This window comes from Bos grunniens, chromosome 13 (genome assembly GCF_055505025.1).
Source record: "Bos grunniens cultivar Pamir isolate PY7600 chromosome 13, Bosgru_T2T1.0, whole genome shotgun sequence".
NCBI classification, from domain to species: domain Eukaryota; kingdom Metazoa; phylum Chordata; class Mammalia; order Artiodactyla; family Bovidae; genus Bos; species Bos grunniens.
In genome coordinates, this window is record NC_141177.1 from 54,231,627 (window position 1) to 54,375,805 (window position 144,179).

The 144,179-nt window shown below is 43.6% G+C and overlaps 1 protein-coding gene across 5 annotated transcripts; it reads left to right on the forward strand.

The window, feature by feature from the left end:
- Positions 1-20,035: 20,035 nt before the first annotated feature.
- FAM107B (family with sequence similarity 107 member B) lies at positions 20,036-98,239 on the forward strand. 5 transcript variants are annotated; one of them, XM_086334263.1, is made up of 4 exons: positions 20,036-20,184; positions 83,588-83,771; positions 93,448-93,598; positions 95,491-98,239. In XM_086334263.1, exons 2-4 carry the CDS (start codon positions 83,644-83,646, stop codon positions 95,605-95,607), a joined length of 396 nt encoding a protein of 131 aa, XP_086190389.1. In that variant the 5' UTR covers positions 20,036-20,184; positions 83,588-83,643; the 3' UTR covers positions 95,608-98,239. The 5 variants fall into 5 exon arrangements, with proteins under 5 accessions (XP_086190389.1, XP_086190391.1, XP_086190388.1 ...); XM_086334265.1 differs by lacking the exon at positions 20,036-20,184 and adding an exon at positions 44,396-45,316; XM_086334262.1 differs by lacking the exon at positions 20,036-20,184 and adding an exon at positions 47,475-47,502.
- Positions 98,240-144,179: the final 45,940 nt, after the last annotated feature.

The window sequence follows — 144,179 nt, forward strand, 5'->3', positions numbered from 1 at the left end:
TCATGTATGGATGTGAGAGTTGGACTGTGAAGAAGGCTGAGCACCGAAGAATTGATGCTTTTGAACTGTGGTGTTGGAGAAGACTTGGACTGCAAGGAGATCCAACCAGTCCATTCTGAAAGAGATCAGCCCTGGGATTTCTTTGGAGGGAATGATGCTAAAGCTGAAACTCCAGTACTTTGGCCACCTCATGTGAAGAGTTGACTCATTGGAAAAGACTCTGATGCTGGGAGGGATTGGGGGCAGGAGGAGAAGAGGACGACAGAGGATGAGATGGCTGGATGGCATCACCGACTCGATGGAGGTAAGTTTGAGTGAACTCCAGGAGTTGGTGATGGACAGGGAGTCCTGGCGTGCTGCGATTCATGGGGTCGCAAAGAGGCGGACATGACTGAGCGACTGAACTGAACTGAACTGATCTGTACCTACTGCTTATTTTACTGAGAAAAAAAATGTGTTTGCTTCCAACTTCTTTACACCTGTTGTTATTTTAATGCCCTAATGTAATGAGACATGAAATAAGTCAACAAAATATGAGTGCCAAAAGAAAAGGAGTGGTGATTATGAAAAGCAAATCAAATGCTTGGAAAAGAAGGGGGATGAGCTTCTGAAGACAAATTGCTGTCAGATTAGGTGTGGGCAATTGGGCTTCCCTTGTGGCTCAGCTGGTTAAGAATCCCCCTGCAATGGGGGAGACCTGGGTTCGATCCCTGGATTGGGAAGATCCCCTGGAGAAGGGAAAGGCTACCCTCTCCAGTATTTTGGTCTGGAGAATTCCATGGACTGTATAGGCCATGGGGTCGCAAAGAGTCGAACACGACTGAGTGACTTTTACACTCAAGAGAATTACATTGATATAAGATGAGTGAAAATCAAGAAGGACTCTTTTCACAGATTGCTTTGGAATTCTCTCCCCATTCTTGTTCCCAAACAAGGTGGAGCGGGGTGGGAAGGACAGGGTGGGACAAATTGAGAAGGTAACACTGACGTATATACACTGCTGCTGCTGCTGCTGCTAAGTTGCTTCAGTCGTGTCTGACTCTGTGCGACCCCATAGACGGCAGCCCATCAGGCTCCCCTGTCCCTGGGATTCTCCAGGCAAGACCACTGGAGTGGGTTGCCATTTCCTTCTCCAATGTATGAAAGTGAAAAGTGATAGTGAAGTCGCTCAGTCATGCCTGACTTCTAGTGACCCCATGGACTGCAGCCTACCAGGCTCCTCCGTCCAGGGATCCTCCAGGCAAGAGTACTGGAGTGGGGTGCCATTGCCTTCTCCGGTATATACACTACTATGTGTAAAATAGCTAGCTATTGGGAAGCTGCTGTATAGCACAGGAGCTGAGTTCAATACTCTGTGATGACCTAGAGGGGTGGGATGAGGGGTTGGAATGGGAGGGAGGCTCATGAGGGAGGGGATATATGTATACATATAGCTGATTCCCAGATTGTGCAAGTGGCCAATGCAGGAGATGCAAGAGACACGGGTTTGATCACTGGGTGGGGAAGATCCCCTGGAGAAGGGAATGGTCACCCGCTCCAGTATTTCTTGCCTGGAAAATTCCATGGATACAGGAGCCTGGATGGCTACAACTCATGGGGTCCCAAAGAATCAGATACAACTGAGGATAAATATAGGTGGTTCACTTCATTGTACAGCAGAAACACAAACCGTAGAGCAATTATACTCCAATTAAAAATAAAATTCTTAAAATAAAAATAAAATTCCAAAAAAGAATAAAACCCCAACAAAAGGGATATTGTGTAGTTAGTGCATTATGGATGTGATTTGTGGAGGAAACAAGACATGGAAACTCCAGTTAGAAGGCTTAAGAGGAAACATTGACCCTACAGCAGGTAAACTGGTGAATAAACACCCAATATGAGCTTATGTTGAATTAAGTGCTCAAGGCATAGATTATTTTTATATAATTGCCTGCTTTGGTTAACTACTCAGCTACGTGAAACTGAGCCAATAAGAGGACTTCCTGGGTACCAATCCTTTATCAGACATCTTGGGTGCAGTCTCCTCCAGGAAGCTTTCCCTGATGGAAGCCTCCTTCATTCTGGCTCCCAGCCATTTGTCCATCACAGCATTTTATTACCCCGCAACTCTTTGCTTTGTTGTCTCCATCCTCCACTGGGCTGTGGGTCTGCTGAGATCAGCAAACTCATTTTTAATCTCCAAATTCTTAGGTCTTGAAACACTCTGGCCCCAGTGTGGATGCACGAAGGCTTATTGGTTGAAGACTGAGAAACAGACTTCGTTAAATGTGTTGATGAAATAACCAAAATTTAAAAAATAAAAAAAAGGTGTATCACTTTATGGAAAGATTGTGGAAAAACTTTGTTAGTATAAGGGAGTCATTTCTCTGGACTTGAGATGTGTTTTGTGATGAGATTAAAGACCAAATACCTGAGAAACACAGAGCAACGTCAATAGATTTTACTGTTAGTGTGCATTGTCTGAACACTTTGTCTAACTGCAAGATATTCATGTATGTCTTTTTCACTTTGCAGAATTTTTGCTCCCTTTTCTTTTTTGCCCTTCATGTGCTGTATTCTATTTCCAGCAGCTAACAAGCAAGCTGTGGAACAGGGTTGGGGCCGTCCCACATTGACTGGGACAGCCTCAAGGCATCTGAATCCTTCAGCTTCAAATCTAGTTTATTCTCCTTCCTCTCTTCCCTAACCTCAAATCAACATATGTGTCTAGTCTAGGAGTCTAGGGGACTTTTCAAGGCCGTGTATCCTGTTTCCTTTAATAGACTTGCAGCCTAACTAAGCCAAGAATTATCTCCGCCCCTCCGTCCCCCACCGACACCCGGTCTTTTACATTCTTTAATTCCTTGGTCTTAACTCTTTAATCAAATGTCTTGTTTAATGTTCCCTTGCCCTGTGGCATTTGGCTTATGTCTAGCCACAAAACACTCTATTTTATATACATTTTAAAAAGTGGCTTGCAAGAAGAAATATTTCATTCAAAAGTGAATTGTGTAGTTTGAACACTTAAAAGCTTAGAACCAAAGAGTCTGCAGGAGTCAGTCACAGAACACGGATGACACAGACGCAGTTCAACAGGAAAAATTTTAAATGAATTCATTTAATGTAATCAGCAATTTAATGGGTACCTCAAAAACATATACATATGGAGCTGAATCTCATTCTTATTTGCTGTAGGCATGCCCCTTCCCCTGAAGTCCCCTGAAAGGATGGCCAAATTTGAAAAACAAAGAACCTGAGAAATAAAACTCTATTGCAAATGAATGATTATCTACATTAAAAATCCCAAAGAAGTAAGAGAGTTTATCAAGTAGTAACATGAGAGTTTATCAAATTCACAGGATGCAAGGTCAATATATGGAAATCAATTGTATTTCTATATAGTAGCAATAAATAATTAGAAGTTGACATTTTAAAAACGTATCATGTACATGTATATGTATGACTGAGTCTTTTCACTGTTCACCTGAAACTATCACAATATTGTTAACCAGATTTATCACAATACAAAATAAAAAGTTTTTTAAAAAAATGTCTTTTAGAATAGAACCAAAACCATGAAATATGAAGGGATAACGTTAACAAAGTATGTGCAAGACCTATATGCTGAAAAGTACAAAACTTTAATGGGAGAAATCTTAAAAGATCTAACTAGATGTAAAGACATATCATGTTTATGGATTAGAAGACTAAATATTGTTAAAATGTCAGCTCTCCTCAAATGGAGTTACAGATTTAATATCATCTCAATTACAGTCTCAGGAAGGTTTTTGAAAAAAAAAAAAATTACATATTGATTCGAAGGTGTGTATGGAGAAACAAAGGACTTAATACAACCAAAGGAATTTAAAAGAAAACCAGAGTTGGATGACTCACACCGCCTGACTTTAAGACTTAAACCAAAACAAATAGCACAGTGTGGTCTTGGTAAAAGGAGAGATCTAGAGATATAGGGAACAGAATGGAAAGTCCAGAAATAGACCCACATTTATATAGTCAGTTGGTTTCCAACAAAGTTACCATGGTAATTCAATTTATAAAAAATGATATTTTCAAAAATGGGACTGGGGATTTCCCTGGCAGTCCAGTGGTTAGGATGCAGCGCTTTGAAACCTTTTTGTAAGCCAAAGTAATGTAAAGCGAAGAAAGAATTATACCTTAGGACACATTTTGCTAATGTGTGCACGAAATAAATGGAGATAAAGCAGAGATGCTCACAGACACAGTTCAAAGCTATAACGACTTGATGCTGAGATGCTGAGCATGGTTCCCAGGGAAGGAGCTTAGTGGGGCCCCTCTCCCTGCATGAATGCTCACTGTTTCTACAACAACTTGCTGGAAAACAAACACGGAACACTATTTTTGCTTTCTACCTTTTTTTTTTTTTTTTTCGTAAAAGCAAAAATCGCTTTCGGATTTCAGTTAGCGAAAACAGGTACCAACATAAGTCTTTTGTAAAAATAAAGTGGTGTAAAGCAATCTTTCAAAGATACTTGTATTAAGCTTCAATGACAGGATGTATTAATACAGATTTATATTCAATCGTATTTGACGTATGCCAGTTATGTTCTTTTAGACTGTGTCTCCTGCATGGCTTCAGCCTTCTTGGGCAAGACCAGGGCTCTCTCAAGTGAACTTGCCCATTTCAAGTTTACATCTGTCTTCCCCAGGAAAAGGGCCCCAGGCTTCAGGTGCAGCCCCAAATCTGCCACAGACTTGCCAGCTGTATACTTCTTTTTGTGCACAACCACCATTTACAGGGAGCTTAGCAAGAGTCCCACACAGGCCTCAACAGGAAGGTTTCTTTCCTGAGTCTTGAATTCACAGTGAGAACCAGGCCATGACCTTCAAAAAAACTCTTAAAATATCCTGTGTCTTTCTCCCCACTAATTTCCTTTTCCTTTCCAGCCTCCCCTCCTACCCCACCCCTGTCCCCTCCCTGGTAAGGCCTTCCTGTCCCCTCTCCCCTTCTCTTCCTCGTCTGCTCTTATCTGCTCACCTGCCCTTATTATTCTTTTCTTTTTTTTTTTTCACTTTCGCTACTTTCTTTTTTTTTTTTTTAATAATTTTTATTGGGGTATAGTTGCTTTACAATGTTGTGTTAGTTTCTGCTGTACAGCAAAGTGATTCATATATATATGTATATATATATACACATACATATATTGCTCTTCTTTGGATTTCCTTCCAATTTAGGTCCCCACAGAGCATTGAGTAGGGTCCCCTGTGTTAAACAGTAGGTTCTCAATAGTTACCTGTTTTATTTATATAGTAGTGTGTATACGTCAATCCCAGTTAAAGTACTCTTTGACTACTACAAGGGACTCAAATGTATCTTTTCTTAAATCTATTTTTTACTGAAGTATAATTGAATGACAATGTTGTGTTAATTTCTGCTGTACAGCAAAATGACTCAGTTATATACATATATATATGTGTGTGTACACATTCTTTTCCACATTCTTTTCCATTATGGTTTATTACAGGATATTGAATGTAGTTCCCTGTGTTAGATAGTAGAACCTTGTTGTTTATTCATCCCAGTTTGCATCTGCTACATGATTGCTGTTCTTATTCAATCAAGTGTTGTGTTCTCAGAAGCCTAGAAGAAGATCTGCTACAGACTTGCCAGCTGTATACTCTCCGAGTGCCTCCACTTTTTTAATACCAGGTGGACCCAGGCGAGGGACAATACCCTTTATCAGCCTCTGGGTGTGATTCAAGCTCATGCATATTCATGTTTCAACCTCATCAGTAGTCCTCTGGGCTGACTCTGTGTCATCCAGAGAGCACAGAGCATTGTGGAAATCTCAGTTAAAACAATGTCCCTTGTCTTTTCATTGGCCTCGATCTATATTGAAACACAAGTTTCCAATTGCTCCATAGAACGGCTAATCAGATTCTTAAAACAACAGCCACTCCAGCAAATGGGCAGTGTGCCTTTATAAAAATTCCCAATAAAGATATAGCTCTGCCTGCCACAAGGAAATCAGAATCCTTTTTTTGAAATAATTACTCTAAGAAACTTTTTGTGACACAGCAGGGAAATATCTAACATCTTTTGGAAAGATTAGAAATAATTGTCATAAAAATGTTTGAGGGAATAAACTGGAAGCTGAGTTTTTGGGTGATTATTTCTACAATCGGGAAGTAACATAATGGTCCTGTTAATAATTCCATCATACTGAATTTTTAATATAATTCAAACAATATCTATCTCATTTGTCTCATGGCTCTCTCATTGTACTAAAAATACCAAAAGGATGAAAATATTGATTCCTGCCTGCCTTCAAGATTTCAAGGTAATTAGGGGAAAAAAAGGTACAAAAAATTATAATACGTGACAGATAACAAGTTTGTTGCCTTCTAGAGTGTAGATATTGTGCTTTATATTCAGTGTGTTCTTGTCTCATATCTAGCTCACTCCTTTGCAGACAGAGATATTTAATAAGTGTTTGAAAAATACTGGGTGTGATAAAGAAAATAAAAAGCAATGAATCCAGATGATAAAAATTAGGGATGGCCTCATGGGGAAAGTAGGGCTTGAGCTGAAATTTAACACATGGGTAGAGGGACTTCCCCGGAGAAGGCAATGGCACCCCACTCCAGTACTCTTGCCTGGAAAATCCCATGGATGGAGGAGCCTAGTAGGCTGCAGTCCATGGGGTCACTGAGGGTCAGACACGACTGAGCGACTTCACTTAAACTTTTCACTTTCATGCATTGGAGAAGGAAATGGCAACCCACTCCAGTGTTCTTGCCTGGAGAATCCCAGGGAGGGGGGAGCCTTGTGGGCTGCCGTCTATGGGGTCGCACAGAGTCAGACACGACTGACGCAACTTAGCAGCACCTCCCTAGAAAAAGTTGCCTATATCAGTTGCCTCCAGTTCCTCCCCTCCTATTCTTTCTTTTTTGTAATTGAAATGTAGTTGATTTGTAATATTGTGTTAGTTTCAGGTGTACAGTAAAGTGATTCAGATATATATTTTTATATATGATTATCATATATATGATAATTTATAATTATAACAAATTTATATTATAAATAATATATAGAACATAGAAGTATAATATATTTTATATATTTATATATGTTGTAAAATTTTCCATTTACATTATTTCAAGATATTGAATATAGTTCCCTGTGTTATACAGTACACCCTTCTTGCTTATCTATTTTATATATAGTTGTATGTACTTGTTAATCCCAACCTCCTAATTTATCCCTCACCCTTCCCCTTTGGTAACCATGTTTTTTTCTGTGTCTGTGAGTCTGTTTCTGTTTTGTAAATAGGTTCATTCATATTACTTTTTAGATTTCACATATAAGTGATATCATATAATATTTGTCTGTCTCTGTCTGGCTTACTTCACTTAGTATGATAACCTGTAGGTCCATCCATGTTCAGCAAATGGCAAGATTTCATTCATTTTTATGGTTGAGTAATATTCCATTGTGTGTATATATCACATCTTTTTTGTCTATTCGTCTGTTGATGGCAACTTAGGTTGCTTCCATGGCTTGGCTATTGCAAATAGTGCTGCAGGAATTCCCTAGCGGTCCAGTAGTTAGGACTCTGTGCTTTCACTGCTGAGGGCCCGGTTTCAATTCTTGTTCAGGGAAATACAAGCCCACAAGCAGCACGATGTGGACAAAAAAAAAAGTGCCACCATGAACACTGGTTCCCTCCAGGTCTCCATCCCTTCTGCCTCACCAGTGACATGGAGTGTGTAAATCCAATGGTCAGCTCTTGGCCCCCATCTCACTAGGCCTCCAGCAGTGTTTGAGACAGCTGACTGCTCTCCCTTTCTTGAAACACTGGCTTCACTTGAACTCTAGGACCCTGATCTCTTGGTTTTCATTCTCTTTCACTGGCCGTTCATTCTCAGTGTCTTTTGCTACTTTCCAGTCACCTCCCTAATCTTTAAATGCCAGGTGGCCCAGAGCAGAGACCTCAGTCATTTCCTTGATGACATATGCAGTCTCCCAGCTTTCAGTATCATATACCCACTGATGATTTCTAAATGTATAGCTCCAGATTGGACCTCTCCTGTTAATTCCAAACTCATATCCAAGCACATTGTTCAACTTGAACAACACAGATATTATAGGCATGGACCCTTCCTGGAGTCGAAAAACTCAGGTATAATCGATAATCAGCCCTACATATCCACAGTTCCTCATGGGCGGATTCAGCCATTCAAGACTCTGTAGTGCGTATTTAGTGAAAAGATCCTGGTTTAAATGGCCCTTGCAGTTCACACCCATGTGGTTCAAGGGTCAGCTGTACTTATTTGATCTTTTCACTTGGATCATGGAGGGCGGCTCAGACTAAACATACCTAAAGCTGAACTCGTCCCCCTTCTCAGAAAAAGGAAATGCCATACTTCCAGGTTCAAGTCAAGCCCCAAACTTTGAAGTCATCCTTGACTCTTTTTCTCTCCCACTCACCATCTCATAATCCGTCAGCAAATCCAACTGGTTTTACCTTCACAATTTCCGTCATGTAACTCCTTCTCATCACTCAGGTTCCAGTGATCACCACCTTCTCTCTCCCAGAAGAATGCATAGTCTTCCAAATATTCTTTATGCTTCCACCTTTGTTCCCTTGGAGTCTGTCTTCAACCCTGCAACTGGGTGATCCCATAAAAATGTGCATCAAACCGGTCTCTCCTCTGTTCGAAATCTTCTGCTGGTGGCTTCCCAGCTTGCTCGGAGTTAAAGCCATATGCCCTTCAACAGCCCATGGGGCCTTCTGTGATCTGACTTCATCATCCGTCATTTCCTCTGGACCTGCCTTTCAACTGTTTGCCTTCTTGCTGTTTCTCGAACTTACTGTGTGTGTCAGCCTCATGCCCTCTGCACTGCTATTCTAGCTGCCTGCAAAGATTTTCCTCCCAATGCCTGCTCAAGGAGTGCCTTCATATCCTCCAGTTGTTTGCCCAAATGTCACTTTCTGGGAGAAACTTTCCCTTGCCACCCTATTTAAAATTACACATTCCTATCACCACTTTTTATCCCCTTCCTAGCTTATTTTATTTTTTAAAGTTTTATTGGACTATAGATGAGATTTACAACGTTGTGTTAGTTTCAGGTGTACAGCAAAGTGTATCTATTATACATACACATATATCCACTCTGTTTAAGATTCTTTTCCCATATAGCCATTACAGAGTATTGAGTACAGTTTCCTGTGCTATGCAGTAGGTCCTTATTAGTTATCTATCCCACTTGGTTTTTCCTGTAGCGTAGGAATAACTAATGCTATTGGACATATTATATGCCTTTCTATTTTTCTTCTTTCTTTCCTTCTTTTTTCATTCCTTCCTTTCTTGTTTGATGTCCTTGTCTAGAATGTGTATCAGATAAAGGCAGGGATTTTTCTCCATTGTGTTCACTGTTGTATTCCCAGGGACTAGAATGAACAGGGCCTGGAACAAAAAAAATGTATCTGAGAATTATTTGTTAAATGAATAAATCCCCATGTAACTGATGGCAAAACCAAAGCTTAGAGAAGCTGAATAAGTTGGCCAAGGTTACTCAGCTGCTCAGCAGGGGATATAAGACAGAAATTTCTATCACTTGGTCTGGGGACTCGATCAGTATAGTCAGTCCTCTGGGGGGCAAAGCAAGCATTTTTAAAAATCTTACACAAGACATGGCACTGTTCTTCAGGCATTTTTAGCTATATTATTTTATAATCTCCAAACAGTGAAAATATTTGATTTTCCCCCCTTGTTGGGAGTTATAACTTGCTCAAAAATAAATGATGATAAAAGAACATGCTAATTCTAAATGTACACATCACTTTGTAAATTACTAAAAGGGTTATTTGGGAATTCACTTCTATTTTGAGAAGATAAGAAAAATCAGGAAATGAATTAAATTTATTATCTAAAGTAGTACAATATATCAGAAAATATATCAGTTTCATGAAAGAAGAAATATTCGGAATTGTTCACAGTTTTGCTTACCTATTTTCATCCTAATTATACAAAGAACATAGCTAATTAGGAAAAATTATTTAGGCATATGTTTTGATAATTGTTCATAAGCAATATTATTTAAGATTCAGGTCTGTCTAAATCCTTAAGAAGCTATTATTTCTTTTTTGTTTTGTTTTTGGATGTGGCATGTGGGATCTTAGTTCCCCGACCAGGGATCGAACCCACACCTCCTGCATTGGAAGTGCAGGGTCTTATCTGCTGGACCACCAGGGAAGTCCCAGAAGCTACTGTTTCTGAAAATGTGTACAGTTCTTGTAAAGTAATAAATCTGATCAGTAACTATAATTCATGAGAAAATGCATTGTTTTGTAAGAGTAAATGTCCCCTGCCTCTATATGTGTTCCTAATTTTCAGCTCAACTGAATTCATTAACATTGGCTGTTTGATGGAAAAGAAAACCATTTGAAGAAAAAGTTGTATATATTTACAATATGTAACATGCTGATTTGATACACACATATATTCAGTTCAGTTCAGTCGCTCAGTTGTGTCCGACTCTTTATGACCCCATGAATCGCAGCACACCAGGCCTCCCTGTCCATCACCAACTCCTGGAATTCACTCAGACTCACGTCCATGGAGTCAGTGATGCCATCCAGCCGTCTCATCCTCTATTGTCCCCTTCTCCTCCTGTCCCCAATCCCTCCCAACATCAGAGTCTTTTCCAATGAGTCAACTCTTCAAATGAGGTGACCAAAGTACTGGAGTTTCAGCTTTAGCATTATTCCTTCCAAAGAAATCCCAGGGCTGATCTCCTTCAGAATATGTGTAGTGGAATGATTACTCAGTTCAGTTTCAGTTCAGTCGCTCAGTCGTGTCCGACTTCTTGCGACCCCATGAATCACAGCATGCCAGGCCTCCCTGTCCATCACTAATTCCCAGAGTTCACCCAAACTCATGTCCATAGAGGCAGTGATGCCATCCATCCATCTCATCCTCTGTCGTCCCCTTCTCCTCCTGCCCCCAATTCCTCCCAGCATCAGGGTCTTTTTCAATGAGTCAACTCTTCGCATGAGGTGGCCAGAGTATTGGAGTTTCAGCTTCAGCATCAGTCCTTCCAATGAACACCCAGGACTGATCTCCTTTAGAATGGACTGGTTGGATCTCCTTGCAGTCTAAGGGACTCTCAAGAGTCTTCTCCAACACCACACTTCAAAAGCATCAATTCTTCGGCGATCAGCCTTCTTCACAGTCCAACTCTCACATCCATACATGACCACAGGAAAAACCATAGCCTTGACTAGATGGACCTTTGTTGGCAAAGTAATGTCTCTGCTTTTGAATATGCTATCTATATTGGTCATAATTTTCCTCCCAAGGAGTAAGCATATTTTAATCTCATGGCTGCAGTCACCATCTGCAGTGATTCTGGAGCCCAGAAAAATAAAGTCTGACACTGTTTCCACTGTTTCCCCATCTATGTCCCATGAAGTGGTGGGACCGGATGCCATGATCTTCGTTTTCTGAATGTTGAGCTTTAAGCCAATGTTTTCACGCTCCTCTTTCACTTTCATCAAGAGGCTTTTTAGTTCCTCTTCAATTTCTGCCATAAGGGTGGTGTCATCTGCATATCTGAGGTTATTGATATTTCTCCCGGCAATTTTGATTCCAGCTTGTGCTTCTTCTATAGTCAAGCTAATTAACATGCTACCTCACATATTTACCATTGTGTGTATGGTGCCGGGGGTGGGGGTGTATGTGTCTTTCCACTTTTCAGAAAATAATTTCTTAAAGAAAGAAGTAACTTTTAATTTTAATTAAAGGGCAACTAAAGGTCTGGATGTGAGGAAGGAAGCCTTATGTAACTAGTTATGCTGGACATGCTCTACAGGTGCTATGGCTTGTGCGATAATGTTCACTGTGTGGGGTGGATGGGAGGAAAGGAGTGTTCATAGATGTCCATTCAATGAAAATTATGTATATGTGGTTCAGGCAGAGTTTGATAGAAATGGAGAGGAACATGCAGATATGAGAGAAAAACAGTGAAACAATGGACTGGCTTTGTGACCCAAGTAGATGTGGGGCCCTAGAGAGGAAATGATGATTACCCTAAAGTTGTAGGACAGAGACTGTCAGAGGTCCTCTTAATGAGAGGGTAAGTAGGGTTTTTCCAGTAGTCATGTGTGGATGTGAAAGTTAGACTGTAAAGAAAGCTGAGCACCAAAGAATGGATGCTTTTGAACTGTGGTGTTGGAGAAGACTCTTGAGAGTCCCTTGGACTGCAAGGAGATCCAACCAGTCCAACCTAAAGGAAATCAGTCCTGAACATTCATTGGAAGGACTGATGCTGAAGCTGAAACTCCAATACTTTGGCCACCTGATGCGAAGAACTGACTCATTGGAAAAGACCCTGATGCTGGGAAAGACTGAAGGCTGGAGGAGAAGGGGACGACAGAGGATGAGATGGCTGGATGGCATCACCGACTCAATGGGCATGAATTTGAGTAAACTCCAGGAGCTGATGATGGACAAGGAGGCCTGGCGTGCTGCAGTCCATGGGGTCGCAAAGAGTTGGACATGGCTGAGCGACTGAACTGAACTGAGGGGAGCTGAGAGGAAAAAAGAGAAGTTCTGCTTTTGATTGGTCACATTGCTAAGCTGTCTCTCAAAAAGATGAGACATATATTTAACTAAGCCATGAATGTCATTAATCATTCTGAAAATCGATTTCCTTACTACTAGGTTCCTCCTATCCTGCGAGAAAATTTTAACTGCTGATCTGACTCATTGAAAGTGTGTGGGACTCTCCCAGTTTCCTATTTCATCTGAATCACTTGGAGCAAGTTCTAGGAATTTTTCCATTTCATTTAAATTTTCAGGTAAAGTTGTTCTTAGTATTTCTATATTCTCTTTTGAGTGTCTTGAGTATCAATAGTTATGTCTCTACATTAATTCCTAATATTCTTTAAATTTTGTCTCTCTGTCTCTCATCATTTTGGACAGAAGTTTTTCAATTCTATTGATCTTTTAAAGAAAAAGAAATAGTTTCTACTCTATCTTTGCATGTCTTCATTTATCCATTTAACTACTGGGGAGGCCAAAACGTTTGTTCAGGTTTTTCCATAAGCTGTTACAGAAAAACCCGAGCAAACTTTTTGGCCAAACCACTAGGTGTTTATGCACTCATGTTGATGAGAGCAGATGGTGTAAGCAGTTGTTGTAGGGAGAAATGATTTGGGAAAAGCAGGTGCACGTCAAAGTCCGATTTCTTGCAAAGTGTCTCAGCTGTTGACTTGCAAAAAGGCAGTCATCAGGTCAAGCTGCAATTAGAACAACACACGTTGTTTTACACAATGACAGTGACTGAGGGGTGCCCGGGAGGATTACAAACAGTGCCAGAAACTAGCCTTCGGCCACCCCACAGGACTCTGTCCTTTTTGTCACTCAGTCTTTCTCTCTAATTTTCCTTCATGTGTGTGTGCTTGGTCGCTCAGAACTGAGCGACTCTTTGCAACCCCATGGACTGTAGCCTGCCAGGTTCTTCCATCCATGGAATTTTCCAGGTAAGAATACTGGAGTGGATTGCCATTTCTTTCTCCGGGGGATCTTCCCAACCCAGGGATCGAACCAGTGTCTCCTGTATCTCTTGCATTGGCAGGTGAATTCTTTAGCACTGTGCCATGTGAGAACTTTTTCCTTATCAAGTTCAAATATTTATTAATATTAATATTATCCAGCTATAGCTGACATTAGGTAGCATTTTAGTCCATGTTGAATTTTGGTGGAACATATAAAAGAATGTTATCACTCAGAGAGCATTTTTTAAAGCCCAGGAATCATTAGCAATCATGTGGCAATTCTCTAGGCAGAGTTAATAAGCAAACTTTCTGTGGCAAGATTTAACATTAGCTTGCGGTTTGGACTTTAGTTGCAAGCCCAAAGTAGATTAAGCAGCCTCCAACTTCCAGCCAAGATGGGATAGCAACAGAAAAACCATTCACACTGTAATTTTTAGATAGAACATATATGTATACACACATGTCTTTATATATATGTATATATATGTGTGTGTGCAATAGTGCTGTATTTTTTACACATAACGTGCATTTATCTAGATATAGATTTCAATTGAATCACTAACCACTAAATCCAGAGGCAATAGCCTGCAGTAAGTTAAATATCTTGTCCAAAATCACAAAGCTAGTTGGTAGCAGAGCCATGGTTTAGATCTCTTCTGCCTTAGCCTGGTCTTTATTCTAAACTTCATGAACTTACTTTATTGCATTGTTTAAAAGGTATGTGAATATGTATAAATAGCATTCAACCAGTTATTACCATTATGGCATTTAAAGGGATACTTTCTGCTAATAGAAATGTATCTGGAATGTAGAGCAAGAAGAAAAAAAAGCTGGAGTAAATGCAGTGTTCTCAGTGAACTGGCCACTTGTTTTCTATGTTGGTTTTAGAATTAGGAAACATTTAGGAGGAATCGTCTTTACTATGCTTATGTACAGAGATGGTTTATTTACTCGTTAATATATACCTACTACTGAGACATCTTAATATTTTTGACAGGATGAGAGTTTAGTGCTTTTTCCCCCTGTCTTTGCTTTTAGAGATTTTTGTTTTAATGTACAGGAAGACACTCAGGAAATCCTTCTTTTCTTCTGGTTTTGGATTTATGTGAAGAAAAAGACGTAAAAGTCAGACCTTTGCATCATGCCCTAGTTGTTTATGTGACTAACAGCTGTTTCTTTGGATTCTTAGGGGATGTTTAGTTGCAAAGTTGAATCACCATCTTATAGAGTCCCTTTGATTTTAAAATTATGGGTAATAAAGACAAGTGTTTTGTAAAAACAAAATCAAAATCAAGCATTTTAGGCAACACATATTATTAAAGGTTTTGAAATTAAAACTCTGCTGAATTTTAGACTCTAGAAATGGCAAAGTGTCCAGTACATTATGAAGCAGGGCTGTGTTGTAAAGTTTGTGAAACGCTTTGTAGCAGATTAACCATTAACTATTAAAGGGAAGAGGGTTCCTTTTTCTTACTGGTGCTGTTAGCATATTTAATGAAGTGATTCCATTCCCATACTCACAAATGCTCGTGCTCCAAGGGGTGGAGCCCCTAAACCTTGGATTTGGGCTACATCTGTGATTTTCAAACTACAGAATGTAGCAGGATGAGGTTAGGTCTCAGTAGGCCTGATGGCTTCCTCTGGGACCAGCTGCCGTGGGAGGAAGTCCCTGTGAGCCTGCACCTGAGGTACCCAAGCAGACAGCTCCAGCCAACATCTGGACTTTGAGGCCACTCAGGACAAGCCGATCCATAGCCAACCTCCCAGGTGACAGCAAATGCGTGATAGAGTACAAGAGAACAGAAACCAAACAGAGCAGAAGCGAGGTATCCCAGCTGAGCCTCCTCCAAATTGCCAACCCACAGCACAGTGAGCAAAGCAAATCATTCATTATTTTACACCACTACGTTCTGACATGCTGGGCTATTCATTAATAGATAACTGATTCAGATATTGAAGAATATGACTTTTAAAATGTGAACTGAAAATTAAGATTCTATTTTTGTTTGAATGAACTCTTATCTATTCAAATGGCCATGTATACAGTGCAAAATTTAACACACAAAAGATTATAGATATATAAAAAAATTTCCCTCCTCTGGGGCACTGTTAAGCCATTCTCATCTGTTTGGAGCTCTGTAGGATGATGGTTCGGGCATAAAGCAACTATTTCAAGATCATACATAGGGAAAATGACCAAGTGGGAGATTAAAACACAATGTATCTCATTCCAAATTGACCTCTTTTGTTCTATTTTATGTTCCCTTCAAATGTTCATCTCTGCTCTCCTCAGTTTTCTTTAGGAAAGAATATAAAAGGTCCCAGATGTCAAAGCTGAAGGATGAGGTTAAAGCTGAGAGTATGGGTGGTCTTTTGGGTGAGTGTTGCTATATGGAAGATTAATATGTGTACTCTGCAGTAGAGAATCTATCACTAATGATTGGTTAACAGACTCAAAAACCACTTGGGGGAACATTTTCTTTGCTTTATATTTGGAGAAAGTGAGCAAAGGCTGTCTGTACACCTGGTAAACTGTGCCAGCCCAGGACTAGAGACCCAGGGAGGTGCCGCCAGCTCACCTGACCTTCCTGAGGTTCTGTTCACATCTAGAATATGGAATCTACCAGGACATCAGACTCAGGCTGAGAGTTATGTGTCACCTGATGTAACCCCTGGGAAGTCTAGTTGTGCCCTGAAAGTCCAGGCTATTTACTGGACAAACACCTGTCACCTCCTGAATATGGTCCAAGTGCTGTTGATAGAGGCTGTGGATTCAAGCATAAATATCACACTGCGTTTGTGTGTGCATGCCAAGTTGCTCTGTCGTGTCTGAATCTGTGCGATCACATGGACTGTAGCCCGCCAGGCTCCTCTGTCCATGGGGTTTCCCAGGTAAGAATACTGGAGCGGGTTGCCATTTCCTTCTCCAGGGGATCTTCTCGACCCAGGGATCAAACCTTTGTCTTACTTGCAGGTGATTGCGACCTGGGAAGCCCCCAACACTCTAGTCCATAACCTTTTTAAAATTAAAAAAAAGTTATTTCTTTTTGGTTGCTCTGGGTCTTTGTTGCTGGGTGCCAGCTTTCCCTAGTTGCAGTGAGTGGGGGCTGCTCTTCTTTGTGGTGTGTGGGCTTTTCGTTGTGGAGGCTTCTCTTGTTCTGGAGCATAGACTTTAGGTGCAGTAGTTGCGGCACGAAGGCTTAGTTACTCTGAGGCATGTGGAATCTTTCCCGACTAGGGATGCAGCCCACGTCCCTTGCACTGACAGGTGGATTCTCATCCGCTGTACCACCAGGGAAGTCCTAGTCCATAACCTTTAAGTTCTTATTTCTGGGTTCCACCCACAGTGACTCCAGGGGTGCCAAGCCAAATTGGATATTTGATCCTATCTGAATTAAGATCTCCTTAAGATTCTCAGGAATGTGAAATATAATAGAAGCCCCAAACCATAGACTTAATGAATGAGTATTGGCATCCTATCTTTTAATAAAGCTTTGACTCAAGAAGTGCAAAGTAAATATTTGATCGCCTCTTATTGTTTTTGGTTTAGAAGAAGTAATGGTTCTTGATACAAAGGTAAGGAAGAGGCTGAGAGCTTCTGGACATTAACACCCCAGTCTAGGGAATAAGCTGCATGTTTCTGTTTCTCTCCAGGGCAGGGACGAGGCTATGTGGTCACTTATCACATCTAGACACTCTGTCCATTGTCCTGGCATCATCAACGTTTGTCCAGGCTGCTTTGAGGGGACGTTATAGACTCACTGGTGGGTCAGTGCTTTTCCAGGGTTAGAGTCTAAAATTTAAGGCATCCTTCTGCTCAGGCTGCCGTAACAATGGCTTAAACCACAGACACTTATTTCTCACAGTTCTGGAGCCTGGAAGTCCAAGATCAAGGTGCTGGCAGGGTTGATCTCTGGTGAAGCTCTTTCTGGCTTGCGAATGACTGCCTTCTGGCTGTGTTCTCTCATGGCCTCTATGTATGTGTGTGTGTGTGTGTGTGTGTGTGCACACGTGCGCACACACACACACACACACAGACAGAGAGACCTCGGGTATCTCTTCCTTTTCTTATAAGGTCACCAGTCTTACTGGGTTAGTTTCCCCCTCTAATGACCTCATTTAACCTTCCTAAAGGCCCTATCTCCAGATATAGTCACATTAGGGGTTTGGGTTTCAAATACGAATTTGGGGAAGACATAATTCAGTACCTAATATTTCTTATATGCCAGACACTAGGTTAAGCAGGAGGCTATGTATATCTGTGAAGATATGTATATCTATCAAGTATAAACTCTGCTCAAGGAGGGCGCATATTTATAATTCATGCACTAATTATAAGGTCATACTAGGTACGGAGAGGCAGAAAAAGTCCATTCAGTTTGAGCAAGTTAGGAAGTCTTCTCAGAGGAACTTGGGTTTCAGAGAGGAGAGGAGTTCTTGGGGGTTGGGGTGGGGAGGTGTGCTAGGCAAAGGGGAGGTGTGTAGAAAAGCCAGCAGGTGACTGATTCTTTCATGCAGTCCTCATAGTCACAAAATAGGGCCATTTAGCAAATACAGCACTCTGGCAGAGTGGAGCCATGGGTATGTGTTTGGGGGAAGTAGAAAGACCCCAGGAAGGTCATCAAGGTGATATCAAAAAATGTGTTGCTCTATGGGGTACTGTGTGAAGGAACTTGAACTGGGTCATGTAGTAGGAATTGAACATCCTTTAAAGGATTTTTTATTTTATTTATTTTTAATTGGAATGTAATTGCATTACGATGTTTTTGTTTCTACATATATATATTTTTTATTTCTATATATATATATATATCCCCTCCCTCTTGAGCCTTGCTCCCACCCTTCCCATCTCTCCCCTCTAGATCATCAGAAAGCACGGAGCTGAGCTCCCTGTGCTATATAGTAGCTTCCCACTAGCTAAAGGTTTTAAGAGTAGATTAGAGCTTTGAAAGTTCACTGGGGAAGCAATCTGGAGGAAAAGCATGTGTGAGATGGGAGGCTGGGGATATTGGGAGGCTACTGCTACAGGGTGGTGACAGACCCCAAAGGCCAACTGTGGCAAAACCAGTGGGATGGGGGCAGGGAAAGCCATCAAGGCATCATGTAGAGCTGACTCCCATGTGGGGAGTGGGGAAAATCTAGGCCGGATCCCAGATTCTGATTTGGTGACTGGTGGATCCATTGTCAAGAGCAGAGCCAACACAGCCCAAGAATGGGAGAGAAGTAAGACTTGTGGGGAACAGAGTGGATAAAGTTCACACAGGTGAATTTTGGGGCTTGGAAGACACTGTCTCTCTAAATCCTGTGGCAGGTGATCCCACCCCCTAGCGGGCTTCAGGGCCTAGGGATGACCAGACTCTAAAGTGTTGTGACTTCAGAGCGTCTTTGGAGGAAGTCATTCGTTCGTGTGCTCAGTTGCTAAGTCGTGTACAAGGCTCTTTGCAACCCCATGGACTGTAACCCGCCAGGCTCCTCTGCCCACGGGATTACCCTGATGAAGAATACTGGAGAGGGTTGCCATTTCCTTCACCAGGGGATCTTCCCAACCCAGGGATGGAACTTGAGTCTCCTGCATTGGCAGGTGGATTCTTTACCCCTAAGTCACCTGGGAAGTCCCAACTGGTTTACCAAAACCCATAATTGATATGACTTTTTTGTGTGATCATGACCCAAGCTGTTTCAGTCAGAAAGGTTTGCCCATAAATAAGTGTTTATTCATCTGCAGCCAAGAAAATTAAAAAGCTTTTTATCTAAAACCCATTACCTGTTGTCTTTATTGTTTGTTACCCTGAAACAGATACCTCCCCCACTTTTTTTTTTTTTTAACCTTCTGTGATTCAGGTAGATTGTAATCTAAGAGTCTTAAGGTTGGGCAGAAAACAATTTGCTCTGAGAGCTGAGAAAAATGAAAACCTGAGAGGGGAAAAAAAAAAAAAGGCAAAACAAAGCTTTTTCTCCTTTCCTATAAATTTAAATACCCTTTCATGAGTGAGGAGGAGGAGTCTGAACAAATTACCCGGTCTCTGGGTTTCAGGCCCTGGTTGGCCAGTAAATATGTACAGTTACAAAACAAATCTGATTCCCTGTCCCTTTGAGTTTTCTCTGGACACGTGTTGGCAGGATTTTAACGGGGAAGTTTGAAGCCAGACAACAGCAGCCAAACACTCCAGAGTGCTTGTGCTTGCGGGGGTGGTGGTAGTGGTGGTGGGGTGTGTGTGTGCGTAATTTAATTTCCCATTTCTCTCATCTGGTGATACTCAGTTTTTTGTTCCAAAACAGTATTCTCTCTCCTTCGAGAGTTCCCAAAGCGAACCAAACTAAAACCACAGAAGGAAAACCTCCGGAACCAAACCCGCTGACTTTTCCCCGGTGTAGCCCTAGTGGGCCACGGTCCGGAGCGCGGAGCTCCAGCCAGCGCGGCGGGGCGTGTCCGAGGGCGTGGCCTCGGCAATCTCGCCCCGCCCCCGCCCCGCCCCGCCGCTTAATTTGGACGCGCCGGGCCGCGGGGTGTGAAAGAGCCGCCCAGCGCCGGACGGGTAGCCGCCGCCTTCAGAACCGCCGCCCGGGCCGCTCTCAGCTGCTGGGCCGCTGGGTGCCGCCGCAGACACCCGGAGCGAGCGCCGGGAAGGGAGCCGCGCGCCTTTGTGCGCGCGCCGAGGTGGGTTCGCCTCCAGCACTTACTTTGCACACAAAGACTGGGGGCTGAGGGGAGGCGGGGTGCCCGCCAGGGCTACGGCACGGCCGCCCACCCTGCTCTGACCCCCCGGCGCGAGGCTTTCCCAGTGGGAAGGGCCGCCAGGCTTCCCCTCTTCGCGGCTGGCGCTGGGGCGGGGGTCCTTGCGTGCGGGGGTTGGGGGGTTACGGTGCGCAGGGCGGTGGGCTTCCGGGGAGCCCCGGCCACCCCGCGCGGTGCAGGGGACGGGTCCGGCGTGCGGGGTCGGGGCGTGGCAGGGGCCGCGTGCGGGGAGTCCCCGGTACCCGGGGGTGCAGGAGATACGGGGGGCGCCGCCAGTGCGGCGAGCCTGGGCGGCCGCTCCGCTCAGCTTATTGTTGCTTCCCCGGCCCTGAAAATGGAGAGACCCTGCTTGGAGGGATGCGCTGCCCACTGGCTGCGCCGCGCGCGGCCAGATGCCGAGCCCAGGGCGCCCGGCTCGCCCCTAGCAGCCCTTGCCGCCGAGGAGCCTCTCCGCCTGGGCAAACAAAGGAGGGGCCGCGGGGGGGTTGCCCCGCTGGTTGAAAGGTGATCAGGGCACTGTTTCCCAACGAGCCTACAAGTAACTTTTCCATTTCTGCCTCCTCTCTGCTCCGCTCCTACTGCTCCAGTGAACCCAGTATGTTGGGTGGCGTCTGTACCCAAGGAGTCCTAAAATTTTGATTCTCATTAACTCCTCCCCCGAGCATCTTCGGGTCCCCTCTGGGATAGCGTGGATGCCTCTGGCCAAGTTTTGACGAGCTGTATAGGGGATGGTAACAGTCCTGAAATATGAAGAGGAATCCCGTAGAGGATAAATAGCAGATCTTCTCTGTAGTTTAAGATACAGATCTTCCTGCCTTTCGCTGGAAGACTTGAGTCAATTGACAGTAGAGCAAAGTTCTTTGATGAGAATGAGTGTGATATTCAAGACAAATATAGAAAATTGGAATAAAACCTGTTAGGCTTTATATTTTTAACTTGCCAACAGATACTTAGTTTCTCCTCGGACCATGTCCCCTTTTCATCACGTTGGAGATTTCAGCTGTACAAATTGCTTTAAGTTGAGATAGTATCTGAGGTGCATGTCTAGAGATTTCTTAGTGCTAGTAGTTCCCAGTTTAAAGCTTTTAGGTGTAAAATTATATATGTTTATTAACAAATTGAAAAGAAACAGGGGAAAAAAAGTCACTCATGTACCCAACCACCCAGACATCCCCTAGAATAAAGGCGTGTTTGCTTCATTTATGGCTTGGCAACCCTGGTGTGAAGTGCGTGCGTGCGTGCGTGCGTGTGTGTGTGTGTGTGTGTGTGTGTCTGTGAATGTGAATGAAGGAGTTACTGATTATTAATCTTGACCACTACCATCGGTCTAAAATATGATCTCTAATAACCTTAGTCCACAATGGTGTTTTGCCAACAAATTGTTTGAAATATATTTCCTTATAGCCTTGCAAATAACCACCTGTGCAGAAGGGGGAGGGAAGAAGTAGGAAAAAACAATGCAAGTTCCACTTAAATAGTAAAGAACAGACTGATGAAAGCATTTAATGTACTCTGTTCCTTGGATTTCAGGAATAGTTTGGGGTTGACTTTTTAAAAAAATAAAAGCAACCTTTCATTTTTTAAAATGTTAAAGAAAATAAAACTGTTCTAAGATCCATGAAAAATTGTAACAGAAAGGAACTCTTTTTGTAGAACCAGGAATAGCCATGGTTTTGTAGCTGGTGACATGTTTGCTTCTAAAAGACCTTACACTGGGAAAGTAAAACAAGAAGGATTTTCCTGTGAGTGTAGAGAGTAGTTTTGAAGTGCCTGTGTTCTGGGAAAAAACAAAAACAAAAAAGGCGTTCAAACCGCACATTTGGCCACTGAATGTTTTTGTCTTTATATACTTTTATTTTCCACTTGTAAAATTTTCCAACATTTAATTTCTCCAATATGAAAATTTACAAAGAGGTCTTGGAATTGACTGTTCAGAAGTGCTAGATTGATGATTAGGATGATGCAATGTTTTTTGAAGTTACAAAAATGTACGAGAAGGAAGTCGTGGTTACGTGCTGTCAGGTGCTGTCTTTGTTCCCGTTTCTAACATGGGGCTCCTTACTCTGCATGTGTGTTTGGGGGTTTACAATGCAGTACAGTTGACTCTCCAAACCCCTGAGTTTCACATCCCCACAGTCAACCAATCGAGGATTGAATCTGCAGGTGCCAAACCCCAAGATGCAGAGGGCCAACGGTATTCATCGTACTGCACCATTTTATTTGGGGACGTGAGCATCTGTGGATTTTGATGTCCTCAGGGGTCCTACAACCAATACCCGTAGACACAGAAGGTCAACAACAGTGACCTGTGAGTGTCAAGTTTGTGACCTGTTGTGATAACGGTACCTTTCTCCATCCAGAAGTCAAAAGAAACTAAAACAGGGACTATCAGAATCTCTCAGTCTTATTTTTCAACCCTCCTGTGACCTGGAACAGTCCGAGCAGCACAACCAAGCTGGATGTGAGGTCAGAGTTGAGTCGCTTTGCTCTTAAAAGTTCTGTTGCCTCACAGGGAGGAGAGAAAAGTTTGGAAGTGGTCCAGGGTTACAGACTCGTATGGCTGTTTGTGATGGCCTATCCCTGTGGCCTGGAGATTCCATTCCTGACATGTTTAAAAGTAGGCTTGGTTTGAATTTGAGAGAAGTGCTCTGAGAAGTCTGGTTCCTGAGCTGTATGTGGTAGGATGTGTATGTGGTCATTCGTTCATTCATTCCTTTGATTTCTTCATTGTTTAAAATGTCACAGAGGTGGAAAAGAGTTTTTACTGATTTTGAGGGGAGTAGTTAAGGTGTGGAAGACTTCTTTAAAAAGAGGGAACATAGTAGGTTAACAATATGGCTTCATATTTTTTTAAGATTTTTTTTTTTAATGTGGACCATTTTTAAAGTCTTTGTTGAATTTGTTACAATATTGCTTCTGTTTATGTTTTGGTTTTTTAGCCATGAGGCATGTTGGATCTTAGCTCCCTGGCCAGGGATCCAGTCTGTACCCTTGCATTGGAAGGCAAAGTCTTAACCACTGGACTGCCAGGGAAGTCTCATAGGGCTTCATCTTCTTAATGTCCTGTCTGCCCTTTCCTTCCAGAATTCTCTGTGAACATGTTTGGAGAAAAGGGGCCAGGAGGTTTTGTTGGGTGAGGTCTAGATTTGAGGCATTTTTGAAGTCCCCGGGTATCTTGAGAGATAGGAACTTGTCAGCCTTTTTTAAGTCTGGAGAAAGTAGCTGTGAGCATTGACCCGTTTTTGCATCTCACTTTGGGCTCCCGTTGTGCAGGGAGAGAACTGTGCAACAGAGGAGACTGTGTGCACAGCCCGGGGCCACTTAGTGCTGGAATGACCTGAGGAGACTTCATTGCATTTCCTCACGTCATTTCCTTGTCCAAGCTTGGCCTAGTTTTGCCCTTCGTTTGTGAAACAAACCAGTTTCTCCCTTTCTCCTTCTCGTGCAAGATGTGCTGGGCCCCATCCATCTGAACTGTAAACCTTTCCTTATGCACTGTACCCAGGGAACTCCGCTGAAAAGGATTCACGCTTTTATTGCATCTGATGCTGCTGATTCCAGGACCCTGTCAGTAAAAGAGAGAAAATCATTGGTTAGCTGCCACTTAGTCCTGGTGAATGGACAAGAGGCTATTTCTAAGGCTGATTGGGCATGCTTTGTTTTCTATTCATTCCTTCATTGAACACACATTTTCTTAGCTCTTCCCATGTGCTGGCACTGCCCTTGCATTGGGCATACTGCAGTTGATAAGTCCCATTGGGCCCCTGTCCACTTGGCAGGGTAGGAGAGGAAAATATTTAAAGAATTGCATAAAATCGCGCAAACATTGTGTTCAATGACCATGATGTTAAGAGAAGGGAAGAGAATCTTTGTGAATTAAGGTATCTCAAAAAGAATGGTGTAAATCCCAGCTCAGGCTGTGGGATTGAGTTTCTGAACTGTGTTTGAAGTGTCTGGGGTGAGAGGCATGGTGGGAACTGAGTGTGATTCACTCAAGGCTGAGAGCTTGGTGATAGGAGCTTGGTGGAATCAATTTGGAAGACTGTTCACTTGTGTCTAGAATTTGGTTGAGGGTTTGGGGCACTTTCTGTTGTAAAATTGAGGAGGGACTGGGAAACCAAGGTCTTGTTCTTAATGTTCTCGTTGACAGTATACCTGCAGGCCAGTTGGGGACAAGGTGTCCCAGCAGGTCCGAGGGATTCTGAGGACCTGAGAGCTAGTGTTATGTGGTGGGGGGAGGCAGGACCAACTACATCTGTGCCCACCCAAGGTTCTGTTACTATTGAAAATATAAGAGAGGGGTTTGTGGGGAAATTGTGGGAGGACTTACTTAAGAAGACCTTTCAGACTCAGTTGAGCTGTAGGAAGAAAAACGGGGAGCGATGCAAAAAAAGAAGGACTGTGGCTTTGACATGAGTGAACTCTTCTGTGAACTCTGCTGTTCTACCAAGGGTTGCATTTAAGGTCAAGCAGCTGGTTAGAGCAACTGTAAAGCAGTAGCCGTAGTCTGTTCCTCGTGTGCTTGGGGAGATGGGAAGGAGGCATAGTTTGGTGACAGTGATGTTCCTTATAGACAGTGTGAAAAAAAAGCTCCCTCCACCCTCAGAGCCGTGAAAACAGCATGACCTATGTATGGGCTGTCTGCAGTGCTATTCCTGGATATGCTCCTGAATTATAAAACCTTAGCAATTGTTTCATGGAGAAGTCTTAAATGAAGGATTGTAGAACCTAGGCAAAAGATAGGGGTAAAAAAAAAAAACCAACAAAACAGTGCAGGTAGACCAGCTGTCCAAATCCTGGTGGGTTGTAGGTATGTGTTGTCTGGAGGATTTTCTCACCTTGTTCTCTGTTCTCCTTTCTGTTGTCAATGCCAAGGGTATTATAGTGAAGCATCTATGGGGTACAGCCCTGCTTGGTACCAACCCTGAGTGAGAGGAGTGGAATTGGGGAATGGGGCATGTTAATGAATGTGCTGTAGGGGAATGGTTTGGAGCTTTGAAGCCAGACACATCTGAGTTAGAACCAGGTAGCTCAGCTACTAAAGAATCCGCCTGCAATGCAGGAGACCCTGGTTTAATTCCTAGATCAGGAAGAAAAGCTGGGGAAGGGATAGGCTACCCACTCCAGAATTCTGGGCTTCCCTGATGGTTCAGATGGTAAAGAATCTGCCCGCAATGCGGGAGACGCTGGGTTAGGAAGATCCCCTGGAGGAGGGCATGGCAACCCACTCCAGTATTCTTGTCTGGAGAATCCTCATGGACAGAGGAGCAGGCTACAGTCCATAGGGTTGCAAAGAGTCCGACATGACTGAGCAACTAAAACACACACACACACACACACACACACACCCACCCACCCAGTTTCATGAGCTCCACAAGTCACGGAGCCCCTGGGAGCTCTAGTGCTCTTGATTGTGAGATGCACTTGGTAAGATCTACCTCAAGGGCCTGAAGCCCTAAAACCCAGTCCATGAGACATGGCTGGCCATGGGTGTTTAGGGTCTTGTATCATTGTGCACAGATTTTTGGTGACAGCAGTGGTGCCAAGATGCTGATGAGGGACACCAGTGAGAGGAGGTGAGGGGTGAAAGACTTGATCCCTTTTCATCTGACCTTTCGGGATGCCTTCACGCCTTCAGGAGTGTTTTAAAGATAACCCGGCTTTGCTATTAGAAATATTTATTTGCTATTAGAAATATTTATTCTATTCTTGGACACAGATTCTGGCACCCTTTGTAAAGTGTCATATTCACATGTCTAGGAGAGAGGCTGTGATCCCATGGTGTCAGCTTTTCTGTGTCATTGTTAGTATATGTAACCCAGAGTGCACTCGGTGAGCATTCAAGTTAAACTCACATTTCATTCTGGTTTTTCAGGCATCTGGGTGTGATCCATGCTCATCAGTTTACAAAACCATGCAGTCATGTTATGAACTCCTGCAGTATAAATAATCAGTTGTTTCTGGGTGTCTCATGGACAGGTATGAACATGTCCTTGTGCTGGAGGAAGTTAATGCCATTGTGGATATGTATCAGTTCAGTCATTTCAGTCCCTCAGTCGTGTCCGACTCTTTGTGACCCTATGAATCACAGCACACCAGGCCTCCCTGTCCATCACCAACTCCCGGAGTTCACTGAGACTCACGTCCATCAAGTCAGTGATGCCATCCAGCCATCTCATCCTCTGTCGTCCCCTTCTCCTCCTGCCCCCAATCCCTCCCAGCATCAGAGTCTTTTCCAATGAGTCAACTCTTCGAATGAGGTGGCCAAAGTACTGGAGTTTCAGCTTCAGCATCATTCCTTCCAAAGAAATCCCAGGGCTGATCTCCTTCCCAATGGACTGGTTGGATCTCCTTGCAGTCCAAGGGACTCTCAAGAGTCTTCTCCAACACCACAGTTCAAAAGCATCAATTCTTCACCACTCAGCTTTCTTCACAGGCCAACTCTCACATCCATACATGACCACAGGAAAAACCATAGCCTTGACTAGACGGACCTTTGTTGGCAAAGTAATGTCTCTGCTTTTGAATATGCTATCTAGGTTGGTCATAACTTTGCTTCCAAAGAGTAAGCGTCTTTTAATCTCATGGCTGCAGTCACCATCTGCAGTATTTTGGAGCCCCCCAAAATAAAGTCTGACACTGTTTCCCTATCTATTTCCCATGAAGTGGTGGGACTGGATGCCATGATCTTTGTTTTCTGAATGTTGAGCTTTAAGCCAACTTTTTCACTCTCCACTTTCACTTTCATCAAGAGGCTTTTGAGTTCCTCTTCACTTTCTGCCGTAAGGGTGGTGTCATCTGCATATCTGAGGTTATTGATATTTCTCCCGGCAATCTTGATTCCAGCTTGTGCTTCTTCCAGTCCTGCGTTTCTCATGATGTACTCTGCATATAAGTTAAATAAGCAGGGTGACAATATACAGCCTTGACGTACTCCTTTTCCTATTTGGAACCAGTCTGTTGTTCCATGTCCAGTTCTAACTGTTGCTTCCTGACCTGCATACAGATTTCTCAAGAGGCAGGTCAGGTGGTCTGGTATTCCCATCTCTTTCAGAATTTTCTACAGTTTATTGTGATCCACACAGTCAAAGGCTTTGGCATAGTCAATAAAGCAGAAATAGATGTTTTTCTGGAACTCTGTTGCTTTTTCCATGATCCAGCGGATATTTGCAATTTGATGTCTGGTTCCTCTGCCTTTTCTAAAACCAGCTTGAACACCAGGAAGTTCACGGTTCATGTAATGCTGAAGCCTGGCTTGGAGAATTTTGAGCATTTCTTTACTAGCATGTGAGATGAGTGCAATTGTGCAGTAGTTTGAGCATTCTTTGGCATTGCCTTTCTTCGGGATTGGAATGAAAACTGACCTTTTCCAGTCCTGTGGCCACTGCTGAGTTTTCCAAATTTGCTGGCATATTGAGTGTAGCACTTTCACAGCATCATCTTTCAGGATTTGAAAGAGCTCAACTGGAATTCCATCACCTCCACTAGGTTTGTTCATAGTGATGCTTTCTAAGGCCCACTTGACTTCACATTCCAGAATGTCTGGCTCTAGGTCAGTGATCACACCATCGTGACTATTTGGGTCGTGAAGCTCTTTTTTGTATAGTTCTTCTGTGTATTCTTGCCACCTCTTCTTAATATCTTCTGCTTCTGTTAGGTCCATACCATTTCTGTCCTTTATCGAGCCCATCTTTGCATGAAATGTTCCCTTGATATCTCTAATTTTCTTGAAGAGATCTCTAGTCTTTCCCATTCTGTTATTTTCCTCTATTTCTTTGCATTGATCGTTGAGGAAGGCTTTCTTATCTCTTCTTGCTGTTCTTTGGAACTCTGCATTCAGATGCTTATATCTTTCTGTTTCTCCTTTGCTTTTCACTTCTCTTCTTTTCACAGCTATTTGTAAGGCCTCCCCAGACAGCCATTTTGCTTTTTTGCATTTCTTTTCCATGGGTATGGTCTTGATCCCTGTCTCCTGTACAATGTCATGAACCTCATTCCATAGTTCTTCAGGCACTCTATCTATCAGATCTAGGATAGAAGGGGGCTTTCTAGGTGGCTCAGTGGTAAAGAATCTGCCTGTCAGTGCAGGAGATCCAGGAGACGCGAGTTGGATCCTTGAGTCAGCAAGATCCCTTGGAGAATGAAATGGCAACCCACTCCAGTGTTCTTGCCTCCAGAACCCCATAGACAGAAGAGCCTGGTGGGCTCCAGTCCATGGGGTCACAAAGAGTCAGAAACACACACGTATAGATGCACTTTCTTTTGAACGTTCTGTTCCTGTACATTGTCATGTCATTTAAAAGAGGTAAAGCTGTGGTCAGGGTTCTTTGTCTTCCTTTTGTTTTTTCCCAGATGCCCAGAGTAGTGCAGTGTGTTGGAAAGAGAGAGGCCTGGTGTTTTAAAATGTTCAGAATCCTTGGCCCAAGTTCACCATTAATGGTTTCCTAGCAGGTCATTTATTTCTCTTTTTTCTACTTCCTCATCTATATGAAGATAATCAGCCTTGCCTACTTCTTAGAGTGGTCTTGAGGGAGAGGTGGAAGCCTGTCTTCAGTTTACCTACTGGCACACTCAGGATGATCAGTCGTCGTTCCTGGGGCTGCTCAGGGGTTCAATATCATGGCGGCCATCCCCTAGGATCAGGTGACTCTTTGAAGGGGAGGGGAGGCAGGGCACAGAAGGGAGAGCAGGACCGGCTGCATCACGCTTTGTGTTCCTGCTGTGGGATGGGAGTGAGGGAGCATCAGTTATTCTGTGCTTGTGGAGGGAGTCACCATGGACATGTACTACCCTGTCAGACTTAGCATCTGACTGGCTTAGGCAGTTAACCTAGGAGGGCTTCCATATTCTCATCTGTGAAATGTAATTATAATAAATATTTTCATTATTACCAACTAACAGTTCTTGAGCACTTCCTACCTGGCAGGTGTTGTGCTAAGTACTTTATGAGAGCTCTTTATTCCTTCAGGAAATGCTTAGTGAATTTTTCTCCATGCCAGACCCTGTGCCAGACTCTGGAGAGTGTGGATGGGAGGGGCAAAATTCTGCATACATGGGGCTTCTCTTCTAGTAGGAAGACAGAGTATAAGGCAGACATGGATGATGTGCTTCAGAGCCCTGTTGGTGCTATAAAGAAATCAGGTCAAGGGGCAGGAGCAGAGGTAGGCCTGCATCTGTCTGTGCAAAAGCAAGTACAGATAACAACCCAGGGGCTGGAGGCAATCATCAGGTAGGCTTGCAGGCCACTGGGGACAGGGGAGGGTCCTGAGCAGGAAGTGGAGGAGATCAGCCTTGTGTTTTGTAAATATCGCCCTGTAGCCATGATTGCAAAGGCCAGAGTGGAGGCCAGAGGACCCGTGGGAAGTTTCTGTGAGTCCTGGGAACTGGGATAGAGCTGGTGAAAAGTGGTTGGATGGATCCTGAAATATTTTGAAGATAGAGCCATCAGGACTTGATCATGGTTTGGAGCTGATAACAGGAGAGGAGAGAAGTCACGAGCGACACGTCTGTGTTTAGCCTCAGCCCCGGGGTGAAGGCTGACACCGTTTATTGATCTGGGAGACTTGGGAGAGGATTATCAATGCACACAAACAGCCTCTGAAATGAATGCCATTTTAGGCTTCCCATTTCACAGATGTGGAAACTGAGGGTTAGAGAAGTAACAAGTTGGCTGTAAGATGAAGCCGTCAGGATTAGGATCCAGGTCTGGTCCTTGCCCCAACCTTGCATTCTCAGCTGTTTTGCTGTGCTCAGCAAAGTATCTGAATTTACTATCAGAGTAGATTGGTGAGAAAGGACCTGTGCACTAAAAACATGTCTCTCTCTTTTTTTTTCATTGCAGCCTTATCGGGGTGTCAGTTATATACCATTCAGTTCCCCCGTGATAAGTGTACAGTTCCGTAATTAGTAAGTTTGTACAGTTGAGCAGCCGTCACTCCATCCAGTTTTTGACTCTGTAGTCACTTCCTGTTTCCATCCCTAGTTTCAGGCGACCATTGATCTTCTGTCTCGAAGGTTATGCCTTTTCTAGAAATTTCCTACACAGAGAATCATACACGTGACCTTTTGTGTCCAGTTTTGTTCATTTAACCAAGAGTTTCTGAGGCTTATCCATCATGGCACAACACATCTGGTCTTAAGGACCATTCTTTGCCTTGGTCAGAAAGAGGTGCTCAGTGCTGATGAGAATGATTTCTGTGGTGATGGGTCTTCAGATGATGATAAACGTGATGATGGCACGCCTTTCTGATTGTGCCAGGTGTGGTTTTGTTCATTATATTCTGTGGTCTTCCAAGAAACGCCACAAGGGAGGTACCATTAGTGTTAGTGTTTTACAAAGGAGGAGAAGTAAGCCTAGAGAGATGAAAAAGCTCGCCCCAGGTTCTAAGAGCTGGGATCAGACTTCAGCCTTGCCTCCTGTTGGCCACGACTCCACAGTCACTTAGCTGTGTTGATGAAACTTCTGACTTCTTGGCCTTAGGAAGGGCTTGGAATCCCAGGGGGAATAATGCACTTGCCAGGTCAATCTAAAACTGTAGTTTTAAGGAGGACATGTATTCTGTATTTTAATATGGGCATCCTTGCATGGAAATGATGTCTTAAAGTGATCCATTTTTGAAGGAACTTTCTTAGATATGATGTGAGGATGGCACCAAATTAAAAACACATAATCATGTCATTAGGCAGAGCTTGTGTGTTTGAGTTGTGTCTTCAATATTATGTTTACCAGAAGGGCGGTTTTTTGGGTATGAAGTTTCCCAAGGCTGTTACCTTATTAATGGGTGGAATTTAATTAGGCATCATGCATTTTTCAAAATGTTTATATCATTATATGTTTATATTGATATATTTTCCCCTTGGGGTAACAATTCTGTGTTTAAACAGTATTTTCTCCAATTCGCATATAGTTCATACTGGAGGATTTTGTCTTCCCCATTGCAGAGGAGTTCTTTGTACATCACAGATGGCTGAAAGTTTTGAGAAGAGTTTTAAACACTTCATATCTTTCTGTCTATACTTATTTTTTAAAAGGTTATCAAGTAGCTTGTTAAGAGCTAGTTATATAATTTAGCCATAAGTGATAACCTCATTGGACTAAAGACTAACTTTGCATAAGATTCTGCCCTTGGTTTCTGGTAAGGCACTTTTTACTGATGTCACAGCTTCTTAACTTTTTAAAATGGAATTATAGCATCTTTAAACTAACTCTGTAAGTGTAGTATAGCTTTCATTTTTAGGGATTTTAAGTTATAGTTCCAGTTTACTAGCTCAAAATAGCAAAGAAAGATGACTTTTTTTTTTTAGAAAACCTTATCTTAATAGTAAAAATTCAACAGGATTAAATTTTGATCTAAAAAGATTGTCTTTGAATCTGTGTTACAATCATCTCTTCCTGCCATTAAAACCAGAGGGGACTGTACTCTTCTTAAAAACAATTAACCAGTGAAATGCCAGATCTTGAAAACTTAGCAGATGGGGACAACCATTGTTGCAGACTCACTGGGCCATTCCAAGGAGTGGCAGGTTAAAAAAAACTCTCATGACTTCAGCTAGAAGAGAGTGTTAGGATTTGGGAGCAGAGGGAGAGACTTTAAAAAATGCAGTAAAGAAGCCTGGTCTTTAGTTGCCATTGCACTGTTTAACTTCACTCTGCCCTGGCTAGACAGCTTGCTTCAGCTGTGCAGGCTACCAGCACACAGAGCTCAGAAGCTGGAAACAGGCTCCCACTTGTTTCTGTTTGCATTCCAGGATTGCTTCCGACTGGCAGTATCCTTGAGAGGGGATGTGGTACTGGACAGCCAAACCGAATAAAATTTAAATTGTAGGAGGTATAAATGGTTGGAGCAGTTTATGTACCTTCTACCTCAATAATAATAATACAATAATTATTATTTGGCCACACAGTGTGGCTTGCAGAATCTTAGTGCACTGACCAGGGATTGAACTTATGCCCCCTGCGGTGGAAACACAGAGCTCTAACCACTGGACCGCCAGGGAAGTCCCATATATCTCAATTATTTGGAAAAAAAAAAGGACCTGCAAACTACACAAAACCGAAACTCTACAGGGAGTAGCTGCTAGGGTGGAGTCTTGTTCAAGAATGCAAAATCTGCATTACCACTTGGGTGTTCATCTTGTTTCCTTCTCTCCCATTACACAGGTATCCTGCTTGGTTCAAATGCTGACCTCTCTGCTCAGAGCATTAATTTTACTCTTTTCGAATGAAGCTCACAACTGCTAGAATCCTGTTGGCAGAAATGGTGCTCAGGAGCCTGTAAATTTCTCTCTAGATTACTATACATACTGCCTCTTGTTCTACCAACCAAGATCTTCTGAGCCTTCTTACCAAAAGTTTCCCTTCCTGTGCAGAGTAGGGTATGGCCCTGCCATCTACGGCTCAGTTTCTGCTCATGGGCCCTGCCCTTTCAGTTGGGAAGTGGCTGAATTGCAGTTTCAGAGCATCAGAAGGTAAGGGGTGGGGCAGCCCAGAGATTTGTAGGACTCTCCATCTTCCCCACATTGATGTTACCCCTCTGGCTTAAGAATGTCTTTTAGTAGTTGATTTCTTCATACCAGGGTCTGAACAAAGCCCGCACATTGCATTTGATATGCCTCGTGTAGTTTCAACTCTAGAGCAGCTCTTCTTTGCCCCATCCTGTTCTCCCTAAGTTATTGCTTTGTTGAAGAAGCAAGTCAGTTGTCTTATAGAATGTCCCACATCCTGGATGTGACTGAGAGTTTTCTCTTTAAACATTTTCCACTAGTCTCTGTATTTCTGTACCTGGAAATTAGCACTAAAGCTTGAGTTAGTTTGTTGATAGTGATAGTGAAGTCGCTCAGTCATGTCCGACTCTTTGCGACCCCATGGACAGTAGCCAACTAAACTCCTCCGTCCATGGGATTTTCCAGGCAAGAATACTGGAGTGGGTTGCCATTTCCTTATTCAGGGGATCTTCCCGACCCAGAGATCGAACCTGGATCTCCCACATTGTAGGCAGACGCTTTACCGTCTGAACCACCATAAAACAATAAAACAGCCACTTAATTTTACAGCAAAATGAGTTTATTTGGGAACAGCAAAGAATTGCTATTTGGGACCTGCAACTTACGGTGAACCATAGGTATGTCCAGAGAACAAAGAGAAACATTCTTTTGTAGAGAAGTGGGAGTTGAGGGGGCCGTTATAAACAAAGAGTCCATTGGCGGAAACTGGGAGTTCAAAGTGTTGTTGCTTTTCATTGGCTGACGTGTGACAGTCTCTCATTGGCTGCGCTGTTACTGGGCGAAGAGAAATCCTTCCTTCCTCCTGCTGGGTGATAAAGTAATAACCTTTAAAGAAAGGCCATGCCAAAGAATGCTCAAACTACCGCACAATTGCACTCATCTCACATGCTAGTAAAGTAATGGTCAAAATTCTCCAAGCCAGGCTTCAGCAATACTTGAACCGTGAGCTTCCTGATGTTCAAGCTGGTTTTAGAAAAGGCAGAGGAACCAGAGATCAAATTGCCAACATCCCCTGGATCATGGAAAAAGCAAGAGAGTTCCAGAAAAACATCTATTTCTGCTTTATTGACTATGCCAAAGCCTTTGACTGTGTGGATCACAATAAACGGTGGGAAATTCTGAAAGAGATAGGAATACCAGACCACCTCCCTGCCTCTTTAGAAATTTGTATGCAGGTCAGGAGGCAACAGTTAGAACTGGACATGGAACAACAGACTGGTTCCAAATAGGAAAAGGAGTACGTCAAGGCTGTATATTGTCATCCTGCTTATTTAACTTATATGCAGAGTACATCATGAGAAACGCAGGATTGGAAGAAGCACAAGCTGGAATCAAGATTGCTGGGAGAAATATCAATAACCTCAGATATGTAGATGACACCACCCTTATGGCAGAAAGTGAAGAGGAACTCAAAAGCCTCTTGATGAAAGTGAAAGTGGAGAGTGAAAAAGTTGGCTTAAAGCTCAACATTCAGAGAACGAAGATCATGGCATCCGATCCCATCACTTCATGGGAAATAGATGGGGAAACAGTGTCAGACTTTATTTTTCTGGGCTCCAAAATCACTACAGATGGTGACTGCAGCCATGAGATTAAAAGACGCTTACTCCTTGGAAGGAAAGTTATGACCAACCTAGATAGCATGTTCAAAAGCAGAGACATTGCTTTGCCAACAAAAGTCCATCTGGTCAAGGCTATGGTTTTTCCTGTGGTCATGTATGGATGTGAGAGTTGGCCTGTGAAGAAGGCTGAGCACCAAAGAATTGATGCTTTTGAACTGTGGTGTTGGAGAAGACTCTTGAGCATCCCTTGGACTGCAAGGAGATCCAACCAGTCCATTCTGAAGGAGATCAGCCCTGGGTGTTCATTAAAAAGACTGATGCTAAAGCTGAAACTCCAGTACTTTGGCCACCTCATGCGAAGAGTTGACTCATTGGAAAAGACTCTGATGCTGGGAGGGATTGGGGGCAGGAGGAGAAGGGGACGACAGAGGATGAAATGGCTGGATGGCATCACTGACTTGATGGACGTGAGTCTCAGTGAACTCCGGGAGTTGGTGATGGACAGGGAGGCCTGGCGTGCTGCGATTCATGGGGTCGAGAAGAGTCGGACACGAATGAGCGACTGAACTGAACTGAACTTCTATCTATTGGAGATACAAAGGTATCTCTTTTCCTTTTGGGTCTGCAGTTGACCTAGAGTGATGGGGCCTGAGAACTCCCCCTTCTGGCCTCCTGATTCCATTTTAAATGAGGTTTCCTTTTATTAATTTTCATAGATTCATGTTCAGCTTTGGGGGGGGGCGATATTAGTTGGTTGACTGTGTTGTACACTTCATGTCCCATAATCTCAGCACAATATCTGGTTTCCTCCCTTGTGGTGATGCTGAGGTTAATCACTGGGTTCATGTAGTGGCAGGTTGATCCTTTCAGTGTAAATTTTCTCATCAATCTTTCTCCAAGGGTCTGTTAGCATCCACTGGGAACTGTTGCCTGACTTGATTATTTCATGAGAGGTTGCTGATTCTTTTTGTCTTAATGAACATATTAATGAGTGTGAGATGAAACTTAAACTAGCCAGGGTGTCCACTTGAGGATGGCTAGATAATCAGTAGAGATGCAATGATTGGCTTGGCTTTATCCAAGCATAGCAAATACTTCCAGACATTAGAGGTAATTGCCATTTGCACAATTTTTTATGAATGTTACTGTGAAAGTGAAAAAGTGAAAGTGAAAGTCACTCAGTGTTGTCCGACTCTTTGTGACCCCATGGACTACACAGTCAGTGGAATTGTCCAGGCCAGAATACTGGAGTGTGTGGCCGTTTCCTTCTCCAGAGCTTCTTCCCAACCCAGGGATCGAACCCAGGTCTCCCACATTGCAGGTAGATTCTTTACCAGCTGAGCCACCAAGGAAGCTCAAGAATACTAGAGTGGGTAGCCTATGCCTTCTCCAGTGGGTCTTCCCGACCCAGGAATTGAACTGGGGTCTCCTGCATTGCAGGCAGATTCTTTACCAGCTGAGCTCCCAAGGAAGCCCATGTTACTGTGCCAGGTTGATTTTATTGTAAGTCTTGTTTAGCAGCAACATAAGAAATTCTATCTGTATTTGCTAACTTGGGTGCTTGACCATCACCTAAAAATTAAGAGATTATGACATGGGTTTATAAATTAGAATTCCACATGATGGTGTAGACCATGATAGATTATCTTCTTCAATAATCATCTAAAATTTCCTGACACGTAAGGACATTTATGCCTCATCTTTCCTTATAAGAGATGTAGGCCGTTGATGAGTTTAAAAATACAGGAGGCAAATGACAAATCTGAAATAGCTGAGTTTCTGTTCTGCCTAGATGGAATAAAAATGGACCTGTGCTGGCAACTTTCGACTTCATTGTTAAGATCGGAAAGGATGGATTATTGCGACGTGTGTAGCAGGAAGTAGTTGGGAGTTCCTTTTAAAGGAGGGTGGTTATAGCAAATGAATTTAATATGTGTGTGTTCCATCACTGCCAGGGGCCACTGGAACAATAACAATGTGATTTGGGGACATACCCAACATTTGAAGGCCCCTGGGATGGAAATACATTGTTTCCTCCTGCCATAGGCAGGCTCTCCTTTTGCCAGCATGTAAGTAAGTAAGTGTGTTAGTCAGTTGTGTCTGACTCTTCGCAACTCCGTGGAATGTAGCCTGTAAAACTCCTCTGTCCATGGCATTCTCCAGGCAAGAATACTGAAGTGGGTTGCCATTTCCTTTTCCAGGGGATCTTCCCAACCCAGGGATTGAACCTAGGTCTCCTGCATTGTAGACAAATTCTTTACCCTATGAGCCATATGGTAAAGCCATAGTTCTTGGAAACTATAGCATGAAAAGGATATTCATAAAGCAGGTTCTAGGATCCCCACAGGCACAGTCTCATGATTAGGAGTTGTGCCTGTGACCTGACACTTGGTATTAAATAAATTGTAGCTGTGATCAGTATATCATAAAGGTGTGACAGTTAGAAACCTAAAAGAATTTGAAATTAGAAACTACCCTGTGTTGTCACAAAGGATTTGAGCTTGAGGAAGCCTTAGAGATCAAGAGATCATCTCATTTAGACTCATTTTTATTTGGTGACTAAACCAACACTCAGATGTGTTAACTACCTTACCCGAGACCACACAGCTCATTAGTGGTTGACTTGGAACTGGCACTCACCCCACACTAACAGTCACTAACCCGTGAGTGTTTCTTACGCACGTGCTAAATGCTCTCTGTGTGTCATTTATGGGATCCTCATCCCAGGATGGAGGACTTTAATTGACTGTATTTTACTGCGGAGGACACTGAGGCCTAGAGACGTCAATGATTTATCCAAGATCACACAGAACTCAGATAGAGTTGGCCCTCTGTATCTGCAGGTTCTGTGTCTGTGGATTCAACCAACTTTTGATAAATTCCAGAGGTTCTAAAATGCTTGAATTTGTGGCATTCTGATAATTATTTGCAAAACATCTATATTGTGTGTACAACTATTTACATAGTATTTGCATAATGGCACCCCACTCCAGTACTCTTGCCTGGAAAATCCCCTGGACAGAGGAGCCTGGTAGGCTGCAGTCCATGGGGTCGCTAAGAGTCGGACATGACTGAGCAACTTCACTTTCATGCACTGAAGAAGGAAATGGCAACCCACTCCAGTGTTCTTGCCTAGAGAATCCCAGGGATTGGGGAGCCTGGTGGGCTGCCATCTATGGGGTCGAACAGAGTCGGACACGACTGAAGCGACTTAGCAGCAGCAGCAGCAAGTATTATAAGTAATCCGGAGATGATTTTACAGTGTATAGGAGGATGGATGCTTCATCTAAGGATCTTGCACATCTTGGTATCAAATAAATCGTAGCTGTGACCAGTATATCATAAAGGTCCGACAACTGGAAACCTAGAATTTGAAATTAGAAACTACCCTGCATTGTCACAAAGGGTTTGAGCTTGAGGAAGCCTTAGAGATCAAGAGATTATCTTATCTAGACTTTGGTGTCTGTTTTGGCCCTGGAACCCTTCTGTGCTGATACTGGGGGATGACTGTATATTCATTAGAGAAAAGGTATGTTTATTCACCCTCTGGTTCTGCCTTTTACTTTAGCCCTTTCTTCTTTTCTTTCTTCCTTTCTCCTCCCCCTTATCACTATTGTTATTTTAACTTTATTATTCCTTATTAAAGGAATTATTCTTGACAGCCCATAAACATTGCCTTTCCATCCATGGCTTTCATTTACTCTAAAGATTTATATTAAACCCACCAACTCTAATATGTAAATATGGTCAATGGAAAACAATAAGTAACTTGACTACTCAGCATTTAAAAGAGTTTGGGAAGATAAAAAAGTTGCTTTGAGCATTCTTAAAAACAAACAAAGAGAAAAACTACCTAAGCTTTATGTTCTAGAAAACCTCACCAAGGCATTTCCTTGCAGCAGGCCTGGAAAGCAGAAGCTCCTTCCTTGAAAGTCTCCTCATCTCTTGCTTCTCCTCCTCCTCCTCCTCCTCTCTCTCCCCTTCCTCATTCTGTCACATTCCAGGCAGTCCTATGGCAGAGATTTCATCAGGAGCAGGTCTGCTTTTGGGATCAAGAGTGTGAAGGATGATGGAGAGGGAGCAGTGGAGGTGAGACGTTGCTTCTGGAAACAGGAGAGGGTGTTGGTGTTGTGTTAGCTTCTCCTTTCTGAAGCCTGCAAGACTCACTTTGTTTCTGTCCATGTTGCCCTCACAGAGCCTGGTGTGGGTGCCGCAGATGTGTCGTTTTGAGGAGATGGTCTGTATCCTCTTGAGTATATGAGGGAGAAGGGAAATGTGGAGACCCTGGTAACGTCCGGGGAAATCTCCACTTGGAAATGTTTTGTATCCTGGTCCATGGGTGACCTGAAACAGTTTGTTGTAGAACAAAAACCCAGTTGGCTTTGCAGCGATCTGTGTAGGCGCCCAGAGTAGAATTTGTTTCTAAATTGCAGTTCTTCGTGAGCTTCCTGTGTCAGACATACAGCTGAATCTGCAATGATGGGCTCAGCCAACACTGGTTTTTCTCCCCCCTCTCCGTTTGTGTTTGAAACAAAGCCACCTGCAGAGACAGCCTGGGAGATGCTGCTTGCATGGGCTTCTCGGCGGACCGTGGCGCAGCGCTGACTCATTGCAAATGCTGCCTTTTTATAGCCTCTTCACAGTAATTGTAAACGTTAGATGTTCTCTCTACCACCGCCATGTAGGTTAATATGACTTTTTAAATGAAGATAAGTTACGTTTTACTCACAGATGACTCATTTTATAGCTCTCTTTAAATACACATCCCACTGTTCCTCTCGTCTGTCACTCTCCGTTCTCTGTAAGCCTTAGGCTCTGAAGGGGGCCGAGGCCTTCCAGAATATGGGATTCTGTATGGAAAACTGGTGCTCAGAGAAGCTAGGACCCCAACATCTTACAAGTCTTCTTAATGTAGACCTAGGACCAGACCTCTCTTCCCTTGATTGCTAATCCAGCACAGCTTCCTTTGCTCTGACATGCCTTGCCTACCCCCATCGGCCCCATGGACTGGCACTTGCCACCACAAAAGAGCACAAGCAAAAACAAAAGAGAAAACATCCTAGTTTCTGGCATCCTAGGATGTTGGCAATGATTTTATTGCAGAAACAGAATAATGTGTTTTGTGTGTGTGTTGTGTGTGCGCTGAGTCTTCATTGCTTTGCCCAGGCTTTTCTCTGGTTGTGGCAAGTGGGAGCTACTCTTCATTGTGGTGCCCGGGCTTTCTCATTGCCATGGTTTCTCTTGTTGTGGACCATGGACTCTAGGTGTGTGGGCTTCAGTAGTTGTGGTTCTCGGGCTCTAGAGCACCGGCTTAGTAGCTGTGGTACACGGGCTTAGTTGCCCTGCATGCGGGGTCTTCCAGGACCAGGAATCAAACCTGTGTCCCCTGCACTGGCAGAACGTTTAAAGAAAAACCTCACATGGTTCTGTCATCCTACTCTTTCTTTCTTTTTTTTTTTTTTTTTGATGTGTATGTTCTTATTCATTCTAATATGAAGTCTTTAAAATGTTCAACATTAAAAAATAGTTACTTATACCATAAACAGAAACCACGGTGTTTATTTAAATACCTGAGAACTATCTTTGCTAATGTTGTCTGGTGTCCACATTTCGACTTCTAGGGCTAAGCTACTTCCTATGGATTGAATAAATATATGATGTCTTTCAATGTAAATAAATGAGACTATGTAAGAGTAAATATATGAGTTCTTTCCATGATTTTGGAAATGTACTTCTCACATCACCATTCCCTGCAAGTCTTTTTTTCAAGGGTTGGTTGTCATCAATTGGTTCTAACACTGGCATTTGAGAAAGAGATGAACCTTCTGTCAGACAGACCTTGGGAGGTAAGTTCTTTTCTCTTTGTGAGCCCAGTGTTTTCGATTCTACAAGGTGAGTCTTAGGCAGGGATTGCAGGTAAAGCACCTGGCAGGGTGCCTGCAGGTAGGGGCTAACCAACGTCAGTGTCCTCCCTGCGTCTGCTCCCCTCACACTGAGGTCTGCATGTGACATCACAGCTGGCGATTTTCACCCACCTGCTGGAACAAAGCAGTTTAGTTCCATTAGGACCCAGACTGAGTTTGCCACAGGTTCAGAGTGCCTGCGTCAGCCCTACCACTCTCATGGACCTTCTGCACCTGAAGTGCTGTGCTGGTTGTATAAGCAGAGGTAGCTGGAGAGATGGGTTAGGAAGCCGAGGATGAAGGGCCAGAGAGACCACTGGGCTCAAGGGTGTGGATGTGGCTGCGAGCCAGCTCGGGTGTGATAACAAACGCCACAGACCAGGCAGCTTAACAGCAGACATGTATTTCTCACAGTTCTGGAGGCTGGAAGTCCAGGATCAAGTTTCTGGCAGATTTGATGTCTCATTGAGGGCCCTTTTCCTATTTTGCAGATGGCTATCTTGCTGTATCCCCACATGGCGAACAGAGATCCCCTTTGTGTCTTTTCTTGTAAGGGCACTAATCTCATTTGTGAGGGCTCCACCCTCATGGTCTCATCACCTCCAAATACCATCATTTTGGGAGTTAAGGTTTCAGCAGTGATTCTTGGGGAGATGCAGACATTCAGCCTGTGTGAGCTGAGGTTTAGGACCTATAGGCAAGCATCTTAGAAACATAGATGAGTTCTGTAGAGAAGGAAGGTTTTCAGTGGTTTAGGATGGAAGTGAAGTAGGGGGGATATGATGAGAAGTGAGAGTGAAACTCTGGGTCAGGAATCTGAGCCAGCCAGCAGAGCAGAGAATTGGGTCAGTAGGTCGCCCATAGCCAGGAGTCCAAGGATGCTGGATAAAGGTTCTCACTCTGTTTATTTGTTGGTTTGTGGGCTCCTGTAAGCACAGGAACTGATTGCTGAATGAGGGGAGCCTTACCAGTAAAGAGGGACCCAGGGTCAGAAGTGAATGGCAAAAGAGCAGCCCATCTGGTACCTCCTAGGTTGTCTGTAGGCAGCTTGATCCACGTCTTCTTTGCGCAGTGTAACTTTAGTAGAGCCTTCATCCACGCTCAAAGTGACCTGGTCTGGCTGATAGATCATGTCATCATCCTTTGTATATTTCCTCAGTTGCGGGTAAGTATTTGCTGTGTGCATAAAAAAAATCCCCATCAAAATTTTGTTTGACATGAGGTTCCTCTGTAAGCCTGAGGTTTATTACCTGCCCCACTGAGGGAGCTTGGCTGCTATCTCTTTGCTCCTTGTTTGAACTCTGAAGAATGTTCTGTGTTAGCATTATGTTCTGTTTTTCAGCATTCTTTTCTCTTGGTTTTCCTCCTATTTGGGCAGCAATCCACTAATGCTGTAAATTGTCACTCGGTTGTACCAGCAGCATATCTAATTGCACCTCTTCACCTGGAGCTCCTCAGGAGACCCTGCTCTCTCCCTGGGGCTTCCTGGGTGCCGACGCCCCACCCCCAGTAGCACCCTGGTGGCAGGGACTGGTGAAGAAAGGAGGAGGAGAGAAGGTGGTGGGTGCTTTGTGTCCTTTTACTGGTCATCCTGATGAGAACGATTTTGGGAAGTCTTGTTTGAGGTCTGGCCATTGGGGTGTGGGGGAGGACAGGTAGGTGGGGTAGGGAACAGAGCCCAGGGTGCCATCTGGGGCTGTTGATAACATACCCTGCGTATTTCTTGTTCCCTTTGCCCTGGGTTCTCTGTGCTTCTGATAAGAGCTGTATTCCACAGAAGGAGAGGTGACAAGCTATTAATATCTGATAGGGTCTTGCACTTTGATAGTTTTATTTGGGATGAATTGGGAGCAAGGCTCAGAGGGCTTGCGTGCCCCCCACCCCCACCCCCCGACCCGGGCTGAGAGAGCAGACCCCAACTGCACCTCGCCCCTGCAGGAGAGACTTCTGCATCTTTGGGTTTCTCTGTGGTCACTTGATCGTGGACTGCATTTTTCCATCTCTGATTGGAAACTCCCAGGGCAGGACCTTGTCGTCCTAATCTCATCCTACTCAGGGTCAGGGCTTCTTCCTAAGTCCTGCTCTGGGTCGGGCTCAGATGCCGGCTTCAGACCCTGAGTGTGGCTGTCTGTTGAGTGGGGCTGGGCCAGCTTCATAACGTTCATAAAGCACTGGAGGAAGGCTGGGCCTCTGCTTTCAGACTTTGTTTCAGACTCAGTGTGGGTGAGCATCGGAGATGTGCAGGAGGAGCCTGGAGTTTCTTTTAAAAGCAGTGTTTACTTGGTCCCACATTTCTTGAGCTTGAAACCGCTCTGCAAAGGACTTGCCCTGAAACACAAACACATGCACATACACAACAACAACAACAGCAGCAACAACAGAACAGATCCTTTAAGGGGAAAGTGTCCCATACTTTAGTTTGTATCCCCAGGCCTTGGAACCTGAGAAGAATCAGCCTTGTGATACACTGCAGAGGGTCCCAGTGCAGTGTGGAAATACCTTTCTAGTGAGTGGAAGGGTCTTGTGTGTCTGTGTGTTTTCCTTTCCTTGGCTTCTGTTGGTTAATTACTTCCTCTATGAACTTCCCATCCTTCCCACAGCTGATGTTGGTGAGTAAATGTGCCGGTTGGTTGGGTGGGGCCTTGTCTTCTTCCTGTATCTCCACCCACCCTATCTTTACAAGTTGGGTGGGGTGCCGTGTCAGGCCACGAATTCTGTGACCCCTTTTAAAAAAAATAAACAGAGCTGTGCTGCCAGCTTGTGCTCGCCCCTAGATGAAGGATTATTAAAATGGAAAAGGGCCAGGGGCTGGTGGGTGGTTGCTTGCCCAGGAAGGTGAGCTTGCTTCCTGTTGTCTGAGCTCTCTGGTGCATTCCATGGTTCTGCATTTCATGTCACTTGTGGTTAATAAATTGCAGGTCCTTTCCATATAGTCTGTTTGGTTCTGGGTTACATATATTTCTCCAAAGAGTCCTAACTGGATCTTAAATAAGACCTAGATCATCATATTAGTTAAGTGGAAAAGGACGTGTCCTCCTCTCTGCCTGGATGACTGCCGTCTAATGTATATTTTTCTCTGTCCAGTTTCTTTAAATAGAGAAGTCATGTGAGTTCGGAGGCTCTCAATCATGCTGCTTGGTTCCACCTTCTGGGTCTGCAGTTTATTGTTTAATAGCTTTATCAGTAAAATGAGGATAATAATAGTACACACTTCATGGAGTTTTATAAGAATACAGCGAGTACACTTGCAGAGTGCCTGCATATAATACAGTTAGCATTCAGTTCAGTATTTAAAAATGTGGGTATTGATAATAACATAAACCTGAGTACTCTGGTGCTGTTTTTGAAACTGTTATCCATCTCCTAGAGGTATGGTCATCATCTTTACTCTGATCGTGAGCAGAGGGAGTTGTGTGAGAACCGTGCCTACATTTCTGGGGTTGACAAAGAAGAATATTTAAAATTGGGAGTGGCTTAGAAAACCTGAATCTTTTGGGTTACTTGAAGCAAACAGGATGTTGATAATAGGTTCTTTGGTTGGAGATGGGTTTTATTTTAATGTGTCTGGAGTTTTATCTGCTGTCACCAAGACTACAGCAGCAGAATGCCTGAACTGAAGCTGTCAGCCCTGGGAAGCATCCTACACAATCTTGATCAATCAGCCTCAACTCCCCACTGCCTGCCTCCTTACCTGGGCTTTGATTTAAAAACTACTGCGGTGGGACTTCCCTGGTGGTCCAGTGGCTAAGTCTGTGTGCTCCCAACGCAGAGGGCCTGAGTTCAATCCCTGGTCAGGGAACTAGATCCAGCAACTAAAGATGCCACAAGTCACAGTGAAGACACGCACAGCCAAAATAAATAAAAAACAAAACTACCGCGGCTGGGGGCCCCTGTGGATGAAGCCCAAGTTAGACGTCCCCTGGGACCTCTTGATGACTTTATCAGGCTGGGGGTAGGGGGAGGCGGCTTTTAGCATCTTTCAGGCCAGTTGAGTCCCACCGTGTTCAGTGATCTGGAACTCTGAGACCTACATCAGCCGCTCCTATAAGTGAGAAAGTCGACCAGAAGCTGGCCTCGCCTTGCCGCCTCCCTGACCTAGTTTCCAGCCACTTCCCTCTTCTGTGTGCTCCAGCCACACTGGCCTCTTTTCTGTTTTTCCTACACAAGCCAAGCTCACGCTTGCCCGGGGCTGGACGGGCTCTCCAGGGCTGCCGTCTGGAAAGCTCATTCCAGGTCCTGAGCCTCTCCATCACCCTTTCCAGAGCCAGCCCCTGACCTGCAGCCTCTTACCTGCCCACTTGCCCTCCTTCCCAGGTACGTTGCAGACACCTTGTCTGCTCACTGGTTCCTTGCTCATCTTCTTCCTGCCCTTGCCCCACCACTGGATCAGAAAGTCCATGAAACCAGGGTTTCCAGCACAGAGACACTGCTTTTTTCTCACATGTGGGCCTTTGCTGGACTGCCAGTTGTCTTTCCGGTAGGGGAGATGGCTTCTCCTACTTGCAGAGCAGCAGGGGATAAGAGGGCGCTAGGTAGTAATTACCAAGGATAACCGAGTGGTCTGTCTTCTCCGTAAGCCGCAGAGGGAAACGTTTGGGAAACGTGTTCTGCAGAATACATGATTTGAGCTTCCATCTTGGCATGTAAAGAAGGCTGAGCACCAAAGAACTGATGCGTTCAAACTGTGGTGCTGGAGGAGACCCCTGAGAGTCCCTTGGACAGCAAGATCAAACCAGTAAGTCTTACGGCAAATCAACTCTGAATACTCATTGGAAGGACTGACGCTGAAGCTGAAGCTCCAGTATTTTGGTCATCTGATGAGAACATCTGACTCACTAGAAAAATCCCTGATGCTGGGAAAGATTGAGGGAAGAAGGAGATGAGGGCGTCAGAGGTTGAGATGGCTGGATGCCATCGCTGAAACAGTGGACATGAACTTGGGCAAACTTCGGGAGATGGTGAGGGACAGGGAGGCCTGGTGTACTGCAGTCCATGGGGTCACAAAGAATCGGACATGACTGGGCGACTGAACAACAACAACTTGGCATGAAGTCGGGATCTTGGGAGGCCAAATAGGAGGATCAGGTTAGTGTTTCCTTCTAGTGAATTAACATGAATGAAAGGCCAGTGACTTCAAGGCCAGGCCTAATCCTGTGCCCTTGGCCTTGAACTGGTTTCTGATACTGTGTACCTGGAGCTCAGTCCCAGGAGACTCCCCCTCGCGTCTTCATAGGTCCATCTCGAATTGTTGGTCCCCAGGTAACCCACTCCTGTTTCTTACTGTGATAAAATATACATATAAAATTTACCATTTTAACTATTTTTGAGTGTATAACTAGTTCAGTGGCATTCAGCACATTCACATTGTTGTACAACCATCACTATCATCCATCTCCAGAACTGTCTTCATCTTCTCCAAATGGAAACCCTGTCCTCATTAAACACTTAACTCCCTGCTCCCCCTCCACCTGCCTTGGTACCCACCCTCTCTTTTCTGTCCTCGTGAAAATGATGACTCTGGGTATTTCGTATACTGCGTGGGATCACACAGTATTCGTCATCTTGTGGCTTGTTTTTACTTCACTTAACGTTTTCAGGGTTCACCCGTGTTGTAGCATGAGTCAGAATTTCATTCCTTTTTAAAGCTAAGTAGTATTCCATTGTATGTATCTGCTATATTTTGTTAACACATCTGTCTGTTGACAGATCTGTCTTTTATACTGTGGGTAATAGTCAGCATTTTAAAACATACAATAGGAAACGTTTGCCTGTATTAAGGATCAGTACTGTTTTGTGAAATGTGTGTGTGTGTGTGTACGTTGTACTAAACCATACTGATTTTTTAATGGGCATTGTAGAGCAGAACACTTCAGCATCTCCCGGGTCTATGGCACTCATCACGTAGAGAACTCTGCAGTGCTTCCTGTGTTTTGGGAGGGATGGGCTAGGAAAGTAGGAGCTTGAAGAGCAGGTTAACTCTGCCTCCTTGTTTGTTTTAAGCATTATGTGTCCAGAGTGATATACTTAGAAGGAATTCAGGTGGGCCCAGTGGGAGTCAGACAGCATTGTTTGTAAATAGTTTTCAGGGTTTTCCCTGGAACTTGTCTCTCCTGTCTCTCTGGGGTCCTTCCCTGCTACGTATAGGGTGTGGAATGAGATGGGGCTGCATGCCTGGGAGAGTCTGCAGCCCGAGTGGCAGGCTTGGTGTAGGAGTTGACGTGGACCGTGGATCAGAGCTGAGGTCAACTCATGGAATGTTATGTCTTGATCACGCCTCCGCGGTTGTTGTGTCACACTCTTTGTCTTGGTCTGGACTTGGTATTTCCTACTAATTTAGTATCGGTAATCTAGCCCTAGAAGGAAACTTCCTTGGTTTTAGAGGGACAGACCCTTCAGCCCATAGGTCACTCAGGTATTTATATGAAATGGGGACTAGTGCTCAAGACTAGCTCCCCTGATGCTTTTTTCCCCACTGTATTAAACGCTTCCCCCCCAAATAGAAACATCCCAGCATATTTCACGAGTGGACTGTAATGTCATGAATTAAGATCATTAAAAGTATAGGTTTGCATTATCTCAAAGCCTGGATGCTACGGAGACTGTGGGGGTTACAGAGAATGTTAAATTTCACCTCCTTTAGTTGAGAGTGTTGTTGTTTAGTCACTAAGTCATGTCTGACTTTTTGCGACCTCCTGGATTTCCCAGGCAAGGCAAGAATACTGGAGTGGGTTGCCATTTCCTTCTCCAGGGGATCTTCCCAACCCAAGGATTAAACATGAGTCTCCTGCATTGGTAGGTGGATTCTTCACCACTAAGCCACTAGGGAATCCCCCTCTAGTTGGAAAGGGGATTATAAGTAGTTGGAAAGGTCAATCAAGGGTGATCAAGGTGTGTGAATGTCAGGCTGGGGATGGTGCACATGCAGACCTGGGGAGATCATGGTGCAATTGTGTGTGTGTGTGTAAGATCCCAGTGCATTTGCGGGGCGTGTGTGTGAGATCCCAGTGCATTTGCGGTGTGTGTGTGTGTGTTTATACCACTTATTGAGGGAGCTGATTCTTAGGGGGAAATGTTTGCTTTCATTGATAGGTTTCAATTACCCTGTATAGAGGGTATTTACTTGTCAGCGCTGCGGATGTTTTTCTGCACATGTGCTGCTGGAGACAGTGTGTTCTGGAAGGTTGGTAACCCGTACCAGGGTCCAGCGTCGGACGGTTTGTTTTTCATTGTTTGCTCTCGTTTCTATGCCAGATGAAGTCATGCAGAGATGGGTATGCAAACTTTCCTGCTTTTTGAAGTTGCTGCAGTGACTCCCTTTGAACTTTAGTTTTCATTTTAAAAATTTCCAGCAAGAGAGCTTCTTGGTGGGGGAGAGGTGGTGGTGGTGGTAAATTCTTGTTCTGGGTGCCTTGCTTTTATCGCTAGAAAAAAGTGTTACTGTTGGGAGGTGCGTTCCTACTGTGGTCTTTTCATCTGTTGCCTTGAACAAGGAGCCTGAATGATTCTGAAGAGATTAACATATATCCTCTTTAACATGTGGTCGCTTATGCCTTGAATAGGTAACATGTGTGGGGTGATTTTCTGGGCAAACTTTATCTTCCTGGAGGATGGCTTTTAAAATGTTGAATGTTCATGATGAAAGCATAAATATGTGAATATCTGAGGTCATAGTAAACCTTGAGATCTTCCCCTGGGTCATTGAATAGTCCTTCAGGTGTGTGAACTTGAACTAGTGGGTTTAACAAAACATCAGACATACACATGACTAAATAAAAAGTCATGTCTTGTTATAGTTCGGGGTGTCATGTCTTTGCCAGGGAGAGAGCTCTGTAAGAGGCTGTCTTGCAGTTGTAAACTAATGTTTTTTCCCCAACAATTTCTTCAAATGCCCTAGCATCTCTTATCAAACTCTGGATCCAGAGTTGCCCTTTGCTCACCTTTTAAAAATATCTTTCAACATTCAGTAAGTTTTGTCTCCATTATTTTATCCGGGTTTCATCCAGTGCCTGGGCTCGTGGTGATTAAATTGTGCTTCTTCTTTGAAGATCTCCACTTCGGTACAATGTGACTCTCCAGTGAAAACTACAGGACTGATGTGTGCATTGAAGTGCTTCATTTTAGCAAAATTTTATTTGCTTTGTAATTGTTTTGCTTCTTATCTCCACTTTCTCCCTGATGGTTGTGGGTATAAGATGCACAAACTTGGAAAAACAGCAACAGGACATTCTGATAGGCCTTCGTTTTAATTTGCTGCCTATTCCTTGGTGGGGGGTGCCTTTTTTGGGTGTCCATTGTGGAAACAATATTTTCAGTCTCTTTTCATATCTGTCTAATGACCCAAAGGGATTTAAATGCTGTCCTTCATTGAGGTGTCATAATTTCCACAGTGTTTTTGGCTTGTTTTGCTACCTACTACTTCACACTCCTGTCTCGCCTAGATGTGCACAGATATTTGGTGACAAGGTAATGTTGATGTAGACAAACAGATCACACACACACACACACACACACACACACATATCACACCAACACCAATGCATGGGGGCATGGGATCGATTCCTGGTCAGGGAACTAAGATCTTGCCTGCCACATGGTGTAGCCAAAATGATAATCATAAATTTAAAAATAAAAAGTATATAAAACCAAAAATTTTCAATAGCAATCAATACATGCCATCTTAAGTAATAATGGCTTAGCTTTTGAAGCTTTCATTCATAGACGAATTCTCTTTCTGTCACTAAGGAAGGTGGTTTAGAAGTTCGTATTTCTTGGTAGCTACATTAGTGGCCACCCCTAAGAACATCCTGCTTTCTGAAACATTTTCACATCCCTGAACTGCTGAGATCTTGCTCTCTCCTGCCTTCCCTTCTCTTTCTGGATCTTCCCCTTGGGTATCCTTTGCAGGCTCCTCTTCTTTGTCCTCCCTCTGGTATTTGGGGGTTTTGGAGGGCACCTTTGCCACCCTATGAGTAATATGAGTGGTTTCCTTGGCTTCATTTGCTTGTAGATTTGGGGCTCCCAAATCCACACAGCCAGCCCTTATCTTGACTCCCGAGCTCAAGTACCATGTCCAGTGCTTGTTTTATTATATATGTTCACGTGTGTGTTTTACGGGCCTCTAAGCACCGTGTGTCTCGTGGGGATCTCACTGTTCTCTCTGATCAACCTTGTTTATCTTAGAGCGTCTATTTTGGGGAACGGCTCCACTGTGCCCCGAGGTGAGTTTAGATCTCTGGTTTTACTATGCTCCTGTCTTGAGCCCCCTCTCTCTTCTTCTTATGCATCTTGTATTTGAGGTCTGTGCCTCCACGTGGCTGTGAAGGGGTCTCCCTGGGTCTGTATTTCTTCAGGATGATCTTCCTGTTCTCAAGGCCTCCTGGGCTTTGCTTGTTCAAACCCAGCGCCTGTCATGTCTCCTCCTCCGTTAAGGGTCTGCTTTACCTCTTAGAATGTGAGCCTCATGAGAGCAGGACTTGGTTTTTTTCACTGCTTTGTCCTCAGTATCGGGGAGCTGGGCACCTGCTACACCTGCAATACATGTTTTTTTAATTAATTACTTTTTAAAATTAATTAACATTTTCGTCATGCCATGGGCATGTGGGATCTTAGTTCCCCAACCAGGGGTTGAACCCATGCCTCCTAAAGTGGAAGCGTGGAGTCTTAGCCACTGGACCGCCAGGGAAGTCCCAGTAAATGTGTGTTTTAATGAAAGAGTTTTTTATTTTCAACGTGATTTTTTATAAAACCTGTGACTGGTTCCTTTGTAGAAACCATATGTTTTGGAAAAACAGAACAAGGGTAGAGAAGAATTCCTCTTCTGGAGATGCTAGGAATGTCTATAATGATATGACAGTTTTGGAGTTTTTGACTGGAGTGTTGTTGATTAGAAAGTAAAGTTGTAACAGGCACTAAGTGGGTGTTTTCTTATTTCCATCGAGTTCTGGGCCTGGTGGTTGGGAGGGAGCATGTGTTGCTGACCCTGCGGAGTTGACAGAATCGCTTATATAGTTTGCTAGGAGGAAGAAGTAAAAACAGATGATGATAACTGTGAAGATAAGTGTGTATCAGGTACCATCATCTGAATCACTCTGCTCTTACCCCAGATGTCTCGATAATTTATTGTTTTTGTATTTTTTAAGCAACAAGTGGAGAGGTAGTTGTGGTCAGAGATCTATATCTCCGATTTCCCAGGGTTCTGTTTTCCTTGCAATATCTGCTTTAAAAAAGTGTTGGGTAACAAAGTGTTGAAATACATTAAGTATTTGGGGACCTGATTATTTAGAAACTAAATGTGGGCCAGAAGAGGAAGGATTCCATTCAACAAAGACACTCCTCATCTATCAAAGGTCTTGGAGAAGTCTCATTTTGAGTAGAAGTTTGTTACGAGCAAACAAAATAATACATAGGTTTATTTGTTTAAGGAGACCCTTTATTCTCCAGCTTAGTGGCTCTCAAACTTTTGGATATCAGGACCCGTTTACACTGTTACAAAGCAGTGGGTTGGCCAGAAAGTTAGACTGTGTTTTCCTGTACCATCTTATGAAATGTAACATGAACAAACTTTTTGGCCAACCCATTACTTGTGGCCCCTCAAAAGACCTTTGCCTGTTGTAATATCTATTGATTATTTATTTATTGTTTATTAAATTATTTAATATTACTTAATATTATACTATTATTTATTGTTAGGAATTAAAACTGAGAAAGTTGAAAAATTTCACTTAAAAATGACAAAAATAACTACAAACCCATTACAGTTTAGGAAAAGATCATTTGTATTGAAAAATGTGTCCAAAACAGAAAAAGAAAGATGAACGTGATTTTACTTTTGTGCACATTTCTTCAATTATGTTTAAAAATGGAGCAAAACTGTTCTGCAAAATTGAAACAACAGTGAGGCTAGTGGCATTGTTTTACATTTTTGCAAATCTATTTCATAACCAGCTCTAATAGAAAATAATTCAGTTCTCATGTCTGCTTCTTCATTCAGGCTGTTGTAGGTTGTTTCAGTTGAAGTATATGCAGAAAATCCAGCCTCATGCACATACATAGCTGGTTAAGGTGGGAATACTGAAATAACCTTTTCAGGGAATTATGGATGGCGCAGTGTGGATTCTGACACTCTGGCAATGGTTTTTTTCTTACTCTGTTAATGTTAAAATTCATTAAATTACCTTTCTTTTTGAATAAGAAGAAGGAAAAGTGAACCAGTTTAATGCCATATTATGCAACCATATTTTAAAAGTATTTTATCACGGATGGAATGCTTACATATGTAGTAAATTGTCTACTTAGTGTGACCCTCATTTTGCTAAAAATTAATGAAAAGACATATGTATTAAGTGAAAGGAAAATATATCAAAATACGGATGTGTTTAGTGATGCATTCATGAATGATATTTTATTTTCTATATACTATTCTGATTTTCCAAATTTTCTAGGATCACATTACTTCCAAAACCTGGGTGAGGGGAATTTTTTTTTTTTTTTAAATAGGGAAGTAAGTGTGTCTGTTAAGCCTTTTCCCTCATCCAAAGGTTACCTTGTATGTGAAAATCCCAGTTTTCATAGTTGGAGTGGTAACTAAGATCCCTTTCCCTCCTTTAAGTTTTTATTTACTTATCAGATTAATGTAACTTTTCTATGTCTGTTTTCAACCTCAGAACTTTCCCCTCTTTCTTTGGATAACAATTAACTGATTTATTAGAGAAACTTTATTCAGGACTTATTCAAGCGAAGTATTGATGGTGGGACTTTATAGCAAGGACACAATTTACTTTTCCTCATTTCTGCTACACCTGAAGCAAACACAGATTCTTACCCAAGTAAAATGGTAAAAGGATTTTGTCCTATGGTGATAGTACAGCTCCTTTAGAAGTTGAGAAACATCCTGGAAATTAGCATCTCATTAACCTGTCAGTTATTTTAAGTCCTTTTGTCAGCGGTGTGTTGTGTATTTCTCTTTACAGTCGTGTGGCTGGAAGTGGAAGTGTGTACACAGAGCTGCAAAGGGCAGTTCACATCTGGGGATGAGCTCCCTGCTAACACCTGGGTTTAGGAAGCCTGTGTACTCCTTGTTGTGTAACTGACACGGTGGTGGCTTTTGTTCTTTATGGACAGGAATCCAAATATGCTGATGGTCTGTTTTCCTGAAAGTGGAGGACTCCATCCTGTTATTTCTTTGTTTTATGTTCCTTGTGATAATAATTAAGTGATTATTAAGATGTCTACAGAAGCAGCTAAGCACCCACAAAGCAGGAAATTAGCAGTTTTGGATCCACTACTTATCATCTTAAAGATATGAACATTGTTACTTTGATTCTTCCAACTGAACACACAGTTCTGTGGCTTTAGTTAATAAATTAGTGACTGTTAATGTTTGCAGTCTCTCCCAAGACTGTTTACAAAGGCACACCTGATTCTGAAGTATAAACTGGGATAGGAAATCACTTAATTGCTTGTCCTAACATTGTCTTACTAAATTAAAAATCTATTCTATTCTCTGCTTAAAACAGTTGAGACTGTTCTACTTGGGCGCACCCTTAAAGCATTCATCATTAAATTTGGAAATATTCTAATTTAATTTTAGTCAGCTTTTATGAGTTGAGCATTTTGGAGGCTAAGAAATGTACTCCAAATATACTTACTGATTTCTTCCTTTTATAATTGAAACCAGTCTTTGAATTTAATTATTTCTGGTCTCTGTCATTGTCCTTAATGTGGCTTGGACGGTATCACAGATTCTAAGTAAGACATAAGAAGTGTTATTATTGCATCACCGTAATCATGAATTGTGGAAACATTTAGGATATACTCTGAAATCATTGCCACAATACAGAAGATAGACTTGACGAAGGCAGGAGCTTTGATTCTGTTCCTGCTAATTGCACGCTGTTTAGAACAGTGCGTTTATGCCCAGTTTCTCAGTCATGTCCGACTCTTTACAACCCCATGGACTGTAGCCCACCAGGCTCCTCTGTCCATGGCATTTTTATGTCAAGAATACTGGAGTGGGTTGTCATTCCTACTCCAGAGGGTCTTCCCAACCCAAGGATTGAAACTGTATCTCCTGCCTCTTCTGCATTGGCAGGCAGATTCTTTACCGCTGAGCTACCTGGGAAGCCCGAATACCTACATGGTTGACAGTGTATTAGTCGCTCAGTTGTGTACTCTTTGCAGCCCTAAGGACTGTAGCCTACCAGGCTCCTCTATCCATGGAATTCTCTAGGCAAGACTACTGGAGTGGGTTGCCATTCCCTTCTCCAGGGTATCTTCCCAACCCAGGGGTCCAACCCAGGGGTCAAACCCAGGTCTCCCACATTGCAGGCAGATTCTTCACTGTCTGAGCCACCTGGGAAGTCCAAGAATACTGGAGTGGGTAGCCTATCCCTTCTCCAGGGCATCTTCTCAAGCCAGGAATCAAACCAGGGTCTCCTGCACTGCACGCAGATTGTTACTGCTGAGCTATCAGGGGGAGCCAAACCTAGATGGGAGATGATCAAAAAACATGTTCCCAGCAGTAAATTGGACAGTTCCAGATGGGGGCTGGGGGGCAGCATGCAAGCTTAGGACAGAGACAAATGGTGGAAGGACCCCGGTTAGATAGGGTGATCTGGGCAGATGGTGTATGAGTGGAGATTAAAGGGTGAGCCAGTGGTAGGGAGAGATTTGCGACGGGGATGAGTTGTGGTGGGGGGACTTGGCATGAACACAAACTAGGTAAGAGATGAAAGGAGGCCAGTGGGACTGGAGGGTGGGGAGTAAGGTCTGGAGAGAGATGCAGGAGACGAGGTGTGAGAAGTACACCTGGATAGGGAGTGACAGCCACGGTCGGGGTTTAGAGAAGCTTGTGGTGAGAGACCTGACCTCACCTCATTTGTATTTTAAGACAGTCCCGTGGGAGGAATATTAATTCTTAGTGCAGGCTTCCTGCTTTAACATTTTTTTTTCTTTGATAATGAAGAGAACATTGGGACAGCATTTTTAGCCATGAAACTGTTGCTTTCTGAGTGTGTTTGAGAAGCAGTAATAACAAGGTTGAGCTTCTCAAGTGATTCAAGTGGTAAAGAATCTGCCTGCAATGCAGGAGAGGCGAGTTTGATCCCTGGGTTGGGAAGATTCCCTTTAGAAGGAAATGGCAACCCACTCCAGTATTCTTGCCTGGGAAATCCCATGAACAGAGGAGCCTGGTAGGCTACAGTTTATGGGGTCGAAAAGAGTCAGACATGACTTAGCGACTGAGCACACACAATGAAAAGGTGACCTCCTAAATTTTCACCCCGAAATTAACGTAGCGGCTTAACTGTGAGGCCTGGCTGGTGGCCTAGGTCGCATTCTACAGGTTCCCGGCAGGAAGAACATGTGGGAAGGGGCTAGTCCAGCCAGTGGTTGGTACAGCTTTGCAGTGTCAAGAGCAGAACCGTCATTTGTCGGGGCTGTGACCGATGAGAATACTGTGACCTGGCTGACGGCTGGCAAGCTGAGTGCTGACCAATGTATTTGCTTTTTCAGTCACAGCATCCCGGCTGAGCCAGGAACAATCGAGAAACTCCACTATCAGCACTTGGAGATCTTCTGTGCTTTGGGGAAGAATGGGCATGGACTAGTTTATTGTAAATTTCTGATGTCAAATTACTGATGGTGAAATCAGTTGTTTCAGATGACAGAGGAGGACCGGATGGAAGGCCTCTTTAGAGCAATTGTTATTAATTGTTATTAATCCAGTAGTGCTCTTTATTATAGGGAATGCTGAGAGAGGAGTGCTGTGCTGTTTTACTGGTTTGCTTTCTTACTTTGCCTGGTCGCCTCCAAGCATGGAGAGTCTGGGCGTACAAGCAGTGAGGGGCTGCATTTCAGATACAGAATTTAATCTGAATTTCTTCTGATCACAGATCTTCTGAAGAGTCACCCTATTGTTTTGTATTATACCTAAAAAAATAGGGCTTCCTGGTGGCTCAGCAGTAAAGAATCCACTGCAGTATAGGACCATAGGAGACATGGGTTCAATCCCTGGGTAGGGAAGATCCCCTGGAGGAGGGCATGGCAACCCCCTCCCATATTCTTGCCTGGATGGAGGAGCCTGGCCAGCTACATACAGTCCATGGGGTTGCAAAAAGTCAGACTGAAACAATTTAGCATGCATACCTAAAGATGGGCAAAAATAGTTCTCACATTTCCCCTTTGTGGGGTTAGGGAGTGGCTTACATGGAGTGGCTTAGAAAGGCCTGTCTCTGCTGGAGCGTGACTGTGTTGCCTGGCGCAGTGTGTGTCTGTGGCCAGTCTGTGTCATGTGTGTGTGTGTGCGTGTGTGTGCGTCTGTGTCCAGTGTGTGTGTCTGTGTCCAGTCTGTGCTGTGTTTGTTTCTGTGTGTGTGTGTGTGTGTCTGTCTGTCCTGATTGGTGAGAATTGCTGGTCTCCTGGTCTGGGGCTCACAGATGAGGAAACTGACCGCTAGGAACATGATCCTTTTCTGAACCACAGAGCCTGGCAGTGGCTGAGCTGGGACCAAGATCTGGCATTTTTGGTGCTTGGACCTGTGCCCTTTGACAGAATGTGTTGTTTGGATTAATTGTAAAGAAAATGGTCAGTAACAGATGTAATGAGGAAATAAGTAACATCCAGTCATTTCAAGCCACTGAGTGGGATCTTGTAAAACCAGCAGTGAACCATTATAAGAGAAAACAAAATTTGATTTTAGCTAGTGAGGTGGAAACAGCTTATTTTAAAAAGTGAGAATGAGTCAAAATAAAACTAGATTAAAGGCAAAGTTGTTCATCTAGGGTACTTTGTATCCTTGTTTTATAATCAGGCATTAAATAAAAATGTCAGTGAGTATGCACACTACTATATATAAGATAAATAACTAATAAGAACCTACTGTATAGCACAGGGACCTCTACTTAATACTCTGTAATGACCTGTATGGGAAAAGAATCTAAGAAAGAGTGGCTGTATGAATATGTGTAACTGATTTACTTTACTGTATAGCAGAAACTCAAAATTCTCCAAGCCAGGCTTCAGCAATATGTGAACCGTGAACTTCCTGATGTTCAAGCTGGTTTTAGAAAAAGCAGAGGAACCAGACATCAAATTGCCAACATCCGCTGGATCATGGAAAAAGCAAGAGAGTTCCAGAAAAACATCTATTTCTGCCTTATTGACTATGCCAAAGCCTTCGACTGTGTGGATCACAATAAACTGTGGAAAATTCTGAAAGAGACTGGAAACCAGACCACCTGACCTACCTCTTGAGAAATCTGTATGCAGGTCAGGAAGCAACAGTTAGAACTGGACATGGAACAACAGACTGGTTCCAAATAGGAAAAGGAGTTCGTCAAGGCTGTATATTGTCACCCTGTTTATTTAACTTATGTGCAGAGTACATCATGAGAAACGCTGGACTGGAAGAAACACAAGCTGGAATGAAGATTGCCGGGAGAAATCTCAATAACCTCAGATATGCAGATAACACCACCCTTATGGCAGAAAGTGAAGAGGAACTCAAAAGCCTCTTGATGAAAGTGAAAGTGGAGAGTGAAAAAGTTGGCTTAAAGCTCAACATTCAGAAAACGAAGATCATGGCATCCGGTCCCATCACTTCATGGGAAATAGATGGGGAAACAGTGGAAACAGTGTCAGACTTCATTTTTCTGGGCTCCAAAATCACTACAGATGGTGACTGCAGCCATGAAATTAAAAGACACTTACTCCTTGGAAGGAAAGTTATGACCAACCTAGATAGCATATTCAAAAGCAGAGACATTACTTTGCCAACCAAGGTCCATCTAGTCAAGGCTATGGTTTTTCCTTTGGTCATGTATGGATGTGAGAGTTGGACTGTGAAGAAGGCTGAGCACCGAAGAATTGATGCTTTTGAAGTGTGGTGTTGGAGAAGACTCTTGAGAGTCCCTTGGACTGCAAGGAGATCCAACCAGTCCATTCTGAAGGAGATCAGCCCTGGGATTTCTTTGGAAGGAATGATGCTAAAGCTGAAACTCCAGTACTTTGGCCACCTCATGCGAAGAGTTGACTCATTGGAAAAGACTCTGATGCTGGGAGGGATTGGGGGCAGGAGGAGAAGGGGACGATAGAGGATGAGATGGCTGGATGGTATCACTGACTCGATGGACGTGAGTCTCAGTGAACTCTGGGAGTTGGTGATGGACAGGGAGGCCTGGCGTGCTGCGATTCATGGGGTTGCAAAGAGTCGGACACGACTGAGCTACTGATCTGATCTGATAGCAGAAACTAACTTGACATTGTAAATCAACTACAGTTTTTAAAAAAGTAGTATGTCAGTGGGAGTGACTTTCGATTGTATGATTGTATGACTTATGATTATAAACTCATAATGTTATCAGTACTTAATTAAAATAATGAATGTATTAGGAAGTCTACTTTTGTTAGATAATATTGTTTAATCTGGTAGGTCATTTCATAATTTTTTCCCTAAGGGTAAAAAGCCACTGTATGTCTTCAGATTGTTAAATAGCTATGTATCAGCAGTGTCCTGCTTTCTGAACATTCATAAATCCAACTTGTGTCCTTTAGATTTATGAGTGTATTTTTCCAAGTCAGCCTTATGGGATGTATTCCCTTTTGGTTTGGCAAAATAGTGATTTCTTTTTAAAAATATTTGTTTATTTTTGGCTGTGTTGGGTCTTTGTTGCTGCACAGGCTTGTCATTGCGGAGCTTCTCTTGCTACAGAGCACAGGCTCTAGGGCTCATGGGCTTCAGTATGTGGCACGTGGGCTCAGTAGTTGGAGCTCTTGGGCTCTAGAGCATAAGGTCAGTAGTTGTGGTGCGTGGGCTTAGTTGGCCCAAAGCCTGTGGGATCTTCCTGAATCAGGGATTGAACCTGTGTCTCCTGCATTGATAGGCGGATTCCTTACCACTGAGCCACCAGGGAAACCCAAACTGGCGAATTCTTAATACTTGGAAAGTATATAACGTAATTAGTGATAGGATGTATAGTGTAAAACAAAGAGCTAAATTGGCAAATACTGATCTATGCAGGCATTTACTCTCCACTGTTTCTATGACAACTGATAATTTAAGTCTAACATATATAGCTAGCTTATTACACCTTGAGGGCACGTGTGCAGTTAATTTCCTTGTTTTTTAAAACAGACTGGATTCAGTAATTGGGTGGTGGTGTATTATTGACATGTCTTTGATCAAGTTGGTGAAATTAACTTGTTTGATGTGCTTTGGTTCTTTTCCTGGCACCAGCCTGTCAGTGCTTCTGTTTACTCACTTTTTGAGGGGTAAGGAAGTGGAGGAGGTAGCATTTGGGAACTAAGGTGGACAGGAAAGCAAGGGAGAAATGTAACCCCATTTTGAAAAGTTCTGTCGACACTTATTAACCACTCAGTCCCGGTACTTCCTGTTTCCAAAACTGATTTAATGCCAGCCTCCCCTCCACTATGAGGTGGTTTATTGCCTTCAGCAGAATTCCTGGCATATTTGAGGCTCTGCCCCTCTAATTCCTGCCAGATCCCCAAGCCACAACTGGCTCAGTCGCTCTCCTGCCTTCATTCTGTCCCTGGTCAGGACCTCGCAGGGTAAATACAGTTTAACCATAGTGATTGTTCTAGGGCGCTCCTGCCGCGCCATCTGAGTCCAGCCTTTGTGCTCTCTGCCTGTCATTGTCTTGGCTCTGAATGAAGCCTGACAACTTGGCCCTGCCTAACAAACATTAGACACTCACCTCCCTTCCCTTAGTAAACATACTCATGATAGGTGTTGTGTACTCTTGCCTGCAGTGCTGGTGAAATATTTCCTAAGGTTAATAAAAGGTATTTGTAGGGGAGGTGTGTTTGAAGGGTGGAGCAGTGAGAGGGTAGAAGGAAAAAAAAAGATAGGTTTCTATTGCTGAACAAAAGATAAGAAGTTTCTGAGTTTGAATAGGTGAAGCCCACTCTCCTGAGATATTTGGTGACCTGCACAGGTAGCAGCTGGGATGCTGGGTCATGGGAGTGATGAGTCCTTATTAAGCAGATGTTAATATAAACAGCAACCCTGAGAAGGGAAGATAAGGAACCAGGCTCAGAAGGCAGCCCCACACACGTTTTGAAATGAGTTGACTTATGTTAGAACTCTGGCCTTTCCATGACTAGTTGTGTGAATTTGGATAAGTGCCTTGGCCCAGGGATCCCCAGCCTCCAGGATCTAATGCCTGATGATCTGAGCTGGAGCTGATGTCATAATAATAGAAATAAAGTGCACAGTAAATGTAATGTCCTTGAATCATCCCAAAACCACTCCTTCCCCCTGTTTATGGAAAAATTGTCTTCCTTGAAACTGGTTCCTGGAGCCAAAAAAGTTGGAGAGTGCTGCCTCAACCCCTCTGGCACTCAGAATCTACCTCCAGTGTTGTGAAAATTCACTATGTGGGGACGTTTAGGACTGTGTTCAGCCCACGTGCTAATATTTATTGAGTAATCATTTTAAGTATTGAATCATTAAAAGCAGGTTCAACAGTTTCTCTATCCACAAATAAAATGATAGCCATCGTACAGCAATATTTAAAACCAACTTTATGGCATTTACCTATTTGTTAAAAACTGCAGTATAACTCAGCTTCTTAATACCATCAGTTAACTGGAGTGAACCAAGGTCATCCAGCTAATACATGGCAGAGTTGGCTTTGGGCTCCTCAGACTTTAAAGCTTAGCTCTTTCTCCTGTTTCATAACCACCACTACTGCTGCCATGTCTCTTTTTACCAGGAAGAAAAACAGATCAATTCTTAGTTGCCTCCCTTAGCATTTTCTGGCCAGGTTCCCATGTGGTCGGTGTAAATGACCTCGAACAGTTGAGTTGCAGGTACCCAGGACTGGATAACTTCCTCTTACTGGTTTTTTTTTTTTTTGGATTCTTTTTATTTTTTAAAATAATTTTATTTAGTTATTTATTATTGGCTGTGCTAGGTCTTCGGTGCTGTGTGGAGGCGTTCTCCAGTTGCAGTGAGCTGGGGCTACTCTCTCATTGTGGTGTGCGGGCTTCTCATTGCGGTAGGTTCTCTTGTTGCAGAGTACTGGCTCTGGAGCACTGGCTCTGGAGCACTGGCTCAGTAGTTGTGCACGGACTTAGTTGCTTCTCGGCATGTAGGATCTTCCTGGATCAGGGATTGAACCTGTGTCTCCTTCCTTGGCAGGTGGATTCTTTACCACAGCCACCAGGGGAAGCCCCCTCTTACTCATTGTTCACTCCAGTTAACTGTGGAATTTTGTCCTGTTTCTTAAAAAATACGTAAATAGAATTGTTGTTTTTGTGTTAAGAAGCTGAGTTATACTGTAGTTTTTAACAAATAGGCAAATGCCATAAAGTTGGTTTTAAATATTGCTGTACGATGGCTATCATTTTATTTGTGGATAGAGAAACCGTTGAACCAGCTTTTAAAAAACACTTTAATAAGGGGAGAAAATACTGCCTTGGTGATCTCCATCCCCTATGTTCATCATCATGGAGAAAAAGGCTTATCACTGAACTATGAACAAACGTAATTCTCCAAGTAATCTCTAATTTGTTTTCCTTTTCTCATTTACACATAGCTAGAAGGATTTGAGGTTATTCTTTAGTGATTGGAATAATGGTATTTTAAAGATGAGACAGAGGAGAAGATGATGGCTTCAGCATTAGTAGTAGAAGCCCAAATAAGCTTTTAAAAGGTCATGGTTCTTAAGCATTTCCCATCTGGAGGGGATGGTGACAGTTGGCATACATGCCGTCTTCCAGTTTACATTTCCGTTGGAAATTTTCAGGTGTCTTCCCTAGTACCCTGAGTGCTGCCAGCGGCTGGTGGCGAAGTTAAGTAAATGAATTAGGATAAGATTTTCCAAGCTGCAGCCATTAGTGGATCGCAGAATCAATTTAGTGGGTCACAAGAAGCATTACCTGGAGTAGGAAATGGCAACCCACTCCACTATTCTTGCCTGGAGAATTCCATAGACACAGGAGCCTGAAGGGCAACAGTTCATGGCATTGCAGAGTCAAACCCAACTGAGCCACTAAGCAAGAAGCATTACCAAAAAAAAAAAAGTGAAAATTATCAGAGTGTATATAGGCTGGTATCACTTCCGGAAACTTTTACTTCAGTTTGTTTTAGTGTGGGCTTGTTATTGGGTCCCTGTGTATAAAGACAATTACAGACAGAAAAGTTTGGAAGGCATTGATCTGAGGTGTTTCTGAAAGTTTATCAGCTTACGAGCAAGTCTAAATGTTGCATGGAAGGGAAGTTCTTTAGCTGAGTCCTTGACATTGGTTTTTGTATAGGGTTAACAGAATGAAATTTAGAAACACAGTGTGGTAACTCAGAGATGTTTTTTTTTTTCCCCCAAAGCTAACATATATTTTATAAATAGAAAATAAGGTTTATGATTTTAACTCCAATGGTTCATGGATGAAATTTCAAAATAAAGTTGATAGTGGCCTTCCTAATTATCATATCACATGTGCCGTTGTGTTTGTAGATTTTGTACTATAGACTCAATTTAAAATTTTTGAATTGGATTCTTAAATACTTGGGTTCATACTCAGTTTGGCATTTGTAAGATTATAAACTAAAGGGTAGTGATTTTTGTTCCTTGAATTACCTTGAAAACTTTTTAAACGAAACATTTTTCATGGCCTTTGGCTATATTTTGCTTTTGAATATTTCAATTAAGTAGGTAAATTTAAGTAGGTAAACTATCCTGTCTTAATTAAGCTTTTCAGACTTTTTTTTTTTTTTTTAAGGCATCAGGGAAGTAGTTAGCTATCATGATACATCTGCAGGTTCTTGTTAAATTATTTTATAGCTGTTCTTCTGGAAGCCGTGAATGATTTCCTTTATAACCACCTGTACGTAGAGGAGAAATTTTCCTTATGAATGTGTTGATATGCCCTTTATCCTTGCCCTTTTCATTTAATTAACCAGTAACTCCTGTTGTATGTGGATTTTAAAACAGATACAAAGTTCTGAACTTTTGGAGAAGAGCTATAGAGAAGTCAGAAGCTGATGGGAAGTTTCTGGATGCAAAGTTCTTGAGTAAGGAGTCCTGTTGCAACAAAAGAAATAAGAACATTTCAAAATTGGGTAACTTCAGGGAGAGAGAGAAGCAGAGTTCTCCATTTCCTGCGCAACTGGGGTTGAGCAGAGCTTTTGCTAGTTACCAGCTGTCCTGTTCTTAATCAGTATTGCTGGTGTGGATGTGTCAAGACGTGGGGAAAACATATAAAAGAATAGTATTGTTGGTAAGCAACGGATTTGATTGAGATGCCAGAGTGAGTGGCCTGATGGAGGATGTGTTAGTACTCACGGAACTTGTCCTAATCCCTATTGGCTGAGGACCTGGGGCTGTAGACACTGGTAAGTGCATACTTGGATGGAGGGAGGATGGGGTGATGGCTAAGGCTTTATTTTAAGAGAGAAGGTCCTTGGTGGAAGCTACCAAATAAATATGAGAGTTTTGAAGTAGTCATAAATTGTACATAAAACATTTTATGTTTGAATATAAACATCCCTAAAACATCTTGTTGGAATGAAGGTGAATAATATCACCCAGTTTCTATAGGACCTGGGTTATGATTGATGTATCTGTTGCTTGTCACTCAAGCTAAGTGCCTGTGTCTCTTAGGCTTCTGTATGCTCTCGGAATAGATACAGTTTTGAAATCTTGACTATTTTCTAATTAACCTGGAGCCCCCTTCCTTTCCAGTAAGAAGAAAGGCTGTGTTATGTTAGGCTTTTCAGACACAGTGGCACCTGATACCTGCTGGTTTAAACGCAGGCTCCTTGTTTTCAGGCTTTTGTTTTTCTGTGTTCCTTGATTGCCAAGTAGATTGCTGTCATTTCCCACCCCCCCGCTCCCCCACCCGCCCCCCACCCCCGTTCTTATTTTGAAAGTTTTCCTCTGCCTGTTCCTGTACATGGAGAAAGTCAGAGCTCCAGTGGAGGCCCAAGGGGGATTGTATCCAGTTCATACGTTGGGTGGGCCTGTTAGATGGCAGGGGTGGGGAGGGGGGCGGAAATCACTGTCTAGATTGCAGAGACAGCCTCTTGGAGCTGGGGGCACCTTGCTTTTGTTTTCCTGTGACTGCAAGACAGCCTGAGGGAACACGGTAAGGCCTGGTAACCTAGAATGGGGGAGTTGAGTTAATGTGTGGAGTTCAAGCAGAGCAAGTTCACAGTCAGTATGGTTTACTCCCTCCTTCTGGCATCTCCTCCCACAACAAATATGTTTACGTTTGAACTTTTGCCAAAATCCCCTTCATTTAAAAAGGGGAGTTTTGTGTGGAAGGAGAAGTTGAAGGCTGAAGGGGTTTCCATTAAAAGGACCCCATCTCTGTTGCCCACTGTAGCTTTCCTTATGAATGTTCTGAGGACAGAACACTTCTGAGAAACGATTGGTGCTCTAGTTTCCCTTGTCAGCTTTGGAGCTGAGAGGCAGGGTGGCAGCTGACTTCACCCAGAGGGGCCTGATGAGCCCCTTGTCAGAAGGCCGGAGTGCCTTTGAAGACAGTTGAATTGGGTTTGTGTCCTAGTCAGCTCTGGCTGCCATAGGCTGAGTGGACTCAGGAGCCTGGTGGGCCACTGTCCGTGGGTTGCAAATAGTCTGACACGACTGAGCGACTTAACGCTTGAGTGGGTTAAACAACAGACATTTATTTCTCATGGTTCTGGAGGCTGGAAGTCCAAGATCAGGGTGCAGATGGGATTCCTGGTGAGGACTCTCTGCCTGGCTTACAGATGGCAGGCAGCCTTCTCATCTGAGTGGGTGGGGGTGGGGAGAGATGCCAGCTCTGTTATCTCATCCTCCTATGAGGACACCAGTCCCATCATGGGAGCCTCAACCTCATGACTTCATTTAGTCCTGATCATCTTACAAAGACCCCACCTCTGCATACTGTCACATTGGGGGTTGGGGCCTCAACATATGGATTTGGGGGGGACACATTCCACCCATAACTGTGTGTGGCAGAGTTGATTGTCGACCTAACAGCCACTGCTGTCCCCCCTTCACTGCTGGAATGCCGTGTCCCTATTTTCCCAGGGCCCTTTGTTGCTATGGTGATCACAGGACACAGCTCTGGCCAATGAGAGGGCTCTGGGAGTGGCCTCCCTCCCAGAAAAATGGATGCTGGATGGGGGGGTGCCTTCCCAGTCTGCCTTTCCTCCTGGAGATGCCAGGGCTGCTGAGCAGAACAGAGCAGTGAGAAGATCCCAGTGCCCCCATGACACCACTGAGCTCCGAGGCAGCTTTGCACAGCCTAACACCACATCCTTGTGAGGTGAAAACAAGCCCTTGTGGTGCCGCTCCTTTTGGGCAGGTTTTGAGTGTGGTCCAGGGCATCCTCACTGATGGAGTCACATGGGAGAACCTTCCTCCTTTTGGAGTTGGGAGGAGGTACAGTCTTGGGAAGACTTATCCCTGACACTGGCCTGGTCTTCCCCCATTCAAGGTGTACATATCACAGTATTGATTGTGAGCCTGTCTCCTCCAGGCCTTGAGCTCTGGACATCAGGGACCACATCTCACTCCTCCAAGATCTTTAGAGGCTGACCCAAGGCTCGTACAAAGGAGTGGACACTCATGGTCTGGCCTTGGTTTAATAACCCTATGTTGGTTTTGGTGTCCTCATCACAAGACTGACTATTTGTTGTTCACAGAAAGCCCACTGGGTAACCAGAAGAGTAAGTGGGAAAACAGACTTTAATTAAAAGTACCTGGGCTGTGCACACAGCTGCTCTCTGGGGTTTAGTTAGCGCCAGACAGTCTTCTAAAGATCCAGACGGAGACGTGCCCCAATCCTCATGCTAATTTGTCACTGTGGAAGGAGAAATCAAATCAGATATTACATTTGTATAATTATGAAACATATTAACCATCCAGAAAAGCACATAATTGTAACCATTGTTTCTCACATGAAGATCTCTTTTCTTTAGAGTGAAAAATGAGGTTTTTGCAACTCTGTGCTGTATTTCACACGTGAAGTAATTGAGTGATTGGAAGTCAGAGCATCTTGTTCCATGGTCATAAACCTATTTGACCCACAGTAGGGCTGAAATACAGTGTATTTGAGATGAAAAGTTTTAAAAGTATAGAATAATTGTCATTTTACCACTAAGGAAACAGACCCAGAGAAGCAGTAAGTCAGGATTCAGGTTAGTGGACCTTTAATTTTCATGTTTTTTTCTGCTGTACCTCATGTTATTACTAACTTAAGATAAAAGAGTGTCGAATCCCATCAGCCAGCAGCCCCCAGGAAGGCACATGTCATTGTAGAGATTCGGTTCATTTAGCAGCAGGGCGAGTGTAGCCTGGAAGAGCATTGGGATTCTGGGATTCCCTTGGAAAGGCAGAGTTGGGTTTGCGCTTGTGCTGGATGACTTGAAGGTGGGGTTAGAGAAATGGGGCCAGAGCTGGTTTGGATGTGGTAAGGAAGCAGGTATGTTTCAGTGACTGGGTATCTTAATTTTTATATAGGATGCAAGAGATTGAAGTGGGGTTAGAGTTGCCACTTGGTAAAGAATTAGCAGTCACAGGTTAGTGAGAAAAGTGGGACAGTCTTTCGTTTTTGTGGAGGTAGGCACAGGCTTGGTGTCTGGGTTCTACGCTGAAGTTTATGTCCTGATGGAATATTGGGGTTCATTATTAGTAAGGCCTGTCTTTCCGTGTCCCATTGTTGCTAGGGTGGATTTTTACTTTTCCGGCAGTTGATTTGATTTGATCCTGGATACTGATGCTTGAGGAATGGTTGGCTTTAGGAGGAGGAGAATGAGATGGTGAGTGGAGAGTCCAAAGAGGATGTCTGAAGTCACTGTGTCTGAACAGTCTCTGTTCTTCAGGGTTGTAGTTGCTCAGTGTTAAGATCAGCTCTTTTAAAAAAGGCAAATGAGTTGTTTTTCCTGCCCTAAGAGGCATGGGTTTTTTGTTTGTTTGTGTTTGTTTTTTGCCATGCTTCATGTAGATGGGATCTTAGTTCCCCGACCAGGGATTGAACCCATGCCCGCCTGCGTCAGAAGCCCAGAGTCCCAACCACTGGACACACCAGGAAAGTAACAAGAGGTGTCTTTGTTTGTTTTGTTGTTTTAATCATCGCAGTGACTTTGTAGTCTTCTGGAATTTGGCAGGATGTAGAAGCAGATGGAAATGTGGATACTTATAACTGAAGCATATTATTATCTTCAAAGATGCCATCCAGTTATTTTGATCAAGAGGTAATGTTAATGGTGGTGGTAGTGCTGGTGCCAACCCCCCTCCCCCCAGATCAGTAGAAAATGAATTTAGAAAACTCAGTACAGTTCAGTTGGAGTCAGCAGTGAGTGAGGTGGTTGTAGTCCAGCCAAGTGAGGGCCGGGGCAGACACACACTTTATGGGCCAGGCTTGGCCACCTTCTCTTTGAACTTAGTCGAGCTTCCATCTCTCTGGGCCTCTGTTTCCTCCTCTTTGGTGCTGGGGAAATTGAACAGATGGTCCCTGCTCTCAGTTTCTCTGTTACGTCCTTTTGAAGATACTCTCCTCTTTGGAAAATACTTGTTCAGGTTCCCAGGTGGACCTGGTCATCCATTTTATGAAATTATTATTCATTCCTGAAAGCAGGAATACTTGAGGGCTTTGAAAGCTAGTCCAGCAGGAAGTATTTTTTTCTGGTCTGTGTAGTTTCCTTCCTCTCAGCGGGGACCAGGCCTAAACCCACATCTTTCCAGGGCATCCCCTTTGCAGTCTCCTGAAATGAATGGCCGAGGTGTTAACACCTTAGAAAGTTGTATCCAGTAAATGTGCCAAGGGAGGCGCCTTTATTCAGGAATTTTCAGTTTGGGGGTAAAGGCTGGTGGTGTGTGTTTGCAAATTTGAATTTTATGACTATAAAATAGCATTATATAAAAATTTTAAGTATTACGATACATGCAAATGTTGAATGCAGGAACCAAAAGAGTAAAAGAAATTGATCAAAAGTTGCCTAATTTCTAAGACAGTAGGCCAGGTGGCTTGTCCCGGGTGTAAGGAATGGCCAGTGGCAGCCCCACTCTTGCTAGTGACAGGAAAGCTTTGCATGTTCAGTCCATATCATGCTCCGTGCTACCACTCAAGGGCTTTAGGATTTCTGTTGATGGGGGCTGGTCTTTTTAAAGACTTCAGTGATGTTAAGCAGATCTTCACCATGAGGTGTGTCAGTGGTGGTGCCTGTGTTGGGGTAACGCCCCCCGCCTCCCCGCCCCAGCCATAGCTCTGTAACAGAAGCACTGAAACTCTAGGAAGAGTGGGGCGCATCGTGTTGTGACTGAGGGAAAGGAGCACAGAGCACGCTTAGAGGTACAGAGCCATCGCAGAGAGGCCCTAGAGCAGACTGGTGTGGAGTGTGGACTCGAGCTAGCTGTGCGAGCTTTGCAGCCTTAGGGAATTTACCTCACTTCTCTGGGCCTCAATCTCCCCATCTGTACAATGGGACAGATTTTAGTATCTCCCTCAAAAGGTTGTGCTGGGCACTCCCCTTGTGCTTCTCAGGGCACGTGCACTGAGCGAGTTCCTGGGCAATGCCAATACAGCTGATCTTTGGACACTCCAAATACCTTTTGTTCACACAGATGCATGTATTAGAAAATAAAGGACATACTATTTTGGAACCTGGTATTTTTCTCCCATTCAATCCATCATGAATATTTCCCCTTTCATTACTTATTCTAATAATATGGTTTTAAAGCTGCATTGTATTGCATTCAGCTCAGTTCAGTCGCTCAGTCGTGTCCGACTCTGTGCGACTCCATGAATCACAGCACGCCAGGCCTCCCTGTGCATCACCAACTCCCGGAGTTCACCCAGACTCAGGTCCATCGAGTCAGTGATACCATCCAGCCATCTCATCCTCTGTTGTCCCCTTCTCTTCCTGCCCCCAATCCCTCCCAGCATCAGAGTCTTTTCCAATGAGTCAACTCTTCGCATGAGGTGGCCAAAGTACTGGAGTTTCAGCTTTAGCATCAGGGCTGATCTCCTTCAGAATGGACTGGTTGGATCTCCTTGCAGTCCAAGGGACTCTCAAGAGTCTTCTCCAACACCACACTTCAAAAGCATCAATTCTTCGGTGCTCAGCTTTCTTCACAGTCCAACTCTCACATCCATACATGACCACTGGAAAAACCATAGCCTTGACTAGACGGACCTTTGTTGGCAAAGTAACGTCTCTGCTTTTGAATATGCTGTCTAGGTTGGTCATAACTTTCCTTCCAAGGAGTAAGCGTCTTTTAATTTCATGGCTGCAGTCACCATCTGCAGTGATTTTGGAGCCCCCAAAAATAAAGTCTGACACTGTTTCCACTGTTTCCCCATCTATTTCCCATGAAGTGATGGGACCGGATGCCATGATCTTCGTTTTCTGAATGTTGAGCTTTAAGCCAACTTTTTCACTCTCCACTTTCACTTTCATCAAGAGGCTTTTTAGTTTCTTTTCACTTTCTGCCATAAGGGTGGTGTCATCTGCATATCTGAGGTTATTGATATTTCTCCCGGCAATCTTGATTCCAGCTTGTGTTTAGATATTTAATCGGGGTTTCTTTTTTCACTTTCATGAACCACACAAAATATTCTTATACATATGTTTTGTGTACATGTCTGATTATCTCTTGGGAGTAAATTCCTGGGAGTGGAATTACCAGATTCATGGATGTGTACGTGTTAAAGCCTCTTGTCACAGACTGCCCACAGTTCTTCAGACAGGAAGTAGCAAAATTTTATCTTCTTATGAATAACCTGTGAGAGTAGATAGTGATTCTCTAAATGTAAGGCGGTGAGGAGAAAAAACTGTCATTGACTGTATGAAATTCTTGTGGTTGGGCTTTGTTGAGAGTAGGCAGGAAGAAAGTGGATTTATAGAGAGAAGGCAAAGAGATGTCTAGAAGAGCTAAGGAGGAGCAAAGGGCTGAACTGTGGCTTGATTTCAGGGTAGTTTAGGATTTAGACGAATTAATTTAATTGTAGTGTAACGTATACTTGCTATAGGTGGTTTCAGGCAACGAAGGATAAACTTCGTTTTTGTTGATCATAAGGGTATATGTGTGCTTCTTGACTGGAGTATCTAGGGGCTCCCTGGACTGGGGTTCTGGTTTAATAAAGTCTAGTCCGTGCTCCCTCCTATGTGGACATCTCTAGCCCTGGACCGGGCTGTTGAGACTCTCCTCGAGGGACTAGGAGTGAGGGTGGCTGCATCTGGAGTAACGGGGCATCAGGACCAGAAAGCCTGGATGTCAGACACCGGGAACAGGGACGAGGAGGAGTGGAGGGCACGGTGGCACGTGCATGGAACGTAAGAGGGGTGCCCTCCCGGGGTCCGCCTGGCCCTGATGACGGGGCCAGAGTTTCGCTGCCTTGGGTCAGAAGCCCCCGTGGTGGGAGCACCAGATAAGCCAAACTCTTCTGAATTCTCAGAATGTTAGAACCAAGAAGGGAGCTCAGGACCATCTGGTGTAGCCTTCTCTTGTTACAGATAAGGAAGATAAATAATTTATTGTTTTCAATTAAACTTCACCTCATAAGTTTTTAAAATCAGATAGTCAGCCTTGGAACAGAATGGGCTTTCTTTCCTTGCTCTGGGAGAGCTGAACTTTTGAGAATTTAAAGGGCTGAATGGTGGACGGGAAAGCAGATGGCATGAGTGACTGTATTGCTCAGCCTTGGAACACTGAGTAGATTTCGAGTCAAACCTGCTCCTCCCCCTGGTCACAGGGGCCTCCCTTTATGTCTGGCTTCAGTGCAGCACACATCTGCCTGGTCCCCAAAGGCTTCAAAGTAATTTTGGACTTAGGGGAGCTCTCCTCTTGTGCCAGCCCCATGTTTTTCTTGAATTTACACATGCTAGTTTTCTTAGAGCAATTCCTTAAAAATGGTCTTTTCTGTTGAGTAAAGAAACACATGTGAGAAATACTTCTTTTAAAAAACAACAGCTGCTCTGAACACAGACTGCCTTCGCCACTGGGTGACACTGTTAGACCACAGAACACTCTTCGAGAGTAAAATCAAGGGTCCTTGAACTTGAGATCTCATCAGGCTGCTTTACCTAGGAGAGAGAGAAACTCTGAACCACTTAATGGCCATCTATCAAATGTTATTTGATAAGTGTAATTTATCAGCCTACGGCAATTTTGAGGCCAGCAGGTTTAGGGTAATCAATTATTGAGGAAATCTGTTAATTGGACAGCATTTCAGTTGCTTAGAGGGTTGTGCAGATTGATGGGCTGCATATTAATGAGGTGCTAATTACTTCATGGGAATATTGGTGCAAGCCTGTGCACTCAGATTTATTTCCCACCAGACAATCTGAGTTATCTTTCTGGGGCAAAAGACACCTGGCTTGTACGTAGCATTTCATGTTACAGACTTTGAGTGAGGGTTTTGGGGGTCATCTTATGCAAGAAGGAGCATCGTCTCCTGGGTTAGAAAAAAATGGGCATTTGGTTCCCTGGACTGATATGTACCAGAAGAACTAGGAACTTGTCTCTCATTCTGAGCTTTTTCGTAAGTTTTTTTTTTTTTTTTTTTGATGTGGACCATTTTTAAAGTTTTTATTGAATGTGTGACAATATTGCTTCTGTTTTTTGTTTTGGTTTTTTGGCCACAAGGCATGGAGGATCTTAGTTCCCCAAGGAGAGATTGTTCCTGCTCCCTCTGCATTAGAAGGGGAAGTCTTAACCACGGGACCACCAGAGAAGTCCCCAAGCTTTGTCAAGATCAGATGAGGACAGAGTTTGTTCAAAGCATGAGATGTCCTCTTTCCCCCTCCCCTGGTTTCCGCCCCTTGTGTAGGTCTGAGCTCTGCACGTCACTTGTCAGTGAGTCAAATGGAGTTGAACGATACAGGAGGTATCGATAGCAATGTTTCTGCAGGTAGGAAATGAGGAAAAGTCAGGCCTTCCCTTTGTGACTTTAAAGTGAGAGACTGTCATTGTTGTTTTCATAGCAGCAGCTATAAGCATCGTTAGAGAGGGGTTCACAGTGAGTGTCCTGTTGGGACAGAAAGGAGGAAAACCTCAAGAGGAATCACGAGAGGCTTCAGGAGATGAGCTGCCTGGTTTGGCTTCTCCATTCCTTCAGTGTCTGCGCCCTTCATTCAGTGCAGTTCTTCCGGGTGCCCGTGGGCTGACTCCCAGCCTGGGAATGCAGGAGGGAATAAAGCTGGGTGTGCCGCTGGCTCCCCTGATGCTTAGCTGTAGGCACAAGGAGCCAGAGGCCCCACCTTCCTGTTGGTTCTTCTTCATCCACTAGTCATGGTGGGGCTGCTTCCACTTTGGACGGCATATGTGTGAGGCATTGTGCTGGGGGGGAGGGTGACTGAAATTGGTCAGGGGTCTTTTCCCCACCGAAGGGACACACATCTCTCCTGCAGGAGAGACCAGCTGGAGATGCAGGAAAAATCGGTGGATGTTGAGTGTCAGATTCGTGGACGGAGGGAACACCAAGTAACATTGTACTCAGCACTGCAGACGGGAGGGAGACGGCCAGGGGAAGTGGCCGGGGGGAGAAATGACTCACAGAACTGGAGCACTAAGGGTGTGGGGGCTGGGAAGGCGAGGCCGAGAGAAAGGTCTGGAGCCTGTTCCTGAGACTTCTCAGCACCGAGACGTCAGGATGGAAGAGACATGGGGCCATCGGGTGTGGGGAGAACCAGGAGAGAGGGTCATCCAGACGGCTGGCTTTCAGGTTGAGAAGGAGATGGACAGCAGCTTTGAATTCTCACAAGAGGCTGGGGAGAAGGTACCCCAAGAAGCTGGGAGTCCCCTGCAGGTGGACTGTGAGGTGAATGGGACGTTTTCTGTGAGCTCTTTCTGTTAGGGATTCGCTGGTGGCTTTTTGTCCCTGGGGCCTTGAAGGTCGCAGCCCTTGTGGACAGACCTGGGGGCCAGAGCACAGGAGCTTGAATTCTTAAGGAACATTTGCCCCCCAGCTAGCAGTTGGGAAGAGAGAGGTTTGCTACTGTCCTTCCAGGTTGAAATACATGTTGATTTATACTCAGGCCCAGCTGTTCTCTTGGGGGAAGGCCCGAGTGCGTTTGCCTGGTTGAGAAGTGGCTGCCCTGCAGGAAGGATGAGCGGGGCCGTGGACCCTGTGATACCCCGTGCAGCGCCGGTGGTCCTCCTGCAGTGGTGGTGGGGCCCCGCCCTGGTGAGCCCCTCTGGGCACCCTCTCTCCTTCTCTCACATGTGTGCTGACCCCCTATCGCTCACTGCTCGCAGAATGAGGTAGTTCCTCCATCCACAAGGGAGTTCCAGACTCTCTCTTCTCTGGAAGCAGGCAGAGGACATGTACAGAGTCTGTGTCTCAGCTGAGGTTCTAGGACTTGTTTAGGTATCAGAGAGAAGACATCACCTGGATGGGCTGCCTGCCCGGACGGTGTGGACGTCATCATTGATTCCGTGCCCTTGAGGGATTTTGTTCACTTCTTTTCTTCCTTCAACTGAGCGACTTAGTAAATTTTTATCAATTTTATATTAGTTTTGTTCTACTTAGAAACATTTTTTTTCTCATACCCCCATAGTGTTTTTGTTTTCATTTTCTTTGTATATTTTGTCTTCACACTTCCCCACGGTAGCTTGAATGACTAACTTACTAGCAAAACAAGGTTATTCAAGAACTGCTTTTTTGATTTTTTTTTTTAAACTTTTACTTAGGCTTTGAGCATGACCTCATTGGTGACATAGCAAACTCCTTTTTCTTGCAAAGCATTGGACTTTGGGGAGCTAGAAGGCAGAAGGAATTCAATCACAGGGTTAGTTTGCTGGTTTCTATGGAAAGCAACCCAAACTTGGCATCTGTTGACTATCAGCATCACTTTTTTTTTTTTTTTTCTGATCAGACACCTGCAGACTCGTGGGTGCCCAGCTTAGGTATGAGCATTTTCTGAGGTCCTGATGCTGCAAGGCGTGTATTTTCTGGTTACCCCTTGTATGTGTTTGAGCTGTTCTGTGTTAGATTATTAATACACTGCTTGATTATAAACATGCAGGAGCAGTACACTTTACTTACAGAGCCAGTGGAGTGAAGTGCAGAAGAACAAAGTACTGTGTTTTTTGGGGACGTTTTTGTTTGTCCTCCACCCATGGCTTCTCTGCCCACTGCTTTCCCATGGGGTTTGACTGAACGTTATGCAAAAATGCCTCTGAAAAGATCTTGCCTGTTTTCTGTTTTGACTTTTTTGGAGAGTTGTCCAACTGAATCATTAGGTCAGATTCCACCAGGGCTATGGGAGGCTAAGTACATTATGAACATTTGATGTATGAACAGTTAAACTATTTATATGGGACTAGCTTCTGTTTTTATTTGTTGTTATTGTTCAGTCCTCAAGTGGTGTCCGACTCTTTGTGACCCCAATGGACTGTAGCCCGACAGGCTCCTTTGTCCTCCACTATCTCCCAGTGTTTGCTCAAATTCATGTCCATTGAGTCAGTGATGCTATCTAACCATCTCATCCTCTGCCGCCTTCTTCTCTTTTTGCCTTCATCTTTCCCAGCATCAGAGTATTTTTTCCAGTGAGCCAGCCCTTCACATCAAAGTATTGGATGGAGTTTCAGCTTCAGTATAAGTCCTTGACTCTTCAGGGTTGATTTCCTTTAGGGTTGACTGGTTTGATCTCCTTGCAGTCCAAGGGACTCTCAAGAGTCTTCTCCAGCACAGTTCGAAATTATGTTTTTATCGATCCCTCATATTTATATTATTGCTCTGTATGCAGAATAGTTATTTACAACAGAAACCAGAGTGGTGTAGCAGTTCAGCTGTACAGATAAGAAGACCGAAGCCCAGAGATTGGGACATAATCAGCATTTTCATGGTGTGGGCTGGCTTGGGCTGAGGGCTCCTCTCTCTGCTTTGGCTGTGAAACAAAAGCCCGTCAGGGATTCTGTTTTCTCCCATAGACTCTGTCCCTCTCTCCCATCTAAGAACAAATTGGAAAAATGAGCAGAGGCCTATATGGGGTTCACCATTAAGCTTGGTCTAAACTAGTATACTTGTACTGCATGGTCATCCATTTTTCAGTTTGATAGGACATTGATCATGGAGAGTTAGATTAATGAATTAATTTGTTTTAACTATTTAACTGTCCAATTTATTGAACATCTGCCACATGGTCTGGTACCATGTGTAGTGAATGTTCTCCTTAAGTTTAATTCAGTGCTCACAACAATTCTGCAAGCGTGGCTATGAGCACCCTGATTTACAGGTGAGGAAATTGAGACTCAGGTTAAGTCACATAATTGGTACGTGGCATAATAGGCTTCTAATTCAGGATGGAGGTGGTCTTCAAACTGGCTGGTATTTATTACTTCTCATGACTCAACAAGGTTTAAAATGGATGAAATAACAAAACTGTAATAACACAGCAGCAACCGAATGATCTCTAGGTTGTAATTTTAATAGCTATTAGTATTTAATAGGGACTGTATTTATGGAGGTATAATACACATACAGAGAAGAGCATAAGCAAAAAAAAAATGAACTGCTTGTTACATTTTCAGAGTGAATATGCCTGTGTAACTAGAACCTGTATCAGAAATCAGAACCTTACCAGCACCCCAGGAGCCCTGTTTCTTTCCATCCACTCACTCTGTGCTCGGATTATGCTGACATCTGACATCAGAGGTGGTTTTACTCATTTTGAACATCAGATGGATGGAATGACCCAAGCTGGACGCTTGTGTGTCTGGCTTCTTTTGCTGAACATTGTATTTCTGAGACTCGGGCTGCTGTTGTTCTCCTTGCTCTGTGTTCTTCAACTGTATCCTCATGCCCCACAGTCTGCTTCTCCATGCGGCTGTTAACAGACACTGGGGTTGCCTCCCATTCAGGGCTGTGGTGAATAGTGCTACTGTGAACATCTTTATAAAAACATTTATGTGTTTGAAAGGAAATGTGTCTCTCTTGCCACCTTTCCCCACTTCAGTATGATTTTCTGCAAGGTGTTTTCTGGTTGGGATTATAAAGCTATGATGTTAGAAAGCTTCTAAAATCTTGTTGAGAAAATCATCCTGTTTAAAGTGAAACCCATTCTCTGCTCTCCTGCCTGCCCCCTTCCATTTTCCCAGCTCAGAAGAGTGTGATGTTGAAAGGGGCGAAACCACCCCTATGGAATCAGACCCAGGTTCAAATCCTGGTCCTGTACTTTCCGAGCTGTGTAACCTGGGGCAGAATCATAGGGTTTCTGTTTACTGTGCTTAGTTGCTGAGTCCTGTCCAACTCTTTGTGACCCCATGGACTGTAGCCCATCAGGCTCCTCTGTCCATGGGGATTCTCCATGCAAGAAAACTAGAGTAGCTTGCCATGTTCTCCTCCACAGGATCTTCCCAACCCAGGGATCAAACCCAGATCTCCCACATTGCGGGTGGATTCTTTACCTACTGAGGCATCAGGAGATGCCTGGAGTGGGTAGCCTATCCCTTCTCCAGGGGATCTTCCCCACCCAGGATTCGAACCTGGGTCTCCTGCATTGCAGGCAGAGTCTTTACCAGCTGCGCTACCAGGGAAGCCCTAGTTGTTATTTGTGGCCAGTGACAGCACTTGTCACAGGTGACATTTATGGAAGGCTTACTGTTTCCAGGCCCTGAGTTGGGTGTGCATTTCTCGTTTATTCTTCATAACCACCTGCCTTTCCTCTTCCTCTTCCTTCTTCCTCCTCTTCTCCATCTCCTTCCCCTTCCTTTCTTGTTTTTTTTTAACTGGTGAGGAAACATAACCCCAAATCACACTTACAGTAAATGAAAGCTGGAATTTAGACCCATTTGGTGTGATCGGAGCCTACATCCTTGAAGCTGTCTGAGCTCAGAGGGAATGGGGAGACTTACAGTGAGGCCCTGCCTCACTGGGCCATTGTGAGGCTTAAGTGATGGGGAGATGCTTATGTAGAATATAGAGAGATGATGCATATAGTGACTCCAGAGTGGATTCCTCTTGTGGCTTGTCTCTGATGCTTTTACTAACAGTGCTGAAGGTCTGGGTGAGGTGGCCCTGCTCCAGTAGGCGTCATCCTGGAAACAGACACCTTGTTATTTGTGGAGCCATCGCCACCTACTGGTTGGTCCCGTCTCACTTGGTCCAGCTTGGATCTTAAACATTGGCACGTGCTCTGTCTTCCCGAGGTTTCTCTTGCCTTCGTTCCCATCTTCTAAATATAAAATGTGTGCCTTGTTTTTTTAATATAAAAATACATTTTTCAGGGATGAGAAAACGAGTTTGGTATTTTCCCAAGCGCGTCACTGTTTGGCAAGCGTGCGGCAGCATCTCTGTGGCCAGTTAATTGTGAGTCTGAAATTCCAGCAGCGGTGGGCCCGGCACAATTGGAAAAGCCACATTTCTGAGCTCACGTGGATTGCTCTGGTTCAGCGTCAGTTGTCTGCCTTTGTTGAGTTTGTGGCCACGAAGGTCATCTGGGCACTTGTCTGATGCCTTTGGGTCCTAGATGGTGCCATGGTCTCCTGGCAACGAGACTGAATCTTCAGGTTGTTCCCAGGCTCAGGAGTTTTGTAAGTGAAGCCTTTGGCTGTTTGGGAGAAATTCCCATTTTAACTCACTCTCTGCTCTCTCAAGGCCTTCCTCCTCACAGCCAGCCTCCCTTCTGGGAACTGTGGGTGCTGAGGGAGACTGCCGTGGCTCCAGGGACAGTCCTTGGTCTTCCAGGTTGACCCGAGCCTGGACTGGGCTGGCCTGCAGACTTAAAGGACTTGGATTTTTCCGGGTATTGTGAGAGGGTTGCTAGAATCTCTTAGAGACAGCCTGGGAAACAAATGCTCTTTAAAACTTCTTGGGCATTACTTTCCAGAAGTTGCAGCACTTCAAACATTTAGTTGTTTAGCTTCGGTTGGTCCTAGTACAGCTCTAACCTACATGCACCGACAGGTTTCAGGGATTGTTTTCTAAAGGATTCATTTATGAGTGCTTTAGATAGATTTTAAATATTGAGGTGAACATGGAACTTAGCATAATCTGTAAATTTTTATTTTTTCCTCTCAGAGGATTGTTCTATAGTGTAAACATAGCTTTTATATATACTGAGGTGAAGTGAAGTGAAAGTCACTCAGTCGTGTCTGACTCTTTGTGACCCCATGGGCTATACAGTCCATGGAATTCTCCAGGCCAGAATACTGGAGTGGGTAGCTTTTCTCTTCTCCAGGGGATCTTCCCAACCCAGGGATCGAACCCAAGTCTCCTGCATTGCAGGTGGATTCTTTACCATCTGAGCCATGAATGAAGACCCCCAAATTTGGGTGACTTGTTTTATTTGAATACTCAGTTTATTGTGGTCTAGAACCAAACCTGCAGTATCTCCGAGGATTAAGTTTTAACTTTTATCTTTGTGGGAATTCCCTGGTGGTCCAGGAGCTAGGACTATGAACTAATGAGTATCTGGGTTCAGTCCCTGGTCAGGGAACTAAGATCCCACAAGCCCTAGAAAAAAAAAAGTAAAACTATCTTTGTGATGTAGAAATACGAAACTGAACTCCTGGAGCCAGGAATGGTCTAATGGGAAACCCAGACGCAGTGAGCATTTATTCATCCAGTTGTGGAATTTTTCTGTGGGGTTATTCACCTCTGAAAAGCAATCAGCACAAAATACCTGGGACTAGCAGAGGCCTGGACCCAGGGTTAACCTTTGAAAAGGGGAAAAACGCGAAGAAGGACTCAAGAGGGCATCTATAAGGCTGGAATTCCCTTCTTTTTCTGGGAATGATTTTGGAATGATTTTCGTAATGATTTTGCTCATTCCCTTCTTTTTCTGGGAATGATTTTGGAATGATTTTCGTAATGATTTTGCTCATTCACAGGAACCAAAGGCAGAATTCTCATCAGGTTACATTTTCAGTGTACAGTGTTAGTATCTGTCTAAAATGCAAATCTGTGTTTTTATTCCTCAGCTTGAAATCTTTCACTGAATCCCCTCGACCTCAAAACAGCGTCAGAGTTTCTCAACATCAGCCCTGTCTCCTTGGTACACGCCTTGCACTGTAGTCGGAGCCATTCAGAACCCCATGTGCGTGTGATAGACTTTTCACATTTTGCAGAAGGGTCTTAATGTAGGTAGCATGAATGGGTTTTAGAACCATTGAAAGTTACCATCGACTGTGGATTACATGAGGGGAGGGGCTGAGTGAACCTAGGGAGACTTCCCAGTGAGCTAGGGGATTGTAAAAAATGCTTTATTATCATTAAAACAAACAAACCAGCAAACAGCAAAGAGATTTAATGGGCTCCCTCATTTAAAAGAAGAAAAAGCTTAAAAAAAAAAAAAGTTACCAGAGAGAACATGAAGGGGGCTTCTCCTCTACTGAGCTGACCCTCATTTTCCTTCATTGACTTGATAGTTTTTAAAAAAATCCCTTTATGAATCAGTTACTGGTCCAGGGGCGTGTATCTGACAAGAGTGTCTTCATGTTACTTTCTGGAAGAAGATTTCATGTAGCAATACTGATATACATTTCAAAGTGCCTTTACTTCCAGACATTTTTCTGTCTCCTGAGCTTCTGGGCTGTGGATTACTGGTTGCTCAGAGCCCTTTAGGCTTTAACCCTCGTTGCTTGAGACTCCAGACAGCTCCGGGGCTCCCTCTCCTGGTGGTTCTTCCTGGATTCTGTTCCTTCATTTAAGGATTAGTCTTTGACTCAGTGGAATGTATCTGGTAACTCAGATTGTAAAGAATTTGCTCGCAATGCGGGAGACCTGGGTTTGATTCCTGGGTTGGGAAGATCCCTTGGAGAAGAGAATGGCGACTCACTGCAGTATTTTTGCCTGGAGAATTCCACAGACAAGAGTCTTGAGACTGGTGGGCTACCATCCGTGGTGTTGCAGAGTCAGACACAACCGTGCGACTGAGCACGCATGCACACAGGAATGGGGCGCAGTCCATGGGTGCAGGGCCTCTATTGTGTACAGTTTTCAGGGCCACCCTCCTTCTCATGCATAACCTTTCCCAGACCTCAGCGTGGTCTGCGACCACGGGGTTCCCCTCAGCCTGGTTTGCAGTCTCGCTTGAGGTCTGCACACTTGACTCAGGCTGGGACCCCCTTTCCTGTCTCCACTTGGATGAAGGACAAACCAGGGAGAGAGAAGAAGGAAGAAGTTTGTGCCTTGGTTTATGGGCAGAGCTCCCTCAGCCACCACCCACCTGTGGCCTGTCTGCCTCTGTCCAGCAGGAGACAGGCCGAGCCTGTCTCAGGCCTCTCGGCCAGTGGGAAAAGAGAGGCTTCCCAGGCGCCCAGTCTTAAGAGAAAGTGAAGAAGAATCCAAGCTAGAACTTGTTCCCTAGGCTCAGAACTGAAGTCTGTTCACTGTGTGCACAGGAAGCTCAATCTGTCTCTTGGCACCAAGGCCCAAGACAGTGTCTGTACCCTGGCCCTGACCTCTGGGAACCACGGGCAGTGGGCATCTGTGTGGCCTGCTGTCATGGGAATAGTGGGAGTGGAGGGTTGGGGGGTGTCGGGGAGGTGAAGTGAGAGACCCCGGCAGTCACCGAGTAAGACCAGGAAGGAGCCGCCCGGGGTCTGGGCCCTCACTGCCTCAGCTGCTTGCCCTCAATCACCCGGGTGTCCAGGGACATCTCCAACCCAGCATGTGCCAAAGGGAGCTCCTGACCTCACTCCCGTCTGCTGTGCTCACGGCCTCCACCACGGCAGCTCTGTCCTCGTTGCTCAGGCCAGAGCCCTTGGAGGCACCCTCGACCCCTCTGTGCGTCTCACTCCTGGTGTGCAGTCCTTCAGGAACTCCCAAGGGCTGAAATGAAGTGATCCGGTCTGCTGCACCCACCTCTCACCTGGGTCCCCTGACAGCTGCCTCCTGGAGTCTTGCCTTGGCCGTGCTGGGCCTGTCCTACACTCGGCTAGAATAATCATCCAGACACATGGGTCAGAGCTTGTCACTTCCTGCTCGGAGCCCTCAATGGCTCTTTGCTGTCACTCAGAGCAAAAGACAGAGCCCTGGCACTGGCCTTCAAGTCCCCACATCGAATCCCACCCCTCTCCAGTGCCCCCACTGGTCCCCCGCCATCCCTACCTTTACTCACGTCTCTCCTTCCTCAGATGCATCAGGCATGCTCCTGACTCCTTATTCCCCAAGTCTGGAACACTCTTCTCCCCAGGTCTACAGGCTCCCTTCCCCTGCTGACACCTTGACCTCAGGAGGCAGGAATCTGGATTTGAGATCGGGGAGATTATCCTTGGTTTAGGACAAAGGGACTAATCCTTTTATGGCAGCTCATTGCCTTCTTGTCTACTGATTAACTAGGATGAAACTGCGGTTGGCTTTTAAACAAAATCAAGACTGCCTGCAGGTCTGTCTGCCACTTCTCCAGTTTCCACCGAGGAGTGCATTCTCTGAGGGGCCCGTTCAAATAGTCAGGCTGATGTGATGGGATCCCTGACTTACCACAGGCCCAGTTCGTGAGTTTCCATTTGGGGGAGGCTACAGACATACTTGTCTTTAAAAAATCAATGCAGGTAGCATTTAAGGAATATTTGGTTTAATCTGTTAGATGGTGGTGGTGGTGGTTTAGTTGCTAAGTCGTGTCCGAATCTTGAAACCCTATGGACTGTAGCCTGCCAGGCTCCTCTGTCCATGGGATTCTCCAGGCAAGAATACTGGAATGGGTTGCCATTTCCTTCTCCAGGGGATCTTCCCAACCCAGGAATCTAACCCGGGTCTCCTGCACTGCAGGCAGATTCTTTACCAACTGAGCTACGAGGGAAGCCCAATCTGTTAGAGACATGTATATTATTGCTTGGCCATGCATTTATACCTAAAATATACAAATGATGCAGCTACAGTTTTTCTGTTTTAGTTGATTTAATTTATTCTTTGTTTTTTTCCTCTTTATTTCATGTTAATTTTCAAAAGATCTTTCTATTAAAAATAGGAAACATTGTAATTTGGTAGACAGAACATGAGTTTTAAGATCAGAGAGTGTTAATTTTCATTTTTTTTCAAGTCTGAGATTTACACTATTGGCAAAACTAGCTTAGGCAAGTTATTTTAACTTTTATTCCTCTGTTTATTGTCTGTGGAATAAAGATTCTAGTGCTTCTGTTCATAGGACCGTCGCTGGGATCAGGTGTGATCACGTACCCACAGGTGCTGTATCTAAATTGTTGGGAAATTGTTGGCTGCTGTTGAGGACAGTTCAGAGATTCAGGAAACATCACTGATGACTTTGAGACCCAAGACTCCTACTTGTAGCTACCGGCCTCTGGACCCATTTTACTTATTTCTAAATTCTACTTGAGATTGCATCTTTATTCTTTTCGATTATACCCCCACTCCCCCACCCCCATGCCAGCGTCCATGGAAGCACATAGCCACGTCTCTCCTCCCTGCCCCCCTGCCCCGTGTGTAAACACACACACACACACACACACACACACACACACACCCTCCCTTGGTCATGGGCAGAAATAAAGATGGAGCCTGTCTTCCATCTAGGAGCTTGCTCACAGAGGCTCTGTCCTCTTTCTGTTTATTACAGATTTGACTAAGTTCAAAATTTATTCAGCTTCTGCCATGTGCCAGACACTTGGCTGGACCCTTGGATTTAAAACTGGAGACGAACTGGTTCTGGCTCTTTCACAGAATAGACAGATATCTATGGTTACGGTGTGTGTGTGCACGAGTGCTCAGTCGCTCAGTCATGTCCATGGCCCCATGGACCGTAGTCTGCCAGGCTCCCTTGTCCATGGGATTCTGCAGACAAGAATGCTGGAGTGAGTTGCCATTTCCTTCTCCAGGTGATCTTCCCAGATCAGGGATTAAACCCGTGTCTCCTGTGATGGTAGGTGGGCTCTTTACCACTGAGCCACTGGGGAAGCCCTCCCAGGTGTAAGGATGCTTCTTGTACCGGAAATACATCTGCATGGTGCTGCTGGGGCTCTGAGGATGCAGGGGAGGGGGACCACTCTCGACTCACCTGGAGAGGTGGGGACAGGGGGCAGTGCTGGGTGTGAGCCTGCTCAGATGGGATCCTCCCTCCTGCCCTTGCCCTCTTCTCAGATCCCTGTTCCATCTGGGGGCACGGCTCTTGCCAGATTAACGCGCATGTACTCTGGACTTTCCAGGGAAGTCCCACTATCAGATGTTCTGCTGTAGTGAGGCCCTGCCTCTGACTTTCGGTTTGGAAAATTTAGTCATCCTGCAGGACAGGGAGGCATAAAATGACGTGTTGGTTATCTTGAAAGATTTATGTATGTTGGGGAGAGGGAGCAGGGTTGGGTAAGCACTGAGAGACATGCCTAGGGGTCCGCAGCAATCGGATACCTGCCAGGTGGACCACCGGGGTTTCAGCCTGCACTCAGCCAGCCATGTCCCCTCAGCTCTTGCCCCCATGCCTTTTCTCTTCCTTCTCACACAATATGACACGTTTTCATATGGTGCTTGCTGTGTATCGAGGCTGCAGGGGACGAAGGAAGGAGACATGTGCCCCACTCTCCAGGGGCCTCTACACACACGCACTTAAATTGAACACAGGACCCAGGGGTCATCACGTCATGTGTTCCTTTCACGTACTGATAACAGAGTCCAAGCCCAGAAATAAGCCACTTTGGGTGGTCTGTTCTGTTCTCCAGTGAAGCCTCCTCTTCCTTCTAGACAACGAGTGTGAAGAGCTGGGCTCTGCTGTCTGGTCCCTCCCTCTGCGCCTGCACTGTTCTGGCAGCTGGGGGGTGGGGTGTGTATGCAGATGAAATCCTTGCCCTCAGGAGCATCTGCTCTAGGTGGCCAGTGACTAGTCAGTCAACCTTTGATTTGGAGGAAGTAGGGAAGGGCTGGGGTGGGATTGCAAGTTTAAGCAGGGCAGTTAGGAGGAGGTCAGGGCTCTCTGAGAAGGTGCCACTTGAGGAAAGATGCAAAAGGCTATGAACGGGATGAAGTTTCCAGGGTGCTCACAGGAGTGGGAAGGAGACAGGGACCAGTAGCCTGGCAGGATAAGAAGGCTGATCTGCCCCTGGGGAGCTGCTGGCCTCTTATGTGGGCTCTGGGATCTGTACATTTTTAGAACTTTAGAATTTGGAGGCTGAAGGGAGTGTGAAGGACCTGGGTCTGGTGCCCAGGTGCTCATTGTGGGTTCAGCGGGTATTCAGACACAGTGGTGGGCAAGACCTGTGTGACCTGAAGCTCACGGTGAGCCTGGTGGGGACCCGTCTGGCTGTGGGACTCTCCTGTGCTTTAGTTGTCTGCTCCCAGAACCAAGTGGGCTTCTCCTGCTCCTTGCTGCCCCCCATGGCTAAGACAGAGCTTCAGAGGGTTTCCAGTGAAGTGGCGGAGGCCCCCTGGAGGATGTGCTCGGCTGTCCCAGGCCTCTGCTCTGGGTGGACAGACGTCTGAACCGACACCACAATGACTCTCATCGTTCTGTTTCAGACAGCCCACTGGAGGATTCTGACCCCAAGGACAAGTATCTCATCCCGAGAAACATCATGGCCGAGCCAGACTATATAGACGATGACAATCCTGAACTCATTAGGCCTCAGAAACTAGTCAATCCTGTTAAGACGTCCCGGAACCATCAAGACCTTCACAGAGAACTTCTTATGAATCAGAAAAGGTATGATGGCTTTTTGAGCAAAGTTTTCCTTAGGGGACTTTTGAGGTAACTAGATTTGTTTCTTGACCATGTTGAAAGCTTCCTTATTCCTTCGCGCATCCTTGAGTCAGAACATCCATGATGTAAACCCGTCTATAGGCTCAGCTGCTGCCCCCAGGATCACTCAAGGTTCTGTGGTCCTGAGTCCCCTTCTCAGGTGGACACATATTTTAGAATGTGTACGCAAGAGGCTGGATTAAGGATAAAAGAGCATGTCTTTCATCAAAGAGAAGTACATTGTTTCCCCATATATTTGGGGAAACGTGAAAACCAGATAATGCCAACCTTAGCATTTGTAGGGAGAAGACAATGGCACCCCATTCCAGTACTCTTGCCTGGAAAATCCCATGGACGGAGGAGCCTGGTAGGCTGCAGTCCGTGAGGTCGCTAAGAGTCAGACACGACTGAGCGACTTCACTTTGACTTTTCACTTTCATGCATTGGAGAAGGAAATGGCAACCCACTCCAGTGTTCTTGCCTGGAGAATCCCAGGGATTGGGGAGCCTAGTGGGCTGCTGTCTATGGGGTCACACAGAGTCGGACACGACTGAAGCGACTTAGCAGCAGCAGCAGCATTTGTAGAGTGGCAGAGAGAAGTCTCTAGAACCACATCTGACTTAACAATAGATAAGGACCCCCTTTCTTGTGTTTTCATTTGTTTGTTTTTAGGGGGCATTTTAAATGATTACAATCATTTTTATTATTACTATTTGTTTTTTGGAGAGGAGTAAAACGTTTACGTTCTGTCTTCCTCGTAAACCATTTGTTAGTTCCATCTGTGTCATAATGTAATTTTGATTGTTGGGTTTGGTGTACTCTGCTTTTTAAATTTTTAAAAATTTTATTTTATTGAAATATAGTTGATTTACAATGTTGTGATACTTTCTGGTGAACAGCAAAGTAATTCAGTTATACATGTAAATATATATTCTTTTCCATTATGGTTTATCACAGGACATTGAATATAGTTCCCTGTACAGTAGGACTCTGTTGTCCATCCATTCTGTATATAATAGTTTGTGTCTGCTAATCCCAAACTCCCAATCCATCCCTCCCCTGTTCTCCTCCTCCTTGGCAATGATGAGTCTGTTTTCTGTGTCTGTGAGCCTGTTTCGTAGATAAGTTCATTTGTGTTGTATTTTAGATTCCACAAGTAAGTGATATCATATGGTATTTGTCTTTCTCTTTCTGACGTCGCCTTGTATCATAGTCTCTAGGCCCATCCATTTTGTCGCACATGGCATTATTTCATTTTTTTTTTTTATGGCTGGTACTCTGCTCTTTAAGTGATTCTAAGCAAGATCACTGGGCTAGGAGAGCTGAGAAAGTAGAGCTGAGTATGTAAGACACATGTTATTTTCTCTAAGATCTGTTAAGCTTCATTTAGAACTGTTTTTGGGTCTTCAGACTAAAATTGTTGACCTGAATTGTGAAACTGGATCACTCAACCACTCACTGTTTGCTCTGCCTTGGTGAAAGGGTGGCTACTACTCACTGAACTGAAAGATGTGCAGACAAAGCTAAGCACTGGGGTAATGTTTTGGAAGGAAGGCTTAATTAAAAATAAAGCCTTTTAACAAGGATATGAGGGGGCATTTTTCTGGTAATTCTCTGTCTGAGTATACCTAGGCCAGAACTCCTAACTCCCGTCCTGGGAACTCTCTGTGACTACATCTCTCCCTCCAGAAGTGGTGATGTGTTTTGCTTTCTGTCCCCAACACGACAGTGTGCTGCTGGGTTAACCCTTATTCAACAGAATATGAGTTTGATCCTTTTTGAGTAAGTGCTTAACTTCTTCCTGTCTTCATCACATAAAAGTTAAAACAACAACAAAACCAGATGGGTATCATCATGCCCAAAGTAAAACAGGACTATGTAAGTTCCTCAGTAGGCCAGAGAATTTGGAAGCTGTTCCTGAGAAACCGCATCTGCATTTTGCTGGGAAGATGGAAAGTTTAATATCCTCTAAAAGAGAGTAGCTAAATGGTTTTCTGAACAAAAAATTTTCTGTCTGTCTTTATCTCTTGGATCTTAGTTTCCTTGTCTGTCAAATAGCACTAGGACACTTAGCTGATCTCTGAGAAACATTCTAGTTCAAACTGTTGTTGGTTTTGTGTTTTTTCTGTAACATCTACAAAAAGCCTCCATGTCAGAAATAGAGGCAAAAGTAAACCAAAATTGGCAGCATAGTCGTTATTTGAATTAGAGGCTCTAGACTATTCTGCAGAAATGTATGTAGCAGCCTGGGTCATACCTCTACAGGTAGAACATTACTGGTTTGGTTTGTGCAGTGAATCTGTTTCCAGATTTCCTGCAGTAGATACATCCTGTGAGGATGCAGCATCTTCCTGTTGGCCTTTCTCCTGTGCTTTTCTCTCCTTGTTTGCACAGCTGACCTCTTAGCTGGGCCCAGCTCAGCTGCTTTTAGAGAATGCTCATGTTCTCTTGAGCACCAAGGTGTAGACAGCACGTGGGCTTTGAGGTCAGGGAGAAATGGTATGGATCCGGTTCAACATTTAACTTGTTGTTTGGTCGCTACATCATGTCTGACTCTTTGTGACCCCATGGACAGCTTGCCAGGCTCCTCTGTCCATGGGATTCTCCAGGCAAGAATACTAGCGTGGGTTGCCATTCCCTTCCCCAGGGGATCTTCCCAACCTTTTATGATTTTGGACAAGGTCTTCCTTCCTGAGATCTGTTTCTTCATCTGTTAAGTGAGGGATAAAAATAATCTTTCTTATAAAGATGAAAATGAAGGAGAATGTGCATAAACACCTACTAAAATACCTGACCTATGTAAGACGTGCTCAGTAAGCACCTTCCATCTTTCTACTTATCCTGCCGCAGCATCTGAAAAATCCCTATTGCCTTTTCCTGTTTTTCTCTGAAGAGTTCTGATCTGGTTGTAGAAGTGTATTTAAAAAAATAAAAGTTGCAAAATCAAGTGAGTATATCTTATCCTACTTCTTTAGGTTTTTTTCAAAGGTAAAATCTTAATTTGGTAGAATCCTCTTATTAGAAATACAACTGGTTTTAGAGTAAAGACTTCTAAAGTGGTTTCTTCTCTTATATTCATCTTCTAATACACATGCTTTTTTCACAACTTTGGCTTTTTATTTCTAAGTACCAAATAATAGTATCACATCAATAGTATGTATGAATGAATGAATAAAAGTTGCTCAGTCATGTCTGACTCTTAGTGACCCCATGGACTATATTATAGGCTGCCAGGCTTCTCTGTCTATGGAATTCTTGAGGCAAGAATACTAGCGTGGGTTGCCATTTCCTTCTCTAGGGGATCTTCCCAATCCAGGGATCAAACCTGGGTCTCATGCATTTCAGGCAGATTCTTTACCATCTGAACCAGCAGGGAAGCCCTGATAGTATGTATATATTCAGTTAAAGGATTGTCATACTTGCTGACTAGTTTGTACTGTAATGAAATTCTATTGACCTTTCTGCAACTGGTAAAGGGCTTTCCCATATTTTATCCAATGATTTTTTTCAGAAACCCAGTGTGTGTTGTTTTGGAATTGTTCTAATTTGATATGTGAATGAAGGGAAGTTCTTCAGGGTACCAGGCTAAAGAGTCTTCTCAAGGTGACACAGTAGCTTTTTGGAATAAAAAAGGGTTGAAATCAATATAGAATTATGTATGTCTTTAATTATATATATCTTTAAAGACAGCTATGAATCAAATTTAATAATAATATGAATGAGGGACTTCCCGGGTGTTCCAGTGGTGAAAACTCTTCACTCCCAATGCAGGGGTCCTGGGTTTGATCCCTGGTCAGGGAATTAGATCCTGTACGCCCCAACTAAAATCCTGCAACCCCCAAACAAAGATTGAAGATCCCAAGTGCCACAACTAAGACTTGGCACAGCCCGATAAATCAGATCAGATCAGATCAGTCGCTCAGTCGTGTCCGACTCTTTGTGACCCCATGAATCGCAGCACACCAGGCCTCCCTGTCCATCAGCAACTCCCAGAGTTCACTAAGACTCACGTGCATCGAGTCGGTGATGCCATCCAGCCATCTCATCCTCTGTCGTCCCCTTTTCCTCCTGCCCCCAATCCCTCCCAGCATCAGGGTCTTTTCCAGTGAGTCAACTCTTCGCATGAGGTGGCCAAAGTACTGCAGTTTCAGCTTTAGCATCATTCCTTCCAAAGAAATCCCAGGGCTGATCTCCTCCAGAATGGACAGGTTGGATCTCCTTGCAGTCCACGGGACGCTCAAGAGTCTTCTCCAACACTACAGTTTAAAAGCATCAATTCTTCGGTGCTCAGCCTTCTTCACAGTCCAACTCTCACATCCATACATGACCACAGGAAAAACCATAGCCTTGACTAGACGAACCTTTGTTGGCAAAGTAATATCTCTGCTTTTGAATATGCTATCTAGGTTGGTCATAACTTTCCTTCCAAGGAGTAAGCGTCTTTTAATTTCATGGCTGCAGTCACCATCTGCAGTGATTTTGGAGCCCAGAAAAATAAATAAATAATTTTAAAAATAATATATAACTGAGAAGAAGGGGTAGGAATAGGAGAGGAAGACAGAACCGAGATCACAGAACAAGCTTTGTGGAACCTTTGCTCTTTGTGGCTGCGTATTTGGCTCAAAGCTCTGTTGCAGTTCAAAGAGTTGTTGGAAGCACCTTCTAGGGATCAGAAGACAAAAGCAGAGTCCATGCTTGGGAGAGCACATGCTCATAGGTGTTCTCAAACCGCGTCCTGTACTCCTTCAAGGATTCTGCTCTTCTGTTTGCCAGCTTCTGGACCCACCTAAGTTTCAGGCTAAAAGTCTTTAAATTTTTCTTGAAAAGATGTTTTTGATGTGGACCATTTTTAAAGTCTTTATTGAATTTGTTACAATATTGCTTCTGTTTTATGTTTTGATTTTTTTGGCTGAGAGGCATGTGGGATCATAGCTCTCTGACTAGTGATTGAACCCGCACCCTCTGCATTGGAAGATGAAATTTTAACCACTGGACCACCAGGGAAGTCCCTAAAAAGTCTTTATATTTTGATCTGGTCATGCCACTTGGTCTGACGATTAGGACCTTGTGTTAGGGTTCTCAGAGTCTTTAGCTATTTCCATAAAATGGCAGATTGCAAGAGGCATTATTTTTGATACTTGGAAGATCAGTGTTCAAGAGTGCTTATTTCTGATATAATTTAGAGAGAATCTGCCTTCTCTAAAAAGAGTATCCATACTAAGTCACTTTAGTCGTGTCTGACTCTTGGTCACGCTATGGACTGTAGCCTGCCAGGCTCCTCTGTCCATGGGATACTCCAGGCAATGCCCTCCTCCAGGGGATCTCCCCGACCCAGGGATTGAACCCGCATCTCTTATGTCTCTTGCATTGACAGGTGGGTTCTTTACCACTGAACCATCAGGGAAGCCCTTCTAAAAAGAGTCCTTTGGGACAAATATAGAATACCCAGCTACCCTGCATCCCTATCATTGGATCTTTGGCTTGCACCTTTCAGTCAGCAGTTTCCAGGACCTTCTGCAGTCGGCGTGCTTTGCTAGACAAACAATTAGTTCCTCAATAAATGCTTATTGTTGTGCAACATGAAAAGAAAATAAGGGAAGTTGAGGTAGAAATATTTGCATTTGAATCCATGCAGGTAGAAAGGGCTCAGTCAACAATGTAGATGTGGGCCGACCAAACCAGAAGATTCCAAGATTCAAGATCAAGGGCTGGAGAACCAGAGGCAACCCTCCTCCTCCCCCATAAAGGAAAATATTAGGCCAAGAGGCTTGGCTGGGTAGACAGGGGAAGGGAATGTGTTGTGTTAGGGTTTGTGCCAGACCTGCCTCTGCCCGGTGCTGACCCGCATGATGGTTTCCTTGTCACAGGTTTAAGTGTGGCCGCCGTGGAGGTGGGGTGGTCCACTCGGCCCCAGATGTGTTCAGTGGTTTCTATGAAAAGTGAAAGGGACCTTTAAAAGTTGTCTGTACATTTTCATTGGTGACGGTGGGAATATAAATTGTTGCAGCCTAGTTGGAAAGTGATTTGGCCATCCACATCCAAATCCAGAATATGCAGATGCTTAGCCAGCAGTTCTGCTTCTGAGAATGTTGCCAACAGAAATACTTGGATAGCACAGATATAAATGGTCGAAGAAGTCTCTCGCCTCCTTGTGTTCCATCAGGGACAACTGGAAACCACCTAAATGTCTCACTGTAGGCGTGGCAAAATTTTGGCACTTCTGTGCTCTGATAAAGGTACAGGTAGTATAGGGGAGCACAGACTAGATGGGAAGTTATCTGTGGATGCAGTAGTGGGAGGGCTTCCCAGGTGGCTCAGTGGTAAAGAATCCACCTGCCAATGCAGGGGACTCAGGTTCCATCCCTGGGTTGGGAAGATCCCTTGGAGGAGGAAATGGCAACATATTGTTGGTTGGAAAATTCCATGGACGGAGGATCCTGGTGGACTACAGTCCAAGGGGTCACAAAGAATTGGACACAATCGAACAACTGAGCACAAATGCACACAGGAGTGGGGAGTAGTCTATGGGTGTAGGGCCTCTATCTTGTACAGTTTTCAGAGCCACCATTCACCTAGAATACCATGCGAATGGTGTGCCCAGTAGATGTTGACTGGGGGAGTTGAGGAGCGCTTTCACTTCTTGTCTTGCTAATATGTATATGTCACCTAACTTTTTTTTTTTTTTCAAAGTGTCAATTGCTAAGTCACGTCCAACTCTTGTGACCACATGGACTGTAGCCCACCAGGCTCCTCCTCTGTCTGTGGGATTTCGCAGGCAAGATTACTGGAGTGGGTTGCCATTTCCTTCTCCAGAGGGTCTTCCCAACCCAGGGATCGAACCCAGGTCTCCTGCATTGCAGGCAGATTCTTTACCATCTGAGCCACCAGGGAAGCCCTAAAAAACATTGTTTTTTTCAAAGAGGACTTACTAATTTAAAAAATCAACTTGGTCCACTATAAAAGTCACAGTAAGCAATTTGGGAATAACTGTTGGTCTTGAGTGGTACCATGGCCCCCAGACCAAGTTGTCAGTTGAAAGTTCTTGTTAATTGTATATGTCAGAATGGATTAAAGATAATCAATGTTGTCATGCAGAGGCTTATACTGTCATTTTTATGAAACTTGAGAGAAACTAATTTCTGCCTGTGTATGCTCTCTGGGCAGTCTGATCCAGTTTTAGACTCAGAGAATCACATAGGTAGTGCTTGCCTTTTTCCATTTAGCACAAAGTTAAGTGAGCTGCTTAATAAAATATTAATTCAATTTGTATGACTTCTTGACTATTATAAGTGCAGGACATTTATCATATAAGCACCATTTTCCTGAGTTTTGTGTTACTAAATATTTTATCTTACTGCACTATTGGGTAAAATCTTTGAACAGAAAATGAATATGTGTATTAGTTAAACCCATTCACATGTTTCTGTAGAGTGCCAGCTTAATGCATCATACATCAGTTTGTTCAACAGCTTTTGCATAATCCAGAAGCACTTAATAACAGTTGAGGTTAATTTCTCCAGTGAATTATAGTTTGAAATTTAAATTGTGCAGGTAGCTAAGTTCTTAATTCTATAATTTAAATCCCTTAACTCTGTAAGTGTCATAGTGAGAGTTTTTAATAGTCATGAAGCTCAGTGGGTCTTTTTCAGATTATTTACAAACAGATTTTCCAGTGCTCAGTGACACCTAAGTCTATAGGAGGAAAGTACCGTAAGCAACTTTTTTATTGCACTGAGTAAAGATTTGGTTTCTGGAGTAGTCTGCCTATACTTCTCTCCACCTCATACAATCTTAATAACTGGGAAACAAATTGTAATTAAATCACAAAATAGCCTCCTCTATTTCACTGGAAATATGGCTGAATTTAGTATTTTCTTTTTTTTTTTAAACCAAAGGTTCTGCTAATGAAAATGGGGAAAGGGAAGATATACATGTTATTTTGTGTCCTTTATCTTCAGTGATGGATTATACTCATCTTTACTTTACAAACAGCAGCTTTGAAAAAATCATTTATTGTGATTTTAAAAGTAGGTAGAGAGGAGAGATGCCAGAATTTTAAAAATTCCAATAGATGAAGAAGTATGATGTTTGCAAGTATGATTAGTTTGCAAAATATGATAGGGTGAACTTGAAAGAGATTGAAGCAAGGGTGTTGTTGAGATTCTTAAAACCAGAACATGTTTTGGAAATTCTTTAAGTTATTCAGATGACTGCTGGTTGATTAGTTGCCTTAGCTGATTGGAGTAGTTTGGAGAACAGCCACGGAGATTGATGGGCCCGGTGCACAGACTCCTCAGTGATGATATCATCACTGAGGCCGGCAGGTGTGTAGGGAGGCACATGGGCCTCCGCGGTCCTGGGCTGATCCAGCAGAGCTGGTTTCCTGCAGCCCAGACAAGCACGAGTTCCTGTTGTGGCTGTGTGTGTGCTCGTGGGTGCGAGTGTGATAGCACTGTCACTTATCCCCTTGGCTGTCTGACCTTGATAATGCTCTTCCTGTTCTGTAATTTGTTGTGTTTTTGTCATCAGTGTGAACACAGAGTTGAGACACTTTAGGGGGCAGTGGAGCCTGGCTCAAGAGAGGGAGGACAGTGAACAGGAGGGTGGGCAGCTAAGCCAGCACAGAGGGTCGGGGCATGGGGGAGTCCAGACTGGAGGAACAACCTGGCCAAACCCTGAGGAACAACCTGGCCAACAACCCTGGCTGAAGAAATGGAGACTGGGCAAATCCCAGCTGATTTTAGCATAGAAATCCCTTCTATGAAAGTGTCAATGAATGTCCTTCCCCTGACCTGGCTCAAACCTTTCAGATGAGAGCTGACAGGGAATGACCTAAGTTTGGGTTTTGTTTCGCCCCATATGAAGAGCTGGCAGCCTGATCCATCGCTCCCTGAAGCCTGACTTCCAAGCATTGTCAGCAGTTGAACTGTGTGTCTGAAATGGTTCCAGAGCACTGGCCTGGAAGTCGGGATCTGGATTTGCCGTGGCCACAACCCCAGCAGTGATGGAGCCTTGGGTGTGCCTTGGGGTGTGTGAGAATCCTCTCCCAAGTCTGAAAGAGGGAGGGTTGGAGGAGGTTTCCGGGCCATTTTGTTGAGCTTTCTGCTAGCTTCTCTCCAGGCTGCATTTAATACTTGGGGTCAGGGGCTCCATCTTGGGAAACTTCCCCTGGAATTCTGGGTGGAGGCAACTTCCTCTCCAGTATAGGTGACCATCACACGCTCTGAATGAGCGTGCTATTCCTGAACTCCCCCCACAAACCACAGACACTAGCCTCCCTTGCATGGCCTAGTATCTGGCATGCAGTACAGATTTTATTGAGCGGCGGGTTTTGCTTACTCTTAAAAAGATGCCCTTGCCCTTTTCTTCCATGCTTGTGAATTGCTGAGGCTCCTCAGTGCTGACTGTTAGTTGGTAGTAGGCGTCACAGTCATGCTAAGTTACTGGGCCCTTCTGTGGTTGGTGCCTAAATTTCTGATCATGAAAAATGTATCCATTAGATTACAAATTTTGTTAATGCTTTAAAAATTTTTTCAATTTAATTTTTTTTTACTTTTTTTCAATTAAATTTTTTTTGAAGTACAGTATTGCATTAGTTTGAGGTGTTCAGCAAAGTAATTTGTTAATGCTTTTTTTGCAGGGGTCTTGCCCCTCAGAATAAACCAGAACTGCAGAAAGTGATGGAAAAGAGAAAACGAGATCAAGTAATAAAGCAGAAGGAAGAAGAAGCACAAAAGAAGAAATCTGACTTGGAAATAGAACTATTAAAACGGCAGCAGAAGTTGGAGCAGGTAAGGGTGATTGGGGGTAAAGGTGGGGGTTTTTTATTGAGATATTTGACATAAAATATTGTTTGAGGGAAAATACATTGATTTTATACATTTGTATCACAATTGTCATTGTAATGTTAGCCCACACTTCTGTCATATAATTACCCTTTCTTCTAGTGGTGGGGCGGAGAAGGCAAGGGCAACCCACTCCAGTACTCTTGCCTGGAAAATCCCATGGACGGAGGAGTCTAGTAGGCTGCAGTCCATGGGTCGCTAAGAGTCAGACACGACTGAGCAACTTCACTTTCACTTTTCACTTTCATGCATTGGAGAAGGAAACAGCAACCCACTCCAGTGTTCTTGCCTGGAGAATCTCAAGGACGGCAGAGCCTGGTGGGGTGCCGTCTGCTGGGTCGCACGGACAGGACTGAAGCGATTTAGCAGCAGCAGCAGCAGCTAGTGGTAGGGAGCGTTCTAGTTTCTTAATGTTCATGTTTATAATTGCTTTGCTTCCTGTAACCCCTGGACTATGTATTAGGTCTCCAGGACTTATCTTCTAGTTGGGAGTTCAGTTCAGTTCAGTTGCTCAGTCGTGTCCGACGCTTTGTGACCCCATGAACCGCAGCACGCCAGGCCTCCCTGTCCATCACCAACTCCCGGAGTCCACCCAAACCCATGTCCATTGTGTCGGTGATGCCATCCAACCATCTCATCCTCTGTTGTCCCCTTCTCCTCCTGCCCCCAATCCCTCCCATCATCAGGGTCTTTTCAAATGAGTCAGCTCTTTGCATCAGGTGGCCAAAGTATTGGAGTTTCAGCTTTAACATCAGTCCCTCCAATCAACACCTAGGACTGATCTCCTTTAGGATGGACTGGTTGGATCTCCTTGGAGTCCAAGGGACTCTCAAGAGTCTTCTCCAACACCACAGTTCAAAAGCATCAATTCTTCAGCATTCAACTTTCTTAATAGTCCAACTCTCACATCCATATATGACCACTGGAAAAACCATAGCCTTGACTAGATGGACCTTTGTTGGCAAAGTAATGTCTCTGCTTTTTAATATGCTGTCTAGGTTGGTCATAACTAGGTTGGTCCTTCCAAGGAGCAATCGTCTTTTAATTTCATGGCTGCAATCACCATCCGCAGTGATTTTGGAGCCCAGAAAAATAAAGTCAGCCACTGTTTCCCCATCTATTTCCCATGAAGTGATGGGACCGGATGCAATGATCTTAGTTTTCTGAAAGTTGCGAGTGTGTACCCTTAATCGCATCTTTCCCATTCCCCCAGCCTAAGTCCCTGCTAGTCCCCATTTTACCCTCTGTTTTTAGATTCTACATATAAGAGAGATCATACAGTACTTGTCTTTCCCTGACTTACCTTGTCCAGAATTTCCCAGGCACGTCGGATATAAGTGTTTATATACAGTGAAAGGAAAAGCTGAGACAGATGTCTGCAGGTGGACTAAAAGACATTCAAGATAAAGAGAAGGATTCTGTTGAGGGTCTAGAAGAGATCAGGGAGGCACAGCCAAAGCCAGGGACTACCATTGAATTTACAGCCCAGTGCTGGAGCTCAAGCACATGCGTGAAGTTCAGCTTCCCTCACAACATATGTGTGTTTCCCTCAGCTCTTGTTTTCATCCTTAGCCTTGATCTTCAAGTTCTCGTCACCCCCCAGGGTTTCAGCAACAACCAGTGGGCTGCTGCTTCTGTGCAGAATTCTTACCCCAGGACCTAGATCCCACCACATATATGAAAATATAAATATATTTTAAAGTGGAGACAGGAGAAGGTTTTCTTCTGTTGGGAATCGAAGTCATTAGGGCCTTTGGGAAGAGAAAACAGTGTTTTGGAAAGCCTCTCCCTTTGTAAATACTTGGTAAATAATTCTCCTGTTTCTGAATTCTGTTTAGCTTGAACTTGAGAAACAGAAATTGCAAGAAGAGCAAGAAAATGCCCCAGAGTTTGTGAAGGTTAAAGGCAATCTCAGAAGAACAGGCCAGGAAGTGGCGCAAACCCAGGAGTCGTAGGTCCAGGCTGCAGAGACCACGCACCCAGCCCAGCACACAGAAGGCCTGTGCCAGGGCCTCCCCAGCGCCTAAGCTCAGGGCCAAAGCCCCTGGAGTGAATCCCAGCCAGCAGAGATCTGTTACTTTCAAAAGGGTTTGATTTTGGTTTTTCTCCCATCCGGGTGGGTGAGTCGTCTATGACTGTTGCAGTTCCTATTCGCCAAACAAAGGATGTTGACCAGCACTTAAGGTGGGATAGTGGACCTGTGTTCAAAGACTTTTAAAAGACAACAGCAAGAAACAAGGGAAGAGGACACTGGAATAAATTCTTGAGAGTTGCACTACTTGGTTTTTCTTTCAATCCAAGTTTAGTGGGGCACAGAGCCTTTTCTCTTTCAAAACCTAAAGGAGACACCTTTCGTTCTTCCTTTCTTAGCTATCCAATAATTTAGATTGCACAGAAATGCATTGAATCTGTTACATCCACCGTTTGTAAATTCCGTTTTCTTGTCTCATTTACACTCTCACCCAGTTTAGGCTTCACGCTGGAGAATGTGAATATTCATGTTGAGCACAGCTGTTACCTTTGTTGACATTAAGATTCAGAAATAGGATGAGGAGGTGTAAAAATACAGAAACAAAATTTAGAAACAAAACTCTGTAAATGTCCATCTTGATCTTATTTTCATTCCTGCTGGTTTTCTGAGGCTTCATGGTGACCTTCTACTTCAGGGAAGGTATGTCCTACAAATCCGGGTATTGTTTTGATAACTGTTAGGGCTTTTGTTTCATTTTTGTTTTTAATTTCTTGCTCATTTAGTCCTTTCATGTGAAATAATCTCCCAGCCCTTCGAGAAATAAAAACTAGTCCGAATAGCCCAACTTCAGTGTCAAAGGAGTGCGTTCAAGTCTTTTGGTTTCTTCTGAGAACAGTATGGGGAAAGCTCCCACCGGAAGCTTGGAAAGGAAGAGTTCTTTGGGCTTTTTGATGTGAAATGAATATGAACTGGTCTCTGGAAGAATTATAGCATTTATGTATTTTGAATATTATTTGAATCCAAGCTTTGAAATTCTCTAATGATCACCAGCTCTTTGCCCTTTTTCCTTGTGAAGGAAGACTGTCTCATCCCTACCTTCGTGATGGTGATACTGTTGGTAAGGATGATGTTATGACCACTGTTGATCTCTCAGGAACAGCTGAGGGGATGGGGCACACTCAGTCTGTGCTCTCCAGCTGGCATACTATCCTCCACATGAACCCCGAATTACCAACTTTACAGCAGATTCTTAATGCAAAATCCATTCTCTGTCATCAGTATGGGCAGGGGAAGCATTTCTACTTGGGGTGGTTTAGAAGAATCTGTGTGGATCCAGTATGTTCTCTGTAGAAATTACTTATCCAGTAAGTTCGACATTGAAGGCTCTTCTTATAATTCAAGAATCAAAGAAAGCTGGATCCTAAGCTTTTGAATCCTTAATCAGCCTAGTAGAAATTAGCTTTCTCTGGGAATTCTGCAGTTTTCATGGTTGGCCATTAGGCTTCTATTCATCCCTAATGTGAACAAGACAAAAGTAAATGCAGAGATAATGTACTGCTAGTCAGAGAACATGTGGACTACACCTGAAACATTTCTTTCATCAGCAAGTATTATATGAATAAAATACGAGGTGCTTAGGATAAAATGTTGCTGTATAGTGATTTGCTTTGGAAGGATGGAAGGATACCTATTTTTTCCCATCCTTCTTTTTGCAAGAAGAAAGTGCGTTAACTAAGCATCTTGAAAGTACATTTCTGATTGCACATTGACTAGAGTTCTTTCTCTGTGTATACGAAATAGTGATGCGATTTATAAAATGAAGATTCAAAACTAGCTCATAGCCTTTAATCCAGCTGGATATGCAAGATCTTTAGATCCTATATCCTTGAAGCAATTCTGCCACTTGATAAAATTTTCAAGGGCCCAGACAGGCTTCTTCAGAAGGACCAATTCTGTTCCCAGAACTTACCTAGAATTCATGCTTCACTGGGAAAAGCTAAATTCCAAAAGCATTTCCCTCTCAATCTCACTCACAAATCTGCAAAAGTAGTAGCGGTTGGTAGTCCAAGGTCTGGCTGAAAGAAGACTTGTAAATAGTGTCAAGTTAAGTTTCCTCGCTAAACAGTGGAATGTACAGATAGAAAAGCTTTTTGAAGTTGCCAGGTCAGCCCGGCTCATAAGCTTGAGTTTAAAAAGGCATCATTCTCTCCCTCCCTGCTGCCCCACACTTCAATACTCTACAGTCCAAACCTCTAGGACTCACGGACATCTGAGCAGTTTTGGGCTTTGAGCCACTTTTTGACAAAAATGGCTCCATTTTTCCACTCTATGGTTTTCTTAAAATAGCTCAGTGTTTTCTAATCTCCAAGTAGGAAGGTAGTGTTGCTTTCTAAGCTACCACAGTTGACTTTATTCTTCTACTCTGAAAAATGTTCACTTGTTTGAGTGTATATAATATATATAAAGGGAGCCTTAATGGATTTGTTTTCATAATTTAATATTTTTTGTATTTGCTCTTGTATAATTGTTTTTAATGGAAAGTATTACAGAATTAAGGGTGGAATTCTTAGAACCAAAGTTATTCTTAATAAAAATCACCACATGCTTGGACCATACAGCTGTGTTTTGTCTGATCTATTTAAGGTGGATGTCTGGAAGGGATGTGGGGGGTGCTGTGTTCAATTCAAGGGTTAGAAGGTGGTTTTGGGGTTTCCCTCTGATGGTCTTCCCCCCCCACATCAGTTATGTCCTCTTGTCTTATGTCAGTCAAGGCTGGCAGTCTATTCTGTCAGGCAAATTCATGCTAAAATATTATGTTACACTTAGAATATGTGGTATTTTAGCAGCAGCTGTTAGTTCTTCAGATCAGAGTATTCTGCATTTTAAGTAGCTTGGTAGAAGAGTGGGAGATACATTTTTGGAAGGGCCACGTTTTAGTGCTTGTGAGCATGTATGGCATAAGTATGACCATGGAATTATTTTGCTTATTCAGCTAAATTAATTTCATCCTCAAAGAAGTCACTTTGGGAAGCTGAAGACATGGTTACATTATACTATTGGTTGTAATAGCCTTGGAGAGTCAAATTACTTTATAATTGTGCCCTTATTTTTCATCCCCAAATTACTACTCAGCTCATTCACCCAGCTCCAATATCTTTGGACTGTTTTAAAAAAAATTATATCTACTCCGGGCAGTGAAGATTTTCTATGTCTAGGATTATACCATGAGCTCCAAAGGCCGATGCAGAAGGTGGGCTACAAAAATAATTTGAGGAATAACTACATCTTTGGAATAACTAGGCAGTTTTCCAAGGTGACAGTTTTGAGGCCATTGGTCCATTTCATTAGACCATTGTGTGGTTCTTACAGTATAGTCATAGATTTGAAAAAAAAAAAACAGAGGTCAATTAACACAGTATTGACTTTAGTCAATATTAACACCTCAGGCTTTAGTTTCTGTAAAACTCCCTTGGTCGATAATGTGTAAATATGTTTGATAAGATTTAAAATGTTATAGTGCAGCTAAAAAAAAAGGATTAGAATACTACTACCCAGCTTACATTTACTAATACAATGAAAAGTGAAGGGTTTTATTCCCAAGTCTTAGGGTAAATAAAACCTTATAAGATAACTTCACAGTCTCACAATTATAATTTCTCCTTTTTTTCCTTCTCATGAGAAAATGCAGTCTGATTATCAATTGGAGATGTTTTGGAACATCTTCCCATTCTCCCAGAAAGATGGTAATGCCAGAGTCTGGTATGCCTTATCAATATCTTGTATAATTAGTAGAATCATATTGAGGTTTTGTCTATTTAAAGTCATCAAGTGGTGTTTCCTCTGAGACATTTGGCTAGGTATTGTCTTGGACGTACTACTGGGTCCTTTTAAATTTGTTGTTTCTATGTTTATGGCTCCTTTTCTACTTGGTTACTGTGTGTGACCACTGCTGATGATCACTCTTGTGCTATAATTTCCAGGGTGGACCAACAAATCCAGTTGTCTATCAGCTGGTGAATGGATAAGCAAAATGTGGTATATCCATGTGATGAAATATTATTCAGCCATGAAAAGGAACAAAGTACTGATACATGCTTCAACATGCTGCTGCTGCTGCTAAGTCGCTTCGTCCCATGGACGGCAGCCCACCAGGCTCCCCCATCCCTGGGATTCTCCAGGCAAGAACACTGGAGTGGGTTGCCATTTCCTTCTCCAATGCATGAAAGTGAAAAGTGAAAGTGAAGTCGCTCAGTCGTGTCAGACTCCTAGCGACCCCATGGACTGCAGCCTACCAGGGTACCGTCCGTGGGAGAGTACTGGAGTGGGTTGCCATTGCCTTCTCCGCTTCAACATGAACAAACAAAAACATTCTGCTAAGTGAAAGGTGGCTGACAGGAAAGATGATATAGTGTACACTTACATCTGTATGCAATGTTCAGAGTAGATAAAACTATAGGGACAGAAAGCAAAATAGTGGTTCCATTGGTAGGAATGGGAAATGATTGCAAATGGACATGAGATTTTGGGGATGGGATGATAGAAATTATTTAAAATTGTAACAGTCATACAACTCTTCACCTATACGAGTAACCATATAAACATAAATATACTAATACTCACTTAAAATGGGTAACTTTTATGGTATGTGAGTTATACCTCAATCAAGCTTTTTAAAATGCACATATCCTTTGAACGCACAGTTAGATTTCTAGGAGTTCTTCAGAAGTATTTATCTGCACAAAGATTGTTGTTCAAAGATAATGGAGCATTTCTCATAATTTCTCTAGGAAACAACCCAACTAGATTGCAGTAGTTTGCTAGATGAAGTATAATACATCCCTACTCCCTAATATGTACCACAATGCATGTCTTTTAAAATAACGTGTGTGTGCTTAGTCACTCAGTTGTGTCCAACTGTTAGCGACGCCACGGACTATCACCCACCAGGCTCCTCTGTCCATGGGTATTCTCCGGGCAGGCATAGTGGAGTGGGTTGCCATACCTTCTTCCAGGGGATCTTCTCAACCCAGGGATAGAACCCGGCTGGGTATCCCACACTGCAGGCAGAATCTTTACCATCTGAGCCACCAGGAAAGCTATTAATATTTTATTTACTTACACAGAAATAAGACTTTGAAGCTATACTGTTACATAAAAAAGCAAATTACAGAATAATATGTGTCATATAATCCCATTTACATGAAGAAATTAAAAGTCTATTATCCATACATCTATATAAATGCTTATAAATAAGATAGGACATTTATTTACCATCTCATTGGTGGTTACTACTGAGGGAGGGAAAGGAATTTGGGTCAGAAATAAAGGGGGGCTTCTAGTTTAATTTGTATAGATTTTTAATAATTTTTCACAGTTAAAAGGTGTTCTTGAGTCACCAGCATTAGTACTCTTGCCTAGAAAATACCGTGGACAGAGAAGCCTGGTAGGCTGCAATCCACGGGGTCTCGAAGAGTTGGATACAACTGAGCGTCTTCACTTTCACTTTTCACTTTCATGCATTGGAGAAGGAAATGGCAACCCACTCCTGTGTTCTTGCCTGGAGAATCCCAGGGACGAGGAGCCTGGTGGGCTGCCATCTATGGGGTCGCACAGAGTCGGACACAACTGAAGTGACTTAGCAGCAGCAGCAGCAGGAATCAAAGAAAAACCTTGAAAAAAATGTGTTTCACACAAAATTATCTTTAGAACTATGTAATACTCATTTCATAATTATTTGCACATAGAGTATGTGGTAAAAAATTACAATGGAATGATTTCAGTGTTTTCAACAGCAAAGTAAAAGTGACTGTTTTAAGAAACTGTCAAGAATCCAATTATTTTAAGCACACAGACCTGTAATTGAAGTAGAGTCAAAGGAAAAGAGGGTCCAGGGAAGGAATAAAGAGAAGCCTTGACTCCAGAATGGCAGTGAGGAATGTTTCAATTCTTTGTTGACCCCCAGGGTTCTTGGCCTCCTTAATCAATAGAAATTGATCAGAGGCCAGACAAGAAACTCAGGAAAGGCTTTATTGGGGCCCCTGCTGCAGCAGGGGGCAGCGAGAATCAGAACAGTTAGTTGCCCTTGGTCGCTTCCTGAATTGAGGTGGTGAGCTGGTTCCTTATATGGGGTCAGGGTAGGGGCAGGTCCAGGGGTCCAGCCAGAGGGGTGGCTGAGGTGGCTTGCCCACTGCTTTGTTGATGTTGAGTGCAGGGGGCATGCGCAGTCCTCTGCTTTTGCTCCCAGCACCCTGTTTTTGCTCCCGGCTCTTCAGAAATGCTAATTGGGCTTTTCTGTCTTTTTGTGTCTTATTCTTCATAATTTGCTCCAACTGTGCATGCGCACAGTTATTTTTAGTCCTTGATAGTTTGTATTTTGTGGAGGAGATGTTTTTCCAGGTACAGGCTTTGTAGCAAAGGGTCCTAGGTGCCAGGTCCCAGCCTGTCTCACAGTGATGAACCAGAGGCCTAAGCTGGGGCTCCTTGTAAGGGGTCCAGTTGTAGGCTTAAGCCTAAAAACAACTCTGCTCTTTAAATGTTTCCTCTGCTGTTGGAATTTAAGGTAGTGTGGCTATAGTATTGGTTTTTCCTATGTTTGTTTTTGTTGGCTGAGGTCAAGGAGACTGGGAACTTGGGGACATGTAGCTTGGTAATGAATTACTGGTACCCTCTGCACGCAGGGCCTTGGGAGCTTTAGGCTGACCGATCACAGTCTTCCTGGCACATATTCTCTTTTGGATGGTGGTGAAAGTTCTGTTCACCTTCTCCCTTGCTTCCAGGTGGAGATTTCATTCTATTACTAACCCTTTTATTTCTTTTTCTGCTTCTTCTGGATGAAGGCTTAAAATTTAAACTGAGACTCAGCCATAAAAAAGAATGAAATCCTACCATCTGCAGCAACATGGATGGACCTAGAGATTGTCATCCTGAGTGAAGTTAGAGAAGAACAAATATTACGTGATATCGCTTCCATAGGGAATCTAAAACTTAGCACAAAACAGAAACAGACTGACAGCCGTGGAAAACATATCTGGTTACCAAAGGGGAATGGGGGGAGGGATAAATCGTGGTATTGGATTACCAGATGCATACTACTATATATAAAACAGAGAAACGACAGAGATTTACTGTAGTACACAGGGAGCTACATTAAATAAGTTGTAGTAAACTATAATGGAAAAGTATAGGAAAAAAAGACTACTGATATATAAATGTATACATGTAACTGAATCGCTTTGCTGTATACCTGAAATTAACACAATTTTTCACACCAACTGTACTTCAATAAAAAAAGTACATATTTAAAAAAAGATTTCAGCTTAGAAGAGGAGTTAGCAAGAAATGGAGAAATGCTGGCCCTTTCCAAAGGGCTAATAGGCCTTGGAATGGAAGCTGGCTTAGAAAAGAATTCATGCTGGAAAAAATAGCCAGCAGTGCCAATTGTCCTGACTTCACTGTTCAAGTGGGAGATGTGATCACATGCATACCACCTTGGTCATTTCTCCACGGTCATTTACTTGTTCAAGAGATTTCAGAAAACCATCATCTATGTCAGTCAGGTTTCAACAAAGAGGGATTACCATGATCAAAACATCTACTGAACCACTGGGCAAAAATCTTACACAGTGAACTGTGAACCAGAATCGGGTTCATATGTAGCCTCTTTAGAGCTGGAATTCAACCTAGGACTTTCACAAGGAGAAAATTCACGGTGTAAACTCAAATAAGCAAAGGCAATTTTCTGGCTAAAACTCATAAATTGGCTTTAATTTGATGAGGTGGTTATCCCCATTTCTCTCTCCTTCTGCAGTGAGTTCAGTGTTTCTCAAAGATAAGCCCCTAGATCGATCAACTAAAAGTACTTACTGAAGAAGTTTACAAGATGTTTTGCAACAAGCCATTTCCAGCCCTAGGGTATTTATAATCTTGTTCAGCCATAAGACATTGCATGGGATGTAACAAATAATAACAAGCATTAAATTAAATAAAAGACCACATGAATACTGAGAAGATAAGGCCTATAGGAACAAATTAAGAAAAGAAAATAAATACACTAAATCAAGTGGTTTTATTGCTACACAGATGCTCTCATAAATGTTCTTGGAGAGGAAGCAGTGGAAAGGAACCGTTCAAGTAAAGTTAAATGAAATGCACATCTTACTTATCCTTGATCTCTCCTCTTTGCTTCACTGTCTCTTAAAAAAAAATAAAAAGACTGGACAGTTTGAAAACCCAGGTTCTTCTGAATATCAGTGATAAGAGAGTGGAGTGTGGCAAAGAGGGCATAGCAAGTAAACCCTCAGCCCCACCATGCACAACAGTTTGTAGCATTGCCAGGTGATGAATGACATTGTTTATTTCCAAAGAACTCCCTGAGATACTGAAGGTTAGGCTGTGGGTGAGTTTAGATTTGCTTCCTAGCATGAACCCTGAAGATCTGTGCAGTTTGCAGTGGCATGATTAATACCAAGTAAGTAACAAGCTTTCCCCATGTGCCTGGAGTGGGTACACAGGAATGAACACGGTTCCAAGGAAGCATGCATTTCACGTCCTGGTTCTTTGTTTTTAACCACAATGCTCAGTGACGGGCTACAAAATCGTGTTCAGTCTCTGTTGTTTGGGAGCTTAAAATCTAACAAGGAGCCAAATGTTATTCAAAGAATCAGACAAACAATGTGACAACTGGGGTGTGTGCTATGATCACTGCCCCCCACCACCACCCCTGCCCAGCCCCAAACTATCAGGAGACCAGGCAGTAACAGTGAATCCACAAGGCAAGTCATGTCAGCGAATCTAGCCAATTAGAAGCTACTGTTGTTGTTGTTCAGTCACTACTGCTACTGCTAAGTTGCTTCAGTCGTGTCGGACTCTGTGCGACCCCATAGACGGCAGCCCACCAGGCTCCCCCGTCCCTGGGATTCTCCAGGCAAGAACACTGGAGTGGGTTGCCATTTCCTTCTCCAAAGCGTGAAAGTAATAAGTGAAAGGGAAGTCGCTCAGTCGTGTCCGACTCTAGCGACCGCATGGACTGCAGCCTACCAGGCTCCTCCATCCATGGGATTTTCCAGGCAAGAGTACTGGAGTGGGGTGCCATTGCCTTCTCTGGTTCAGTCGCTAAGTCGTATTCAATTCTTTGTGACCCCATGGACTGTAGCACACCAGGCTCCTTTGTCCTCCACTATCTCCTGGAATTTGCTCAAACTCATGTCCATTGAGTCGGTGTTGCTATCCAACCATCTCATCCTCAGTCACCCCCTTCTTCTCCTGCCTTCAATCTTTCCCAGCATCACGGTCTTTTCCAATGAGCTGGCTCTTCACATCAGGTGGCCAAGGTCAGAAAGATTAAAGGCAAGGATGAGGAGAACAAGATTGAATGCATGTAATTACCCTTTCTTTTCCGCATTTTATTCTTCAGCCGAGGACATTAACCTATAATCTGAGACTTGGATGATTCTGAATGTAGGCTGTTTACTCATACTGATAAGCTGTTCATCTTAAAAATAAGTCCCCTCCTCCCTCATCCTCAACACAACTCAAACTACAAAATGTATTTATATTGGTTTTTCTTTCTTTCTTTTGGCTACACTGCACAGCATGTGGGATCTTAGTTCTCCAATCAGGAATAAAACCCATGCCCCTGCATTGGATAAGTGCGGAGTCTTCTTAACCACTGGACTTCCAGGGAAGTCCCTAAGGTATTTTTAAAGGTTGATCAAACCTTATCCAGTCAGGTGAGTTTTTCTTCACAAACTTGCAACCGTGAGGCTCTCATCAATTTGCTGTGTTGGAGATACTGACTTTACCGTATTTCCGTGAATGGCCTGCATCTTACTCAAGATCTCGGGGAAGCTGACCATCCAAGCTGCGCTGGCCTTTTCTGTAGTTGCTGTATTGTTTTCCTCCCGTCTTATTTGACCTGTCGTGGCTTTTGGTTCTGGCTCTGCAGTGTCACACCTCTCCCTGTTCTTTGATGGAGGACAGGCATCCAGGGAAGCCCAGCGAGGGAGCTTTCAGGTGGAGGGGTGGCCAGTCCAGAAATTCAGAAGAGACCCCTTCTTTCCGGAGTCCAGCCTCTCCTCTCTCAAGGATTCATTTATTGAGTACCTGCTGTACGCTAGCCAGCATGAAGGTCGAATCTGAGTATGATAGAGGTCCCCATTCTGAAGCTTATGCTCCTTGGAGGTCCTTCAAGTGAACAAGTATCCTCAACATGCAAGGAACCTCCTGGGTATTGACCTTAACAGACGTGGCTATAGTAAGTATTGTAGGAACCACAAAAAAAGCAATGTGTTTTTCTAAGAGAGTATGAGGGAAAGTCAAATCCAGGTGTCACAAGAAAAATCCCATGGTCTTGTATGTGTCACTATAGGAACACACCTATAGGCTCACACACATGTTAGTGTACGAGCCAAACACAGTGACCCAAAGCCATGGTCAACTCCTGGGCCTCCTTTCCCCAGCTTGAAACTAACTTTGATTCATTCTCACCAGCTGACAGCATGAACCAGGAGGTATTTGGGGATGTTTGCCTTCAGTAGAAGGGCTGTGTGTGTGTGAGAGAGAAAGGGAGAGAGAGAGAGAGATGGGATTCACATTGGATGTTGGTGTTTGAGGGAAACATGAGTGAGCAATAGAGTAAGCTTAGGAGCCCAGGCTCTTGTGTGAATCTCAGCCCCTCCATTTTCTAGCTTCGCGATCCTGAGAAAATAAAATCTCTGGTCTCAGTTTTCTCATCTGAACAGTGGGGATAATGAGCAGATCTGTGTCACCGAGTCACGTGAGTTTCACAGGAGTCAGCACACGTGAAGCACATAGTAAACATTAGTGGCTCTGATGGCTTCTGTTTTGTGTCTGTGGTCTCTAGCTTGTATTTATGAACAAGTGCAGGCTTGGTCAGCAGAGACTCCTGTGCCAGATGGCTTCAGGACTGTGTTGCTTACAGAATCAACGCCCAGGGCCGAGGCGATCCCAGTACAAGACTCTGCCTCATGGTGTGATTTAAAGCCATAACATCCACCTGCTCCCAGAATTACTCTTCTAAAAGCCTATAGCATTCTTTATTAATATTTTTTAATTGGAGTATAATTGCTTTACAATGTTGTGTTAGTTTCTGCTCTACGATGAAGTGAATCAGCTATATGTATACATATATCCCCTCCCTCTTGGACCTCCCTCCCACCCCTCCCTCTTCCCACCCTTCTAGGCCATCTAGAGCTGAGCTCCCTGTGCTGTACAGCAGCTTCCCACTAGCTATCTGTTTTACACATGATCGTGTATATATGTCAGTCCTATTCTCTTAGTTCATCCTGCCCTCCCTTCCCTCTCCTCTGTGTCCAGCTGTCTATTCTGTATGTCTGCCTCTCTATTCCTGCGCTGCAAATAGGTTTAATTCCTACCACAGTTTAAATCTGTGAAAATTCTAATGTGCTGTCACCCGGGGAGAGAGAATAGTTACCCTCTCGTGCGTGGCACAGACACCTTGGTGCACCCTTAAGTCCTAGGAACAGGACAGTCCCTTTTGGGCTGGGGAAGAGAGGAGACAGACTGGGCCATGAGCTGAGGGCTTGTGGAAGCTAAGCAGGAACCAACCCTGAGGAGTCAGGAGCAGAAGGGTGGCTGGTATGGATGGTGCAGGGACAAAGCCATGTGGGGCTTGGGGGTTGGTATTTGGGGCATGTTGTTGGCGCACAATAGGTGCTCAGTAAATATTTGCCATTGAAAGACGGGGCCTAGAAAGAGGCAGCCTGGGCACTGGCAGGTGTGGGCTGTCGTCATTGTGCCCTCGGCTGGCCTGGCTCAGCAGAAGTCAGGGAGCCAGTAAAGGAGGCCCCTGGAGGTGTTGCCGGCTCATTCTAAGGCCCAGGGATGCCTCTGTCCCTACTGCCCCTTCTCACCATGGCAGGACCCTAATTCAGATGCTTCTAGAAAACAAGGCTTCCCTGGGGGTCATCTTCAGTAACAAGGCAAGGCAGTCACATGGAACCTCTGTGCACGTCCACTCTGGCGAGAGGAAGGTTGGTGGCCTCAGGCTTCTAAATTTGATCCTTTCTGCTAGGCTGTTTTAATCTGCAGAACTGAGTGCTCATGAGGCGTACATGAAATAGTAAAAATCAAGCCCTGGCTTAGGGCGCAGTCTCTATAGACCCACCAAGGAGGGGGCTGACTGTTGCTATTACTGCCCTCAAAAGTGATGCAAGGGACTATCCTGGTGGTCCAGTGGCTACGACTCTGCGCTTCCAGTGCAGGGGGCATGGGTTCCATCCCTGGTTGGGGAACTAGGGTTCCCACAGGCTCTGTGGCACAGCTTAGAAAGAAAAAAACAATGTTTTTTTTTTTTTTTTTTTAAGATGCAAGATGCTGCCCTCTACTGTGCATCAGCAGAACTTTAAATTTTTAGTTAGAATTGAAATTAATTAATGAATTTAGTATTATTTCCCCTGTTGGCCTTAGGACTTTTTTTCAGGATATCCGTTTTCTGTTCTTGATCTGAGGTGTCTAACGGAAGTCAAACATGTCCGATTGATGCGCTAGCCTCCTGCACAGAGAGCAGAGCCTCTCTCTTCTGGTCCCATAGCCCCTCTTCCTGTGGGGCGGTGGCTGAGTCCCTGGGCCTCCGGATGCGCAATGTTTCTCATTTATAAACTTATGAAAAGGGCTACCCAGCCCTTTTCAGTCTACAGCAAGTCTGAGGAGCACAGTTTCACCCGTTCATTCATTCATCCGACCAATCCATGGTGGAGCCTGCTGAGTACCAGCCCTGGATCCCTTGTGAGGAAGGAGGTTGGGGGTCGGGGACTGCCATCCGGGAACCAGGGACCCAGGAGGAAATAGACCGACACACAAAATGAACAAGCCACGGAACCATTTCTCAAGGGACTCCTTCCTCCATTCTTGGCTTCCAGCCTTTTTCCTTTCCTAATACTAAAATTCTTTTCTGAAACACAAAGCTGGACATCACTGCCTTGCTCAGAAACTGGCTCCCTGTTCAATATAATAAAGTCCAGTTTCTCTGTCCTGGACGTTTCTCTATTCCGGCTGCTCCATCAAGCTGCTTCCGGTGTTTTGAACTCATAGCAGGTGGCCTTGGCTGGGCATCAGGTGCACTGCCAAGTGCTTTATCTGTTCATCTTTGCCACAGGCCAAGAGCTCCTATCACTACCCTCTGCTTATCGACGGGGAAACCAAGGCAGGGAGGAGCCAAGGAACTGGCTGCACAGCTTGTAAAGAGCAGGTCCCTGGAGCTCAGACCCAGGTCCCACTTACGGCAGAGCCTGTGTCCTTGGCTTCTGTGCCACGCTGCCACCTAGCTTCAGGCTTCTGCACCTCTGCTCACATCGGGTGTGTGGGCCGTCTGGTGAAATCTCATCAGTTACTCACGAGGCAGCTCAGAGGTCCTGAGCACCAGACTGCCCCTCACATCCATGGCCCTGCTCTGCCACCCCCAGCCCTCGAAGGGCCCCTGCCTAGGTCAAGCCTTATCACGTGTGGCGGAGTTCATACTCATTTGCCTCCCTGAACACGTGACCAGGATCTCATCCACACCTGTTGCGGCCTGAGCTAAACACAGGTTTGCTGAATGGCAGGAAATGAACAGCGCAGGACAGAGTGCCCTGCACGCTGGAAAGCCTCAGAGAATCAGAAGTCAACAGATGCTTTTAAAATGCCTTTATAAAATGCAAACGGATATAGGAGATGAAATGTGCCTGAGCATTTTTTGGTCTTGATTTTAGTATTACAATTCAGGATGGCTTCTGCCATTTTAACCAGGGTTCACTATCTGGGGAAGTGCTTATGCTACTTACTGAGAAAGAGACTTGAAACTATCCTGACACAGACTTTGCACAAAGGCAACCTTGAGGGACTTCCATGGTGGTCCACGGGCCGGGACTCTGTGTTGCCAATGCAGGGGACCCAGGTTCAATCCCTGGTCAGGGAACTAGGTCCCACATGCTGCAACTAAGACCCGGTGCAGCAAAATAGTTTTTTTTTTTTTTAAGGCAACCTTGACTCTCCTGACAGAGCTCCAAGTAGCTTCAGTGCAGTGACTTGGACTGGGAGAAAAGTTTTTTATTTATCCTTTATGTCACCAGGAAATGGGTAGGACCCTGGTCTCGGATTCATGCACTTGGTTCTGCCTGGGGCTCTGCCCCTCACCCACTGTTCCTTATTAAACTTCTCAGTGGAACAAGGGAGTTCCCCAAATGATTTCTGGGATTCCTTTAAATCCCAGGGTTCTTAGATTCAGATCTTGGCTCTGCAGCCTCATTGCTTAGAGTCATTTAATTGATTTTAGAAAGCGGTTTCCTTGGCTATAAATTGGAGCTGGCCTAAATTATCAGAAGTCTGTGGGCACTGTGAAGAAATATGAATATAAATTGCCCTTGCAATTGAAAATCTAACAAATGGGAACTTCCTGGTGGTCTAGTGGCTAAGACTTCACATTCCCGATGCCAGGTGGGCCCGACTTTGATTCCTGGTCAGGGAACTGGCTCCCACATCCTGCAACTAAGGGTTCACACTCCACAACTAAAGATCCCCGCATGCCACAACTGAGACCAGTGCAGCCAAATAAATAGTTATTTTTTTTAAAATCTAATAAATGGAAAGAACTAAAGAGTGCTGTGTGTTCTCAGAGCTAAGTTCCAAAGGATGACTTCCTATGGTAGAAGCCAATTTTCTCTTTTTAGAAGATTAGATAGGTGAAACCTGGAGTCTTTTTTTTGAGGGGGGGCTGTGTGACAAAATGAGATTTATATAGTCTGTGACAATAGAAACTACATCCCTTGTTCTCTAAGTAGATTGTCTTCCTCTTTCTCTGGTCTTCACTTTCTCTCATTTCATCATATCTATCTGATCTTCCTGAATAATAGTTCTAGACTCAAAAATGAGTAACCTTAATGCCTTTTGTGACTGCAAATGAAAATTGCTTTATATGAAATAATTTGGAATCAGGGAGAAATTATAACATTAAAAAAACAAAATCTTCTTAAATAATGTTATGTGCTTGGCTATTGTAAGTAGTGCTGCTATAAACATTGGGGGGCATGTATCTTTTTGAATGAACCTGGGTCATAGTTTCATGAGTGTTTGCTTTATAATTATCTACAACACAGACATTCTTTATATACTCTTCTTAGTACGAAATATTCCACAGTCCATTTTTTTTCAATGACAACATTTCAGTTAAACCTAACGACTGGCTCTGTAAAAAAAACCTTGGTCCCCTAGGAAGTGGACACCAGCATGTCTGGGAAGAAGAAAGAAACCAGGAGCTTTCACAATATGATGGTCTTGAAGAAAGGATCTCTAATTTCATCTCTAAGCAGGCCTCTCTCCCGCTGCCTTGCAGTACTATCTTGCCTATCAACCAGCTCTCCCTGTGGGTTCTAGCAACTGCCAATACGCAGTGGAGTGAATACAATTTGTTCTGAGGAACAAAGGTGAGATAATTAGGGTGCATTCACATTGCAGCAAAAGGAATTAGATTAGATTTGCTTCACCTGTTACTTGTTTAAATCAATAGCACTGGCAACCATTGTAATAAATCTGTAGGATGTATATTGGCCTTACCACATTTGTCCGTGCAAACCCCAGACCTCCATATCTTCACCTCCTTTTACTGGCCCCTTATGGGGAGGCTGATTGAGTACAAGCATCTGTTGATAGGAAATTTTATTTGGAATTCACTTAAAAGCCCAGATCCCTATAAAAATGGAACAAACGGAGGTTATAAGGGGAGGAGAGCCCATGCATAATAAATTACCCTTCACTTTCACATTGTAATTTCTTTTGGCCCTAATCTCTATTTTCATGTCTGTGTTAAACATGGCAGAGATTTGTCTGCCTGTGAGGGCTGTGGGAGCACTGGAGTGTGAGGCCCTTGAAAACCGGACTCTCTCCTGTTCTTAGAGGAAGTACTTTGGGATGCTCCTCCTAGAAATTTCGAAGGGGGACCTTCAGTGTATCATTTGGGGAGGTAAAGTCCATGCAACAGTGTCTTATTTCCGTCAGCTTCTTCTACAAGAGGTTTTACTGTTATTTTAATAGGATGGATATGTTTCTTTGAAAAGAGCACCATGTAAGGGAATGAATAAATAACTAGTAAGTAAGATTTAAATTCATTCTAATAACAGACTGTCTTAGTTATTTCCCTCCAGACGTTGGACATGCCCCATGTTATTCTGTAGCACCAGTGCCTGGCGTGGTAGGAGCCACTGGTGGGGATTCACTGAATCACATTGAATGAATGAATGGATGAGATGAACGCTGAGTCCGGCATCCAGGCTTTCATTAGTGCTCTTTCCCGACCATACTTTCAGGATCCCTGGATCTGGAGACTTTTCCCCCAGCTTGTTATTCTGTTCATTTTGAGTGGAAAAACAGTGACAGTTTTCCATTGCACCCAGCACTAAGGTCATCAGTAACCTGAGGCTGAGTTTGTGGTATTAGGATCTTAAAGATCAAGATTCTGTTTGTATCTGAAATAAAAAATTGAGTTGTGCTAATTCATGTGGAAGAGCACATCACATCTTTTCCCATAAAATGAGATTATTAAATGAATTGTAAATATAATGGATGAGTTTAGATGGCCTCTCAAGGGAATTAAAAGAGATATCCTCTACTTTAGGCTCCAAAGCTTTGGATCTCTTCCTTCAGTTCAGTTCAGTTCAGTCGCTCAGTCGTGTCTGACTCTTTGCGACCCCATGGAATGCAGCACGCCAGGCCTCCCTGTCAGATCCCTTGGTGGTTGTCAAAACCAATTTCTGGGCCCTGAAAATAAAAGAAAACAAGCACCTGTCCACAGGGGTCACTCATCATGCCTCCCAAACATAAATTTCTGTGAAATAGAACCATAAGAGTGGGAATTTAAGGCAATGTGTAGTTAGTGAGAAATATTTTTCTTTTTGCTAGGCTGTGTATGAAATTGAATGGTTATAAAAGCAGTCTGCCTTCACTGCAGGCACGCAGATTTGGAGGTCAAGCACAGATGCCCTCCACAGAAGCGCAGGGCCAGGGCCTGCTGAGGGTTGTAGTGCCCGAGAGCCTCCTTGACCTCTCAAACATCAAAGTGCCCAGGAATCAATACCTGTGCTCCGCCAGTATGTCTACTGAACCAGAGCCAATAGCATCAGTGAGTAACTTCCTAGGAAATGTCTGTTTTTCCTTCCTTCTTTCCTTTCTCCTCCCTCCCTCTTCCTTTGTTCTTGTTTTGATTTATAACAAGAGCACTGTGGCTGAATTTTTTACAAGCATTTGACAAAAACCCCACCACAGCCTAGATCATCAACATTCATCTTCTGGATGACGTGTGCCAGTCAACCATTTTCCTGTTGACCAAAAAAGAGGCTTCCAGCTCCCTGGAGGGGCAGGAACACGCAGAAACAAGACCATAAAAGTGCATTCCAAGCTGGAGTGAAGGGCCATGAGGTGTCGAGGCAGGGGGAGTTTGTGGTTTCCCAGGTAAGCAGATCTAGAGTCAAATCCTGTTTCATTTATGCATTTACTCAGAAAATATTGGAATATTTGATATCTGTCCTATTGGCCAGATTCTATTCCAGGCATCCATGGTATATCAGTAGACAGAGAAATTCCCTATTTTCATTGAACTTGCAAGCTCATAGAGCATGCAAAAGACAATGCAACCAAATTACCATGTTTTGTTGATCTGGGGTAAGTACAGAGTTTCACCATTAGCTGCTCTGAATTTGGGAGGCTTTCTGTAATCACAGGGCATCTTACAATTGCTGTCGGCCAGGCAGCTGCCTTTAAGTATGTCATCAACTGCGACTGTGCTGAGCAGAGCTATGAAATAGGAGCGGGGCAGGTGCACAGCCGTTATCGCGAGAGTATTGGCACGAGACCCGGAAAGCGACCGTTAGAGATCCCGCTGTGCCAATGGTCAGCCTAGCAGTGGTGGTACTCGCGGCAGAAAGTGTGGTGAGAGGCGGATTACAGCCTTCTCCCCGGGGCCCTCCAGGTGCTCTGGCCTCAGGCCAGCAGGTGAACTGGGGGGCCGTGGGGACAGGCCAGGGGCTGTGTCTCTCACACGGCTGCCTGTTGGTCGGGTCCAAGCCTGGAAGTGACCGTGAACCTCTTCCCGCTCCTCGCCTGCGAGACTTGATGGCGACGTTAGTCGTCTCCACTGGTCTCCGTCCACAGAAGCCCCAGCAGCTGAAGGATACCACACTGCCATTCAGGTAATGCCTTCAACCAGCTTCAGTCTCTCCATTCAAGTTTCAGAAATCAATTCGGCTTAGATGAGTTGTCTAACCCTGGGAGGTCAGGGTTAAATTGCAGGGACATTGCATGTCATTCCTTCGGGTCCACCTCTGTGGTCCGGGCTGTTCTAAGAAGAGCAATCACTGTGAGTTGGAATTAACCCAATTGGTATTAGCTATGACATGTATTCCTATTGATCCTGTACAATGGAGTCTCTCCAGTTAAATGAAAAGCCTGGGGGCCGGTGGGGTCCTGGGTGCTTGGCTGCCTCGTTGATGATGGCTGGGCGGGGACTTGGATCTGAGGGGGCTGCCAGCAGAGATCTACCTCTTCAGCAGGGCCTGGGTGCTGGCAGGAAGACCCAGACTGGGGGCTTGACCAATGCTCCTGGGACTCTGTCCTCTTAGCCAGGATCTGGCCCTCAGAGAGTGAAAGTCAAGCCTTGGGACCTTGCCTTTTCTAATCTGAATGGAGAATAACGTTTGGTGAAGGTTTACAGGAACATCGTGACCTGACCATGACTTCGCCTCAAGAACAAAGGACCTGGGACTTCCCTGGTGGGCCAGTGGTTAAGACTTCACCTTCCAATGCAGAGGATGCAGGTTCAATCCCAATCCCTGGTAGGGGAACTAAAATCCTATAAGCCTCATGGACACAAAACCAAAACATAAAACAGAAGTAATATTGTAACAAGTTCATTAAGGACTTTAGAAATCATCCACATCCTAAAAAAAAAAAAAAAAAGAACAAAGGATCTGATACCAAGAAGTCTGCAACAACTAACCATGACCCTTTCCTAGAAAAAGGCTTTGCTGAAAGCTCTCAGGAGTTTGGGGGTTTTAAGGCATGAGCCACCTGTCTCCTTGCGGGGGCCCTGCAATAAGCCTTTCTCTGCTGCAAATTGCAATGTTTTGGTATCCTTTGTCCTCACTGTACATCAGGCACATGGACTTGAGTTTGATAACAGCTGATCATAGTGTTGCTGCTCCAATCCAGTCATGCACATTGTTGGTACTCTATGCATAGAATTTAATTTGCCACTTAAAGATGTCTCCAAAAAGAGTCCTTGATGATTCGGCATTGAAATAACAAGCTATGTAAACTGAAAGACTGGGAACCAAGAAGCAAATACTCATTCTTGGAAGAATTACCACAATTCCATATTTTCTTTTTAAATTAAAAAAAGTTAAATTAATGTTTTCTCACTGTTTAAAGCATTATATTCTTTTTGATCAAAATCATGTGGGTATTTAATTTTGAGGACATTAGATTTTAGGTTTTGAATTATGTTATTGGATTTATAATTGCTTTATGATGTTATTAGTTTCTGCTGTACAACCCTAACCATATTTTCATATAAACAACTAACAATGTTATGACACCTTAAGAAAGGAAGATACCTCTAAGTAAATGTAGCTATATCATATTTTATTAGTGAGCTCTATTTGCAAATGGATTGCTGATCACATGCCAAGGATATCAAGGCTGTAGACAACTCTAAAAACTTCTGAATTACACAAATTACCAAAGAAACTTGAGCTGTGTGACCTGACATTAAGGCATTGACTCAGCTGGCTAGTCTTCCCTTTTAGTGACACATGACCTAATGATGTGTCTGAAAATTCTTGCTGCCTTTGATGGAATGTGGTATTTTGAGTATAGGAAGTGTTGTACAGGAGAATAACATAGGAAGGTGCCATTGCAAATGGTGTGGATTTGAAAGTGCTCACTGGGCAAGTGACATTTGAGCCGAGACCTGGGGGAACTCAAGGAAGAGCCATGCTTCCTTCCGGGGGAAGAGTGTTTGGGGAAGAATGACTAAAAAAATAATGATTTCAGGGCATACTGCAGCAAAACGCAAAATAATTTAAAGTTCTCGCTGGGATGTATGTTTCAGGAAGACTATCAGCTTGTGGCTGTTAGATCTCCCTGGAGGTCGATATTTGTGGATTACATGAATAAACTCAAAAAATGAACAGGAATGCTATAGTGAGGGATGAAACCATTAACATTTAAAGTTACATTTATTTTAAAAATTATTAATTTAGCCATGCTGGGTCTTCATTGCTGTGCTCAGGCTTTCTCTAGTTTCAGAGAGTGGGGGCTACTCTCTAGTTATGATGTGCAGGCTTCTCATTGTTGTGGCTCCTTTTGTTGCAGAGCGCGGGCTCTAGAGCATTTGGGCTTCAGGAGTTGTGGCACATGGGCTCAGGAGTCGCAGCTCCTGGGCTCTAGAACACAGGCTTGATAGTTGTGGTGCACAGGCTTAGTTGCTCTGAGGTATGTGGGAGCTTCCTGGACTAGAAATTGAACCCTCTTCTCCTGCATTGGCTGGTGGATTCTTTACCACTGAGCCACCAGGGAAGCCCTAAAGTTACATTTAGATTGTTGCTGTTAATGTTGTCATAAGGTTTAATACTGTTGTGGTCTGAATGTTTGGTGTTCCCCCCAAACTCATATATTGGAACCCTAACCCCCAAGGTGATGGTATTAGGAGGTTAGGCTTTTGGAAGATGATCAGGTCATGAGGGTGGAGCCCTCCTAATAGGGATTAATGCCCTTAGCACAACGGTAGTGCATCTTACTCCAGATCAGAAGGTTGTATGTTCAAGTCACATCAGGGTGAAGCTGGCTTTTTTTTTTTTTTGGATATGCAGGTGGTTCTGTGGTCAAGAATCTGCCTTCCAATGCAGGGGACACAGGTTTTATCCCTGGGTTAAGACGATCCTCTGGAAGATGAAATGGCAACCCACTCCAGTATTCTTGCCTGAAAAATCCCATGGACAGAGTTGCCTGGTGGACTGCAGTCCATGGGGTTGCAAAGAGTCCAGCACAACTGAGTGACTGAACATGCATGCATGCATGCCCTTATAAGAGACCCTACAGCTGGATACAAGAAGTCTGTGACCCAGAAGAGGGCCTTCCTGATCTTGGACTTTCAGCTTCCAGAACTTTGAGAAATAAATTTTTGTTGTGTTTTAAGCCACCCAGTCTATGGCATTTTGTTATAGAAGCCCCAATGGACTAAGAGAAGTTTTTTAAAGAATTAAAAAACTAAACAATATATGTCCCCAGAGAATTGCAAATTAAAGCAATTATCAAATGTACCATTAGAATGGCAAAGATGTCAAACAGTGACAACCTCACATGCTGATGACAATGTGGAACAGAAGAAACTCTCATCCATTGCTGGGGGAATGTAGATTGGTACAGCCACTTCGGCAGTTTCTTAAAAGACTTAACCATAATCTTACCATGCAGTCTAGCAATTGCACTCCTTGGTATTTATCCAAATACATTTATAAGTTATGTCCACATATCTTCAAAAATCCTGCACATGGATGTTTATGGCAGCCTTATTTATAATTTCCAAAACTTGGAAGTAACCAAGATGTCCTTCAGTGGATGAGTGGTTAAATAAATTATGGTATATCCAGATAGTGGGATATTATTCAGCACTAAAAAATGACATGGAGGAAACTTAGATGCATATTACTTACTGAAGAAAGCAATATGAAAAAGCTACATACTATATGATTCTAACTATGTGACATCCTGGAAAAGACAAAACTATGGAGACAGTAAAGGATCAGTGGCTGCAGGAGTTGGGGGAAAGAGGGTTGAACAGCAGAGTGCCAAGGATTTTGAAGGCAGTGAGACTACCCTGTCTGACATTATAATGGTGGATACATGTCATTACACAGTTGTCAAAACTCACTGAATGTAAAACACCAACACCAAGAGTGAACCTTAATGTAAAGTATGGTTTTGGGTGATAACGATGAATCAGATTCACTGGTTGTAACAAATGCACCGCTGTAGTGTGGAGTTTGATAGCGGGGGAAACTGTGTGCACGGGGGCGTGGGCAAATGGTAATATGTGGGAACTCTCCACTTTCTGCTCAAAAGCACAGAAAGTGAGCCTAAAAGTGCTCTAAAAATAGTCCATTATAAGTTAAAAAAAAAGCCCTCATGATAATAATTACAATCCTGGAGCTAAAATTCAACATTACTTCAACAAAGCTTAAGGCAAGGGGTCATTAAGAAGAGAGGATACAATAAGTTGTCACCATATCATCTTGTTTGATTTGGAGAAGAGGGAGATTAAAATATTAATTATTGATGTTGCTAGAAAATGTAGTTTAATTGAGTTAGCTAAAAATGGAAGCAAATCTAGTAGACTAGACATAGAACGTAGAACTTCAGGAAGAGTGTGCTAAGTCACTTCAGTCGTGTCTGACTCTGTGCAACCCTAGGGAATGTAGCCTTTGAGGTTCTTCTGTCCACAGGGATTCTCCAGACAAGAATACTGGAGTGGGTTGCCGTGCCCTCCTCCAGGGGATCTTAGCAACCCAGGGATATAACCAGCAGCTCCTCCGCCTCCTGCACTGCAGGTGGATTCTTTGCCTCTGAGCCACAAGGGAAGTCCTCAAGAAGAGTGTAGAAAAGGAAAAAGAGAGTTTAATGGATCCAGTATATATTAGGAAAGAAAAGAAATTGAGATAATATAATATATAGAAAGCGTAAATAGAGTAAGAATAACATCTTCACCTACCAACAAGACACAACTCCCCTATCTCCTGCTCCAGACTGTTAAGAAATAGGCTGGTTCTGGGTGTGGGCAGGGAGGGAAGGTGACTACATGGGACTTCTCTCAGGGCTCCCCGTAGCGAGGTGGGTGCTGGCAGGGGATGCTCTGCCTTCTTCCCCCAGGGGAGCCTGCGGGCAGCAGAGAAAGGAGTTTCCAAAACCTGATTCATCCCATGCCAGCCATCCATCTGCTTGTGAGATTTTTCTGGGTATTGCTATGGTGGGAATCAGGCAGGAATTAACTCAGAAGCAAAGTCATCCCTCTCTTCCAGATGCTGTGGTGCACGAACGTTACTCTGGTCCATGTTCTCTTGCTCACTGCTGCCTCGTTGACATGAAGAGATGGTCAGGCGCATCCTCCTGTGACCTGGTGAATAGTCCCCTCTGTGTGGGTCTGAGGGTGTGGACCAGCCAGCCTCTGTGTGGTTACGGTAGTTTTTTGTTTATCCCCTGTTATGTATCCCTTTGACTCATTCTTGTCTAAGGCAGCTCTGAGCTCAGGGGTTTTACCAGACTCTGTGGGGGAAGTGCTTCCATATGTCCCTTTGCAGTTGCTTATCACAGGCCGGTTAGTCCTGATCTATTGAGCTGTCAGTCCTGCCCCATCTGCATCACACTGTCCACAAAGTTCCCAGCATTTCACTTTGCTATTTCCCAGAGCTCTTTTCTTGACTAATTTTTCTGTGTTTTGGTTTTATCCATGGAGATTTGAGAAGGAGGGGATACAGATGACAATCTGAAGATGCAAGTTGCAGTTCTAAAATGGCAGCCTTGTTGTAATAGCAATATTCTACTTATTCTGAGGGTGAAACACTCTTTTGGGTGTGCCAAGTCTGTGATAATATGTGTGTTAAGAAACGAAGCCCATCCTTAGGAGCACACCCAGCATGCTTCCCCAAGGCGTTTGCCTGGCTCTCCCCACCTCTATGCTGGCCTTTCCCTCAGACATTTACATAGTTTAGTTCCCTTCACTCAGTTCTCTGCTCCGATGTCCCCTCCTCAAGTTATTTCCCCCATCTCTTCAATCCTTGCTTTGTTTTTATTTCTTAGCACGTATCACTCCTTGATGGGCTTCCCTGGTGGCTCAGTGGTAAAGAATCCACCTGCCAATGCAGGAGATGCAGGTTTGATCTCTGGTCTGGGAAGATCCTCTGGAGAAGGAAATGGCAATCCACTCTAGTATTCTTGCCTGGAAAACCCCATGGACAAAGGAGCTTTGTGGGCTATAGTCTGTGGGATCACAAAAGAGTCGGACACAACTTAGCAACTGAATGACAGCAGCAACAATCACTCCTCGACATTGTATTATGTATTTATCTGTTTGCTTTCTGCCCTCCCCTTCAATAGGAATAAACTCCAGAAGAGGGCAGGAACTTTGCCAACTTCTGTATCCGCAGCACCTAGAACAGTGGCACACAGGAGCATCTGTCCGTATTTGTGAACATGAGGATGTGTGGCCATGGAGAAACTGAAATAGCTGAACCATAGTACTCACTTTTTCCATAATGTCAGATTCACACTACAACTAACCTTATTGCTTCAGAGGTGTTTTATTCCTATATATATATCTATGTATATCTATCTATCTATCTATCTATCTATATATCTTGCATTTCATTGCATGGTAATATGTCAACTTTCTGGTTAACAAATCCACCTCTGTGATATTGAGGTATAAAGCCTGGAGCTATAACCATATCAGAGATCTAAATCTGCTACCTGTCACCTTGGTGTCTGGGGTGTCCCTCTGAGTATAACCTTTTATTTGTGAGCATATAACTTGGATTTGCCAGCTGGACAATCCTTCAGAAATAATAAGGCAGTTCCACAGTTCCCAGTAGTTGTGTCTGGTTGGTTCTGTCCTCAGCTGACATCATTTTATTAATATGAGCAATCCCTCCCTGCCTTTCTGTTATTTTGCAGTGTGATTAATGGTAAGCTTCTGGATGGAAGGAGCTTTTACAGCAGTAAATGATCATTTAAGTCATGCTTTGATTACCTCCAGCTGCCTGTTCATGTAGACATTAACTGTTCAAGGTGGAAAGTCATTGCTAGATGTAGGATTTAAGTACCCAGAGCGGTTAGAGTGGAAAGAAGGTTCTGAGGAGGACTGAGTTTCCGAATATTGTGGGCTGATTTTCTGAAGCAGTGTTTCGGCAAAGGCAAGGGTTAGTCATCTCATTAGTAAAGTTGCAGGGCTTCCCAAGTGGCACTAGTGGTAAAGAATCCAACTGTCAGTGCAGGAGACATAAGAGACTTGGGTTCAATCCCTCAATCTGGAAGATCCCCTGGAAAAGGAAGTGGCAACCCACTCCAATATTCTTGCCTGCAAAAGCCCTTGGACAAAGGAGCCTGGTGCAGAGTCGGACATGACTGAGCAACTGGGCATGAGCATGAGGTGCTATTCATACTAAAAGTCCTCCAGGAGAGACGTGTAAGCCAGGAAAAATAACAGTTCCAAGGAAGGAAGGAGGAGATAGAGGAGGCGGAGACCAGGGGAAGAAGGGAAACTGTTTTTGTTGGAAAGTAATAGAAGAATTTTGCTCACTGATGTCAGTTTAAGTCTTTTATCCAGAACACTTACTAATAGGGCCATAATTGGTTCTCTTTCCCCCTGAATTCTGGAGATAATAATACAGAAGTCAACAGAAGTGCTTTGATGTTGCCAAAATTGCCTTGTGCACCGGCTTCTGGAAGCAGCATTTCAGGGCACAGGTATCATCCAGTTGTAAATTGAAGCTGGTACCAATGGACAGATGTAATAAACATACGGATGGCTACTCCCAGAATTCCTCCTTTTGTAAATTAGTAATTCAGAGTCTTGAGTCATTGTCAGGAAGCCAGAGGCTGTTCTGGCTCCCAGAATGATTTTCAGGGTTGCTTATTGACCTTATGATGCTATGTAGGACCAGAACGTGGATATGGATTCAGACTAGCTCAAAGGGTACATTTTGGTGAAAGCTCGTTGTAGGAAAATCCCATATCTGTTTGGAATGCTCTATAATTCCCTCTTGGTTTAGCACCCCTCTGTGGCACCAGACCCAGATGGGATGTTAAGTGATGGGATATATCAGAGAGTATGGGAAGAATCCCCCTGTGCAAGTTTTGCCTCCAGTTCGGCCTTAAAGGTGCCTTGAGGCAAAGTCATCATCATATGTACTGGTTCATGCTTAACACATTCAGATATGTGACAGTCTACCATTAGCCCTGGAAACTCTTCAGATGTCACTTAACTCATTATTAACCAGGAAATTTTTGTAGAAACTAATACCTATTGTCAGTGATTTTTCTTTTGGCCAGCCAAAAATTAATTCTGTTATTTCACTAACACTTTGTGGGTTATTACATTTAATAGTTATACTTAACACACCTGTAAAATCTTCTAATTTTCATGAAATGTTGTCTTCAATCCACTCCTCTGTAGAAGCAAAGAAATATTCTCCAGCACTGTGAGTTTCGTGTTCACTTTTCATATCAGAATCAATCACTAAGTCTTTTTGTCTTTTTCTTTGTCTAACATTCAGTTCAGTTCAGTTCAGTCACTCAGTTGTGTCCGACTCTTTGCGACCCCATGAACTGCAGCACGCCAGGCCTCCCTGTCCATCACCAACTCCCGGAATCCACCCAAACCCCACGTCCATCGAGTCGGTGATGCCATCCAACCATCTCATCCTCTGCCATCCCCTTCTCCTCCTGCCCTCAATCTTTCCCAGCATCAGGGTCTTTTTTAATGAGTCAGCTCTTTGCATCAGGTGGCCAAAGTATTGGAGCTTCGGCTTCAACATCAGCCCTTCCAATGAAGACCCAGGACTGATCTCCTTTAGGATGGACTGGTTGGATCTCCTTGGAGTCCAAGGGACTCTCACGAGTCTTCTCCAACACCACAGTTCAAAAGCATCAATTCTTTGGCTCTCAGCCTTCTTTATAGTCCAACTCTCACATCCATACATGACCACTGGAAAAACCATAGCCTTGACTAGACGGACCTTTGTTGGCAAAGTAATGGCTCTGCTTTTTAATATGCTATCTAGGTTGGTCCTAACTTTCCTTCCAAGGAGCAAGCATCTTTTAATTTCATGGCTGCAATCACCATCTGCAGTCATTTTGGAGCCCAGAAAAATAAAGTCAGCCACTGTTCCCACTGTTTCCCCATCTATTTACCATGAAGTGATGGGACCGGATGCCATGATCTTAGTTTTCTGAATATTGAGCTTTAAGCCAACTTTTTCACTCTCCTCTTTCACTTTCCTCAAGAGGCTCTTTAGTTCCTCTTCACTTTCTGCCATAAGGGTGGTGTCATCTGCACATCTGAGGTTATTGACATTTCTCCCGGTGATCTTGATTCCAGCTTGTGCTTCCTCCAGCCCAGCGTTTCTCATGATGTACTCTGCATATAAGTTAAATAAGCAGAGTGACATTCACTTAATTTGAATCACAACTGTTTTATGAAGAACTGTCTTCTGAGACACGAGTATATATGTCTCTTGGACAATCAGAGAAAGCCTCTGCATACAACTCACTGAAAAATTCTTCTTCACTCAACCATTCACAATGCATCATTTTTGAAAATTTTATGTTTATAATAATCACAAGGCTGGAGCAAAAACCTAATGGAGCAAAATGTGAATGATAACAATCGTAAGTTGTACAATGAAGTGAAAAGTGAAAGTGTTAGTTGCTTAGTCATGTCTGACTCTTTGTGACCCCGTGGATTGTAGCCTGCCAGGCTTCTCTGTTCATGGAATTCGCCACGCAAGAAAACTAGAATGGATAGCCATTCCCTTCTCCGGAGGGTCTTCCAGACCCAGGGATGGAAGCTAAGTCTCCTGCATTGCAGGCAATTCTTTACCATCTGAGCCACCAGGGAAGCCCAGTGTTTTGATAACAGAATATATATTCATGTCTCTGGTCAATAATGTGTTTAATATGTTGGCAACAAAGCTACCCCTTGAATCCTCCCACAGGTCAAGTTGCAAGATCTCAGGCAAATAACACAATTACATAAATTCTAATAAGAGGGTTAAGTCATCAGCAAGGGGCCTTGATTCATGGTAAAAAAGTGAAGATGGCATAGCATTAAAAATGTGGGCTTGGGAATCTGAAAAATACACAGACCCCTAAAGGGTAGTGAATAAGCTTCAGCTAATTACCCAGCTTCTGGGAGCCTCAGTTTCTCCATCTGTGAGATGGGTTCTTAGTAGCAGACCTTGCATATTCTAAATGCGTAATTGCCATTGTATGATTACTGCTATTGTCATTAATTATAGAGAGTAATAGGAAGAAATAGCCAAAACAAAATTGACTCCAGATCTCTGTTCGACCAAATTCCCCAAAATCAAATTCAAGAATCCCTCAACTGTATGTCATTGCCATCAATGCCAAGTGGACAGTCATTTCCCTCCGTCCTTCTTTCATACAGTCTTCAGTTATTATGTAGAAAGTGAAAATCTTACCATGTTACTTCCTTCCCCCGGCTCCAGATTCCTGAGAAAAGGCCTCTATGATCTCCCCATGGGGGCCCCTGAGGACAGCCTACCTTGGCCCCACTGTAATTCCATGGGGGGCGGTTATGAATTATGATTCTATATCAGAATCCCCCTGGATCCTGATTAGATGGAACTATCTGTAGTAGTACTTGCAGTTGCTAGGGTTCCCTGGGATGCTCACATCTTCCTCTTTCCCTTCTATTATCAATTTGGGCACTGCTACTCACACATCTTTAAGACTCAAGCCTGGGGACTTCCGTTATGGTCCAGTGGCTGAAACTCTGCACTCCCAGGGCAGGGGGCCCAGACTCAATCCCTGGTTGGGGAACTGGATCCCACATACCACAGCTAAGACTGGTGCAGCCAAATAAATAAATTTTTTTTAAAAAAAGAAAGAAAAACAAAAAGACTCAACCCAAATGTGGTCCCCTTTGTGAATCCTGGGCTCAGACCCAGGAGGGCACTCCCTCCATTGTGCTGGATCTGGGGCATAGATAGCTTTCTGGTTGCACGTATGTCATGGGGTGGCAGGTGGTTGCTTACCTGCCTCCTTCCTCCACTGGACTGTGAGTTTCTGAGGGGTTCAGACCTTGTCTTGCTCATTTTGGTGGCCTCCATGCAGAACTCAGTACTTGATGGCAGTTGCTCAGCAAGTGAGTAGAATGAATCAGTGAATGATAATCAGTGTTGCATATAAGAAGTTGGACGTACCTCCAAGTGTCAACTTCTTCCCATTGTGCCCGGTAGGAAACCTAAGTCCAGACAGACCTGGTCATGCCCCCATGCTTTCCAGCCCCAGCTCCTTGGGCCTTTCATTTCACCAAGTCTGGAGGTGCTTCCCAGTTTCCCATGCCTGTCCAACAAACCTTTCCTTCTTCGAAGCCCCACTTAGAAATTCTACATTATTAAATACTGTTCAGTGCCAGTTATAAACAGTGGATGCAGTGCCAGTGTCTGCATCCCTTGATTATCTATATGCCCTTGAGGAACTGTATCTTTCATCATAGTGTGGTGCCCAGGGAAGTGCCTGGATCACGGGATTTATTCTGTAAATGCTGAGTATGTAAATGGTTGATATACACTTAATAGCCTTACATTCATTTGGGACTTGTTTTCTACTGGTGTCTTAATCGCCTTTCATGTCACAGAATTCTTTTTCTAAAAATATTTATTTATTTGGCTGTGTTGAGTCTTAGTTGCAGTATATACAGGATCTTTAGTTGTGGCATGTGGGATCTAGTTCCCTGACCAGGGATAGAACCTGGGCCCCTCTGCATTGTGAATGTGGAGTCTTAGCCACTGGACCATCAGGGAAGTCCCCATATCATAGAATTCTTGAAATTACTTTTAGTACCTATCCCAGGCCCAAAGATTTAAGTGGCCCTTAATAAATATTTTTTGGTTACTTAAGGCTTTTCTTTACATTGCATTTTATAGCTTATATTTTGCCATTCTTAAATTTCTTAAAGTTATCTCCAAAGTGAAAGACAAATAATTGCTTTAAACTTTAAAAAAAAATGTTTTATCTGTTTTGTTTTATTTATATTTTCCTCAAGTTCATACACATCTATAAAAACAGATTGATGTTTCCCTGAGTAGATATTCTTCTATTTTTGTCAAAAAAAGTTTACAATTTTCTGTGACTTTCTATTTAATTAATTTATTTATCTTAATTGGAGGATAATTACTTTAAGATATTGTTATGGTTTTTGCCATGCATCAACAGGAATCGGGTGCCCTGCATCATACATCGAATTTGCATTCAAATCAAGGTTTTAGCAAAGAAATAGCACTGTGATAACTATAGATGAAGGAGCACGTGTATGGTTAGTGCTGTTGGGTGGCAGAAAAGTAGCCCAACGCTAGAGGTCCCTCCCTCCACAGGTTCCACTGGCTCTGCCCAGGATCCCTGCCAACTTCCCTGGCTTCTGACTTGGAACAAAAAGTGAGGAGCAAAGGAAATTTGAACCAGGAATTCTTTGTGGCATCAAAAATTAGATCTTATATATCAGTCCTGCATCACAGAGGCATTGGCAGAGAAACAAGGAAAATATTATTTTCTCCCCCCAAATCCTAGCCCCAGTTTAATTTTATTCTATTTATATCTGGCTCTTGAATTAGCCATGTGCCTTTATTCAAATCCTTTTATCTCAGCCCCATCTGGGAAGCAATCTGGGTTTGGTTGCTAGTTTTTCACTGAAATAACACCATGGAATATAAGCAAGGAATGGGATCCCCTTGCCCCTCACAGGGGCATGTCAAATCTTCAAAGATTTAGTAACCAGTTTGATGGTCTTTATTTGAGGGAAGGAATCCATGGATTGGGGGAGTATGGTGCCTCACACACTGTGGAGCCCTCTTCCCAAGGTTTTTTTTTTTTTTTCTTTTTATTATTTTTGTAATTTTTATTTTTTAATCCTAATGTCTTTTATTTTTTTTAAACTAGAATACTTTAAATATTTCAGGTTTTTTATTTTAAAGTATTTCTTTACTTATTTGGCTGCACTGGGACTATTTAGTTTTATTTTTATCATTTTAAATTTTTATTGGGATCTTCTAGAGTATTAGAAGAGGCAGTGTGGAAACAGGGCATGCTTGGCTAGGAGGCCAGGGAGTTCCTTCTAAGGCCAGCAGGCCCTGTATTCTAGGGTAAGGGGAGCTTGCTAAAGCTCAGTTGGAGGGTTGTGATTGGTGTGTGTTGTTTCCCCCATAGGTGTTTCTGTAAGTACAGGTGGACAGGTTTAGATTTGTGATGTGCGCTGGACCACTGGGGTGGCCTCCATACTGTGGGTCCTAGGATAGGAATCGGAGAAGGCAATGGTACCCCACTCCAGTACTCTTGCCTGGAAAATCCCATGGATGGAGGAGCCTGGTAGGCTGCAGTCCATGGGGCTGCTAAGAGTCGGACATGACTGAGCTACTTCACTTTCACTTTTCACCTTCATGTATTAGAGAAGGAAATGGAAACCCACTCCAGTGTTCTTGCCTGGAGAATCCCAGGGACGGGGGAGCCTGGTGGGCTACCGTCTATGGGGTCGCACAGAGTCGGACATGACTGAAGCGACTTAGCAGCAGCAGCAGCAGCAGGATAGGAATTAACTTCCTGTGACAGTGGTGGGTATGGGAATAAACTCAAAGATTACCAGGATCTTGTAATTCTGGCTGTTCTTATCCAGGTCAGGGCTCCTTCCAGGCCTGAAACATGTTCATTATTCACATGCAACCAGCAAGTGCCAGAGAGGAGAATCTAAGTGGGTACCTTATTCTTTTCCCCAAGGGTCAGTTACTCGTAAGAAATCAATTGAGGTGCATACTTTTACTTTTGAAATGAGAAACACATTTTAACTTAAGTTAGAAAATACATGCACCCTAATGTTCACAGCAGTAGTATTTACAATAGCCAGGACAAAGAAGCAACCTAAATGTCCATCTACAGAGGAATGGATAAAGAAGATATGGTACATATGTACAATAGACTATTACTCAACAGTGAAAAGGAATGAAATTGGGTCATTTGTAGAGATGAGGATTGACCTAGAGGCTGAATGAAGAGTAAAGTTAAGTCAGAAAGAGAAAAAACAAATATCATATATATGTGGTATCTAGAAAAATGGTATCAGTTCAGTTCAGTTGCTCAGTCACATCTGACTCTTTGTGACCCCAGGGACTGCAGCACGCCAGGCTTCCCTGTCCATTACCAACTCCCAGAGCTTGCTCAAACTCATGTCCATTGAGTTGGTGACACCATTCAACCATCTCATCCTCTGTCATTCCCTTCTCCTCCTGCCTTCAATCTTTCCCAGCATCAGGGTCTTTCCCAATGAGTCAACTCTTCGCATGAGGTGGCTAAAGTATTGGAGTTTCAGCTTCAGCATCAGTCCTTCCATTGGATATTCAGGACTGATTTTCTTTAGGATGGACTGGTTGGATCTCCTTGCAGTCCAAGGGACTCTCAAGAGTCTTCTCCAACACCGCAGTTCAAAAGCATCAATTCTTTGGCACTCGGCTTTCTTTACATCGATAATTATACTGATGGGAACCTACTGTATAGCACAGGGAACTCTACTTAATACTCTGTGGTGAACTGAATGGGAAGGAAATCCAGAAGGGAGAGGATATATGTATACCATATAGCTAATTCATTTTGCTATACAATAGAAACTAACACAACATTGTAAAGCAACTACACTGCAATAAAAATTAATTAATAAAAAGGAAAGAAAATACAGAATAGAAAGATGTCTTTCAAGGAAATGAGTTAATCAAGTTTCAACTCTGTGCTGTGGCGCTGATGGAGTAGGGAAGAGGAGGTGGCCAGAAGTAAGAGACTGTTTGTGGCCTCCTTGTTGTTAAAGCAAATGTAATTTCTCCAAGACTGATCTTCTATGAATTCCCAAAGGCAGCATTGCAGGTCACAGGAAAGCCCGCCCCCTTCTCTATCTGCACTGCAAGGGGCCTCCAACTCCGTCTCCTATAAGCACCCACCTCTTGACATCTTATGTCCCAGGGATGTGCTGTTGATGGCAGAGGGCACCTTATAGAGCACAAAACTGGAGAAGAGGCTGGCAGTGGCTCTGGACAATTTGATCGTAGAGTTCTGGGGTCTAGGAACAGAGCCGTAAGCTCTTGTTATTGAAGGAGGAGAACCTCTCAGCTCTGTGAACCTCTCAGTCCATGTCAGGGGCTCAGCCAGAAAAGGACCAGCTCAGGGCCCGGAGCAAGGACCCTTGTTGTCCAGATGTAAAAGTGGTACTGGGTTGTCTCAAGGTCTCCATCCTTGGTTCCTTGGTCTTCTGGTTCCATGTTCATTACTCCCTGACCTAGAGCAGTGTGTACTTAGGACCAGGGAATATCCATATGTAATATAACCAAAATTGCTTTTCATGCCCAGTAGCTAAGTTCTTAAGGATTTTTGCCAAATCCAGTGGATTTGTACTTGGCCGAAAATGTGAGTAGCAAAGGAAATTTGATCCAGCAACTGTTTGATTGAGGCAGGCTTTCTTCTTCTTAAGTTTTTGTTTTATGTTGAACTATAGCCTATTAACAATGTTGTGATAGTTTCAGGTCGACAGCAAAGGGTTTCAGTCATATATATCTATATATCTACATCCATTCTCTACCGAACTCCCCTCCTGTCTAGGCTGCCACATAACATTGAGGAGAGTTCCCCGTGCAATATAGTAGGACCTTGTTGGTTATCTGTTTTAAATATAGCAGTGTGTACATGTTGATCCCAAATTCCCTAACTGTTCATTTCACCCATCCTTCCCCCTGTTAACCATAAGTTCCTTCTCTAAGTCTGTGAGTCTGTTTCTATTTTGTAAATTTGTGTTCATTTCTTTTTAGACTCCACATATAAGGGATGTTGTAAGATATTTCTCCTTTTCTGTTTCACTTACTTCACTCAGTATGACAATCTCTAGGTCCATCCATATTGCAAGGCAGTCTTTCTTCTGATAGAATTGGGACCTGTTTGGAAGTAGTAGAAAATTACATAAGTTATCAATGCAATTCTGCATTCATCACTGCTGCCCTGATTTGCTCAAAAGTGATTTTTGACTAGTTTCTAAATAGATGACACCAAGAGATGAGATCAGACACATCTGGGGCCTGTCTCCAAATGGGCTTTGGAACCATAAGGCCAAACTCCATTTGCTGGGGGTGTGAAGAGTGTAAGAACAAAGAGTGGAGGTGGGGGTGGGGCGCTACAGATATCTCTGATGCCTCAATGTCAAAAGCCCACAGGAGATTATAGACATGTTAGTTTGCCACCCTGGAATTCTGCTTGAGGTTTTGGCAAAACCGTTTAGCTGGCTGTGACCTGGCCACAAATTTGGGGAAAGCTAATGGGTTTCATATGTTATTGGCAACTCTGGGCCCACCTACAGTACTGAAATAACTCAGGAAATGCCTTTGCTGGCTCCTGACTGCTTTTATTTTCCCTACAAAGAGACACAACTCAGAGGCCCCTGTAATTTCCAAATCAACGAGCAGGAACACCTGTGACTTGCTAATGGCTTGAAACGCTGCGGGTAAAGATTCTCAAAACCTGAGAGTAGCATTCTGGTTAATTTAGGAAGAGGCCACCTTGGACCCCGAGTGAGCTGAATTTTCCCAGCCTTGTGTCCCTTGTTTGGTTATGAACACTTACAGCCTCCTACGAGGTGCACAGATTCTGAAATAGAATCCAATTAACCTTTAGCAGGGTTTGAGCTGGGAGGCTGGAAAGCACATTTGTTTCACCTAATTCCACAGTTGTCATGATGCTAATAGACGGTAGCACATTGAGGACCTGTCACCATTGCATTTTTATAGGCTGGCAATTAGCACCTCTGTTTTCCTGCAGCCTGGAAGGCTGGAATCTCCAGGTGGGGTTCCCTCTCACAGCTTCTCTTGCTTCTGAGCTACAATGTGTGTGTGTGTTCTGCAGGTGCCCGGAAAATCCCCCCAATTCTCCCCTCAGGGGGGGTCACAGCTGAATAATAATTAAGCTTCAGTAAGAAGAATGTCAATTTTAAAACAGTGCAATCACTTTTCTATATGAAATGCGTTTCTTTGAAAGGTGTAGAACTTCTATTGTGCCAGTAATTTAAAAATATGTATTTTGGAGGAGATTGGGGGTATTCTGGTTATCAATTGCTGTGCACAAATTACCCTAAAATTTAGTGACTGAAAACAAGTGTATCATGTATCATCATTGTATTGGTTTGCTAGGGCCTCCCATAACAAAGTAGCATGGTCAGTTGGTTTAAACAACAGACATATATTGTCTCCCAGTTCTGGAGGCTGGAAGTCCAAGGTTAAAGTGTTGGCAGGGTTGGATTTTCCTGAGGCCTCTCTCTTTGGCTTATAGATGCCATCTTCTCCCTGTATCTTCACATAGCTGTCCCTCTCTGTGTATCTATCTGTGTCTTCATCTCCTTTTCTTATAAGGACACCAGCCAGATTGGATTAGGGCCCATCCTGGTTACCTCATTTTAACTTGTGAGTGAAAGCCGCTCAGTCGTGTCTGACTCTCTATGACCCCATGGACTGTAGTCCATGGAATTCTCCAGGCCAGAATACTGGAGTGGGTAGCCTTTCCCTTATCCAGGGGATCTTCCCAACCCAGGGATTGAACCCAGGCCTTTGGCATTGCAGGAGGATTCTTTATCAGCTTAGCCACTAGGGAAGCCCCATTTTAACTTAATTATCCCTTGGCATCACCGACTCTATGGACATGAGTTTGAGTAAGCTCTGGGAGTGGTGATGGACAGGGAAGCCTGGCATGCTGCAGTCCATGGGGTCACAAAGAGTCGGACACAACTGAGGGACTGAACTGAACTGAACCCCTTTAAAAGCTCTGTCTCTAAATACAGTCACATTCTGAGGTACTGGGACTTTGAACTTGAACATATGAATTTGAGGGGACATAATTCAACCTGTAACAGTCATGAATCTACAGTTTGGACAGAGGTTAGCAGAGATGACCCCCTGGGGGAGGGCATGACAATCCTGTTCAGTATTCTTGCCTGGAGAATCTCCATGGACAGAGGAGCCTAGTGGGCTACAGTCCATGGGGTCGCAGAGTTGGACATGATGGAAGCAACTTAGCATGCAAGCAAGCACACAGCAGAGATGATTCATTTCTGCTCCACATCTGGGACCTCAGCAGGGCTGACTACATAGATGGGAGCTAGAGAATATGGCCCCAGCCTTCCCAACCCTGACATCTCTCTATCTCTATTGTCTCTCTTCCCATGCACCCTTCCCAAGGTCGACTGCTTCAGAGTAGCTGGGCTTCTTACATACCTGCTGAGTCAGAAATCTAAGGAACTTTGCAGAACAACTTTTACAACCTAGCCTCAGACTCATCATTGCCAGTATCTCTCTTTTTTTTCTTTTTGGCTGCACCACATGACCTGTGTGATCATAGTTCCCTGACCAGGGATCGAACTTGGGCCCTCAGCAGTGAAAGCAAAGAGTCCTAACCACTGGATCGTTAGGGAAGTCCCAATCCCTCTTTACTCAGTGGGCCACCCAAGGCCAGGTCCAGTTCACTATGGAAAAGGTTGAATAAGTATGTGGATACTGGGAGGTTTTTGGTGTTGGAGCCTCATGTTGGAAGCTGGGTACTGCAGACAAGAACATGAACTTGGCACATAGAACTGAAAAGACGATGCATTTGTGTATGATGCTAATTATAGACATTCTGCAATACAGAATTATAAGGTCGTGGTAGTTCCTCGGCTGGTATGTCTCCTCCTCCATCTGTCTTCCTCCGGGAATGTTCTCCTCACCATCAGAATTTCCTGGCTTTAAAAGAAGTATCACAATAAGCAACATGTACTGCTATAGACTGAATGTTTGTGTCTCTCCCCAGTTCATATGTCAAAATCTAACCCCCAAGGGAATGCTGTTGGGAGGTGGGGCCTCTGGGAGGTGATTAGGTCTTGAAGGTGGAGCCTTCATGTATGAGATCAGCGCCCTTACAGAAGGGGCCCCAGAGAGCTACTTTACCCATTCTGCCACATGAGGGCAGTGAGCAGGTACCTGGGTGGAAGAGGGTTCTCATCAAACACTGAGTCTGCTGGCACCCTGATCTTCTACTTCCAGCCTCCAGAACCTTGAGAAATAAATTCCTGCTGTTTATAAGCCACCCAGTCTATAGTATTCTGTCATAGCATCTGGAACAGATTAACACATGCATCAATATCCTTAAAGCACCATCGACACCAAGGTGACCAGGACAGGGGAATAGGGAATTTAGAGCAGTGGCACCCAGAGTGTGGGATCCTGCCAATATCTGTGACTAGCCCAGGAGGAGATAAGAGATTAAGAGTTCAGAAACTTGTATTGCAATTGAACTGACTCATTTAAGTCCATTGAATCTAATATTTTTATTTTTATTTATTTTTAAAATAGTTTATTTATTTATTTTATTTTTGGCTGTGCTAGATCTCGGTTGCTGCACGCAGGCTTTCTCTAGTTGGGGTGAGGGGTTCATTGCTGTGACTTCTCTTGCTGCAAAGCGCAGGCTCTAGGGCGTGTAGGCTTCAGTAGTAGTGGTGCATAGGCTCAGCGCTCCAAAGCATGAGGAATCTTCCCGGACTAGAGGTCAAACCCCTGTCTCCTACATTGACAGGTGGATTCTTCACCACTAGACCACCAGGGAAGCCCTGAATCTAATATTTTAAAATGTGGGTTTATTTTTATATGTATGTGGTATATTTCATTTTTCACTAATTTATGTTATTGTCATATTGCATCAGCCTGCCATTTGGGCCGCAATTAGAAACTATGAATCTGTCACAGTTGAGTGCTTGGGAAGCACCGACTTAGGGATCTGAGTCCAGCTCCAAGAAGCAGAGAGAATGGTGGTTGTAGGGGCTGGGGTTGACAGGTGCCAGGAGTGCTCAAAGAGGAAATAGAATCTTCTAGAACCAAGGTTTCTGAGTTAAGATGGAGGGCTCTAGAAGAAAGCTCATGTATTAATATTACCAATCTTCTCTGGTTGCGTCTCCCTGCTTGTACACAGGACATGGGATTGTATTGGGGTCAGACTGAAACCATGAGGGGATTATGAAATGATAGAGGGGTTTGCTTTTTCACAGACACATCTTGGTCAGAATGTCCCTATGGATGTAAATATCCATGGTGTGGTTTCCATGATGTCCAGCTGACATCACATTAATCAGATTCTCCCTGAAACATTTTAGACCAGATTGGTTTCAATCTTTAAATTACCCCAGGCCCTCCAAAGTCTCCAGCTATAGGGAAAAAAGTCCTGATGCTTTAACAATGACCAGTTGGCATGCTTTTCAGGGGGGTTAAATGAGGCTTGAGCAAAGGACATGAGTTTGAGCTAGCTTTGGAAGATGGTGAAGGACAGGGAAGCCTGGCATGCTGCAATCCATGGGGTCACAAAGAGTTGGACATGACTGATTGACTGAACAACAACAATAACAATAACAAATGAGGCTTATTACATTTCTGTAAAGGGCCTGGTAGCTGATAAGAGATAAACCAAAGTTCTCTTTATGGGCTTATGATAATTTATGGTTTTAAAATAATGTCTTTAAAAAATAAAAAATTTAAAGTAGTCATTCCACTCTCCTAGCAATTTCAGAAGGTTTATTTTAGGTTTCAGCAAAGTTTGTAATTCTCTATAATAGATGAATCAATGAACTATGGTTTAGCAGAGGGTCAAGCTGACACAATCATCCCAAAGTTATTTGAAAACTGACTTACAAAAAAGCCTTACCATGATTACAGCATTTTTTTAGTCAGGTGAAGAACAAATCACAACAAAGTGTGTAAAATGATTCCCAGGGAAGCAGTAAAGTCCACAGGGAAGGGCGTAGAGAGGCTATTCTTCGTCCTGCCAACGAGCGAGAATAAACACTAGGGTCTTCCCTGAGTCCAAAGCGTAGCTTTTGGAAAATAAAGATTTATGATGTGGGTATAAATGGTGATGAATCACTCAGCGATACAGGCTTTCTGGCACAGCCTGTCGAAAGTAACGAGGCATAGTCTGTTCCAGAGTTCGTCCAGTTGTAAGTGTTCCCGATAAAATATGGAATAGAGCAGAGCACAATTTGTCTGAGTCTCTGCACAACCTTCTCCCAATTACTGTGCTTCTGTCCCTGTCACTGGTGGAAATAAATGGACTGATAATTATAGCCCCAGATACACTCTCATAGCCTGAACTTCCCTAGGCTTTGCCAGGCACTATGTCTAATGGGGTCCCATTATGAGTCATAACTCAACATTTTATTGTCTCCTCTGATGCCCCCTTGGCCCTCTGTGTCCCCGCTGACCTCCATTTCAGTGCAGAGTTCTTCCCACATCTCAGGGGCTCCCTGGAGGATGTCTCATTGCCCTTAAATGAGTCTGCTCCTCGGAGGACTGTTTCTGCCGTGGGCATGCAGGGTCCTCCCGGGCACATGTGATGCTCTGCTGTTTTTGTTGGACTTAATGGTCTCCACTGATACCGTCACATCTTTCTCCGGGCACTGCCAAATGCACAGGGGCCCTCTGGCTGCCAAAGCTCTGTGGTGGTCAATGCAAGAGTTGCGGAGCCGACACCTGTTTGTTTCTTACTCCGTGTTGTGTGTGTGTGTGCATGTGTGCACAATCAGTAATGCTTATACCAGGGAGTTTTACCAATATTTCGATGGACCAGCCTGTCTAATACTAATTTTTTTTTTTTTTTACTAATTTTACTACTTTTTTTTTTTTTTTACCAATTACTACTTTTTACTAATTTCTCTCTCCCTCAGACCTACTTAAGAGCAGTGTGCCCTTCCTCCCACGCGTACTCTCCATGCCTGACTGCTTCCCTGCACACCCCCTCCCCGCCCCACTGCGCACCTCATCCACCCTGGCCAGAATGAATTCTCTCCCGGGAAACACCTTAGCTCCCATGCAAATAACAAGTCTATCCCACCAGTTATCCAGACAAGCTCAACAAACATAGGTCCCAGCTGAAGCTCCAGCTGGGACATGCATTATATTTTCTTTTGTCTTTTTGCAAGGGTTTTCATGGTTACAGATGAACCTCTTTCTTGGAAGGTTGGAGAGATGATATTGGCTGTCTGGAAACTGGGGCACTGGGGCGCTTCTCCTGGCTAGCTCCCAGGACATGTTGATGATACATTGGTGAGACCTTGACCTTGGCTGTGCTGCTCGATCTGTCCATTATGTAGCTGACACCATCCATTCCATTCTGTCTCCACCTGGCTGTGTTAGGAGTGCTGTCTGTGCTGGGAAAGCCACTGGTGTGGCTTACATGGATGTAGTGTTTCAGCAGGCAGTTCTGGGGAAATGTGAGGGGAGAATGCCTCCTTGACACATTCTGATTTATATTGCTTTTAGATAAACTTTATTTACATACCTAACTTCAGGAACTAGTCTTTTTTTTTAAGTGATGGATAGGGAAGTTGAGAAAAAAAATCCAGGAAGTTAAAAACTCTGAGCCATGCCAAAGTATCTTTCTTACAGTCTTCAGTGACCTACCCTGGAAATGAACTTGAAGCAGAGAGAGCAGAAAATGCAGAAGACATTAGCACCTGGACAGACTGATGCCTGTTTACTTCTCAGATCTGGGCAGCGTTCCAGGGTATCAGCGCATGCTGCCTGTCTCCAGGATGACTTCATGTCATACTGTTGGTTTTCACGAGCCATGAAGGACACGAGTCCAGGTCACAGATGGCTGGTCCCAGCGAGTCATGCTTTCAGTTCCAAGATCTTGCTCCATGAGGATGATTGATGGATGCTTAGGGAAGTCTGAGCTTCACCTTTCCAGAGGTTACCATGGAACTGGCTAAACCAAGCTGAGACTTAAAAAAAAAAAAATCACACATACCATGGATAATAGCAATAACAGGTATTTCAGAAAAGAAGCACTTAGAAACCCAATAGACCAATAAGTAACTATTATATTTTTTTCTGCATTCACTTATAGTGTAAGAGGTGAAATATTATGAAAAAAAGGATATTTGAGACTTTGAGTGAATAAGTGCACTCAATTTGCTGGTTAAATATTCATGTAACTAGAGACATTTTGGGTGAAAAGCTGTAGTGGATATTGGATGCCCTTATTTATTCAAAATAATGGGGAAAAAAGGAATAAGAAAAGTCTATATTATATTCACATATCCTTAGTTCCCTTTTGGGAACTAAGAGGAAGATGTATCAATATCTTATTTTTAAGGGATTCCCTGGTGGCTCCGTGGTAAAGAAGCCTGCATCATCAGGCAGATTCTTCTCTGAGCCTGTATACTTTAAAAACTAAATTTGGTCATGCTTTACTGACAATGTTTATTTTTGCTTTCTTCAGTTGGTATTATTTCCATAGCATTTCTTCACTGCCATTACATATTATTTGAGGGCATCATTTTATTATTTTTTTTTTTATCATTTTTGTGTTTTATTGAGGTATAATTGATGTACAATAATATATGTTCCAAGTGTACAGCATAAAATGAGCCAGAGTTTTTAAAGGTTATACTTCATTATAGTTATTATAAAATACTGGCTGTATTTCCCTGTGTTGTACAATATATCCTTGTAGCTTATTTATTTTGTACATAGTAGCTTGTACCTCTTAATTCCCTATCCTTCTCTTGCCGCTCCCTGTGCCTTTCTTCCCTTTCCCCACTGGTAGTTTAGGGCTTCCTAATATCTCAGTTGGTAAAGAATCTGCCTGTAATTCAGGAGACCCCAGTTTGATTCCTGGGTCGGGAAGATCAGCTGGAGAAGAGATAGGCTACCCACTCCAGTATTCTTGGCTGCAGACCTGGGTTCGATCCCTGGGTTGGGAAGATCCCCTGGAGAAGAGAAAGGCTACCCACTCCAGTATTCTGGCCTGGAGAATTCCACTGACTGTATCGTCCATGGGGTCGCAAAGACTCAGACACGACTGAGTGACTTTCGCTTTTTCTTTTCAAGCACTAGTTTGTTCTGTCTCTGTGAATCTGTTGTTTTCTTGTTATAGAGGGTATAATTTTATTTATTTTAAATATATATTTTTTTTAATTTATTTTTATTTATTTATTTATTTGGCTGCACCTAGGGCTTACCTCGGAGAAGGCAATGGCACCCCACTCCAGTACTCTTGCGTGGAAAATCCCATGGACGGAGGAGCCTGGTGGGCTGCAGTCATGGGGTCACTGAGGGTCGGACATGACTGAGCGACTTCACTTTCACTTTTCACTTTCATGCATTGGAGAAGGAAATGGCAACCCACTCTAGCGTTCTTGCCTGGAGAATCCCAGGAATAGGGGAGCCTGGTGGACTGCCGTCTATGGGGTCGCACAGAGTCGGACATGACTGAAGTGACTTAGCAGTAGCAGCAGGGCTTACCTGGTACCTTGTGCAAAGAGGGAGACCTCAATCCAGGGTTTTATCCCTGGATTGAGAAGATCCCCTGGAGAAGGGAAAAGCTACCCACTCCAGTATTCTGGCCTGGAGAATTCCATGGACTGTATAGCCCGTGGGGTCACAAAGAATCAGACAGGACTGAGCAACTTTCACTTTCATTTTCACATTTGAACTCTTAGTTGAGGCATGTGACCTAGTTCCTTGACCAGGAATCATATGGGCCCCCTGCACTAGGAACGTGGAGTCTTAGCCACTGGACAACCAGGGAAGTCCTTGGAGGCCATTATTTTAGATCAGGGGTCCCCAGCCTCTGGGATCTAATGCCTGATGATCTGAGGTGTAGTTGATTTAATAATAATAGAAATAAAGTACACAATAAATTTAGTGTACTTGAATCATCCTGAAACCATCCCCACACCCCACAGTGGTCTCTGGAAAAATTGTCTTCCACGAAACCAGTCCCCAGGTGCCAAAAACGCCAGGGACCATTGTTTTAGAGGGGCTGTATAACAGTTTATCACAAAGATTCTCTTATAGCTGAACATTTGATTCCAGTGTTTATCACAACTGTTACTGCAATGAACAAGTTTACATTGGTCTTTACTTGAGTTTCAGATGAATTCCTTAGGGAAGATACTTAGAAGACATCCTGTTATGAGCTTGAAAGTTGACCTTCTGTGAATTTGAAACTAATACAATTCTTTTCATTATCATTTTGATGTGTTATCTTAGGTTTTACAACACAATCCTTGACTTTTCAGAGCTTAATTAATAATTGGTACTTTTAGCTCTTTTTGGATAAAACAGGATCTTTTCTTGTTTTCTAAAATTCGTATGCCATCATTGTTGTGTATTTTAATTCTATTCTATTCCTCAGGAAAAAAAAATTTTTTTTTGCTTTTAATTTGTCAAAACGTTCAGATTTACCCTTTCAGTGTATACCATTGCCTCTCACAGCTGTGACTTTGTGTGGGGTAATTTTTCTGATGTCTGAAGAACTCCCTTAGTATTTCTTGCTGGGCATGTCTGCTGGTGATAAATGCTCTGCTTTGGTTTGCTTGAAAATATCTTCATCTCAGCTTAATTCTTGATGGATGCTTTCCCTGGATATAGTTACAGTTACTTCATTTCTTAGTTTTCTATCTTTCATTTTTTCCTATCAGTCACTAATAATGACTGCTCCATTAAAAATAAGTTGTCTTTTTTTTCCAGGCAGATTTTAAGATTTAAATTTTTCTTTCTTTCTTTTTTAAGTAGTTTTAATAATAGGTACCCAGGTGAGAATTTCTTCTTGTTTATCCTCTTTGGAATTTGTAGGGCTTGACTTTATGGCTTGATATCTTTTGTTAGTTTTCAATTCAGTCCAGTTGCTCAGTTGTGTCCAACTCTTTGCGACCCCATGAATCACAGCACTCCCTGTCCATCACCAACTCCTGGAGTTCACTCAGACTCACGTCCATCCAGTTAGTGATGCCATCCAGCCATCTCATCCTCTGTCATCCCCTACTCTTCCTGCCCCCAATCCCTCCCAGCATCAGAGTCTTTTCCAATGAGTCAACTCTTTGCATGAGGTGGCCAAAGTACTGGAGTTTCAGCTTTAGCATCAGTCTTTTTAATGAACACCCAGGGCTGATCTCCTTCAGAATGGACTGGTTGGATCTCCTTGCAGTCCAAGGGACTCTCAAGAGTCTTCTCCAACACCACAGTTCAAAAGCATCAATTCTTTGGCGCTCACCTTTCTTCACAGTCCAACTCTCACATCCATACATGACCACAGGAAAAACCATAGCCTTGACTAGACGGACCTTTGTTGGCAAAGTAATGTCTCTGCTTTTCAATATGCTATCTAGGTTGGTCCTAACTTTCCTTCCAAGGCCTAAGCGTCTTTTAATTTCATGGCTGCAATCACTATCTGCAGTGATTTTGGAGCCCCAAAAAATAAAAGTCTGACACTGTTTCCACTGTTTCCCCATCTATTTCCCATGAAGTGGTGGGACCGGATGCCATGATCTTCGTTTTCTGAATGTTGAGCTTTAAGCCAACTTTTTCACTGTCCACTTTGACTTTCATCAAGAGGCTTTTGAGTTCCTCTTCACTTTTTGCCATAAGGGTGGTGTCATCTGCATATCTGAGGTTATTGATATTTCTCCCGGCAATCTTGCTAGTTTTAGACAATATTTAATCAAACATGTCTTCCTTGTTTTCTTTTGAATCTCATTCTTGGTCTCCAGTTACACTGTGTCATACCATCATCCAGCACCCTTTATGTTTTTCTACATTCTTTTCTGTATTTCCCATCCTTTTCTGTGACTCATTCTGGATCTTTTATTCTTGGCTATATTTTATTCATCAAGTCTTCCTTCACCTATCCAATCTGTTGTTAAATCCATCCTTCAAAGTATTAACTTCAATTGTTGAATATTTTCCATTCTAGAATTTTAATTTGTTCCTTTTTTTATTTCAAATAGTTTCACCCTCTCTGTTGAAATTCTTAGTCTTGTTTATTTCCCTGAAAATTTTTAATCATAAAGACTACTTCTGATTACTACAATATCTGGAATCCTGTAGGTCTCTTTCTTTTCTCTCCTATTTCTACTGTTTTATTCATGTGACTTTATATATTTCATGTGTGAGGTTATTTTTTATTTTGAAGTTACAAAATTATATGTAGGAATGACATGAAGCCAAGACTTTTCTTTTTTAAAATTTATTTTACTAAAGTCTAATTGACTTACAATATTGTGTTAATTTCTACCATACAACAAAGTGATTCTCTCTCTCTCTCTCTCTCTATATATATATATATACACATATACATTCTTTTTGCAAAAATACTCTTTTCAATTATGTTTTATCACACAATATTGAATGTAGTTCCCTGTGTAGGACCTTATTGTTCATCCATTCTATATATTATAGTAGCATCTGCTAATCCCACACTCCCAGTCCAGTCCTCCCCTACCCTACCTCTCCCTTGGCAACCACAGTCTGTTCTCTATGTCTGTGTGTTTGTTTCTATTTTGTAATAAGTTCATTGGTGTCATATTTTAGATTCCACATTTAAATGATATCATATGGTGTTTGTCCTTCTCTGCCTGACTTCACTTAGTATGATAATCTCTGGGTCCATCCATTTTGGTGCAAATGGCACAATTTTATTCTTTTTCATGGTCAGATGGTATTCCATTGCATATAAGTACCACCTCTTCTTTACCTGTTGATTCATCTGTTGATATATCTAGGTTGTTTCCATATCTTTGGTATTGTAAATACTGCTTCTATGAACATAGGATTGCATGTATCTATTGTAATTATAGTTTTCTCTGGATTTAAGCCCAGGAGTAGATTGCACGATCATATGGCAACTTTATTTTTAGTTTTTTGGGAAACCTCCATGCTGTTCTCCATAGTGGCTGTACCATTTTACATTCCTACCAACTGTATAGGAGGGTTTCCTTTTCTTCACACTCTCTGCAGCATTTATTATTTGTAGACTTTTTAATCATGGCCATTCTGACCGGTGTGAGATGGTGTCTCATTGTGATTTTGATTTGCATTCAAGAATGGTTTTTTTCCCTTTGTCCGTAGCTTGGGTGGAACTAACCATTTGAGGCATCCTTGATACAACTTCAGGGACTGAGATAATTCAGGCACCTAGGAGGACTACTATACCTCCTGACCACCCCTCTCCTGATACATAGCTCTGTAAAGTCTCAATCCAAAGAAAGGGCATTCACTGGGACTTCTTTCTGATTGGCATCTGGACCATAAACCTTTTTCTTGGTCAAAAGCATTAGTTGGTCTCTCAAGTATGGCCTTAAAAGTTGGCAAACACTTCTAGGGGAAATCAGTCTTCATTACCAGCTCATCTCTCCTCCCCTAACTCTTGACCCAGTAACTCTCTTTATCTTATTAGCTGTCTTCTCTCCCATCATGGACAGGGTAGAGCTGGGAGTGCCCTGGTGCAGAGGGATCCTTGGAGTCCAGGACCTGGGAAAGACACTGCAGAGAAGCCAACAGTACCATGATCATCCTCTCACCAAGATACCAAATTCATTTCATTGTCTGCCTGAAATAATTAATCAACTAATACTTTGAACTTCAATTTTTTTGTTTGTTTGTTTTGAAATGAAACCTAGTGAAATACCTTTCTTGATGGCATCGAGTGGGTGTGTGCTAAGTTGCTTTAGTCGTGTCCAACTCTGTGTGACTCTGTGGACTGTAGCCCATCAGGCTCCTCTGTCCAGGGATTCTCCAGGCAAGAATACTGGAGTGGGCTGTCATTTCCTTCTCCAGGGGGCCTTCCAGACCCCGGGATCAAGCCCGGGTCTCTTATGTCTCCTGCACTGGCAGATGAGTTAGTGCCACCTGGGAAGCCCCTTGATGCCACTATTTTGATGCTAATGTTTTGTCAGATCTGCTTTAAGTTGGGCAGGGGAATTTCTGATAGGACTCCATCCTTTTCCAGTCTCACATTTATTTAGGAAAGAATGCTGGGTAACAACTCAGGCTAACAAAAAGCAATAAGTGTGAGGCCAAACCCACAGCTCCCATTCTCAAAGTCAGTCACCACTCTGGCTGATCTCAGATCTGATGTGTTTCAAATCCTCAAAATACCACTACTTTCTTTTCCTATGTGCTCCTCAGCCCAGCCAAACCTTCAGACAGACAGGAAATAAGGCTGCTCTCAGGGAAGGAAGGATGTGAACGCAGTCTGGTTGTGGTTTTTCATCTCCGAGGGCAGCTGAGAACACTTCTCAGGAAACCATACTGGTGAGAGCTTAACCACCGTTTTACAAAGTTTACAAATGTTAAGGCCCTAGAGACTAGCACTGCCCACAATTTTAGGGTGGGCACAATGTGCCTACTTGTCTCACCTGTGCTTGATGAAATATCATGCTGTTGATAAGAACGAAAAGAAGGAAAGTTAAAACTATTGCACTTTTTTTCTGTTTACTTTTCTTTAACAATGTATATGCAACCCACTTCAGTATTTTTGCCTGGGAAATACGATGGACAGGGATGCCTGGTGGTCTACAGTCCATGGGGTCTCAAAAAGTCAGACACAACTGAGTGACTAAACAATATACAACAACAACAATATACTAGCTGGAAGGACAAAGGGAAGTTGAGACTATGGGGGCTGGATGCAGAGGCTCAGCAATGCTGGGGAGGACTGGTTTGTTACATGTGAAGAGTTCCACGGCTCCAGTCAAAGTTTTGCTTTCTAATTACATATTTGTGAAATATATAAGACCTGGGAAGGACCAAGGAAACACAAGAGAAGGGGTGTGTATTAGGCAGAGTTTTCCATAGAAACAGAATAGCTGTATATAGATATATGGTGATCTATATGCAGAGTATTTGTATATATCTCTCTACATACAGAATATATATTTCTATATACAGTTATCTATATATATATATCTGTAGATATATATAGTCACTAGGAAAGCCCATATATAGCTATATAGATATATATCTATATAACCACTAGGGAAGCCCATATGTATCTTTAGTGATAAAGAATCTGCCTGCAATTCAGGAGCCAGAGGAGACGCATGTTTGATCCCTGGGTTGGGAAGATCCCCTGGAGGAGGGCATGACAACCACCAGTATTCTTGCCTGGAGAATCCCATGGACAGAGGAGCCTTGCAGGCTACAGTCCATGGGGTCACAAAGAGTTGGATGCAACTTAGTACCCATGCACACATAGATACATATGAATATCTATGTATAGGTACACACATGCACACATACACACACAGAATCTTTTTGGGGGGAATTGGGTCATGTGATTGTGGCAGGGACTGGCAAATTCAAAATCCATAAACAGGCCAGCAGGCTGGAAGCTTCAGGCAGCATTCCTATGTTACAGTCTGGAGGTCAGATTCCTTCTTTTCTAGAAACTTTGGTCTTTGCCCTTAAGGCCTTCAACTGATTGCATGAAGCCCACCATGTGATGGAGAGTAATGTACTGATTCTAATCTGTGGTTTCTTTGGCAATAAGGAGTTAGGATGGAGTTTTACTTTAGTAGCACAATTCATGAAAGCTGCATTTTGATGTCACACATTCATTTTTCACTCTGGGCCAAGTCTTTACACCCCAAAAGCCAGCAATTTTCTTTAACATTTTGTATATTGGAATAGGATGGAAATATGTTCTGGAGTCAGTTCTCTTTCATCATCAGGCTACACAGACTAAATAAATGTGTCCCCAAGGGCAGCAGATCATAATCACATCCAGGAAGTAATCCATTCTGTTAAAAAGACCTGTGCTATAAATAAACCAACATGGCTGCTGTCGTCTTACAGTTTCATTTCCCATCTGAGACTCACAAGTGTGGTCGGGACCTCAGGCCATGGTGATTTCTTATAATTGTTTGATGAGTGACTTCTA

Bases quoted from the DNA above. Each gene is read 5' to 3' on its own strand.
- FAM107B (XM_086334261.1), top strand. From the start codon at position 76,653: ATGGTGCCATGGTCTCCTGGCAACGAGACTGAATCTTCAGGTTGTTCC. The intron at 83,772-93,447 runs GTATGATGGCTT...CTTTTTTTGCAG, and splicing joins CTTCTTATGAATCAGAAAAG to GGGTCTTGCCCCTCAGAATA. The intron at 93,599-95,490 runs GTAAGGGTGATT...AATTCTGTTTAG, and splicing joins GGCAGCAGAAGTTGGAGCAG to CTTGAACTTGAGAAACAGAA.